This window comes from Vulpes vulpes, chromosome 1 (genome assembly GCF_048418805.1).
Source record: "Vulpes vulpes isolate BD-2025 chromosome 1, VulVul3, whole genome shotgun sequence".
NCBI lineage: Eukaryota > Metazoa > Chordata > Mammalia > Carnivora > Canidae > Vulpes > Vulpes vulpes.
In genome coordinates, this window is record NC_132780.1 from 117,097,950 (window position 1) to 117,242,128 (window position 144,179).

The window sequence follows — 144,179 nt, forward strand, 5'->3', positions numbered from 1 at the left end:
TTCCTGACACCAACCAATTTTCTAATTTTCTGACACCAACTTGGTGTCCAAAAAGTCAACTCAAATATGACATTAACTACCAGCTAGCCCAGGCTCCACAGGTTAAGGGCTCAGTCCCACAAGACTACCACCACATCACACAGCAGTCCTGGACCACTAGCACCTCTGACTGACCACTTACAAAGTAGGAGTCCCCATGACTCCCTCTTTACGTTCAATAATTTTTTTAAATGGCTCACAGACTCAGGAAAACACTTTACACATGTTTACCAGTTTATTACAAAGGACAAAACTCAGAACAGCCAAGAAGAAGAAATGCATAAAGCAAGGTATGGGGAGGAGGGGCACAGAGCTTTCCTGCCTTTCTAGGTACACCACCCCCCCTGCAAGTATATATGTTCAGTAGCCCAGAAGCTCTCTAAACCTTATTGTGCAAGAGTTTTCACAATCCAGTCTCCAGCCTCACCTCCTCTCCCACAATTTGGGGGGATAGGGTGGGAGGGCTGGAAGTTCCCTTCCTCTAATCACAGTTTAGTCTTTCTGGTGACCAGCCCCCATACTGAGGCTGTCTAAGGGCCCCACTTAAAGCCACCTCATTAGCATAAACTCAGAGGTGATCAAAATGAACTTCTTAGGAATAACAACCCTCTATCACTCAGAAAATGCCTAGGGCTTTAGGAGTTTTGTGACAGAAACTGGGGACAAAGACCAACTATTTTTCATATTATCCTACACCTCTCATTCCTTTTTCTTACTCTACTTACCATAACAATGACATACACAAATTCTGTATTTTCCCAAGCAGTTAATGAAATGAGTATGAACTTTATAAAATCTTTACCTCTTACACCTCTCAGAGCAAGCAATAGTAGCCAATTTTTAAACTCCTCAGATAATCCTTGAGTACTAAGTGCATCTGCCCTGACATTTCCACCACACACTCTCCATGAAGTCTAGGTTTTTCCAAGACAAATGGAAATCATTTTGTATGGAAGAATGTGTCAAGGCCCTTAACCTGGGTCAGTCTACTCAGACAGATGGATTCCCTGAAAGATGGATCATGTATTTATAAGAATAAAATTTTCTCCCCCTTCAACTTGTCAAACCTTTCAGAGTCTTTGACATCTCTGAATAGCCCAGTTCAGCACAGGAAAAAAAAAAAAATGGTACCTCTGGTCTGAGATGGAGATTGACAGCTCTTTAGATCATAGAGATGATTGTGTTCATATAGACTAAGGATAAGAGGAAATCCATACATGGAACAAAAGTTTGAGCTGGTAATGCTAATTGAAGTTCTGCTATATAGAAGGGACACCCTTGGAAGTCTGGGACTTTGAGAATAAAAGGCCTTCAGGTGATGTGGGAAACAAAGACAAAAGAAACATTAAATTTCCTTACTACTTACAGCCCATTAACAAGTCCTTGAAACAGGCAGAGTGACATTCCTCTAGGAACTCAACTCCCTCAATACTTGCAAAGGGCAAACCCCAATCTTAGCCAGACACCCAGAATCCTGTGAATCTGTTGCTTGAACATATAAAAAAAAAAATGCTTTGAAACTTTCTTTATATCTAAAGATACATGTTGGCAATCATCCCCCAAGAATATGACCCACCAATATACATCCGAAGGGTCTCATGACTGAGGTTTTACTAAAAAGTAATAAATGACCTTTTCCTAACAATAGCTGGCCCCCTCAAGATCCTGGAAACCTTGTTTCCAAAATACCTTGGAGGCTTGTGCTATCCTTAACCCCCTCCAAACTTGAAAATACATAATGAGTCACTCATGACCCCAATGCAGCTCTTTCTGCTTATGGGTGCTTAAATGTAACCACGTTTTTGCACCAAAGACGTCATCTATGTATCACAGGGACCATGGAATGTGTTATAGCGACTTCAGGGAAGTTGCCCAGGCCATGGTTAGTTTTTGTCTGAAGTGCTTTCTTAGCTTTCCACTTCCAGAGTCTACCCATACGCCTGAGTACCTTGCCTGGAAATTTGTTTCTCTGACTTCAAGTACCCCCAATAGCAGCTGCCTCCCCTGACCCCTATCACACCCTCACCTACCCACCATTCATCCTTATAATCAGTTCCCTGCTCCAATTGGTTAGATCTGACCTCACTTGACCTCAACTACCATCTGTTCCTACAGCAGAGCCTGAGGCACATACATGCTGTATCTGTAATCCAGTTATTGCAGGCAGTCCCCCATCACTACTGTTTAACTATGGTTACTGCCTCCCCCCACCCAAAAAAAAATGCATCCACACATAGGCACTCATGTGCGTACAGCATACACCCCTTAAAACACAAAGAGCTCAACACTCAAACTAATGATGAGATGGTTACAAAGCTAATTCCCAGAAAATAGAGATGATTCTGATCCTTTTCACTTTTTTTTTAAAGCTGTATTTTTTGCTATAAAACTGTAGTCAACAATTTTTTTCAGGAAATAAGGTTTTCCCCAAAACTGCTTTTTGTGCCTACATGTACCAAATCATTTAGGAAATTCTAATAATTTCATTAAAAGTAAAGAAATCAGTAAAGAAGTTAGTCTGCTTTTTCCTCCCAAATGCACACACAAAAAACACCCAACTATTGGATTACCAAATATTTAGCTTCTGTTCGATGAAGTATTGCATAGACCAGCCTAGAAAAGAGAAAGAGTACAAGGCAGTGGTAAAACAGTAGAATCTGACCACTATAGAAAAATAGGAAAATTAAAGTTTAACATTATAGTTAAGCATAATTCCAGAGGGAAAAAGTAGATCTATCTGTTTGCAAGATAGGAATACAGTATATCTGAAATAGATGGTCTGAGTATTTGGGCATGGATTATAGCAAATCCAAAAAAACACATAGGCAGATATATGTGTAAACAAATACAAATCCAGGCAAATGCTTAAAAATATATATATTATATTTGGCTTATATGTAAAATATAATTTATACCACTGTTCTGTTTGACTTAATATTTTCAAAGAGAAGTAGGGCAAATTGGAAAGCTCATATATAAATGTAGCAACAAAAAATGGAATACACACAAGAATAAATTTTCTAATAAAGCATAATAAATAAGTAGGGATAGAAAATGATTGATGACTTTAAAAAATGAAGTACCGATTGCTTTAAAATCTCTCATAAACAAGATGAATTGAAGAAAGTAAAGTAGACAGAAACTAATGGCAAAGAGCAAGCTGGAGATAAACACTTGGGAGAGTTGAGTATTCCTAAATAATCAGAATTAAGGAAATGCATCGGGACCACAAAAGGCATAAAAACTAGGAGCCAGCATTTGCTTGGCAATCTTGTCTGTGTAGCTCTACTAAACTGACCAAAACACTGCCAATTTGTTTTGTTTTGTTTTCTGCCATCATAATGGATAGTTACTGAGCAATTGATTGTATCATTGTGCAGTTGGTTGGCTTTGGTCATTAAGATGGATGAAATGATTGGACCAAGTGTTTCATGGTCTGGTGATCTTGGTCACCTTAATGACCCAGTTGTATTGACTGCAGAATCCTGACCACCATACATTCTCTCCATCTCCAATGGATATATTTTTATAACGCATACACTGCCCTTATAGCTATTTCCTTGCTGTCTCTATTTTTTAAAAGTCTCAGAGAACTAAGGTGCTGCTAAAGAAGTTCTAAAATTAACACAAACCAACGACGTAACTATATTAAGACATACAAATCTGTAAACACCCTGTAGATAATGAATTCATGAACACCACCTACTACTGAGATGCTTTTTAAAAAGCTGGAGATAAACTTTTCCTAAGGAATTATTAAATTGAGGTTTGTAGAGCCTGACACCCTTTCTTCCGTCCCCCACCCCAAAATAATTTTAGGTCAAAGATTAAGTGTAAATTGGATTCTAGCAACTTCAGGGTGTGGGTCCTCTGATCTCCTGACTGTATTCACGACTGCTGCAAAAACACAGGCTTGGTCCTGTCTCCCATCCTGAGCCAGTGCTGACTGAGGCTGGTGAGATTTTGAATTAAATTCTGACCCTAGACCTGAGGCTTGAAAATTCAGCTGTGATTGTTGGGTTTTCTTCATGCCTTACAAGCCTCTTTTACTGCCCTTCAGATCCAAGTGCCGATGTCCTGGGTGCCTGAGTTGCCCCAACATACCTAGTACTACCCCTGATATTGGCTCTGGCCATGGTGTCTTACTTCTGCCTAACTCCCTTTTTCTTAGTTTGCAACCAGTCATCCAGAGACTGTCATCCCCTCCCTGTGACCAGAGCCACACTCCGAACTGCAGTACATCTGGCTAGGGCCTGGACCCCACCTGGCACCTGTCAGCCCTCCACTCCAGGAACTGGAGCCTCGCCCAAACACAGCTTTCTGGCAGGGATTCTGCAACATATGGGTACAACTCCCAGAATCATGACTGCCACCTGCCTAGCTCCCAAGAGCTCACCCACTGCTGTGCCCTGTCTTACCAAATTGGACTTTATGCCCAAGATCACTTAAACCATTCCTCAGCTTGCTCCATGATTTTCAGTTGAGCTTTGTCCTAGCCCTTTCTGGGACTAATGCTATCGCCCACTTCCTCGGCTCCTGTTCCACTGGCCCAATATTTCTGTTATCTCAAATGTTTCTCATGCAAAACCCAATCATATCTCAATCTAGGTGGATAAAACATCAAACTGAAGACCAGGAAACCAGGGTTTCTAGCGTTGTCTCAAACACTAACTACTCATTTTGACTTTCTCAGTCTCAATTATCTGACGTATAAAATGAAAAATGTTGGAAGTTCCTTTTAGTTCTGGTCTTTTTTAACTCCATGAAAATGCTTAAGACTTGGTTTAAAGGTGTGAGGAAATGATAAATTGAGTATATATATATAGTTGATGAGAAATATTTTCATTAGGATGATTCAAAGGTTAATATATAATCTGATTTTTAACATTTTGTTATTTTTTATTTGAGATAGAGTGAGAGAGATCACAGAGAACAGGGAGAAGCAGTCTTGCCACTGAGCAGAGAGCCTGATGTGAGGCCTGATCCCAGTATCCCAAGATCATGACTGAAGCATAAGGCAGACACTTAACCAACTGAGCCACCCAGGTGCCCCTGATTTGGTTTTATTTAGTATTATATTCATGATCTAGAAAAGGAAATAAGCAGAACTCTAGTAAAATTGGAAAATTATGTTAAATATTTATCAGCACTGGTAGAGACAAAATAATATAAATGGACCTAAAGAGGTTAGAAAGATGAGTAGAAAAAAATGAGACTTTTGCCTACAAAAATGCCAACGACCAGGGGCACGTGGGTGGCTCTGTGGGTTAAGCCTCGGGCTCTTGGTTACAGCTCACGTTCTGACTTCCAGGTCGTGAGATGGAGCCCCACGTGGGCTCTACACTTGGGGAATCTACTTGGGATTCTCTCTCTCTCCCTCTGCCCCTCATCCGATTCACACTCTTTCTCTCTCTCTCCAATGAATAAATAAAATCTTTTTAAAAATGCCAATGATCAGGGGAGACGTGAGGGGAGAAAAATTGTTCAAAACAGATGCTATGCAGGTGGGAAAGACAGTGAAAACATAGTCAAGCTATCCAAAGACAAGTTCAGTACAATTTTTGAATTAAGAAAACAATGGAGTAATGTAAGATAAAAGCCAATACACATTGGGAAACAGAACAGCAATCAGTCACACCTGATCTTATCCCCCAAGGCAGATAAGAATTGGTTTTCAACCCCATTCTCCCTTACTTTTCTTTCACTGTGGAGGCTAAAAAAATAATAATAATAAAAGTAAAATAGTTACTTTTCTAATCTTCCTGAAGTGCAGGTATAGTCATTCAACTCAAATCTGTCAATACAACCTAGGACAAAATCTGCCTGAAGGATTCTACAAAAGCTGATACCTTGTTTAAAAAGGGGCAGATATCGGTGCTGTTTCCTCCCTATTCCTCTCTGGAAAGTATCCATCCATAATACCAGAAGTTGCAGCAGCCATTTTACTATCAGAGGCAAGTCTCATGGGATTGAAAACAAACAAACAAATAAAATAGTTCAAGATCTAAGAAGAAGATCAAAGAACCTAATGATTCCATCATGAGATTAATGAATGCAATCACCCACCACCATATTTCATATTGTAAATTTAGAAATGACACTTTAAGTCATCTTTAATTGGGTTTAGTTAATTACTTGCAATTCTAAAATAATTCTTTGTCCTTGGTTTTGTCTCAACACCCAGATATGTGTATATATATATATATATATATATATATACTCCAAAAGCTTTTACCCAACAGTGAACACATTTATGTAAATTGCAGAGTTTTATCTATAGTACCATTTCTGGAGCAGGAGAGTTGAACTTGGAAAAATTTTAGGTCAGTTTTCAAAAATTAAAATAAAGAGAAAAGAAAAGTTATCCCACAAGCTAAAGAATTTAATATTGGTACATTTTATCTAGAGTTGAATATTGAAATTTTGGTTTGAGAAAATAAATGAAAAAGTACTGATCCCAAAGAACCAGCATCCATTCACCAGGCATAAATCATGCTAGTTTCCACATATCTTCCTTTGCCTGAGTCTAAAATTTTAAGTAAGGAAAAGTTATTCATTCAGAGAAAATATACTGAGTTACCTAAGATGTGCTGGGCATGTGCTAAGAACTGGAGATGCAAAGATAAATAGAATTCAATATCTTCCTTTAAGAAATCTGTTGGTTTCTTAAATTCCATGTAACAATGGAGATAGCCAGGTAAGTAGATAGTATCAGTATCAATAGTGTATGGTAAGTGCTTGACAGCAGCCAGTACAAGAACGAATAGTAACATAAGAAATGGTGGCATGAAAAATGTCATCATGATTCATGGAAGAGTGATTATTTTAGCTGTTATCTGGAAGAATGAGAATTTCATCACTAAACATGGGGAAAATTATTCTGCGAATCAATGTCAGTACGTGTAAAGGCACAGTGGTAATTAAGACATAGACGTCTTTGGAAAATGCAGTGAATTCGGTGTTCAGGGGACGTCATTGGAGAGGTAGAGAGGCTGGTGGTGAGGCATTTGGACTTTATCCTGCAGTTAACTGGGAGTTAAAGTGAAATATTACATAAAGGAGGTCCACAATTTGGTATGGTTGTCTTAGAATGATGACACTGGCTGTAGGTAGAGGATAGATTAAAGAAGTGAAAGATTACATGCAGGGAAGTAATTAGAAACCCGTCACAAACAAATCAGGCAAGAAATGAGAACCTGAAGAATTGATACCTAGAGGGTTTCCTGACCTACTGACTGACTGTGGGTGAGGAGGAACAGGGCACACTATTGGCCTGGGCAAGTGAGTGAGAGGCAGTCCTATAAACCAGAATAGAGATTTCAGGAGGAGGTGCATATTTTGGTGAGAGGACGCGGGAGGAAGATAAGATGTTCATTTTGGGAGAGTGAATCATGCATATGGAGATCTGTATTTGAAACAGAATTCCAACAAGGTCTGGGCTGAAAATACAGAATTGGGAGTCACACAGAAAGAGGTGGTGGTGGAGGAAGCTGTGGGCAGTGCTGAGAAGGCCCAGGCAAGTGGTGATTGAGGAAGAGAGATCTGACAAGAAGAAAGAGGAGGCATCCAGAGCTGGAGGAGGAAAATGAGGAGAATGAGTGACAGTGAAACAAAGATAAAAAGAAATTAAAGGAAAAACACACACACACACAAGGAGTGGTTAGTCTTGAAGCTGCAAAGAAGCCTTGTAAGGTAAGAAATGCAAAGGTATGTGTGTGTGTGTGTGTGCATGTGTGTGTTTGTGTGGGGGGAGAGAGAGAGAGAGAAGGAAAAGAGAAAGAGAGAATGATGGTAACTATGGGGGCCTAATTAGAACCAATGGATTGGTGAATACAAAGGCAAATCACCAATGAATGAGAATGGAAGAGGAGGTGAAGCAGTAAAGATGGTGGGGAGAATATGATGCAGTGTTAGAGTTGGAAGAGAATATTTTATTTATAAAGAAATAGAAGAAGCTAGAGTCTTTTATAAGATGATGCTTAGAGAGTCAGTTGAGAGAAAGAGGGTGATGCTATAAGAGAGGGAATGGGAGAGCCAAGATCTTGAGGAATTTTGAGAAGATACTATTCCAGATACACAGGAGAAACTTCCACCTCCACTTTGCCAGGTTCAGATTACGTCTGAAGGGTGGCAAAGCAGCAAATGAGTGAAGTCTCACCTGAATGCCTCCACTTTCCAAGTGGAACAAGGTCATGGTATCGGTCATGCTGAGAATAGAGGGGAGAGATGGAATAAGTAAGCCCAAGAAAAGTGGAAAGAATGGAAATATGCAATATCCCAAATGGGAAACAAAAGCAGAGGAGAGAAACAAAGATTTTTTCCGGCTGTGTTTATATGCTATGTTCACATGCAAGGGGGTGGAAGTGGAAGAAGAGGCAGATTGAAAAGACAGAAGAAAGGAATCCTGGAGAAAGTGCTCGGCTTTGCACAGGGGGTGAGTAGTCTTTTTCTCTGACGTGAGAAGGAAGAAAGTGAGGGTTTCTGGACTTCAGTTTATGCACTTTGTAAATAATCTCTTGAGAGTCTTACAAACAAGGTGGAAAAATTTGGACTGGATGCAAAGGCTATTAAGTAGACAAATATCTCCCTGAATCAATGCTGATTAACGGTTTGATGCCTATGTGGAGGGCGAATTCTACTTGCATGGCCAAGGATTCTGTCCTTGGCCCTGTCCTGTCAAGCATTATTGTTTTTAAATTCAGCGCCTTGGATGAGATACATAAGGCTTGCTCATCAAATATGTAGATGCCATGAAGCCAGAAGGGACAAAGATGACAGAAATATGTGATGATGGGATTAGGATCTAAAGAGTAATTGACAGGGTGAAATAATTGGCTGAATCTAACAAGACAAAAATAAACAAGGATCCATATGCAATATTATACCCAGATGAAAATGATAAAACAAAAATCAACAATGGAAGTAGACAATTTCAGGAAGGTGTAGGAGGTACTTAGTTTATCAGGGTCGCACATAAACAAAGGTTTCAAAATGTCAATTAGAGTAATAAGTGGCATGAGGCCAGACGAGCTTTTGCAAACTAATTTTGAATTTTCAGGAACTTTGCAAGCCAGTAGTTAAACACAGCCATTATTAAAAATGAAACTACACAAATTTAAAACTAAATACACTGAATTAAACACAAAGAACATAAATACTCAAAACATATCACTTCCCTCTTTTGTTTTCGTTTTTTGTTGTGTTTTACTATTCTTTATATGCTTCAGATTATTTATTTCCTTGTATCTATTTGGTGGAAATACTGTATAATGCTGTTTTGCTGTGCATCTCTTCCCAGCTCTACATTCAGTGATGCCACATTTGTAGCTTCAAATAGGACGTGGTGGAGTTTTTACACCATGGAAATGGGCAAATGCTACAAATCATATCCTTCACTCCTAGCCCCTTGAGAGCCAGTTGTTAAACATTTGCCAGCACGCCACTGAATATGTTCACAGTTTAATGCTATGGTGGTAGGACACCCACACAGAGCTCTTACAGTTCTGTGATGTATTCTTTGATATTGAACACCTAAAATTATGGTACTGATTTATTCCTTTCTCCCTTCCTAATAAGTATAATTATTAGGTAAGGATGATACATTTTAAGGAATACCAATAAATTATGTATGTTAAAAGAAGATAGGAGAGTAATCAGAATGAAAGGACTCAAAATCTTGTTTAATGAAAAATAGCTCAGGATGTCTAGGTGGTTCAGCAGTTGAAAGTCTGCCTTCGGCCCAGGGCGTGATCCCGGAGTCCCAAGATCGAGTCCCACATCAGGCTTCCTGCATGGAGCCTGCTTCTCCCTCTGCCTATGTCTCTGCCTCTCTCTCTTTCTGTGTCTCTTATGAATAAATATAAATAATCTTAAAAAAAAAAAAGAAAGAAAAACAGCTCAAGAGATGCTTAGTATTCAAAAGACGGGGAATATAAATGAGCTATATTTAAACACTTGCTGAAATAGTATGTGAAAGAGATATTGTCCTAGGTGGCCCAAGGTTTACAAACTGAACTAACAGGTGGGAGATAAATCTCAATTTCTATAGGAAAGAATAGGGACAACGTATATCCTAAGTATTGTCAAAAGTTCAAAAATGAAAAGCTTTGAAAGTAACATGCTTTCCTTCAAGCACAGGATGTTTTATCATTTGGTAACATCAGATGAGGACCTGGGCCAGATGACCTTATGGGTATCAGCCAACCTTCTGGAACCTTTGAAGTTCAGAAGCATACAATGCAAATGACTGAAGGCATGCAGAGCCCAGTTTCTGTGAAACTTATTATTTGAAGACTTGCTAAGAGGGGCCCCATATTCTCATTATCCTTCAGACCATTAAACACATCCACTCTGATGAAAGCCCCTAGAAGACGACAATATGCTAAATGAGGGGAAAAGACTCCTCTAATATATCAGATATTAGGAATGAACATGACAAAATCTTAATGAGAGACTCTCTCATCTTGAAAAAAGTAAATAAAACTGCAGTCATTAGTTAGTGGCACGGAGAAAGACGAGATGACACTTTTGAGCTTCCATTTCAGTAACTCAAAACTTTCAATGCTGAACAGTCTAAATAAATGGATTAAAATATATATAAACGAATACAAATATAATATCACTTTCTAATAGTGAATGTCTTTACGTGAGTCAAAGAGACTAGGGTGTGGACTAAAGTACAGTACAATTATAGATGGCCTGGGAGAGTTATTACATGTTAATTCTGCCTTAGAAATTCAGAGAAGTGTATTTCAAACAACAAAAAGTCTTAAATCTCAAATGGTGGAATTTTTTGTTGTTATTGAATTTGACAGAAGTTTCGGGCTTTGAGATGAAGGAAAGAATACAAACTTGGGAACAGAAAGCCAAATAATCAGCAGAGGAATTTGGGGGATCTAACAGGTACTAGAAGGGATTTAAAGGAATACCAGATGAAGATCATTGGAAATAAATATCCCAGAGACTTAAAGACAGAGAATGGGAAAGTCTGTTCAAGAAAATTCTGTGGACAGAGTACATTAGCCACTCTAAGTATGTTTTGGATGGCTTCACTATGAAGGATTTTAATGTAAAGGAGAGTAGACTTGGATTTCAGACAGAAAAGGACCAAAGTTGTTTAAGCAAAAAAAAATCTCAGTTCTAGTCTTGACAGAATCATGATGGGACTGGGGAAAGGGAACAAGGAGAAAAATAAACCAAGGGATTATGTTATAGGATGAGCTGCCCTGTTTAAATGAAGGTTGAAACAAATTATGTTTAAGTGATATCTATCAATGCTTCAAGCCAAGATGAGCAAATTAAATAATATAAAGCTGTATATCTGAAATTTCTCTTACTATCCAACTATATACATTGTATACTATACAACACCTCCCAATAGCCTGTAGTCTATCAAAAATAATAAAAGAGTATCACAAGACATGGGAGAGGATAAAAAGTAATGAGTTTAGGGATATTGTCTTTGAAGAACACCTCTCTGATCCCTCACATAGTGGCAGTTAACATTTGATGGAACACAAATGGGGAGCCTCATATTTGGACCCTACCAGGAAGGCAGCATTTTGTCATTTCTCCAAGCCACATACACTCCAGAAGGATGTTTAGAATGGGGCAGATTCAGGATATGCATGGAGCTGGTGAGAAACAGAGCCACGTCGGAGTAGAACAAAATCACAATTACAGATTGAAACAACTGGGGATTCTGAAAGTTAATGTTTGAAATTGAGTTCAAACAGCCTTCTTCTCTTTTTCCCCTTCTCACCTCCTTTTTTTTTTCCATTCTTCTCTCCCTTTCTCCCTCCCACCCTCCTATTCTTTAACAACTATTTATTGAAGACTTAATGTCTCTGTGCCAAAACCAGAAACCAGAAGCAAACTTACTAAGAAGCTAATTCAGCTTAAGGTTTAGGGCTCCTCACTCACATGGGCCAGGAGCTACAGGTTTGTACATTTGCATAAAATTTGAAATAGTAAGATATTTTAATAACAACCCATTAGACTTCTGTCTGTTTCCACTCAAACTTCCCCTATGCAACATTCCCCACAGGTCAGGTTGTACTGAATGGCTGTGGGCAGTTCTGGCAACTGGGTAAGATGTGGTTGTATTGGTGTTACATTTAGATTGGGTTTAATGGGATTTGTTTATGTTTCTTCCCTGGGCTTTTATGTGCAGTTCAGTTATTGCTAGTCATTTATGACTCCAAGGAATACAGTGAGCCAACTCACTGGGCATGGTAACCTGGAGTGCAGAACCAGAGGTTGAATTGAAATATAACCATCACTTGGCTTTGGCCATGTAGCACCTGAGTGATGTGGTAAAGATGAGAAACAAGATGGGAAACGTATGCACCAAAAGTCTGTGGAAAATTTTCCCAATCATCAGTTATATAAAATTTAACATGAGAGATTCAGTTTACACCAAAGTCTAACCAAAACTGAAGTTCTTTTCTATTAGGAATAAATTTGATAAGGCCACATAATTAATAATGCATAATTTACAAATGTATCATGCATATTTTTTCTCTTTCCATAGCAACTATTTGAAATTTCTCAGAATTCCTGTGTTTTTGTATTACTGCTTGTGCCCTTTACCAAAAACACATCTGTATGTGTTAAGTCTCATGTGTTAAGCCCCCCAACTATTAAGAATAAAAACAAATCCAATCAACCGTGTTAGAGGAAAAGACTCAATTATCTTTCCATTCTCCTTCAGAATATTACATTTACAAAGTCATCGTTATACAAAGAGATGATCAAAGAACATGTAGCCAAAAACATAGGTAGGAATTATAGAGATGTGTCAGGCACTTATTTTTAAATATCACATTTATTTTTCTGAATTTTGTGATATTTATGGTAAAAATCAATTTTTATATATAACTTGTAATATCTTATTTCAAATAAATGTCCACTTTCATAATTAACTTGTATTCCTTTTCTTAAGGAAGTCTCCCCTAAGTCTTGAAAGCTTTAGGTCCCACAAAATCTATCTATGCCTCTGCTTGAAGACACCAGAAACAAATAAAAAAAAAAATACTAAGACATGCAGTCAGAGAAAAGCAAATACCATATGATCTCACTCACGTGGAATTTAAGAAACAAAACAGATGAACATAGGGGAAGGGAAAGAAAAAGAAAATAAGATAAAAAAGCAGAGAAAGAGGCAAACCAGAAGAGACTCTTAACTCTAGGGAATAAACTAAGGGTTGCTGGAGGGGAGAGGGGTGGAGGGATGGAGCCCACCCAACTGGGCGATGGGCATTAGGAGGGTACTTGAAGTAATCAGCACTGGGTGTTTTATGCAAACGATGAATCACTAAATTCTACCTCTGAGACTAACAACTGCAAAAAAAGACACGGTGCTTGCCATCCAGAAACATGCATTACAGGGAGGACACAGGCTGACAAATAAGCCATCACCCAACTTCAGGAGGAATAGAGAAGTATGTGAAAAATTCTGTGGTTCTTTTAATGACCAAATCAAATGCAGCTCTAATTTCCGTCCCTGGCCCTGTGTTGGTAGTGGAGGTTTGTGTAACCTGGTGGAATTTTTCACGTCGGCTGCTATTAATACACTCCATAAGCCAATGAGTTAGAGTTGTTCACTCAGGCAATTACAAACTTCCTCAGGAGTTACAAGCTACTGAGTCTTAGCTTATGGGCCACGTCTTTCATCTCATCCTGTGACACCAGCACATGGTTCTCTCCCTGAGATTTCTGTGTTCTGGGATATTGGCCACTCACAGATTTGGATGGCCTCCAGTGCGCTGGAAGGAGAAACTCTGAGGGGATTTGAGGCAAGCTTGGAATGATGAAGAAAGATTTAGAGGGTCCTAAAAATCATCCAGGTCCCTGTCTGTCTGCAGGAAGCAGGATGAATTCTGGCAATGAGGCCATACTGAAATGCTATCAGCCTAATTAATGTGGTGACATCATTTCATAGAGGCTCGCCTCCCCCTGGATCCCGATGTAGCCATGCCTGCCTGGAAACCTTTGGCAGGCTCAGACAACTTCTGAGTCTTTTCTTACAATCTGATCCTGTGACACACTTGAAACTTTCAATGCTTCCTGAAAATGAATGCTTTTAGAACTGACTCATCACCTCCCTCACAGTACCAGCCCTTTTTCTGGACCTCCTCACATCTGGGTTTTGAATTTTCATCTCCACACTGCCCCGGCCCAATCTCCAAGCCACTTTCAATCCTTCCATTCCCTCTCCCTCCAAGGGGTTCTTCGGTGAGGTGAATGAGACAAAATATGGAAAGGACGGTATATGTAACATCTGGGACATGCTAGACACTCAGTGAGTGACAGTTCACTTTTTCTCCACCATTCCTCCCAGAACCAGGCATTAGAACAATTCCATGATTCTCTCACCAGGTCTTAGTGTACCCTTCTCTCTATTCCATGCTATACAACATTACCACAGGTATTTTCTAAACTGTTCCTATAACAAGCCTAATGTATAAAGATTGACTTGTGTTCCTCAAAAAACTATCTAAATCCCAACCCTCACTTCTATGAATGTGACCTTACTTGGATAAGGATCTCTGCAGATATAATGAATTTAGAATCCTGAAATGAAATCATCCTGGATTTAGAATGGATCTTAGATTCAATGACAGATGTCCTAATTAAAAGAGGGAAAGACATAGAGACAGAAGGAGGGAAAGCCCATGTAAAGATGGAGGCAGAGATTGGAGTAATGTATCTTCAGATCAAGGAATGCCAAGGACTGTCCACAGCCACCAGAGGCTCAGAGAAAGGTATGGAATGGATTCTTCCTCAGAGGCTCCAGAAGGAATTAATACTGTCAACATTAAATTATGACTCCCGGAAATGTGAAAGAATAATTTTTTTAAAGATTTTATTTATTTATTTGAGAGAGGGACAGAAAGAGAGAGAGAGAGAGAGAAGAGAGAGAGAGAGAGAAGACAAGTGGGGAGGAGGGGTGGAGGGAGAAGGCAAAGCAGACTCCTGGCTGAGCAGGGAGCTCGATGTGGGGCTCAATCCCAGGACTCTGGGATCATGACCTGAGCTGAAGGCAGACACTTAAATGAAGAGCCACCCAGGCACCCTTGAAAGAATCAATTTATGTTATGTTAAGTCCTCAAGTTTGTGGAAATTTGTATAGTAGCCCTAGGACACTAATATACCCCCTCTGCCTGACCTTTAGGGTTCTCCCTATCTGGTTATGGTCTGCCCTTCTAAGGTTCTCTCTCATGACCCTGCTTTACAACTGCCCCTCTTTTACATATTGACAGTCCCTTGGTCATGCAGTGATCAGTTCTATATTTTACCTTTTCCAACATGACCCCTTTCCCTTCCCTAAAACTCATCGTGTCTTCGGCACTTTTTTCAAATCCGAATCATGAAATGGAAGGTCTACCCTAGTCCATTGTGATTTCTTTCATGTTCTAAATTCTTGTAACACACATTTGACATTGAATCATGTTTTGTCCAAACAGCATTTGTTTCATTTGTCACATATGTGTGTATCTCCTTGAGGGCAGGATGTTTTTATAACACAGAAAATGTTGAATAAGTAAGTGTTGCCCAAAAGTACTGATAGGGAACGCAGGTGTTATGGGCTGAATTGGGTGCTTCAAAAGACATACGTTGAAGCCCTAGCCAGTATCTCAGAATGGGCCTGTATTTGGAGAGAGGGTTTTTTAATAGGCAACTGAGCTTAAATGAGGTCAGAGGAGTGGGCTCTAACGCAATATGACTGATGTCCTTTGAGAAGAAGATATTTGGACACACAGAGACACCGGGGATTTGAGTGCAAAGAAGGATAACCATGTGAAGAGAAGAGGTAACCATGTGAAGGTAAGAGGGTGGCCATCTGCAAAGCCACAGAGAGAAGCCTGGAATAGATACTTTCTATAGAGCCCTCAGAGGAAACCAATCTTACCATTGGACTTCCAACCTTCAGAACTGTGAGGAAATAAATTTCTATTGTTTAAGCTGCACAGTTTGTGATATTTTGTTATGGCAGCTCTAGTCCAAGAATACAGCAAGTAAAAAGCTAAACCTGAAAGTTAAAAAAATAAGCTCCTGAAAGGGGGAGTAAAAAGATGAACATATCTTCTACTTGCACTTCTGACACTCTTCTCTCGAGTGCCATACCTATTCCTAAAATGATCCACTCTCTGACAGAGCCCTTAGTAAAGCCCAGAGATTTCCAGGTGTATTAAGAAAACAGTATCACTTTAGTATGAAGTTCAAAGAGATTTGAGAATGGAACTGGCACGTGCCCTCCACCACTCTTCACCCTCTTCTAGAATGATGTTACTGCCTAACCTACAGTTAGGAAGTTACCTGACAGTCTGTTGAAGCCAACCTGCCAATTAAAATTATATGAGGTTCAACCACGGGGCTTAGGTTTAGACATTTTCTGGGATTGGTTGCAAGAATATCGATAAGGATTAGTGGATCCACTGACTAGTTGCCTGTTGGGGATCAGGACAATACTAGTATTTATTTTATTTTATTTTATTTCATTTCATTTTCCTTTCTTGCCTTGTGTGTGCCTTTCTCCTTCTTATTCTTTTACTATCCTATAACCTCCATTGCTCGGGGAAAAAAGGTACTGGAATTGATTCCAAAATATTTAAACTAAATTTGGAATTCTGAGCTCCCTCCTGGAAAATAATTTTAAGAGGTTCATTGACTGAATGTAGTATATCCAGCAGGAGGCACTCAGAATGGCGAAGACTCTAAATACTGAGGCACCTGAGAGTGGCTGAAGCATGTGATGTTTGATCAGAAGTATATTGCAGGCTTACTGAGGACATCGGTGTGTTCTCCATGGCTCCTGAGGTAAGGGCCAGGTCAGTAGGTGTCCTCGCAGAATGCTGATGTCATTTCAACACAAAAACTTACATTGCATCATCCAATTGCCTAAGGACTAGGGGTAATAGGGTATGGAGGCCCATTGAATGCCACGTAGCTTAGTGGCTAAGAGGGTTTGGAGTTCTAGCTTTACCTCTTATTAGCCATGTGACCTAGTCTAGGTACTTAATTCACTTAGCTTTAGTATCCCTATCAAAATAGGAATAATGATCATACCTCCCTCATTTTGGGTATTTGATGAAACAGTGCATGTCAACCACTGGGGAAACTGGTGCCAAGAGGGTGGTTTAATGTATTTAGCCACAGAGTTCATCCATGCCTATGCCTGCTTTTGAGCTCTAGGCTCTGTCTGACTCCATTATGTCATGTTGTTTCCAAGGTTCCTTCCAAAAAATAAAAGGGAAAACAAGACATAATTAGGAGGGCTGAGGCAAGTGTATTGAAAAGGAAAGGAGTTGGCCCCTTTCTATGACCAACTGCGTTGCCATAGTTGACAAAATGATCTTATCAGTCAAATTATGTTTCTTTCTTTTTTTTTTTAAAGATTATTTATTTCTTTATTCATGAGAGACACAGAGAGAGAGGCAGAGGTGTAAGCAGAGGGAGAGGCAGGCTCCCCTCCGAGAGCCTGATGCAGGACTATCCCAGGACTCCAGGATCAGGACTTGAGCCAAAGACAGACGCTCAACCACTGAGCCACCCAGGTGCCCCAAGTTAGGTTTCTGTTAAAACACCAAAAGAAGCAATTTCTTCTCCTTTGTCCCCAGTCCTCACCTCCTCTGCTCCTTTCTTCTCTACTCTTCAGCTCTGGGCAGGCAGGTAGGCCCATCCTTACCCATAACCAGAATGTCTCTGATGGAGCCATTTCTTACTCATTCTTTGCCCTCTTCTACCACTTACATCTATAGAAGGTTGTTTTTGAAAGCTGGCTCTTACTAGACTCATTATAACATTAAAAAGAAAAAAAATAAACTCAGAGCTTAATTCTGTTTCTTATCATAAAATGTGAAAATTAAGAAGCAAACGGGAGTAAAAGAGCAAGGAAGGAAAGATTTAAAGCAGGTCATGCTCAGAAAGACCTCTGGGGATAATTTATAACCATCACCTCTTGGGTGTCTCTCTGAGATAGTCCATTCTGAGATGGATGTACCTTGAATTTTGTTAAAATGTATTAAGCACCTATTAAGCTCAGTGATCCTGATAATATGTATGATAATAAGCTGTCTGGTTGATACCTATTAACTAGGCTTGTGTCTAGGAGACACTAGAAAGAATATGAGGTATTTAATTGGGGATGCTTGTCATTACTAATAAGATAAGAAATAGTTTGATAAGTTCTTTGAGGTATTCACTTAAAAATGCCACCAAATGTTAGAAAAGTACAGTCTCTGAGGTAAGCTACTACATATTATGAATGGCTCCATTCTAATGTATGCTTTACATACATTATATTATTTGGTCCTCACAACTTGTTAGCATTATAATCCCTATTTGATAGATTCAAAAATTAGGTCAGAGAGGGTCAGTAACATTCTCAAGATCACACAGAACTATATGTCTAAAAATTGTGTCATATACACTTTTTCTTAAAGTAGTATTTTCCTCTACTCAAATTATAAAAGACCATAGAAGGAATCGAAGACATAGACATTGTAATATATGTTTTCTTCTCATAACAATTGTTAACTTTTATTCTTCTTGACCAAAGTGTAAAAAATCATTTGGGGCACCATTAGTATTACAGACTTATTTTTCAAATGTGCTCCGGTTTTTAAGCAAAATTAGAAGACACCCCAATTCTCAAACAGGTGTGAGTCCATTAAGAACCACCCTGTGATCTGAGATATGAATTCTAATTCCTGAACATTAGTTACCATTTCTTAACTTAAATGCTTAGAATGTTTAAAAATGCTACATATTCATGTGGATTTCTCAAGGATATCAGAGCATACATGAGATGTGTTCTTTGTGCATATTTAAGCTTAAATGTATGTATTTTAGATTATATGAATAGTGAGAACAGTATACATAGTGTATGATATTTATATATTGTTTCATTTTTTGGAGAGAACTTAATCCTCACAATTATTAATAATTATATATTATTTCATTTTTTTTGAGAGAACTTAATCCTCACAATTATTTAACTGTACATTAAATCTAAATAGCAACTACAACTGATATTGGTACAGGTCTGACTAAGCTGTTCTTTGCTTTTATGATATGGGAAAAGAGAAGAGTTAGTAAAGAAATGCAAGCGTTCCTCAAGCCCCTCTTGCCTAAAACACATTCCATCCAATCTCCTGAACCGGCTGGAATATCCTTCTCTACCCCCACCCCACCATCCTCTCAATGCAGTGGGAAAGTCGGTGGGTAATTGGGTCCAGATTGGAGATGTTTAAATATTCATGAGGCTGGCAGGGGACTGGGAGGGGGTGACTGTCTAGAATGGGGGTGGGGGCTGGGGAAGTGATTAGTCATTGAAAGCTAGTGAACAATTCTGAGAAAGAGAAAAGGAAGAAAAAGACAAGACGGGGGTGGGGGGTAGGGAAAGGGGGAGAAAAGAGGGGAAGAGAGGGAAAAGGAGAGAGGAGAGAGGCAGGGAGAGGGAGGGGGAGGGAGAGGGAGAGGGAGCGGGAGCATGTGCGCTGAGCAGTAGCCGCGGACCTTACAGTTGCTGCTAACTGCCCTGGTGTGTGTGAGCAAGAGAGAGAGAGAGAGAGAGAGAGAGAGAGAGGGAGAGGGAGGGAGGGAGGGAGGGAGGGAGAGGGAGAGCGCGCTAGCGCGAGAGAGCGAGTGAGCAAGCGAGCAGAAAAGAGGTGGAGAGGGGGGGAATAAGAAAGAGAGAGGAGGAAGGAGAGAAGGCAGGAAGAAGGCAAGGGACGATACAACCATGCTGTGCTGTATGAGAAGAACCAAACAGGTAGAGCTAAAGATTTTTACTTCTTGCTGTTGTGAAATTACCAGACTACAATATTTCCCTGTAAAGGCAGGGAAAAAAAAAAAATTTTTTTTTTAACTGCTTCTGCTCTGGCCATGGTGCTTGCGTTTCCTTAGCATATGGTAACTGATGGTTGCATCCCAGCTTTTATTCCATTCTGTCTGTCTTTCATGCTCTTGGTTTGGGAATGCTGCGGCTAATTAGGATGAGGTTGGGGTGGGGGGGTGGAAATATATGCCGGTCCGGCTAGAAATAAGATTTTTTGGGGGGCGAGGGGCTCTTGGTGAATGCTCAGCGTTTTAGGTCTCTGGTTTTGCGGGTGTGGATATAGAAAGGGGTGTGGGGAGAGGATGTGGACTCTACCTACAAGATGGGGAGGCGATCCTTTAAATCATTTGCAAAAGGCAGGGTTGAAGGAATCCTATTCTGTAATGAGTGTTGCTTGCTCTGTCGTGCAATTTTCTCACATGTGCTGCGGAGGAAGCCTTATTTCGTACATGCATGAGCTTCAAAGGGGCGCAGGTATTAATGGAAAAAACATGTGAAGGGTTTATTTATTTATTTTTCAATGAATGAATGAAACTGTGATTTGGAAGGTGTTTCTTTTTTTTTAAGTGAAATTTGTTTATTTGCTCTTAAAGAGGTTCCAAAGACAACTGGGGTTGGGGGAGAGATTGGAGGTGCAGGGGGAGAAAATCCCCTTCCCAAGATCGGTAGCCGATTGTGCACCAGCTGGTCGGAGGAGAGGGTGGACCACGCCCCTAGGAGCCTTGGGCTCCGATGGGATGGGAAAGACGAGCCGAGTATTACCTGTTGGAAATCAGGTCTTTCCTCTTCTCCCTTCCCCTGCATCTTTCCTGGGATTGTCAGTGACCGGAGCCGGGCTAACATTTTGGATAATAAGCATGGTGACTCATTTTCATCAGAAGAGGGACACATAAGAGCTTTGCGAGAATCCGTGTCCCTCCATCCCTCCCCCACTACCCAGGTTTCTCTTCTATTTCAAATTGCTCACTTATTTCTTGAAAGACATTTTAGAAACTTGATTGGGCTGAGGGTGGGGAGCAATGACGAGTTCAGTGTTCTGCAGCAACCGGCAGTGCTCTGGCATTCTCCAAATGAAGCTTTCAAACATTCATTGGAACATGTTTGAGTGATTTTGGCGAAGGTTAAAGAGAAAAAAATGGGTGTGAGATGTGGGTGAGTGTGTGTGTGCGTGCGTGTGCATACTCGTGGGAGGGGAGGTAGGTCAAAAGAGCCCTTTGCAGATTGATTGCCTTGGGGTGGGGTGCAAGAGATGGGATTTGGGCATTATTCCTGTACAGGTATTGGATATTGGGCAATTTGTAATACACTCGCTGAATCCGAAGGGGGTGGAGGGGAGTGGTGAAGAAACAGTCTGCCAGCTTTGCACATTTAGCCAGCGCCCTGGGAAGGACGGGTGAGGGGTGGGTGGTGTGGAGGATGAAGAAGGAGAGGAAGGGGAAGGGAAACAGGAGCAGAATATCAGATCAGTGGGTGCAGGGGGTGGAGAGGCAAGGGAAAAATAAATAAGTTAAATAAATAAATAAATAAATAAATAAATAAATAAATAAATATTAAAAAGTAGCAGACACTCCAGGGTTTTGTGTGTGTGGTTTGTGTAGCTGTGTTTGAAAAAGAGCATGAGAGTCTTACATGCACCACTTCCCCAAACTGCTCAATGGTTCCAGAGATTGATGCTTCCATTGGCTCATTTTTCAAACCAGGACATTTCCTTTCCTTGTCTTCCTTCATTCTAATACATAAAATGCAATAGATACAGGTGGCTGGGTTAAGCACACTGTCAAGGAAACGTTCTGAGGTTACCCCACTGGTGAGCAGAGGAAATAAAATTTAGGAAGGCGGAGCCCTAAGGAAGCCAATGCTATTCATTAAAAAAGGTTTCCTTTTAGATAGAAAAATATGCCGGTTTACAACTTTTTGCCACCCCATGTACACACACACAAGGAGACACACACACCCCCTTCAACAAAAGAAATCAAGCATAATTTTAGAAAAGGATTTGAAGCTCTAAGTATTCCCTTCCTTTCCCCCCCCAAAAAGGGGACAGCTGCCTTCACTTGGGTTCTATCTCACTCCCAGCCCCAAGCATTCACTGTGATGTGCAAAGTGAGAAAGCTGAAATTGTGTGTTTGGGGAGTTGTAGAAATTCGCATGTAAATGTGTAGAGCATCCGCATACCTCATGTACGACGGTCATGCGTGTACCCTGTACAGCTTCCACACGCCTGCATGGGTTTTAGCATAAATCGTAGTCAAGAGAGAAAAGGAAAGGTGAAGAAATCGTCATATCTGCCCATGCATTTCATGCATGTGTACTTCTGTGTGGCATGGCCATGTGCCCTCTGGAGTACTGCTGTGCACCATTCACGTAAGTCAGTATTTCGGATACCATTAAATCAGACAGAAGGAAATGGTGTATTCAGGGCGTGGGCTGCACACTACCCTGACTGGCATTTACATAGCGTGAGTACTAAGTCTCACACAGGTTTCCTGCTTGGGGGTAAAATGATCCTTTATCATTCAATTGGGCTGAACCCCGTTGTGTTTATCCTCCTGCCGTCTATTAATCAGTCCTAGGCCTTAACAGGGAATAAAACAAGGGCAAAACCCTGCAAAGGTCTACATGCTGCCACACCCATGGAATCCAGCAGAAACGTGGGAGGGGGCTGGAGGGACTGCACTTCCTTCCTCTTCCACTTGAGCCGCATAAAGAAGCAACCTTGGATTTCTGAGTTGTAATACACGGCCAGTGGGTGAGGAGAAAGCGTAAAGGATCTTTATTAGCCATTAATTACCACGATGGATTATTACAGCAGGAAGAAGAGAATGGGAGCGGGGTGGCCATGAGAACATGGTAAAGGAGTGTGCAAAGGAGGAATAGAATAAAAGGATCCCTGAGACCTTATTAGTTTCTGATTTTCAAATATCTTGGGGCTAACTTTAAATAGCGTAATTACCATGCGTACTGCAGATGATGAAAAACTTGCAAGATGGGATCTGTGTCCACAAAGCCAGAAAACTGAGCTGTTTTCCTTTGTTTCAAGATAAGGATTTTAAATTGTAATCCAAGTGTAAAGAAAACCAGGGCAAGCAAGTAGCCCCTCTGTCCCCCACCTCTCAACCCCACCAACATCTGCTTTTTTTTCCTCGTAAAACAAATAAATTTTTATCTGGGGAGAGTGTGATATGTCGTTTGGAATGCCAGCCTCACTGCGCCTTTCCCTTGCAGTGTTGGAAAGGTGTGGAAGGATGCCGCCTTACTGCTTGGTGCAGCCGATTCCTCCTAGTGATAAATTGGATTCCTCCTAAATCTCACTGAGCCACACCCAGTGTCACCCAGGGACTAAGTGAATTAATTAAATGGAGGCATTTTACTTAATATAATTGAAACTGTTTTGGGTTTTTTTTTTCAATGGTGATTTCTATCACACGTTTCCAAATTTAAACAGAAGAAATCATGTAAGGGCTTTTTTTTTTTTTTTTTCCTGCCAAATTATGTAGACTTGCAGAGAACCTTAGAAAATTCATGGTAAATCTAGAAATGAGTTCCTATCTGGTGACTGTAATTCCTTCGAATCCCTGCCAGGGTGCATACACAATGAGCCCTCTCCCTCATGCTGTGGGTCTGTAACTTAGGATCCCCCCCCCTCCTCCACACCCATGCCGAGGCAATTGGGATAAGAAAATGTAGGGTTAATTTTCTCTCTTGCTGAGTTGGCAAAACTACAGAAACCTTTCATGTTTTATGCGAAATGGCAGAGCTTCTGTTCAGTGAGAGGGAGAGTAGCCTGGGTCTCCTTTGCCTCCGTCATGGTGGAATTGTCAATGCAGTGCCTGGGGCTGATGAATCCACATACCTCAGTTTTACCTGACCCCATAAAGAAGCAGGGGGGGGGGGGGGGGGCGGGTTTCAGTCAACAGTAGTGCATATATATTAACCAAATGTTCTCCTTGTTCTCACTGATAAAGTAAGACAAATCTAAAATCTTCCTCTGATATTAAAGGAACATTTCAAAGGATGCACATACGTATGTCATCTCCAGAAAAGATACAGCATTTGATTATTCACTTCCCTGTTGGCTATCATAGAGGCATTCAGGCAACCAAGCGGGTCTTCTACCAGTCAAGAAAGTGATTGTGGGCCCTTCTCCCTTCCGAATCTCTGAAGTGTGATCAAGTTGCCTCTGCACCATTGAAGTCAGTTTAAGATTCTCTGAAGTGTTGGGAAGAGCACTGTGCTGAGAGTCCTCAGTTTATGCCACTTCCTGATTCTGTGATCTTGAATGAATATTGGGCTTCAGTTTCCTCCCATAAGTTGGAGACTAAAAAGCAAAAAACTAAAATCAACCAAACAACAGCCCCACCTTGCTGACTCTAAAGTGTTTTTGTAGGGATTAAACAAAATTCATGTGAAGACAAAATCAGTACAAAGGTAAGGAAATTTTCTCTGCAAGTTGTGCGATGTCAGTCTTGGCTTGGACTTCCTAGTTTGTCAGGGTTGTTGTGAGCCTACTATTAACGAGCAGTTCTTCCCATCAGGGGTGATTCCTTCTATTTATCACTCCTTATTCACTATTTCATTTATTTTTATTCTGTTCTCATATCCTAAAAAAGATACCACTTCCAGTGACTCTTTGGTTTCCATCTTACTTGATATCTCTTTGGTATTTTGTATCGTCCATTCCTCTTCCTGAAATTCCTCACTGGGCTCCCAGCTGCCCTGGCTCTCCTCCCTCTCAGATACGCTTTTCTTAGTCCTCCTTGCTGACTTTTTCACTCTTTTCCCCTCAAATATCAGTTATCTTCTGGCTGATGATCTTGATCCACTTCTCATTTGATACATGAATTCTAGGTGATCTCATCCATGTTGGGAGGTTTCCCAATCTGTAGACTGGATTTCTTTCTTCAGCACCTGACCCATGGATATTAGTAGGTCTAGGCATTTCAGAGACACCCACATTCATTATGTAGAAAACCAGACTCAGTGTCTTCTGTGTTGTTCCACTTAATCTTCCTCCAAATTCCAACCCTTCTGCTATAACACCATCTAACCAGCTTCTGGGCTCTAGGAACCTGGGAGTAATGTGAAGGCAGTCCTTGCTTTCAGTCCTCAATTCCAGGTAATAAATTTCTTGATTCTAGGTAAAAAGCTTTTGAATCTATCCTCTGCTTTTCAACTCTATCACAAATATCCTGGTTCCGACTTCCATTACCTCTCATCAGGACGGAGGCAATAGCTTCTTGCATGGACTTCCTATCTCCATCTTGCTTTCTTCCAACTCTCCTCGCGTAGAACACCACACTTACCTTTACCTAATGCAAATCTGTATTATCTTTCTTGTTAAAATCCACTAGTGGTCCCCTGTTAACTATAAACTATAGTACATGGATAACATGACCTCGGCTTTCCTATCTTTCCATTGCCATCCTCAAGTACCCGTTCGTCCAACCATATGATACCACATCTGCATTTCAAGCCTTGGTGCCTTTGCTCATACTGTATATTCCTTCTGCCTGGAAAATTCCCATTTCCTCTGTCAGAGTTTGCTCTTTGGAGCAAACATTCTTGACCTCCCAAAGTTCCACTTTCTTTGTGACCATGCTATAGTTTGTAGCATCGCTATTAAATCACTTGTTGCACTAAATAGCATTTGTTCTTTTTTTTTTTTTTTTTTTTTTTTTTTCATTAACTGGTGTCTCTACTATGAGCTGCTTGGGTGGAATCTTCATTCTTTCTCTACTTCCAGGCCTATTACAATGTTTGACACATAGAGTAACTGGTTTTACCTGTGGATAACATGTTTCCTAAATAAGTATAAAAGCAGGCTTACTCTAAATTGTGGCATATTTAAATGGATGAAACCACTAGTAGATTTTTTTTTTCCATTAGTAGATTTTTGTTTAATCTATTGGCATCAAATTTTGAGATGCAGCCAATCATTGTTGATTCTTATTATCAAACTATAAATATGACAACCATCAGTTTTTAATGAAAGTAGGTTAAAAATGAGTCCATTTACATTGCAATTCTCCAAACTACCATAACTGGTACTATCTGGAAACCTTCCTTTGGTGTCCTCCTCCCCCACCAATCCAGCAAACTAGTCCACCCCCTTAAGTTAGCAAAGTGCCAGGTCAGACACATGGTTACCAGTCTTGGATCTTCCACTGCCCTTCCTTTAAAACCCTACAGTACTCACACATGTTGCTTTGCTCCACAACTGTTCCAATAGAACTTGACTCAATCTCTCGTTCCTAGCTGATTTACTTCACTGATACACAAATCTCCAAAAATATATGTAGTGTTGCCCTGTGCCCCCGTGTCTGTGCTCACGAATCAATTTTACCTTCACTTGGGTTTCTTTCCTTTCCATTGAAGTACCTATATAATACTATTCCACAAAGGGGAACCTTTCCTGGAGGTTAAAGGTGGTTATATGATAAGTAGCCCCTCAAATATCTGTTACTTGAATGAGAATCAGATCAACTTTATCCTTCTTACATTTGAATAGACTGAAGGGATTTGGATTCTGAAGTAGGCCTATTGTGGTTAATATTGGGCAAATAGCAACCACAGCTCTCCATGAAAATGCTCTTGGCCAGACTCTACGCAGTATATTTTCTGTGAATGAATTGGCATGGCCTTGAGAAGAGTAGTAAGATAAAATGATTTGTAGGTGAACTTTGTCTTCAACTGAGAAAGCTGGGTGATATTTTCTAATCTCCACACCCTTATTCCATATCTTGCTCGTTGCTCTCAATCTCTTTCAATCTCTTTCTTTGAGTTTTTCTTTTGTTCTCCTTCTTCAGGTCCAGGGGGAGTTTTCTGATTAAGTAATACCAGCTCATGCTAGTGTTTGACGTGTGAGGCTATGAAAAAAGAACTTCAAAAAGAGTATTCCTTCCAACTTTCCAAAGAGGTGTTTTAGACAAAATAGATATTTTAAGCTATGTCTAGCACATACTACCTTCTCAATTAAAAAAAAAAAATTCATTGAAGGAATGAAAGTAGGAGAGAGAGGGGGCACCTGGGTGGCTCAGTCAGTTGAGCTTCTGTCTCTTGGTTTCAGCTCAGGTCATGATCTCGGGGTCCTGAGATTGAGCCCCAGGTAGGGCTCCTCATTCATTAGGGAGTCTGCTTCTCTCCTTCTCCCTCTGCCCCCACTCTCTGCTCGCATGTGCTTTCTCTCTAAAATAAACAAATAAATAAAATCTTAAAAAAAAAAAAAAAAGGAGGAAGGGAGAGATCATCATAATGAATAATGGGCCATTAGGGGTGATATTTTGGAACACACCATTCCTGTGAACTTATTCAGAGCTGGCTTTGTGTAAATGCATAGTCAATTCCATTGGTCCTCCTCACAGGGTGGTTGTGGTCAAAGTTACAATTCCCTTTCCTGTCTGCTTAGATCAGAGTGGCATACTTGGCAGTGAGTTCGGGTTATAGTATGGGAATGTGATTCTTCCAGATTTCCTATCCTTAATTATTTACAGATCTTATTCTTTTAGATGTTCTTTGTTTAATGTCCTGTTTCATGTCTTTGTAGTGAAATAAACCCTTCCCCTGAATTCTAGACCTGGGTCTGCCAATTGCTTGTCCTGTGACCTTGGGTAAGTAACTTAATCTTCCTGAGCCTCAGTTTATCCATTGATATAGTAGGCACATAAAAAGGACACACCAAATCCTGACTTGCCTTTTCTAATAAATTAGCATGAGGCTTAAATAAAGTGATAAAAATAAAAGTATTTTGCAAACAATGTGTTTTTCAAGTGTAAGGTATTATTAACTGAGGAATTCCACATACTGAAACCCAAAGTGTTCATGGTTCGAAGCAAAGAAGTACCTGTGCTTTCTGTATAAAATGTGTGTGTCTGTGTATATGTATATATGTGTGTATATATATATATATACTATATATGTGTTTACATATATAATTCCCTCCTCTCCTCCCTTATTCTCTACAGAGTAAATAGTAACCATGATAATAGATAAGACATAATATATCTTTATTATTTCCTTTAAAAATTTTAGGAACAGAATTTTAAAAAGCCAATGTTCAAATTCTCATGCAAGGTCAGGTCAAACACATTTAGAAATATCCACTATTCTTTTTATATCTTTTTCCGTTTTAGTCTTTCCTTCACACTTAGATTTCTTCTCTTCTCCATTTGCTAAACTGGCTGCTTCTCCCCCACCCCCATCCCCACCCCCACCTCACATCTAAACTGGGTTCTCAGCACTAAGATTACCAGGCATGCTGTGCTCACATCTATCACAGGAAGGCCCAGTCAGGCAGAAGAATAGGCATGTGGGGCTGGTTAGGAGCAACTGACAATGGGGATGAAGCCTGATTGGGGGAAAACACAGTGCAAAGATTATCACCTGAGCACCATTTTCATACAACTTCAAGATTCCTCAATGCATCAGGAATTAACCTTGATCAGAAGAAGTGACATGCAATCCTGAACCTTTTGCAACCCAACTCTAATGCCATATATAATCTTCTACGCTCTCAGGATCTCTACAAAGGACATTTCAGATCTCATATGTCCCTGATTGATTGACATAGTCTCCAATTTAATAAAACAAATTTATGAAATTCTCACATAAGCAATGGAATTTTGTAACCCAAAGAATTTGATTTCTTAATATGTGGATAACATTTGAAAATATTTTGAAGTGTAATAATTGGTCAGGTTTGTCCAGAAGATTCTGTTTTTCCTAGAAGTAAAAGTCTAAGATAGAAAAATGAATATCATGCATATTTTGGAAAATCTTTTATATGTTGGGCTTATATAGAGTTTAATAGGAAGGTGTATTAACTAGAAATTTCCAAATAAACTGGTGTTGAAAGGGAAACAATCATTTATTATGTTTATAGTTTATGAAGGGTATCACTCCTTAATCCCTCCCTGTAGCCACCTCTTTCTGTCTCTGTCTCTCAGTCTCTCTGTCTTTTTTTTCTCCACATGCACACCCCCACACACTTTTATTTATGTGCACTTTGATAGGGTACAAGTAGCAGAAACCAACTTTAAGTCTATCAAAGGGAAACTAGATATCACACAAAATTAAGAGGTGGAATAACCAAGTTTATAGAAACCAGAGTAGATCTGGGAACCTCAAAAGCAGGAAATCATAGATAGATAGATAGACTTTATTTCTGAAGCCCTGAATTTAAAAGACTCAATTATTAATAACCCTAGCTTCTCTATCTCACACTTCAAAATTCTAAATGAAAGACATATATATGTGTGTGTGTGTGCGTGTGTGTGTGTTTGTATCATCTGTTCACATTCAGAGAGAGCGGATAGAGAGACAGAATGAGAATGAATGAATCAATTGGTCCTTCTTAGATCAGCTAGTTACCAATAGACCAATTATCTCTGATTGGAAGAAGAGCCAAGTTGCACTCTTTAGACACAGTTTTTGGAAGCCCACACATACATACATGTGGATGTGTGTAACAGGGTAGCTACCCAGATTAAGAGGGACTTACCAAATGTGGTGGATCACTAATTTTTCCTTTTGGTTGCTTTCAGTTTGTCCTAGTTGTATATTCCTATAATTGGTAGGGTTATCATCCCTGACATCCATTCCTTCAAAAAGGAAGCAGTAACCACAACAGGCAACCAATCCCACAAAAAAGAAAGGTTAGGGCAAGTCTCCACACACTTGGAATTGATAAGCACTGGGTTTTCAGGGTCTTCCAGGATCTGCTCTGGTAGGTACTACCTGTTTAAGAGGAATACTAGCTGCCCTATATTCTCGATAATTTCATGTGGGGTTAGTCTTTCTTTTCTAGTTTTGGGGATTCATTTCTGCAAAAGGATTGGGCAATAATGGGTGTAAAATATCTCCCTTGGATTAGTATCAGAGAAATGCTACCCCTTGATATTAGTCATCTCATTTTGAATGTCCTTGAATTAATTCCAGCAATAATCATCATATTTATCTATTTTTAGCAAATTGGCACTTTCTAAAATATTGAGCTGTTGTCTCCATATGCACCAGTTTGCGCTAAATGTAGAATTTTGGTAATTAGCCTTACATCCATTATTTATAATCCCAGTTCCAATAACTATTCAGAAAATGTTATTTTTAAATGAGAATTTGAGCGACCCTAATATCTTCCCATTAATGACTATATAAAAGAACTAGATGAGGAAAATAATAAATAAATAAATGATCTCCAAAGGTTAAGCAAAAATTGGCTGCTTCAGAATCTAAATCTAAGGGGCTTCAGAATTCCTTAGCACAACTAGCCTAAGAATTGGCCTAGAGCAGGAGCTATTAAAAAGCAAGTCCATTTTTCACTCTGTTTTGGTTCAGAAACCAATTTACTTGCTTGAAGTATAAACTGAGAAGTAAAATCTCCTGATCACCAAACTAGATCCTTAACAGCTATTCCAAGGATGCCTTCCACAGTTCCATCTAAACTCCAGTAGAGGCAAATGTTTCCATTATTTGCCTCCCCACCCCACAAATCAAAGCAGCATTTCTTTAAAAAGAAAATTCTCAATTTCTAACAATTAATTTGCAGCTAAATTTCTAGGTACATGTTGCACGTTTTGAGGGCAACTCGATTTGGCTATCTAGAATCTTATGTGTAGGGTTCTAGAGGGGGAAGGGCAATAGGCATTGGGTATGGTTTGGTGGACATTGCGTTTGAAAGTTCTTTCTCTTTAAATCACTTTTAAAATGGCGTTATTTTATTTGAGAGATGTAAAGTAATCATGATTTTATAAGTGATCCATCATCAATTTACCCCATTTCATCTTTACCTAGGCATTTGGAGGATTTTTCTTCCAAAGTTTTATTGTATTAGTATTTCTAAAAATTTCCAAAGGAAGGAGAGCATGATATCATCTCATTTAAAAAATACTGGCTTTTTCTTTAGTCAGATCTGACATGGGGGTTCGATTTATTCATATTTAGTTCTGAAGAGTACCTTTTGCAATTTTCCCTTAACCTTGAGTCTCGAGGACTTGTTTACTCCCATCACCTGGGAAAGCTACTCTGGAGAAATCAGGTTGGTATTTAGTGTTCATTTGAATAAGTCTTTCATGCTAATATAAATTCAATGTTCTTCATGGCTTTGATTGCCTTTGATTGAAAGACACTGGGGTGATAGCTTTTGATAACTCAGCCAGATTTGTACTCCATACTGAGAGCTGTATAGGAAATATGAAGACCTAGCTAGTTTCTTGCATATTCTTTCTTCCATCTTGAACTTCATGCCTTACACCTCTGGGGTGAAACCAGTATAGAGGAGGAAATGAAGATTATTATAATTGAAAAGGGAGGAGGAGCTATAAAACAGAATTACTCGGTTTGGAATTGGGCCATAACCCTCTAGTAAAAACTGTCATGGGAACTTTAATGACCACAGATGGCTCCGACTTCACTTCTGAACGTCAGCTGGAAGATGCAATAAGCCCACAGTAAGCCCAAGAACATGCATATCAGGAAAGAATCCAAGAAGTTTGGGCATTAGTATACTTAAGCATACTCAAGCACATGCAGGACCAAATTTAGGTTTATCCTCACTTAAATGGGAAGAAACTATTAATTCTTGGCTTAAAATAATGCCAATTTTGTCATCACAGGTATTTTCCTATTTTACACAAGATTCTGTTAATTCTTAAGGTTTTTCTGCAGGCCTCTCGATTCTACATTATCATTCTAGTGATGCTGGAAACTGATTGGCTCTTGTACAAACTGAAATTTATTTGTTAGATATGTTTTTACCAATATTGTGCCCGACTGAACCTGAGTATATTGTAAAAACCCACCCATGAAGAACCAAACTATAAGAACCATAGGAAAACCAATAGAAAATTTAATCTTCCCATAATCCAAGATTTCCAGATACTAAATTTTTTTTCCCTTTTATTCTTTGTTGGTACCCCAGAAAGTCTCATGTTAACTAATTATTTTCTCCCTAGATTAGAACTCCTGACTCCTCTACTCTTGATGATATCTTTTAGAGATATTGGCACATTTCAGTTTACAAGCTCATAACATGGGAATAATTTATTATTATTTCTTCCCTCACAAGAGCCATAATACCAGTTACCAGATTCTACTTGCAGTGTCTTTCACATCTGTCCTTTACTTCTTCTGCCAGCCTTTTTTCAACCAGCAATCTAAAAGGAAGCCAAGCCTGAAGGTCCGTGATTGTACATAATGAATTCACCTCTTTCCTGTGCATCTAGACTGGTACTAGTTACACACCATCCTTGTTAGGATGGAGAAAAATCATCACTCAAATCATTATTTGTGTTCTGGAGTTCAAATGAGAAGCTCCAGGTAAGAAAGGCTAGATAGTCACCAAAATTCCTTGCTTTTGGCATTGGCTTTTCACACTGCTTGTTTGTAAATCTTACACTTCACTCCCCCTTTTCTCAAAATGTCAGTAGTATTTCTTTGTTTACAGGGTTAATTCCAATTTATTCATTTATGATTGGTTTTAAGGGCTCCTCAGAATCTGGTACCAATCTCCTATTCTTGCTTTGCCTTTACTGGTTCTGCCATCAACTAGACTTGAGGATTTAAACAAATATAATCTGTCTGGGTTGTCATCTCCTTGAATATAAAACAAGAGCATTAGACTAAGTTGTGTCTAAGGCCTTCCAACTTACAAAATAATATGTCCTTTAGCTAAGTTCCTCCTCCACTTTGGCATCCTGTCCCAGCCAGACTTAACATGAATTTAAGTATTAGTTCCCCTGTACTTTTGTTCATTGTTATTGCCACTACTTGCAAAGTTCCTTTTCTGCTCTGCTCAACCTGAGTCCTGAACCAAGAGTTATCTCACTTGTGAAGACTTTTCTAACTACCACAGTTCTCTGTGACTTCTCCCCTCTTTTTTTTTTTTTTTTAAGATTTTTATTTACTTATTCACTCATTCATTCATGAAAGACACAGAGAGAGAGAGGCAGAGACACAGGCAGAGGGAGAAGCAGGCTCCATGCCGGGAGCCCGATGTGGGACTCGATCCGGGATCTCCAGGATGACGCTCTGGGCCAAAAGCAGGCGCTAAACCGCTGAGCCACCCAGGGATCCCTGACGTCTCCCCTCTTAGATCTTAAGTAGCATATACTCCCTGTCCCATTTCTTCAGCATACATTACACAGAGCCTTACTTAATTGGCCATGTGGATTTATATGTACTTGATTTCTCCCAACTAGTTACCAACTCTTTGAAGATAAGTTATCAAGTTCAGTGTCTGGTTCAAGATATACTGTTGATTGACATCTTGATATCTGCAATAGCTCTGCATTAGACCCTGAGGCAGTATAAAATACAAATAGTAAACTCTGGGAAAGACAAGTTGGAGCTATCTTGCATGACCTTGCTATGACATCTGAAACCACAAAGCATGTCTTCTCTCTTGGATCTCTTTACTTTCTGGGCTTCCATATTGCCTATTTTAGCTGCTTTTTCTCTCTTGCATCTTTGGTTGCATGTTCTTTTTTTTCCCCTTGGCTTCTCTTTCTCTACTAACTGAAAGTTGATGTTACCAAGGCTTTTGTCCTTATTCTTGCATGTTCTTCCTAAGCAAAAGCTCCATGAGTAATCTAATTCATGTCCACAATTCCTACATGGACTGGTGAGTTTCAAATCTTCCAGGCTCTCTAGCCAAACCTACCTCATGGGCTCTAGAACTTTATATTTAACTGTCCCCTGGAAATCTTTTTCTGACAGCCAACAAGATCCCCAATCTCAACATACCTTACATTCCTTAAAGGCCATTCATCTCTTGTTCACAAATCTCTTCTTTCTCGTGCAGTCATTTAAATGGAAACAGAATCTTGATTCATTCCTCCCATCTCTCTTTTTTGATTAGATGCCACTATTTTTTCCAGTTTCTAAAAATAAAAAGCTCCTTTCATTCTTCCTTTCCCTCACTCTCTACCTCAAAAATAAGTCTTGGTTCTGTCCACTTTTCTCCATCTCCTCTGTCATTATAACCCACTAGTCTCTCATGGAGACAGATGCAATAGTTTTCCCTTCTAATCTCTTCTTTTAACCTCAATCCCTTACAATTGTTGTCTCCTCAGTAGCCAGATTGGTCCTTTTAAAAGTGTCTATCAGATCTGTGACTCTTCCATTTAAAAACTTTTGATAGCCTTTGGAGTGTCTGGGTGGCTCAGTCAGTTAAGTTTCTGACTCAGTTTTGGCTCAGGTCATGATCTCAGGGTCTGAAGATCAAGTCCTGCATCAGGCTCCATGTTAGGTATGGAGCCTACTTAAGATTCTCTCTTGTCCTCTCCCTCTGACCCCCACCTCACCCTGTCACATTCTGTCTCTCTAAAAAAACACAAAAAAAACAAAACACCCACTCTTGATAACTTCCCATTTCACTTAGAATCAAAATCAAATTCATTATCACCAATGCTTATAAAAATATACTCTTGGTTGCCAAGTCTATTGGCCTTTTAGTTTTTAAAACTCATCACACATATTCCTTCTTCAAGGCCTTTGCATGTGTTACTTTCTCTACCAGGAATGCTCTTTCTCTGGCTTTTGAGAGGGCTTCTGTGGCAAATACATCCAAGTGATGTCCAGAAAGTCACTTTCTAACACATCACCCCACTTCTTTTATTTTCTTTTAGGATTGCCTTCAGTCTGATTTTATATATATATATATATATATATTTGTTAAATTTCTGGTCCCTCCCTGCCTATCTCTTTGAACTTCAAAATCTGCCCCTCTTCACATCCTACATTCCATTACAATTGTATAATTTCATGGAATAACCCATATTGTTTCATCTTTTCTCTCTTTCTAAACACTGTTCCTTTTGCCTGGAATGTCTTCCATTCTCTTGTTTTTATATAACACACTTCTAATTTATTTCCATAATGTGGTTGAAGTGGTTTTCTTCTTTGTCCTCCAAGCAGATATGATGATCCCCTCCTTTCTGCCATTATTGTGTTAGTATATACTTCTGCTACAACTTTCAGCAGACTTTATTATAAATATTCATTTATTTGAATGTCTTTTTTTAACTATACCAAGAGCTCCTTTAAGGTAGTAATCATGTTTTGTTTATTGCCTATGTATAGCTCTACTAGGCTCCCATTAAATAAAAGTTGAGTAAATGGAGTCTACACAAATGGACAAATATCAGTGTCTAGTGAGTAGTATGTGATGGCAAAATTTGGTTAGATCTAAGGCAAAAGCCGCCTAGTTCCCACTAATCAATCATGGAACCTGCTCACTTTGGCACAGTTTATAATTGGGCACCTAATAGATATCTCACAGAGCTAAGACTTGGATATCCCCACAGACTTGGATTTCACCCAAATAGTGCCAGCTGGTTGCTTCAACAAACAACAGGCACCATTTTGTAGATACTTCAACAGTGACAGAAAGATAGCCATACTTGACACTCTGAACTTCTTACAATCTGGGCTAAGGATGAGATAGCCATTTAAAATATATCACTATAGTCTTTTTAACCCATTAATCTGCCTCCTAAGCCTAGTGCTAAACATCAGCCCTTTCCTAGTACCTGAAACTGGTGTTGTCTGGTACTGCTCCCACAAGAATCTTGGTGAGGTTTCATATCATTCCTCTTTGTTAATGATGTAACCTATATATCTGTATATATACAAGTATGTACATGTACATAGTCTCCTTCTCCTTTTGCTTTTTTAAACTTCAAGTTAGAAAAAAATTGTTTGTTTTTCCTGGTCCCTGTATGTGTGCTATGGAAGCATCCATCTGTCTGATGTTGTTATATTTCTCCTCAAACTGGTAAACAAATGGAAAATACTAATATATTTACCTACAGGGGAATGAAGAAACAAATGGCCAGGTAATCATTGAGTTATCAACATCTAACTTATCTCTTAAATACAAAAATATGGTTCCTTCTGGGGAATTGAAAAGAAAAGGAATAGGCTTTCCCTCGGAATTCTGGAGACAGAGAAATTTTGTTCAATTTAGTTTATCTCTTTTTTAAGAACACTTATGAGAATCAAGAAGGGAGAACGATCCATGGATCCATGGTCACTAGGAAGCCAGGTCCCTTCAAGCCAAAGCTAAATAACATAGAGATTAAATATGCATTTTTGGTTTGGAAAACTTAAACACTCTTTCAAATTTATTTCTTCAGGAAATTACATTCTAGGTTTCAAGCTGCTAACTTGCAAAACAAACTTTGGAAATGCATCTCATTTATAGGTTGGGGTAATGCTCACTCTAAAATCATATTTGGGAAGGACCAAAAGAATATAATTTGCCTGCTTAGGGAGTGGATGAACATAAGGAAGGCAAGATGAAGCAGACTTCAGCTGAAAAAAAAAATGAGTCACTTTTCTCAGTTGTACATTTTTTATTTTGGTGAGTATGTGGGAAGTGGAGAAGATGCTTGAGTAGTTTTGGTTGCTGAGAGAGTAGATGAGAGAAGCAAGTATTCAACATTGAAGAGGTTGGTTTGGTAGGATATGATGGAACTTTGAGAGACCCACCATACATAGGTGGAACCACTTGGAGCCATTTCTAGAAGAGGATTCATATTCCATCCCACTGATCTGGCCATATATATTTCTACCTCCATTTTCCACAGACTTTTCCATAGACTGTTCTCTGAACAGAACCCCTAATAGGGTGGAAAACCATTTTCACTTCAAGGCTCTGGGCTTCTCAATTTACGTATATCCAGAGATGGCTGCAGTGTCAGGCCACTATATATTTTAAGTTGCCAATAATTTTGTCATACTCCAGAAATGTCCAATAAATCTGGGTTGTTCTGATAAAACCAAATTTCAGCCACAGTAGAAATAAGGGCGTTTCCCTGGATTCCAGTGGAAGGTCTGCAGGTTAGGCCTATGTTGGTACAAGATGACCAGAAGATAGAATAACAAAACTTTTGAGGCATTCTGTACCTACAAGCTTATATTACCTCCTAACACTAAGTGATGCTATTTTCTCCACCTGAAATACTTTCTTCTCCTTCATTCTGCCAAACCATGTTCTGCCTCCAAAAATTCTGTTGAAATATCACCTCCTTTATAAAATCATTTGAGACATTTCCTCATTCCCCATCTGGTTCCGTACTGCAATCATTATAGTAACCTCCCTAGTGATTCCTCCTCCCGCATATTGTGTATATGGATATATGTTGCATAAACATACATATACACATATATGTAGTCAGAGAACGAGAGCATATATAAGTATTTTATATGTGTACTTGTGTGTCGTCCTTTCCTATTCCTCTAGACACTGCTTCAGTGTCATTCCAGAGTTTTCGTTTTAGATTTCACAAGGCACTGTACAATATTTGCACATCTTGGGTCTGCAGTTTACCCTACTACCTTTTTGTTCAATTTCCCAGGGAAAAGTTTTCATCCTTTTTCATCATATGCCTGATGATGATAATTATCATTGAGGGATTTTACAGTTCACGTAGCTTGTTTGTTTATTTAATTTCTCTTTAGCTCCAGAAACTTTTTGTCCCAGATATTAGAATCCCAAATATATAAAACAGATAAAGGCGCTGTTGTGGCTAAAGAGAGTTTAGTGGCTCAGAGATCTGTCTGGTTACCATCCGCCTCCTTCTTCTGAAGCTCCTCTGAGGAAGCCTAGGGAGCAGAGTTTTAGAAACACTGATCTACATCCAGTTCTTCAGGGTACAGATGTTGGGAGTTGTACGGTCAAGGTCATTCAGCACGGGAAAGGCTGAGCAGAAATTCCTTCCTGTATCAGTACTACTTCTTTTAAAGGATGAAAAAGGATCATGCTCTCAATTTCTACATGTACAAATTCCTAAATATTCTAGTTTGTGATGTCAGCATTTGTGTGGTTCATCAACAGATAGGATTCTTCTACAAATGAAGAATAAAAGTTATTTTTCTCTTTTCCACCTTTTGACTCATTCATCTTATTTTTCAATTAGTCTTTTTTATCAAGACAAATTTTGAGAGAGAGTATTTTCCTCAAATATTATATGGATGTCATTCATTCATTCAACAGACATTTATGAATCATGTCCTAAGTCAGAAACTATGCGAAATATTGGAAACGCAGAAGTAATTTTTTAAAAAGAAACACTCTTCACCCTCAAGTATAATGTGGTAGACCTATGTGTGTGTCTATTTCAAAGTCTGTATTCTAAAAAGTGCTCCTAGATAATTTTAGTTGTATTTTCTTATTGCTCAGGGAAGCTTCCCATTATAAGAATAAACTAGTATTTTTTTCTCAATAGATATGAGTACCCAACTTGCCTTGGAGGCCTGGAGGTGAGTTTTGTGAATAAGAGAACATTCACAAGTATCAAGGTTTAAATACCAGAACTCTCAAGGATTTTTAAGGACAAATGTGTTAATTCATGTAAAATACTTAGAACTATACTGGCATATAGAAGCACTTAATGTTAGCTATTGTTTGTTACAGTTGATGTTTTTGATGATATTGTATTATATTAAATTAATCCTAAGTATTATCTGGTAGGAATTCTTCAAGGACGAGTTTCTGGACTTTGGGAGGTGTGTGTGTGTGTGTGTGTGTGTAACATGCGTGTGTACGTGTATATATGTCTGAGCTTTAATGGACACATAATTGATTAACTGAAAAATGAGTTATTAATGTGCTGATTTAGGTTTTGTACAGTCTGAACTCTCAATGCTCTTTAGGGCTAATATATATTGATTCTTAGAGTCTAGAACTCAGAAATAAGTCTATCTTACAGATATGACTAATAAAATAGGAATAGAACTTTGAGCCTGCCTCATACTTAAAAGGTAAAGCAGCCCATCATTTCCAGGCAACTAGAATGTGAGCATCTCAAGATCTAGACTCAGAAATTTTGAATCTTCAAGGAACAATGCCAACATGCAGTGACAATTCTGAATTGTCCTCAGTGGTGTGGGCATTCAGAGGCTGGTGGCTGTGGTGCCCATAGACTGATGTCCTAACCAGTCAGTGGTCTTGACTTGTCTGTGTTTCCTGGGTTCAGCTTGCTTCCTGCCTGTTTTTCAAGTCGCATTCTCTAGCTTTCCCATTAATAACATGAGCTCCAATATTGCTAGTTTCTATTGCTTGCACCCCAGAATTGACTGATGTAACCCCACTCCTCAAGAAATCAGGCCCTAGCTACTATTTTTCACCTCAGGACTTTGCACATGCTGTTCCTTCTGCCTGAAATGCTTTGTTCACCCCTATTCTCTTGACTTGCTTCCTGACTTCCTTAGGTCTATGCTAGAATCTCACAAGTGTGGATCTCATCAAGAATGCTTTCTGTCCCCACTCCATGTAAAGCAGAACCTACCCTGACACTCCCCTTCTGGCCCCTTTTATACTTTTCATTTTTTCTCTCTAGGCCTTGTATCCACCCAAGGTATTAATTTATTATCTGCTCATCCCAGTGGCATGTAAACTCCCTGACTCTTAGTCACTGGTATTTTCTGACACCCAATAGAGTGCTTGGCACTTATTAGATGCTCAATAAATACTTCTTGAATGAATGAATGAATGAATTTAAATTCTGCTCAGATGCACTAATTACAATAAGCTAGAAATGTGCTATAGCTAATATATACATTCCACCTTCCTCCATGTCTTTCTTGATTTCTGCCCCTTAATCTTGACCAGTAGCATCCTGTATATGTCTTTCTGCCTATCTGTCAGTCTCAGACATGTGATACAGTAGATTTCCTAAGAATAATGAAAGAGAAATTTGGTCCTGCCTACCACTACAAAATGCTTATTTATTTCTTCTTTTACATTTTAATTGTTTAAATATTTGGGGAGGATTTTCCTGCTGTGGTAAATTTATACTCATTAAATTGTCAAATGTGACGGTATTAGTTATTTATGTATTGAGGGTGCTGTAAGGGGAAATGCTTGCTTTTGCCACTGGCACCATCTGGCTTTGACTGATTATTGTATTTTACCTGATAGTCTTTGGACAGGACTATCAGGGTGATGAATGGGTGAGAGTGGGAGGGGCTCAAACACTGGTTGAGAAAGGATAACAAACCTGTAGCAATAAGTCAGACACTATGAGGCATTCTAAACACTGAATAAGATAGAACATCCATCGCATGTCCTATTTGCATTCCAGGTTAATCTTCAAAGAGCCAACATGGCAAAAACATTCCAAGATAAAGATAGCAAGATCTTCTAGAAAAGATTGAAGTTACAAAGAAAAAAGAAAAAATCCTTTATGGTTACTGAGTGTGCCATGACTCCACATGATTATGGTTGTAGCTGGAATTCCGTGTATATCTTTTAACAGCATCAGTGACTTATAAGTGGAGATTTTTAAAAAATGAACCATTTAAAGACATCCCAAGACATTCCAAGAAAAAATTTGTTTTGTAGAAATTGAAGATTAAAATATATAATGGCAAATGGCACCATGTTAGGCACTGAGTTCTGTGGTTATAAGCTGATCTTGAATCAAAAACTAGTCCCCCACTGGCATTCTCAAAGTCCAATTTTCATCAGAGGCTTTACTCCAGACAGAAATATGGTGATAACTCTGCTAGTGTAGGGTGTCTTCAGCATGCCGGGATTCATCCAAAAGTCTTGTTGAAGCAGGAAGCCTCAAGAAGCTATTATTTAATCTTTTATCTTTCTCCAGAAAAAGATATCTTTAAGGCACATGCATGGCTGGCTTTTATTATTTTGGTTTATCAATAAATCACTTACCTCTTTCATAATATCTCAATGCTGGAAGGGTTTTAGGAAGTCAACTTGTCCATGAATCCTTCACTTATTCATGAAGAAGTATGTATGTATGCATGTATGTATGTATTTATTTATTTTTAATATTTTATTTATTTATTCATGAGAGACACAGAGAGAGAGAGAGAGAGAGAGAGAGAGAGAGAGAGAGAGAGGCAGAGACACGGGCAAAGGGAGAAGCAGGCTCCATGCCGGGAGCCCAATGTGGGACTCGATCCCGGGTCTCCAGGATCACACCCTGGGCGGAAGGCGGTGCTAAACTGCTGAGCCACCTGGGCTGCCCAAGAGGAAATATTTATTGAGTGCCTACTACAAATTAAAAGATGTATACTGAAAATATGAATCAGATATGGTTGTCCCCTCTATGGGATTCATTAATTCCTCTTCATGATATCCATATTAGGTTGTCGTTCAGCCTTTGCTGGAGTACCTGCAATATTTTGTGTGTTGCTATTCACTTATACTACTCTTCAAATGAGAGAAATTAGGTTAACCTCACTTACAAGGATAGAGAGCCCGAACCAAAAATGTGCTTACCCCTTATCATTCAAAAAGACAGATCCAGAGATCAAAGGAGAGTCCTCAAAGCTCTGATCAGTTAATTTAGTGACCTCTTTTACCTTTGTATTCTTGTCGTGGTCCTGTCAAACTTACTGACCATTATGCTCACCCAGAGATGGGAGCAAAATACTAAATTTGGATATCTGTAACCCAAGGAGTATTTTTGTTACCACAAGGAATATCCCCAGCCTCTTAATGTATTCAGAACACTTTCCCTTCTTATGGAATGAAGCCTCACTAACTCAGGTTTATTTGCATAGAAAAATTAAGTTTTAGAATAAATCTACAGTATTAAAATGAAATTCTTACATTTGTAAAATGCTTAGAAACATCTCAAGAAAAACATATTTTGGCAAAAATTAAGGCATTAAGAGTTTCACAAAATGAAAAGTAAAATGGCATACAAACACATACATATACACAAACTCAAAGTATGGAATTTTAAGGATTATCAAGATTTCTACTTTGGATCTAAGGGAATAGTCAATTGTCATTTATCAGAACATTGGTTCAATAATAATTTAGAAAAATTAAACATTGGACTAACTTTTAAAATTTAAAATACAATACTAAAACCAAAGCATATTAGATTATGCCTCTTGATAAGATTAAACCATGATTTCAGATTCTCCTAATATTCCTCACTGTCAGGGTCCAGAAACTCAGGGCCAAGGGTAAGTCAGCCTTAGATAAACAGATTGTCTGGCCTAGGCCACCAATCTGTCCAACATTTGTGACCTATAAAGATTTTTCCTGCAAGCAGCTCTGTTCATGCCAACTGTTTATGTGCACAGTGGAAACTTCCAAAACTGTCATTCCCAGGTTTGCTTTGCTTATGCAACTAATTACTATTGTGCTAGGTCATTCTTTCTTTCTTTATCTTTTTTTTTTTTTGGGCTATGTATTGGAGCCAAGAAGGACTCAGTTAATCCATGTCTTTTGGTCAAAGACAAAAGTCAAAGAAGAAGACCTCAAAATTATAGTGTTCAAGATTTGCATAGTGTGCCTTGGTCATGTCAAAGGACTTAGAGATGGTTGCTGTAGGTGGAGATTCAGAAAGGGTATAATGAGAGAGAATAATAAGAGAGAGGGAAAGAGAGAGAGACTGAGTACATGCTTTAAATCATCCTGAAGAAATGTAAAACTATAGAAATAACCCAAGACAAAGGAGGGAAAGTTCAACAGGTATTTTAGATTAAACATAAACCCTCAGAAATATCTGTAGTGCCCTAAGTAGATTGCCATTTCTTATAGAGAAAATATAATCAGGAAAAACTCTAATCACAAGAGACCTCCCCACTGGGACTCATTTGCAATATGATGCCATATTATATGTTAAAAATCCCCTTCTCATATTTTTTTTATATATTAAGTATCTTTTTCCTGGAAAATAACCAACTTGTATTTTCTGAGCCCCTACTGTGGGCCTAATTCTATGAGGACATATTGTGATGGCAAAGAGAATGTAAACCCCACAATTTGGGAGAGGAAAAAAGACTGATGTTTAAGAAATTAGTTCAAATTGAGGAATGAGGAATGGCACTCATGAATATAATGAAATAAAGCAGCCTATAACTAAAGGATACAAGTGCTATGACAGATTCTCATTGGAAGAAGGAAAGGAACATGAAAGACTTTAAGGATGGATCAAGATGAAAGAAGAGAAATGGTATTCCAGCTACATAGGATGACACAGAGCAAACTGTGGAGCTTTGAGGGGACCATCCTGAGAGAAGTGAAGAGTGTTTGATGGTAAGAATTAGGGAAGGAAATAGGTGTGCAGATGTGACCTACCAAAAAAAAAAAAAAATGAGCTGTTCTGGTAAGAAATTTGTGCCATTTACATCTTTTGGCTAAAGAATTGACATGACGGAAAAGGTATTTAGGGTATGTTTGCATGTAGTATTGCCTGGGTAGATTTTTGAGGCAGGAAGGTGAGTTCAGAGCTTAGTATTTTTTCAAATATGAGTAGGGAAATTAAACCTTGGACTGGGATGTTCACAGGTGGAATTGAAATATAAAGCTGATTGTGGCCCTTTTGAGGAAAATTGACCAATTTCAGAGGTTAGGGGACATGAAGAAAAGTCTTTATCAATACATGTGGTCTGTGACTCTTCCTATTCATCACACAAGGTGACAGGTGGTATAGATAGCATGACAAAGGAAGTCATAAAAACAGCTGGGGATCCCTGGGTGGCTCAGCGGTTCAGTGCCTGCCTTTGGCCCAGGGCGTGATCCTGGAGTCCCGGGATCGAGTCCTGCATCGGGTTCCTGGCATGAAGCCTGCTTCTCTCTTTGCCTCTCTGTTTCTCTCTCTCTTTGTCTATCATGAATAAATAAATAAAATCTTTTTTTTTTTTTAAAGCAGCCCTTGTTTTTGGTAATTATTCTGGGTGCTTCTACAAATCTACTTGCTCCTCATTTTCAATTTCCTAGTCCTTGGATTGCTAGCTCTATTTCCCACTCTTATTTTCTGCTTCTGACCCCTTCATGTGGATTCTATCAGGCATTTCTTCTTGGCCTGATATTGAGGATTCTCCTCTACTGACCTCTCAGTCTTGCTGTCTTCTCTGGCCTTGGAGACAATTTCTAACATTGAATTTCATTACCCATTTCAAATCTACAACCCTACAAGCCATGCCAGTGCTCCTAACTTGCCTTGTGATGGGTAGAGAAATAAAATATGATTGTTAAGATTTCCAGCTTAGATAAGTAGAGTGGAAATGCTATTGGCAAAATCAATAAACCTGAGAGTTAAGAGCTGGTTTGTTAAGGAAGACCATGGTTTTGATTTCCAGCATGGGTTGGATGAATAAGGTATCCAGAAAGAAATGCTTAATTTCTTGTTAAGCAGGGGCAAGTGAGAGGAGAGGAGGAGACAGGGACAAGTGATTCAAAGGATAATTGAAAGCTTATTCATCTCCTTGGGCTTCAGTTAAGGGAGAGTTAGAAAAAGAAGAGCTGAGGGAAAGGCTTACTCTCCCTTCAGTGGCAGAAGATACTTCATTAAAAGAAAAGAAACAGGTGCACTTGGGTGGCTCAGTTGGTTAAGCATCAACCTTCAACTCAAGTCATGATCCTGGGGTTGTGGTATAGAGCCCTGCATCAGGCTCTCTGTTCAGCGGGAAGCCTGCCTTTTCCTCTCTCTCTGCCTCTCCTTCTGCTCATGCACCCGCTTTTTCTCTCTCTTTCTCTTGCAAATAAATAAAATAAAGTAAAAAAGAAAGAAGAAAGGGAAGGAAGGAAGGAAGGAAGGAAGGAAGGAAGGAAGGAAGGAAGGAAGAAACAGATGAGTTAGTAAAAAACTATCATACAAAATCAAAGAAGCCAGTAAGGAGTAAGCTCCAAAATAGAATGGTCAACATGACTAAATCAGAGTGATCAAGAAGGATGAGAATGAAGACTAGACCACTGCATGTGGGAGGACCATTGATAGCCTCCGAGTGGGCAATTTAGTAGAATGGTGAAGATGAAAGCCAGATTGTAGGGGCGTAGGAGGGGACTGAGGTGGAAGAAATACAGGCAATTGGCAGAGACCGCATACAAGAAATTTGGCACTGAATGAAGAGAGATGAGACTGTAGTAAAAGGGTGCTATTTTTTGAGCTAGGGAGAGACCTATGTTAAAGCAGAGAGAGGAAAAGAGAAGGGAAGACCAAAGGGCTAAAGCAGGAAACAAATATGACATCAATGACCAGATGGGTTCAAATTCCTAAATTTCAAGAGAGTTCCTTGTAGAGAAATATCCTTTAGAATAAAAAGGAAAAAGAAGAGGATGAGAGATTTGTTGGATTGGGATGGTGTACATTCAGAGGATCCTGTCAAAATTCCACACCCCTTCCTCTTTTTTCCTTCCCCAAAATGAAGAACTGTGGTCAGTTGCTCAGAGCAAAAAAATGAGAAACAAACACTCTCAGGGGATCTTACTAAGCAACAAGAGTGAATTAAGCAGCATGTTTCCCAGTGGTTTTATGAATTGTCTGAATTTGCATCTCCTAGAAGATTTTTAAAATGCAGTTTTCTGGAGGAGAGATCTCATTTACAAGCTCCTCAGATGACTCTTAGGCATATGAATTCAGGAGCCAGTGCCTTATTAAGAAGTGAAGCCATCTTGAAAACATTGTGAATTTCGGAAGCTAACAAGAAGCTACAATAATCTCTCACCCTGTGGCCATTTTAATCTTCACATCCCTCAGAGTGCTTCCTGCAGTAGGTGTATTTGCATGGGAAAGAGTCAAACTCATCCCAGCAGACACTGGCAAGAGCGCTTGGCTAGGTCCATGATATCTGGGAAAGCTCTAAGGTGTATCTATAACCAACAAGAAAACCCCAATACTAATTACATACACACCTGAAGTTTAGAGGATGATGTAAACCACTTGTTTTTCCACTGAATTTCCTTTCAGTTCATTAGGAGTTTCCTTCAGGTAGACATCTGGGAGTCCCTGTCTCTCTCTGGGCTCTCTTATTTTTCTCTTTTCACTCATCCCCATTTTTAGCCCTTTGTCCCTCCACTTCCCCCAGCCTAGTTCCCCCCCAGACTTGAGGTGGGATATTAGATCTTTATAGTTCTGTGCCTGTTCTGTTCTAGAGGGTCAGCATTAGAAGCTTCAGACATTTGGTCCCTAGAGTTTTCAAAGCTGCACGGTAGATCAACTGACATTTGCTTGGTAACCTTGCCCCCTCTCTGTAGTGTAACTTTGATAAATTATTATATATTTAAGAAGTCAGTGCTTCTTAATCTTGTCTTACTCCTCATAAGGAGTAAGGGGGAAAGAAAAAGTGTGTGGAAGAAAGTAAAATTCAATTCTGTCACATGAGGATACCTTTAATTATTTGGAAACCATACGCCAGGAGGCCCACAACAGGAGGAGCATGGGATTCATTGCTGGAGTTCTGGGAGTTGTAGCATTATTAGTTTCCTGCTGAGCGAAGTCTTAGTCTCTCTCTCTCTGTCTCTCTGTCTCTCTCTTTCTCTCTTTTCTCTCTCTCTCTCTCACACACATACACACACACACACACACACACACACGAGCTATTATTTTATTTTGTTTGAAAAGTTAGGCTTAGTGTTTGAAGATTATCTTATTAATCTTTTCGTTTGGTTGGTTGGCTGATTGTGGTTTTTGTTTGGTAGAAAAAAATTTGCTATCACCTAGGGTGAGAGCATCAACACCAAATTTCCGACCTCTGAACTGGACCCTATTATCAAGAGTAAACATATCCTAAACTCATTTTACGAGTAAATTCTATATTTTTCTTTCCTTACACTGCATTCCATTTTATTTACCAACGCAGAAATGGGAGGTTTTAGTTTCTCTATTTCCTTCAAATGATATACCAATATACTTAAAACAGTATAGTAATTTCCTCCATTTTTATCTGTCCCATGCTTCTCTTAAACACATGTAATTGATCCTTCCCAACCTCCTCCCCTGTTCTAAAATTGCTGTCTGAGGTCCTTAGTGACCTCAGCATTTCCATTTCCAAAGACCTTTTCTCAGTTTTCACTTAACATTTTCACAGCATTAGACTTTTCCAGACACCTTCTTGGGACTCTCTCTTCTCTTGGATCATTGATTCTTCTCAATGCTTATCGAGGCTGGCTTTTACTGGATCAACTTTCTCTTCCTATCTTCTACTTAAGATATCCCCCATAACAAGATCTTAGTTTTTCTGACCAAACTCATTCGTTAGAAATCTCATTCACCTTCCTAGCTTCAGCGATCACTTTTTTATAAAGGACTCTCAACTTTGCTTCCTGTATTAAAATGCTTCTTACTGGCTATCTTTAGTTGAATTCCTCTTCCAAACCTTTATGATTGAAACTGAATCCACCATCTTTCTCCAAAACCTGTCTTCCCTTTTGAATGCCCCCCTTTCTGTTATTTCTTCCAGCCTCAGTGTTGATTTTCTCATCTGAATTTTAAACCACATACTAACTGTAACCACCCATTTAATTCTAAGTGTATGCTGCTTTGTTACTTATTTAATTCTTTCATTTTATTTCTTGTTACCATTTAATCACTTGTTTACCTAAATGCTAAATAGTTTGAGGGCAACAATTGCATTTTCTATATCTCTACGTTCCTGATTCTAATCTAGTGTTCAATAAATTTATTGTTAAGATGTTTCAACTAAGTTGCCAATATTCCTATATACCTCTTTCATTGTTGTCACTTTTGAAAGATTAACAGATTTTGATAAAAAATAGTAGATATGAAGATTTAATTGTGGTTTAGACCACCATCTTGAGACAAAAATGGCAGCTAGTAAGTTTACTTGTAAGAGAATTTCTGTAACATTATTAAAAATGGATTCTTTTTTTTTTTTTAAGACTTTTATGAATTTATTTTTAGAGAGAGAGAGAGCATGTGTGCACGGGGGAAGTGGGGAAGGCCAGAGAGAGAGGGAGAGAAAATCTCAAGCGGACTCTGCTGCTGAGTGTGGAGCCCCATGTGGGACTTGATCTCATGACTCAGAGATCACGATATGAGCTGAAATCAAGTCAGTTGCTTAACCAAGTAAATCACCCAGGCGCCCCAAACAGTGGATTCTGTATAATTTTGTACATGTTCACACTAAAGGTGTCCTGCTAGTCATAACTCTGATAGAGGGAAGCTACAGGTCAAAACATTTATGAGGCAAGCTGAAGAGGCTAGAGTTAGTTTAAGCGGACAGACAAATGAGAGGTCAGGCTGAACTAAAAATTGGAGACTGGACTTCTACACCTCATTTGAAAAACTACAGACGTCAGGGTTTCTGCAATTTTTTTTTTCTCGACCAAATTATAGGATAGTTTTTCCAGTGTCAAAGGCAGCTAAGGAAGGTTTGAGAAATAGTTGACCATCTAATTAAAATTCCTTGTTTATAGATATGCAACCTCTGGGTCTTATCTCTGAAGCCTCAACTTAGTACCAGTCCTAGAGTTTGGGTAATTCAATACAAATGAAAATATTGCTGTTATATTAAAAACATTTTTAATTTTAAATGTTGTTTGTGTTTAATGGATTTTTTTTATGAAAAAGTAGACCACTCCTCACTTTTCAGGTACTTAACATTTGAATTGAAAAAATTACTCCTAAAGAGTGTTTCCAAAAAATATATGTAACGATAGTAGGAAGGAAATATTTCTCCCTCTCTTGTCCACTTCTCGTTCTACCCCAAATCTACTGTATATAAGGATTTATGCATTGCTTCTATGATAATTCTGCTATTGTTAAGGTTGGAACACTCAGCTCAGGTGTCTCTTATTGGTTTTAAGTTTTCTGCTCTGTTGTAAAATAGCCTGTATTTCAAGTTTTCCATTGTTTTCACTTTAATTTTTCAGTTGGCCACTATCTGTATAAAATAGAATTGGAGCTCAGAGAAAAGTACCAAGTGATTAAAATACTGACTGTTATATTAATTTTTAGTATGATTGTAAGCAAATCACATACTTGTCCACTCAGCCACCTACATAGAATAAAATAGCAAATTATACAAGTTTATCTTAAAAGTTCTTCTCTGGAGAAAGAGACTTAGGAAATACAAACTCTCTCTTTATTGAAGAGCTCAGCTCTGCCCAGGATGATCTGAGGAAATGGTGAGCAAACCCAATACTACTTCAGCACACCTCTCTCACAGTCTTTTTTTAAAAGCCCTATTTTATTTGAACACTGTGTTCCTGAGTCAAAAGAGTACTTCAGCAAAATCTGCCTTCCTGGGGGCAAAGCAATCTCACACAGTCACACTCTCAGAAAGGCAGATACTGCTGAACATTGACTGGACAAAGATGTTGTGTGTTTTTCTTCTTTTTTTTCCTCCAGCAAAAATTACTCAAATTGCTTGAGAAAAAGACACAATATGATGTTTATCCCTGTTTACAGATGTTTAACCAGTGCCCCTTCAAAGGGTCATGTGCCTACAAACAGCATCGTAGTAATTATATCCATTGCTGCAAAGAACAGATGTGTAAATTGGTAGTTTCTTGGGGGAAAATAATACCAAGTCCACTTTCCAGAAATGTACACAGTGCAGTGCAGCTGTAACATTCTGTATGGAGGTCTCTTTAGTGTCTAAAATGGAATGTGCCTGCATTTAAAAGTATGAAAGTTCAGTGGGGCATCTAGCAGGGAAGTCCAGGGGCACCCAAAAAATAATTCGGATTGTTTGGTGTGTTTAAAAATTCCTAGTGCTATTGAACAAATTTCCATATCCAGAGTAAGCAATAACAAACCTTTGATTCTAAGGTTTTCAGGCAAGAAATGTGTATTGACTAGAAAGTGGTATTAGGAAACCTCTGTGCATTTAAGATATAAAAACCAGGTTTCAGTGAGACCAGATTGCATCAAGGTAATCATACTTTTGACACGTGAACACCAGAATATTCCTAAACTCATCACTGCAGGGGTTGGCAAGGACTGGGGGTGCTGAGATCCTCCCCTGAAAACTAGAATTCAATAATTCCTTATTTTAAAAGCCTATGTTACCTTGGAACATAGGCTTGGAAATTCAAGAAGAATTTTATGAAATGTTTTCTACTAATGAATTTACTGTATTGAAAACTGGCTTTCCAAAAGAAAGAAAAAAAATAAAACTGGCTTTCCCTGAGGATGGTATATTTATATAAATACATGGAAATCAGTGAGACCCCTAAAGATTAAAACAAAATACTAACCAAACAAGTTAAGCTTATTGTTTTGGAAGAGTTTCTGGAACAGGTCTGTTATCGCAGATATGGATATCACTATAAGCTTTACTATCTCTTTCTATATAAATTCTCCTCCTCTTAAACTGTGTCAAATTCAGTGTGTTGAATGTTATACAGGGATTCAGTGTGTGCCTAAAGGATGTGATTTCTCCTGGACCCAGGCTATCTGTACCTTCACATGTACTTTGCAGAAGATCAATATGTATCTTATAATTTAGTAAATGTGCTAAAACATTTTTAGTTAATTTGCATTTACATTACAAACTATAATACGCAATGATGTTATGCCTGACTTGGGAATTTTGCTTCTGGGGCAGAAGCATGATCTTCTTTTTTCAAGCTATGCTTTTCTGCATTCATGATTCCATACAAACTATCCAGCAGCACCAAACCATGGTTCTATGATTGAAACGTAACAGAGGAACAATCTAGTATGCTAGTCTGGCTCAGGCCCAGAATAGGATTGTAAAGAGACTGGCCATTGCCTTAGGCCAAAGCATGCCTTTTGACACTAATGATCTAATTCAGTTATCTACTTGGTTCCAAATTCAGCCTTCTCATTCTCTGTGGCCTTGGGGACTCAAACAAAACCACAGGAGGTGATAAGGGCTAGCCCCAGTGCTGTTACTGACCTCCACTGACCGACCTGCAGGCCGCGGTTCCCCTGGAGGTGAAATGACATGGTTTGATGACCTCTTCTAGGCTTCATGTCTGTGTTCAGTGTGTCTGCACATACTGGAATTTAGAATAGGAATTCTTGGTCCTATGTGCTGGTTAGTGCCATTTGTCTCTAAAATCAGGAGGCAATGGGGGCAGGAATAGAAAATTCTTACTGTTGTTTAATACAGACATATTCAGTAAAATCAAGGAGGCTATTTCCAAACTGGAGTGTGGGTCAGATTACCGCCCTTATTGTGGTCTATGCCCACACAGGTACTTATTAAAATGCATTTCAGGTGCTCTACAGCTAGCTTTACACCAAACTCCCTCAGTGAGCACCATAGGAGGTGGGGCCATGCATCTGATTTACAAGGAGTCCTGGTGGTAAACATGTATGCTGAGTTTTGGAAACTCCTAATCTTGATGAAAGAGCACTTTTTCTGCTAATCTGAGATTTTTGGGGAGCAAAATCATTTAATTTACCCTAAACCTCAATTTTGTAATAACGGAAATATTATCAGGGTGCCCGGGTTACTGTCAGTTGAGTGTCCGATTCTTGGTTTCCATTCAAGTTTTGATCTGCTGGTGCAGGACAGAGCCTGGTATGCACACCCCACCCTGCCCCACCGCGGGTAATCTGCACTCAGCAGGGAGTAAGCGTCAGATTCTTCTCTCCCTCCCTTCCCCTCTGCCCCTCCGGGCTCACCAGCATGCTCTCTCTCAAATATAATCTTGAAAAAAAAAAAAAAAGGAAACATTATCTGTCTCTCCCAATTTCCCAGAAAGTAACAGTGCTTGTGTCTTAGTGTAACAGCCTTTTAGAAAACAGCTTCTTAGAAAAGCAAGCAATTTCCTAGTTACAAATGGATTATATTTCAAAAACACAATGTTAAACCTGAAACTTTTAAAACACTTTCTCCACAGAAATAACATAAAATAGTCTTAAGACTTCTGGACCTATCTATAAAATTCAGGTTAAGCCAAATGTAGCTCCAATTCTGTACATTTGTAGTGGAAGCACAGGAGAAAACAATGTTACTGGGTTTTGGAAGGTAATAGAACCAGTTCTTGATTGTTGTGCCCAAGATTGTTAATCGAGAAACCACCAAGGAGCCGACACCAATGCAAGCACACGAGGGTTTATTAGCAAGCTCGAGCTTGGGTCCAAGTATACCCCACACAGTGGAGCAGGGACTTGGACCCCGAAGTGGGTTACAGCTGGGTTTTTTATAGGCTGGTCTAGGGGATTTTCAGAAGGGGTGGAGGAATTTCTCAGGTTCTGTTTACATTCTGATATGGGGCTTTCAAGGGCATTGAGATCTGTTCTCATTCTAATATGGGAATTTCTACCACGGGTGTGGGCTCTGTTGTCTTTCTGATATGGGATTCTCTGCCCAGGGCAATTCTGAGCTCTGTTGTCTTTCTGATATGGGATTCTCTGCCAAGGACATTGAGGACATTCTGCAGTTTTTTTTCCCTGGTAAAGTTCAGCTCCTATTCACAGGGGCCTAAGATGGCTGTACTTGTGCTAATGCTAAACTTTAGGTGGGATGGCCTTAATTTTTCTTGGCCTCCACATTGATATCTAATTTCATTTGAAAAAAAAAAAAAGAAAGAAAGAACCATACACCAACTTCCCTTTTTTGGTAAGGTGTTTTACTACCCCCTCCAACAGTAGTGGGAATGAAAACTATAGCAAGATTCTTGTTTATTAGGCAACTTTGGGTCATAATGGCATTCTCTCTCTCTCTCTCTCTTTTTTTTTTTTTTTTTTTAAGAGAGGGAGTGAGGGGTAGAGGTGTGGGGTGGGGGGTGGGGAGAGAATCTTAGGCAGGCTTCAAGCCCAGAACCCAGCCTACACACTGGGCTTGACCTCACAACCCTGAGATACTGACCTGAGCTGTCAGAAGCTTAACCAACTGAGCCACCCAGGCACCCCCATAATGAGATTTTCTTGAGGAATGAAAAAGAAGGGTGCTCGAAAGGAAATTTTCAATGCTGTCTGGGCAAAAGAGGAAATACCACGGGGTGGGGGTGGGGGGGTAAAGTCAGGGTAGAGAGAAAACAGAGAAAAAGAGGATTAAAGAGGAGATGAGTAGTTTATGTGAGCATGTGATGACGTGCAATGTAGGAGACTTGAGTTGCTTAGGTCTAAGGAGAAAAACTTACTGGGCCTCTGTTTCCCCACCCCAGACCCAAGAAAGGAACACAGGGTAAGAGATTTTGTCAATTACCTATATTTACCACCAGATGGCAAAATTGATCCAAGGTCTCTAGGGTCCTCGTCAGTTTGGGGGTGGGGTGGATTATGTGGCATTATTGTGGCAATTCAATTATTTGCTCCACAAATATTGAGTGCCCACTGTGTCCTATCAACTATGCTAGAACTGAGGTTGAGGTTGACATGGCCAGAGTCCTTGCCCCCAGTGAACTTACAGTTGGGGTGGGGAGTTAAGCAAGCACAAGAGTGGCCCCAGAATGTTTTTTTTTTTTAATTTTTATTTATTTATGATAGTCACAGAGAGAGAGAGAGAGAGAGAGAGAGAGAGAGAGAGAGGCAGAGGGAGAAGCAGGCTCCATGCACCGGGAGCCTGATGTGGGATTCGATCCAGGGTCTCCAGGATCGCGCCCTGGGCCAAAAGCAGGCGCCAAACCGCTGCGCCACCCAGGGATCCCTGTTCTCCTTTTTCTTTCCTTTCCTACAAGGACGCAGACCAGGGGGATGAACACACCTCTCACATTCGGGTAACGCTGTGGACATTGGACAGAAAAATAAACTACATTACATACGACTTCAGATTTAGGAGCCCCCCCCCATCCTTAGGGCACCCCCAGACTTTTTAAAAAATCATGCAAAAAAATAAAAATAAAAAATAAAAAAATCATGCAATTTCGGGGATCCCTGGGTGGCTCAGCGGTTAGCGCCGCCTTCAGCCCAGGGCGTGCCCCTGGAGACCCGGGATCGAGTCCCGCGTGGGGCTCCCTGCATGGAGCCTGCTCCTCCCTCCTCCCTCTGCCTGTGTCTCTGCCTCTCTCCCTCTCTCGCTCGTTCTTTCTCTGTCTCATGAATAAATAAAATCTTTAAAAAATATATAAAAATCATGCAATTCAAAGAACTGGCAGGAATCGTGGGAGTTCGTGGAACAGCACGGCCGGGAGGGTGTAAGCAAACTTTCTTGTTTTGCCTCAGAAAAACTGGCTGTGCCTGGGCTCTCCGCGCTCCGTTTCTGCGGGCGCGGACCAGCGCCTGGTGCCCCTTCCCCAGCTCAGCCTGTCCCCCGCGCCCTCCCCCTGCACTTGGACCCGGGTCGCCTCCTCCGCGCCCCAGAGCCCCAGGCGTTACCTCCGCCGGCCTCTCTTCGGGGTGACCTCATCCCTTTGTTTCTCCGCGGCTGCCGGCCCCGCCCCCGGCCCCGCCCCCTGCCTAATTCCGGGCGGGTTTGCGGGCGTGGTGGGCGGGGCCTCGTTCGCGGTGGGCGGGGCCTACAGCGTTTTGCGGGCGTGGTGAGCGGGGCTGCAGGCGCGGTGGGCGGGGCCGCGGGCGAAGTGGGCGGGGCCTAGTTCTTGGTGGACGGGCCGCGGGCGCGGTGGGCGGGGCCTAGTTCGCGGTGGGCGGGGCCGCGGGCGCGGTGGGCGGGGCCGCGGGCGCGGTGGGCGGGGCCGGCCGCGGAGCGCCCCGCCCCCTCCGACGCGCCCCCTCGGGGGAGGCTCCCCGCTGGCCGCTGCACCGCGGCGGCTGTTGCGACCTCCGCGACCTCCTGCTCCGGCGCTCCTCGCTGCTCTCGGTGGCTCGGAGAACAAAAGCCCCGGGCCTGGCCGCGGCGGAGGAGCAGCTCGGGGCGCCGCGCGGGCTCGCCCCCTCGCCCCCGGGTGTTCGGTTGGCCTGCACCCCCTGCTCGCGGGAATCAGCAGCAGCCTCCCGGCGGGGCCTCGTCAAGGTTACTCAAGGTTACCCACTCAGCCGGGGGGAAGGACGGCAGGGAAGCTGGGTCGTTGTAGCCCCGCCCAGCTTTCCTCGCCTGGAGGCTGCAAAATGCACATTAGCATTCCTTGGGCTGCGTGCGCCTGCTTCTCCAGCCCCAGAAGCGGAGGAAGGTGTCTGTTTGTCAGCAGGAAAAGACCTCTGGGAACTAACCAGTAATGCCTTGTCATTGGAGTATAACAGAGGTGGGAAAACCAGCCAGGTCAGGGCCAGGGACAATGATCCCTCATTATTTAAAAAAGAAAGAGAAGGGGGGAGGGGGAGAAAGGAAGGGAAAAGAAAAGAAAGAAAAAGCGATTTCCTAGGCTGCTTCATCTGAGCTTTCCATTTCCCACGATGAAGTGCAGGCTCCTTAGGCAGTTGGGGGAAGGAAGGGAACTGAAACGGGAGGGAGGAGGTGAGAGGACTTCTGCAGGTGTGGTCGCATTTCGACTCCGTGTGAGATTTTTCTCTTAACCTGGAAACGCATGGAACCAGCATGCATTCGTTCATTCATTCCATAATATTGTTAAATATGGTTAAGGAAGTCAGCTTACATGTTACAGACTTTAGCACTGCATGAAACCAGCGGTCTCAGGTCTCAGGGGTCCCATGGAAGTTCAAAGTGGAGTGAAAGGCTTTTTAGGATAAAGAAGGAGGAACAAGAAAATAATAAATGTAGAGCTCAGGGTTGACTTGACATTTGGGGGATGGGTTAACTGGATATACTGTGTTTCTGATCAATTGGAGCATTCATGGGGGCATGAAAACTTAACTTTTCAGTTTGCTGACATGGTGTCAGGGGCAAGGGCACCTCCATCTTGGGCCTAGGAATTTACTTCAAAAATATGTGTTGGGCATTGAGCACTTAACTCTGTGATGGGCTTTGCCTCTGGCTGTAAGTGACCTCAGGTCCACGTGAGAGGATAGCTGCAAGCAAGAGGAGGGGAGAGCTAAGGTGTGGCCCTATAGCTAGGCTAGGGTCTGGATGGGCCTAGTGTACCAGACTGTGAAGGGACCTGGAGAGGAGAAGAGCTGCAGAAGACCAGCGACACTCGGAAATGATGAGGGTAGGAAGCTGATGGGACTTGGAACTTTCTCTCTCTTTCTCTGACCTCTTTTTCTTGCTTCAATAGGTTAAAACCAACTGTGGCAGAGAATGAGTGATTCATCTCCCATTTGTTTATTTTTAGCAGTCTTGGATTTTACCCCCCAACTAAGACAGTAAATTTCATTCAGATTTTCCATGCAGGTGAACAATGAGGCTTCAAAAATTATAAAGTAAGGTGTTCCCTTTAGAAGAGCTTCACTCTTTCATGTAAAGGCTTTTGGGAAGGTGGAGAAGAAATAGCTTTTTGCTGGTTGACGAGTGATAGATACGGTCCTGCATTCTGAAAGGGTTGGAATGAGGTGCCTCAAGGAAGGTGGTGTCCACTTTCCTGATGAGGTGGGTCCTTACTAGATCATCGAAGCCTATAAGCAAAGTCATCCTGAACTGTGCTGACTCAAGAGTCTGTACATGAGAGGCTAGTCAGTGGACAAATTCCATGCTCCCTTGGTTTGGTGAGGAAATTGGCACATTTGAGAATGATCTTAATCTCATGAATGTTCAATGTATAGAACTAACTTTAGAAGGTAAGTGACTGTGTGGGGGAGACCCTGTGCATTCCAAGTAGTAGGACTGGATGACAGTCAACTTCTCTGAGGCTTTCTTTTCTACAGAAATAGGAAAATAGAACATACATATATATACACACATATTTATATATGTTTATATATATATGTATGTATATATTTGCACACAACTAGGACACTGGTACTTAGAATATTTGAGTCCTGAATCTCCTAGTCAACGCCCTTCATGTACAGACACAGAAATGGAGGCGCAGGGAAGTGAAGGGACTTCCATGGAGTTACAAGGTTGGGATGTATCATTTATAGCCCTGGTCTCCTGACTGCTAGGCCATGGTTTCTGCTACTTCCCCTGCAGCTCCTTATTTCTCTGTGCTTTGTAAGAAGAGAAGCACCTCTGAAATTTAAAAAAAAACAAAAAACAAAAAAACATATATTTTTTAATTTGTTTATTTTTTTACCTATTTATTATTCATGAGAGACACAGAGAGAGAGAGAGGCAGAGACACAGGCAGAGGGAGAAGCAGGCCCCATGCAGGGAGCTGGACGCGGGACTTGATCCTGGGCCCCCAGGATCACACCCTGGACCCAAGGCAGGTGCTAAACCGCTGGGCCACCAGGGCTGCCCAAAAAACATCTTTTTAAAAAAGATTTTATTTCTTTATTCGTGGCAGACAGAAAGAGGGAGAGAGGCAGAGACATGGGCAGAGGGAGAAGCAGCAGGGAGCCTGATGTGGGACTCGATCCCGGGTCTCCAGGGATTCTAAACCACCGAGCCATCCAGGGATCCCCTGAAATTATACTTTGGTGTGAAGAAATATTCAAAAGAACTGTGGATTTCCTGGGACGGGTGTGTTTGGTCTGGGTGTTGTAAGCTGGTACTTGTCACATGGTCATGTGCAGAAGATTTGTGAAAACGCAGACCCTGATTAGTAGATCTGGGGCAGGGCGAGAGTGCATCGCCACCCAGCTCTTGGCGGTTCAGATACTGCTGGTCCGAGTGCTGAGCAGCAGAATTGTCAACAGCATTTCCTCCCTGCCTTTTCTTTCTCACTGATGGAACAGCCCTGGGGATTTAAGGAGCCCTTTTTTCCCCTGTTACCAGGTCACTGTGTTCCCTCAACTCATCTAGATGCCTTTCACTTCCTTGTCCTCACTCCGACCTGAGACTGTTAGAAACAGTCCCTGGAGACATGTATCTTGAGCTGGAGGGTGTGATCTTTTGTCTAGTGACTTAGCACCATCTAACTTGATTCCACAAAAGCTTTCGCACATAAGCAACTTACTCAACTCTGATGGTTATAAAAAAAAGTCTTTTTTTCTCTCCCACAAGTGTCCTCCCAGCTGCAGCTCATTTCTCTCCTTCTGGGAGTGCAGCTGTTATGCTGCTAGCTAACAGGCAGGGCCCTTCCCCTGGGGCTCAGCAATTTTCTGTGCATTTTCCCACCACTCCTGCCTTGCATTTCTTCTCTAGCTGTGTGAGATACCCGGATTCAGCCCTGAGTATCTTTGTGCATCGGTTGAGGTGTGCAGGCAGCTAAGGGACAACCCAGAAACCCTTCCAAGGTAGGCAGGCTTAGTGCCTGCCACTCGGTCCTCAGTTCTCTGAAGCCTGCCTGCCCCAGAAGAGCCTCTGCCTTTGCTCTCTTAAGTTGCTCTGTGAGCTCACTTTGAATCCTCCTTGTTATTTCCTCACCTGTAAAAATAATAAGTCTCCTCACTAAAAATAATAGCATCTACCTCATACAGCTGTTATGGTCTTTTTCCACGTAAAACACTGCGCTCAGTGCCTGGCACAAAGTGATCAATAAATGTTAGCCTGGGAAAGGCTCCTGACCCAATTCCAGTGTGGGGGGTGGCACTTCCCTGTACCAATAACAATTCTCCAGACACCAGCTGAGTGCCGTACAATTCAACTCAATTCTGACACTTTTTATTTGGAGATAGTATCAGTTCCACAGTAAAGGGCTCAGTCCCCCCAAAAATTGCCTTTCACTTCAGACACCAGTGGTAAGCCCAGGGTTGATACCTGTACTTCTGACTGGCTGCCTGTAGTCAGAGGTTCCCATCATCCCCTCCTAGGGTTAAATGCATTTGCTAGAGCGACTTCCAGAACTCTGGAAAATGGTTGATTCACCAGATCCCTGTTTTATTATAAAAAGGTATAAGTCAGGAGCAGCCAGGCGGAAGAGATGCACTGGACAAGGTGTGGGGAAAGGGTGCAGGGCTCCATGCCCCTTCCCACTAAGCTTCTCCCCCCAAACCCCCATACATTCAGCAGCTGGGATGCTCTTGAAACTGATCTTTTGTGTCTTCATGGAGGCTTCATTACTTAAGCCAAGTTGATCAAATCATTGGCCATTGGTAATGGATTCAACCTCCAGTTCCCACTTCTCCCCAGAGGTCAGGGGGTTGGAACTGAAAGTTTCAACCCTCCAATCACTTGGTGGTTCTCCAGGCAACCAGCCCCACCTCTAGGTGCTCTCCCAAAGTCACCTCATTAACATAACAAGACACCTTTATTGCAATCTTTACAGGGAATTCGAAGGGTTTTAAGAACTCTGTGCCAGAAATGGGGACAAAGACCAAATACGTATTTCTTAATAAAAGTCACAGTATCACAGTCTCTACTAATAAGACAAGATTCCTGCCCTCAAAGATCTTATAAAATAATGGAGTTGGGAAATAAGTACACCAATAACTGGAATGCAAAAAAATTTAATAAAAATACAGCAAGGATGCTGTGAGAGCTTAATGTAAAGATAACCTCTGGCCCAGAGATTGGCAAATTACAGTCTATGGGCTATGAGTGGGGTTTTTTTTTTCCCCTGCATTTCTAAGTGGTTGACAGAAAGTCAGAAGAGTAATGCTATTTTGTGACACTTAAAAAGTGCGTGCAATACAACTTTCAGTGTTCATAAAGTTTCATTGGAACACAGCCATGCTCATTCATTTACGTACCAGCTATAGTTTTTTTTACACTACAATGACAGAGTTGAGGAGTTGTGACAGACACTACAGAACTCAGTAAATTAAAAAAAAAAAAAAATTACTTTCTGGCCCTTTACAGAAAAAATTTCCTGAGCCCTGAACTGTTCATTTAGGGTGATGCAAGAAAACTCCTGCCAAGGAGGTAAGGATTGGGATGAGTCAGGAAGGGCAGGCGGGGTTTCAGCAGACACAGGACAGAGAAATGTTTGAGGGGTCCACATCCTAGATGAAGTCAGAGAACTTGGGGAGTGAGGTGCGTGTTCAGTGAGCAGCATGTCAATTACTTGGCTGAAGTAAAGGGTGTGCGACACAAAGACGCTGGAAGGGCAGGCTGGGCCCATTCCGTGAATTTCTCAAATGCTACAACAATGCATAACTTTCAAGTGTGAAAAGCAATGGGAATATGTTGTGTTTTGGGAGGGGCAGAGGGAAGTTTGTGGTGGTGGAAGTAGACAAATTATAAAACCATAATTCTGTTTTCATTTAATCTGATAAACTGTGTAGCAGACAATGGAAGGCAGGCCAATCATGAGAGTGTCTATAGTTTTAGCTTTCAGGGAATAATAATAATAATAAGGGAAATAAGGGAATAATGCTCCAAGGTGGAATTTCAGACTTTTGGCAACAGGAGAATCTTTAAGTTTTCCCTGCACACCCCCTCCACTACCACTGCTAGCCACCCCCATTATTACCTTAATTCTCCACAGTGATTTAACTATATGTTCTTTATTCTTGGGTTGCTTGTATGCCATGGCACAGCAGACTGATGTACCTACCCAGAGGCTGCAAAGGTACCAGGTGATTTTACTTTTTTAAGCTCACTGGGCTTCCCACCCCCCACCCACCCCCTTAAGATTGTATTTTTAAATAATCTCTACATCTGACCTGGGGCTGGAATTTACAACCCTGAGATCAAGAGTTTCACGTTCCACTGACTGAGGATCCAGGCCCCAGGCTCCCCAGGGTTTTATACGTGACTTTTTTTTTTTTAGATTCTATTCACTTATTCACGAGACACTGAGAGTTGCAGACACACAGGCAGAGGGAGAAGCAGGCTCCCTTTGGGGATCCTGATGCGGGACTCGATCCCAGGTCCCCGGGATCACGCCCTGAGCCAAAGGCAGATGCTCAACCACTGAGCCACCCAGGTGCCTTATATGTGACTTGTAGCTGTAAGTTCAGCCTGAGTAGAAAGCAGGGAACTATCTTAGCCTGGAGCTTCCAGTTGTCCCAACTTGAATTGCCCAACCCATAGGGGAAAGATGCTTATCGAATTGCCCTGGGATCTTTAATTTCTAGTTTTGGGTCTAGTCCTGAGCAGACACAGCATGTGGGAGATCAGACTCCTGATGAGTAAATTGGAACTGAGGGAAGGGTGCTGGCATCACCTGAACTCTCAAGCTCAGGACAGTTTCCAAGTCTTCTCCATGTTGTGACACACCTGTAAAGCTCTTTTTTTACAGTTTTACAGAGCCGGGCCAACTTGGTGCTCTATGTGGCTCTTCCTTTGGTGCGATATCACTTATGAGAAGGTTATGGCCCATCTCATAGTTGTCTATGCCTCAAAAAGAAAGGAGAGTAATTTTCATTCACCTAAAGACCTCAGAATCAGCCTTAATATTTTCTTATTTTTACCCAATTCAGTCTAATTATTCTGGCTCCAAGATCTGATTATCATAAATCCCTATGTGGCTCATACAGACTAATTCAGAAGTTGTAGAATTTGCCTGCCTCGTTTCAAAAACAGAGAAGAGGGAACTTTCTTTCTTTGGTGGCACCAAACAGTATAGTGTTTCTCCCTACAAAACCACAAAATGGGAGGTACGCTGGTTCTTTGTGCCATGATGAACACTGTCACTAAATTCCTCTACTGAATTATATGACTTTTTTTTTTTTTGAGAATATAATCAGAGCAACTAGTATGACAACTATGGAATGTTCTAGATGAATTTCCCTGTTTGCTTCGCCACAATTGGGAGAAAAAGAACAGGAAAAGTTGATTCGAGAAAAAGGCAATGTCTAATTCAGAAACTCTGGCTGGATTAAATCCTCAGTTCTGGGAATAAGTCACAGAACCTGCTGTTTTCCACCTGTTCAACTCCTTCCTTCTGATAAGAACTCCTACAAGTGACTCGAGTTCATTCATCTGCTTTTCTCCTGTAATTAAATAGCCCTAATTCCTGACCTGGGGTCCTCTCCCTGCCACTTTCCCCAGTATTTTTTTTCTCTGATCTCTGATATTTTCTCTCTTCTACTTTCAGAATTAATAGGGAACCTGGTCTCTGGGATCTCCTCAACATCCCAAGTGTGTGAATCCTCCGTCTATATTTTCACAAGGAAAATGAGTCATGGCATCACCTGGGTGATGAGGTCATGATGCCACAGCCTCTGCTTTGAAAATGTATTCTATTTTCAATTTCTATTTTCTATTTTCTATTGTCAAGAGATTTTGAAAGGGGAAGAAGAAATTGTGGTGATAGCTCTGAAGCTGGGTCCTTTAGACACTCAGAACTAGCCCAGGCCTAGCAGGCACTGGCCATGAGAAAGTCCTGGTCTGAATTCCCCCATCCTCCTCTTTCACTTTGCCTGAGAGCCTGGAGGCAAAACCTGCGGACAGTAGATCAGCCCAGTCTTCTTGGGATGATTTTATCTCACATGCAATCTATACAAGTATTTTGAGTTCAAATCCTGGCTCTGCCATTACCAGTTGTATGGTTTTGAGCAGTGATTTAATCTCCCTTTATCTGTAAAATAATAGTACCCAATGTATAGTCTTGTTAGAATTAAACTAGTCAGTATATATATTTAATGAATATATTTGTGTGTATATATAGAATATGTAATAAAGTACTTGGAAGAGTACTGGGCATAGTACTATATAATTTTTTCAATTCATTATTAGTATTATTTCTTTTAAGGATCTGATGATATTTTATAGTCTTTACCTTTAAAAGGATTTGTTGTTGTTTCTGGAGGGGGGGGGGCATTTATTATTTTTTTGAAATGTGCATAGCCCTGAAAAAGAATTCCCTCATGAGCTATCAAAGAAAGGAAATCATAAAATACTCATCAAGTAGGGCACCCAGTCCCTAGTCTCCAGAAAATAGTCATTTTCACTTCACTCATTATATCTTCTTCCAAACAATTCTTTATTGAGCTCTCAAGTATCAGGCACTTTAGAAAATTTAAAAGAAAATTTTGTACAGTAGGTATTAGTATCCCAATCTAAAGGTGAAGAAACTGTATTCTAAAGAAATTAGGTAGTTTACTTTAGGTCATACATTTAAGTAGTGGCTAAAACAGGATTTGAACTCAAATTATTTGACCCCAAAACAAAGCCAGGGAACATGTACTCAATGAATGTCAGTGACTGATGATCAAGAGAAGTAATGCCAAAAACAAAGGGAAGAGGGACACCTGGATGGCTCAGTGGTTGAGCAACTGCCTTCGGCTCATGATCCTGGAGTCCCGGGATTGAATCCCATATCCCTGCTTCTCCCTCTGCCTGTGTCTCTGCCTCTTTCTCTCTGTGTCTTTCATAAATAAATTAGAAAACTTAAACAAAACAAAACAAAAACAAAGGGAAGAATAAAAGAAGAAGAATGACAAAAACATGAGCAAATTTAGACTCAGTTATGATTTACTGTCTAGTAGCTTGGGAATAGAAACCCAGTTAAGTGGAAGTCTATTTGTCCTCAAACTATTCCCTTCACCTGATATCCCTGACCCACCCCCAACAAAAACACTCCATTGTTTTTTTTTTCCACACATAGAAGAATACCACAACATATCTTCCAGAATCAGAGAGAAAACATACTTGCACTTTTTAAAAGATTTCTCAAGTACTGCTATAAACGGGCAGTCACTTACCTGGTGACTGATAGAGTACATTAAGGCATGTGCAAACTATTGCTAATAGATAGCAGTGGCCCCATAAAATCATCCCACCAGCCACCTCATATAAATAAGCCTAATAAGCAAAGCTATAAAGCTTTCCCTAACGAGTGCAGTTTCAGGTAAGATCACCCACTCCCCTTTCCAAACGTGTTTCTACTGTCTCTGCCCCTAAACCCCTTCTACATAGAGATTCTGGAGCTGTTTCTGTCCAAAGATCTGAAATACAGACCAATTCTGTTAAGTGAAAAGTGTTTCAAGTAGTCTACGTGCTGATGTGAGGGTTGCTACTTATCCTTTGATCCCTTCTGAGCGTTTAGTGTTGAATTCTTAGATTGAGTTCTCTGTTAAATTCCATAAAATGTAGGGGATCGGAGGCCTAGAGTTAAGACCCATTCTACCATTGGGGGGCTTTTCATTCTGTTTCAGTTTCTTCATTTTGCAAAAGGGATAGCTTGCTCAGCCTAGAGGGACGGTTTTATGAAGTTGAAAGTTGAAGAAATATGAAAATTCAAGCTATTGTCTTTTTTTTTCCTTAGTCAAAGGTATCCGAGTTCTTCTCCATCTCTCATCAGCCAGGTTTTATAATAACATGCACTCTGATGACACATTATGTACCCTCACTAGATGTTAGGCACAATGACATTGGAAGGAGTTCTACTAACTAGCCAGTTGGATAGAGTTGGAAATACCAAATCATGAAGCCCCTCTCTCTTCAGGAGCATCTGTTCCTAAGCTAAACCCTTGCAAAATGTTGGGCAGCTGCATCCACAGCTTTTACCAGGTATGCGTATGACCATACATGTGTAAAAAGAGTAGCTCTCAGAACCTACACACTTACATTGTTTCACTGATGTGTAAGGTCTATAGCTTGATCCATGGGTTAGATATATGAAATGGAAGCTGGATGAGATTTTTTTTTTTTTTCCTGTGAGAGTGTGGTTGTCAAGTGAAGGGCATAGATTTTGAAAATAAATAGACTTGCATTTTAAATGAATTTCTGTCACCAGATGCTTGACCATGTGGAGGTTTAGGGATGGATATAGTTAGGGAGGATTGGTGTGTGTTCAGTGGCAGAGGAGAGGGATTATGGTTTATGCTTGACACTCTGAACAGATCCTCCCCTTTCCCCAGGATAGAAAGAAGTAGATTGAGTATTGTGGCACATTTTAGACAGATTTCTCCTTATCTCTTTGAGGATAGATAGCTCTGGAACACTGCAGTGTTAAGGAAATGGACTCTCTCCTCCCTAGGTATGGATGCCAGTTATCATGGAGATGAATACAAGGCCTTACAGCCAAACCTCATCAGTATTGTAGGGATAGGGAGGGGAAAAATTCTTCCTGTACTTTTCAAGGTCTTCCAACCTGCCCAAGAATTAAATTAACGTGAGACAGGAGAAAAAAAACCCAATTTTATTACATGTGCATGGCTGTCCAATAATTAAACTGAGATCCAAAGAAATGACAAGGGTGGGCAGTTTTCATATATTTTAGACAAAGAGACAATATAAGTGTGATTAATTGACAAGGTAAAGAAAATATGTGTTGAGGCAGCCCAGGTGGCTCAGCGGTTTAGCACCGCCTTCAGCCCAGGGCCTGATCCTGGAGTCCCGGGATCGAGTCCCACGTCAGGCTCCCTGTATGGAGCCTGCTTCTCCCTCTGCCTATGTCTCTACCTCTTTTTTTCTCTCTCTCTGTGTCTCTCATGAATAAATAGATAAAATCTAAAAACAAAAATACATGTTTGGGAAGTTAATAAATTCTAAGCAGAATTAGGCTGAGGTAATAGGTTAGGAAAAAAATAACAAAGTTTGTTTCTACAGCTTTCTCAATTTTTAAGTCCCTATATCTGGTGTTAAGGATATTGTTTTACTTCTTAGTACAGGGGGAATATTTCTCATATGGGAGATTTGCTTCCTGCTGTTAGGGGGAAGAGAGGAGGGCTTAGAGTGTCCTTGAACTGGTTGTTTCCCAAATAGTTTCCATTCAAAATAATTAATATGCCAGGGTGGTGTATTTTGGGGTGGGCTGCCCTGGGCCTCTACAGTACTTCCCTTATTGTCTTATCTAGTCTAATGATAATGTAGAAATTACTCTGAGATTGTAGTGATGAGGCCAATGATCAAAGTGAGAAAAAGTAGCAGCTAGCCCTTTTTGAACATGTGCAACATGACAGGGGCTATGCTAAGAACTTTAGCTGTCACACTCACTCATGTAATCCTCACAGCAATCCAGCGTGAGAGACTTGTTCTTCCAACCATCCTGCAGGTAAAGACGACTGAAGCTGACCTGCCAAGCTCAAGAGCTGGTGATCAAGTGGCAGAGTTGAGATCCAACCCATGCTCTTAGACATCAGGGAATCCCGGCTTGCTACATTTTTTTTTAATGCACTGGTTGAGGAGTAGAACTGACGTAGGGTTTCATCATTTATTTCAAAGCTGGATGACACGGGCTCCTTTCTGTTTCCTCAGTTACCTCGATTATAAAACAGGCACAGTGATGTGTTTCTCATGTGTTTATGACGAGAATTGGATTGAAATACTACCTGAATATGCTGTACACTCATTATACATATAAATGGATAGAGAGACCCCAAGCATTAGTGTCCCAGAGTGAAGAAAGGACATCTGGCCAGTTAGCTTGAGTGCTGCTCATTGACATTCCCTCTGGAATCCCCACAGTGTGGCACATAGTCACTTGACAACTACAAATAAATATGTTTGGAGCTTCAACCATGAGCCAACGCTATTTTAGCTACAGAGGTTTTTTAGTTTGTATAAAACTGATGACAAGGTCCTGCTCTCCAAAAATTTATAGTCTAAGGAAATAGTAATGAAAATATGCCACGTAATCATAAGCACAAAGAAGGAAAAGCAAGTAGACCAAGAGGAAGGGTGTGTGTTAAAGTGGTTGAGGGAGGTCTCTGTCATTCATGTATTCATTGAATAAAATACATCAGGTACTACTAACTTAGAAAATAATTTATCAAAGAGGCTTAATTAAGAAATAACAAATCAGGGTATCTGGGTGGCTCAGTGGCTGAGCGTCTGTCTTTGGCTCAGGTCGTGATCCTGGGGTCCCGGGATCGAGTCCCACATCGGCTCTGTGCATGGAGCCTGCTTCTCCCTCTACCTGTGTCTCTGCCTCTCTCTTTGTGTCTCTCATGAATAAATAAATAAAATCACTAAAAACAAAAAAGAAATAACAAATCAATAATCACTATTCAGTATAAGAGAAGAATAATTGATTTAAGTACTTATTGTGTCTTGTATTCCTGCATGTCCAACGGTAGACATTTGGAGTATCCTACCTGGAAGTAGGATAGTTTTCTATCCTGGGGTCTGGGGCTTCTCTTCCTTTTTTTTTTTTTTTTTTTTTTTAATTTATTTTTTATTGGAGTTCAATTTGCCAACATATAGCATAACACCCAGTGCTCATCCTGCCAAGTGCCCCCCTCAATGCCCATCACCCAGTCACCCCAACCCCCTGCCCACCTCCCCTTCCACTACTCCTTGTTCATTTTGGGGCTTCTCTTCCTGATGTTTGGTTCTGAGCACCTTCTCTGGCAGCTTGGGGCGTGGTTTGCTCTTGGGAACACACACCGGGGAGCAATTCACCTGTGATGGTGGTATGAGAGGCCGTCTGTTGGTAGACTGCTTTTCTGTCTCTTCCCAGATGTATTGGCTGCCCACTGTTCTCCCTCTTTGTCCAGATGTTAGCAGAAGAAGCTTCCCAGTCCCCTCTTACAGTCTTCTATGTGATCCCAGCCTTTTCAGCACATGATGGGGAGTGCCTCTCTTTTGTTTCCTGTGCAGTGGCCTCTAGGTATAGAGACTTCTCCAAGAGCAGGATTTAGTGCCTCCGTCACCTTGCCTGGCTTTTCCTCCTCTCAGCATGCCACTTATAGGGCAGTGAACACTTGCAGAGGTAGTGAATACTTACAGAGGTAGTGAGCTACCATGAACGACACTTGTCAGAGGGTCTGGTCTCACTGCTCAAGAATGGAGTGCCTTCCTCCTAGACCTGACTCTTAGCAAGTATTTTTGAGCACCATGTTTGCCATACTCCAAGGTTTTCTGAAAGAGTTTTGTTATATTGTATCCACCACATGCCCTGATAGATGGACCAGCATAAGTATGTCCCTCATCTCAATTTAGGGCTCTCCCCAGCTCCAATTTTTGGAGTGAGACCTTTCATCTTTAATAACTAAGGGACTATAGCTATCCCCAGCTTGCAATCATAGGCCCTAGGGCTCATTATACAGATTAAGTATAAATAGAGGGAAGGGAGAGGGGTCTCCGACAACCTCCAGTACATATTTTCACCTGTTTTACAAATGGAGAATCAGACACATATATTTGAAAAATAATTTTTCAAGATTTTATTTATTCATGAGAGGCACAGAGAGAGAGAGGCAGAGACACAGGCAGAGGGAGAAGCAGGCTCCATGCAGGGAGCCCGACGTGGGACTCCCATCATAGGGAGCCTGACGCGGGACTCGATCCAGGGTCTCCAGGATCAGGCCCTGGGCTGAAGGCAGCGCTAAACCACTGAGCCACCTGGGCTGCCTGAAAAATAATTTGAATGATATGACTCCAGCCAATTTATAGATAAGATAAATATAAATCAATTGTCTTTATCTTAGATTTTTTGCCATTTTCAAGTACCTTTTGAAATTATTATTATCAATGCCATTCTATAGGTTTGAGATCTCTCTTCTTGTCTGATTTCTACTCATTCATTTCATAATTGGTTTTTGTGTTCAACCTCACCCCATGAGATCAGTCACCTAGGTATAGGGGGGTCACATACCTGTTTTAGTCAGATGCTCATGAATTCCATCCCAGTGAAATGAAGGATTTTAATGAAAATTAACAAAATGGAACTCCAGACATCCTTGTCTGTCATCATCTTTCTGAAATGACACTGACATGTTCAAATTTTGGATTCATTCAATAAATATTAATCAAACATCTACCATGTGCCAGAGACCATTCTAGCAACTGGAAATCCAGCTATGAGCAAAATGGACAAGGTCTTTCATATGCTGACCTTTGTCTTTTAGAAGCCACCAATTATCATATGCTTTTACTCTTCTCTCTGTCTTTGTGGGACAAAAAGAGTTACAAATACACAATACAAGATAAAAGATAAAGGGAACTGAGTTCTCTTCCAGTAGTGCCTTACCCTGTGTTGCATATGCCACCTCATATTCCTTTGGAAGCAGGTGGGCTGTACATGTCAAATAAATAATATAAAAATAATATAAACATTTTTAATATTTATAAATATTAAATAATAAAATAATAAAAGTAAGCTAAAGACCCATGTCTTGATCACTGGCTATTATCTGAAAAGTTAATATTACTATTCCAGTTTCCAAAATGAGATATTTAGTTTCCTTATATAGTCAGTCAAACGACGAGCATTTTTCACTCATTTATTTTAACTCTGAAGCTGCAGCAATATGCTGCACCTTTTATTTGAAGGGAAAAAGAGATTTCCTTTACTGCCACTCTGCCAGGATTTGTAAAATCACTCTTGATGTCTTACATTCCCCTAGAGATATTTTTAGTCATTATATATTTGCCTTGCTTCCACCTGACCAGGAACTTTAAAAAAAAAAAAAAAAAAGACTTTGCACTGGACTGAAAATCAGAGGGTTCTTGTCTTTTGGGTTTTTTTTTTGTTTTGTTTTAAGATTTATTTATTTACTACAGAGGGTGGAGGGGCAGAGGAAGAGGGGAAGCAGACTCCTCACTGAGCAAGGAGCCTGATGTGGGGCTTGATCACCCTACTGGGAGATCATGACCTGAGCTGAAACCAAAAGTCAAACACTTAACCCACTGACCCAGACACTTAACCCACTGAGCCACTCGGGCGCCCCTGAAAATTGGAGTTTCAAAATGTGATGACAGTTGTTGGCAAAAAACACAATTTCATTACTCACCTGCATCCTGCTCCCCACAACCCCAGCTGCCTCACACTCTTAGTTAGACCTTCAAACCAGACTGAGTGTTGAAGGAACCCTGCATATCTCAGCTGTGTCGATTCATCTTTTTGAACAAGACTTTCTTCCTAACAATTGTCCAGAAACCTGAAGACATTTTATCCTCACAACTGGAGGACATTGGTCCATCCTCCTTTTTCTCCTCCATAAGGGGTATTTCACTGGATTTCTGATCCTTGATGATAGAAACTTCAGCATGAACTTTAATACTTGGGCATTTTTTCTGAAGTATATGCCATTGATTATATTTGAAATAAACTATGCTTAAAAATAGACTGAAATTTTCTATGTGAATTTTATCTCAATAAATTATTAATAAAACTAGAGTGAGCCATAGTAGATGTCTGCCAAATATAAATATATAATCGATACTTTATTTTGGTTTCCTTATGGATTGCATAAGAACCTGATAGGCATGAAAACTATAGTATGATAATGAAAATGTTGCTTAACATATCTCTGGCTCTTCAGTTTTGCTTCTCAGAAATATTTTTTGCTCAGCCAGATAGAAAATATTTTGATTTACTAAAGATGTTCTTGGAAAGAAGAATCGGTGTACACCAAGGATTTCTTTAAAGGCATTTACAGTTCAATCTTATTTAAGGGAAAATTTGAAGTATTTTAATAGTAGTATTTGTGGCTGGCAGAAGTAGATACAGAGCCAAGTTTTTCTGTGCTTGGAAGGTTGAGGCAGTACTGTGATAATTGGAAAATATGAATGAATTGAGGTACCCCAGTTGAACAGATGATGATATTTTACTTCTGGAAGTCGGGAATTCATAGACTTTTGCCTAAAGTTCTTTTGTATCTTAATAAATGCAAATTTTTGGACATATTATAATGAATCCCAAGTTGTACGCTCTCCCTTCCCCAGAGGGAAAAGAAGCCATTAACCAGAGCAACAATGTTAGATATTAAATTACATCTTACATTTGGCTTTCTTATCTGTGATTCTTTTTTTTTTTTAAGATTTTATTTATTTATTCATGAGACACACACACACACACAGAGGGAGGCAGAGACACAGGCAGAGGGAGAAGCAGGCTCCATGCAGGGAGCTTGACGTGGGACTCGATCCCAGGTCTCCAGGATCACACCCTGGGCCAAAGGCAGTGCTAAATCGCCGAGGCACCTGAGCTACCCTGTGATTCTTAAATACTATTGAAAATTATTGTCCTTTCACCTAATAGATTTAGAAACTTGACAAGGTCCCAACAAGTTATTATAATGGTATACTGTATTATAACAATTATTTGGTATATAATATTTTTATCAAGATATAAGATTTATGCCAAAGCTAAAATCTCGGATGAAAGGTAAAGATTTTACATACTTGAATTCCTTTAAGACTTTATAAATTACAGAGCTCCCAAACAAACTGGTCAATAAAAACAATAAGCTATAGAAGTGAAGATTCCTTAAAAAGTTGTTGCAACTTACGAGATTCTTCCTACGTATAATTCATTGCATTGAAATGTCCTCCTCAGTTACTTCACAGATAGCAATAATCCCATGTAAAAATGAAAGAATTTTGAAGTTCCCTCAGAAAACATCAGAGCTCAGCACAAAGCTTATTTGCCACAGGGCCGAGTTGAAACAGTAAATCTTTAAAAAAAAAAAAAAAGTTTTATGTTTGTTTTTAAGTAATCTCTATACCCAATGTGGGGTTCAAGCTCACAACCCCAAGACTGAGAGTCACATGCTCTGAACTAGCTGAACCAGCCAGGCACCTCAAAAATAAATCTATCTTGATGAGACTTATGAACTGACTCTGTAGCTGCTGAATACCAGGATCCTCTTTTTTCCAGACCTCTTCCATCTATAACTCACTGTGTAGACTATTGGCCTTGCTTTACAAAATGGGCATAAGATCAGGTGTCTAATGTGAATTCCTGGGAAATTACTGATTGTTAAGGCACCATGAGGTTATTCCTCCCAAAAAAAAAGCATACTGAAAAAAGAATGTTATGTGGGTAGAGACAGTACCACCTGTTCACTAGGGTCCCAGAGTGCCTAGCATGGGCACTCACTATTGTGAAATGAATAAATGAATGGTGGTGTTGACATGATGCTTTAGAGATTATCTGTCAGAAGAAAGCCTAAGCTATTACAGGTTGCTAATGCAATAACATCAGACTTGGGTTTGGATGGGAGGGAAGAGGACCTGAGTTCAAATACAAGCTATAATTTAGGCAGGTCACTTAACTTCTCGGGGCCCTTTTTAGAAACTGTAGGAGTTGTGCTGAATTTGCTGAGTGACCTCTGGTTTCTCTGGGCTCAAATGACCTTTGTCTACTTCTATGTGGCCTGACACATTAGGGTTACCCTGCAGCCACTCTTAGGAAACATCCTCTTGCTTCTTGTCACCTCTCTCAAGAAAGTACACTCTTAGTCCAATTACCTCTACTACTGTGAAGGGAATTTTACCAGAAAATAACCTGGAATTTAAGTCATATTAATAGAATCAATTACAGGTACAAAAGAAAGACACACACACTCACCATTTAGTACTGTCTAGCTTAAAACCCAGTTTTTACTTAAAATATTTTCCTCTTTGGATCTTTCTATTCAGTCACTTAAGCCCAACCTTATCTTAGGCTGGTTTCTTCCCTCCCCTCTCTTCCTCTTTTCCCTCTCCTCTCCTTTTCCTTCCTCATTCCTTCCTTCCCCTCCCATCTCTGCCTCTCTTTCTATCTGAAATATTTATGTGAGTTCTCTAAAATCCAGTTTCTCTAAATTTCTAATGATGTTAAGTGGCCCAGCAGTTTCTCCAGAATGAGCGGCAAGCCCGTAGAAACTTTCAGCACCTCTTTGGTTTTCCCTGCCTTTTTGGGTGCCTACCTCTTACAAGATTGCCTTCACCTCTCTCCTGTGATTTTGGTCTTCCATGATTCTCTCCCTTCCTACCTACGCCTTCTTCTTTTGTGTTCCTTATACTCCTGGATTGCTCAGATGAGGCTGGTCCCACAATCCTGGCACCCAGGCCTCGTGTGAGCCCTGTTAAACAGATATTTTAATGTTGATGCTATGTACAAAAGCTTAAGCCCTGATCATTTGGAAAGGTAAAGTGGTAGATAATCTGAAAAATTGAAAGAGAAAGAGAAAGTTTCGGTAGTTTGGCAGAAGAATCAAGAAGAGCTCTTGCTTTATCCATGTAAAGCTTCTTTCGTTCTAGAATCAGTCTTAGCTTCCTTCTTCTTATGTTCCAGCTTTTAAAAAGTTTCATCCCCTTTGCTTTGTGTTCTCAAAGGGGAAAAGGGACTGTAAAAAAAAATTTTTTTTTTGCACACCTGCCCACTCTGAAATGATTTGTTTGTCTACTTTCACAAGGAACAGTATTTGTATTAAAGAGCCACTTGGCATCAATGCCCAAGTGCAGATGTCCTATCCTATCATATAAGACTGTGCCTCATTCAGAAAACTCAAGATAGAGTAAAATAAATTAACAACATCTTGGCTCTGTGCTCCATTCACAACTGTTAATTTAACAGGGTTATGCTTCCATCTCTGAGCAGAGAGTTCCTGGCAGGGACAGCTGCTCCCATGCCCCAGATTGTGCTGTGTGCATCCCAGTAGGAGTTATCAAGAACAGCAGGACGGAGGGAAAGTGGTAGTGCATCAGAGAGCTGAACAGAGTCACAGCACGGCACTGGGAGGAGGGAGAGGAATGGGCCTCTCTGTAATGCTTTTCATCCGCTCCTTCGTTCTTTGTATGGATACATGCACAGTTAACTGAGGAAGAAGATAAACTGCTTTTAAAATTTATTGGAAAGGGGATCCCTGGGTGGCTCAGTGGCTTGGCACCTGTCTTCAGCCCAGGGCATGATCCTGGAGTCCTGGGATTGAGTCCCACATCAGGCTTCCTGCATGGAGCCTGCTTCTCCTCTGTCTGTGTTTCTGCCTCTCTCTCTCTCTCTCTCTCTTATGAATAAATAAATAAAATCTTAAAAATAAATAAATAAAATTTACTGGAAAATTGTCAGTCTTGCTTTTACTGTTGTATGTAGCTAATTTTCAAAATGTGTGTATCCACTAGCATGTTGATGAACCTACACAGCAACAGGCCCATATGCCTGTCCAGAGACTCAGACAGACCCACATCATGATTAGCAGGATCTGGGTCACTGGGGTAGGGCTGGTAGGACAGATAAAAAAATACTCCCTATATTGATCTGCTGTGGCTTACCTCTTAAACTGGAGTGAAGGCCAAGATCAGGCCAAAGTCAAGATTGAGGCCAAACACAGGACTTGGTACATGAAAAGCCCTCTTCTATTATTAGTCCTTTGAAGAAAATGTGCTGCATTGTTCACCACTGTCTTTCCCCATTGTCTAGAACAGTGCTCATAGAAGTAAACAAAAGTTAAATGTTCCACAGTTAAAGGAAGAAGTGAATGGAGACTATAAGTAACCGCATTAGGGCACCATGGTCAACCATAGAGCTACATAAAATTTTTGTGTACGGACGTCCTTACACATTTCCTTCCGTGACTATACCTTTTCTGCCTATCTTCTGATTTAATTTCCTAATGGGAAAAAAGTGATTTTCAGCATATGTTACTCTATAAATGTTACAACCAAATGATAAAAAAAAAAAAAAAAAATTGTGTTCTAGTCTCTTGTGTTCAGTAATAGGATGACTCCATTAATGATAATATAAAATTAATTTTAGGTTTAAATTGCTTTGGGAATAGAAATTGTGATTTTAGTGAATATATGCTACTGTTTCAAAAGTGGAAATGGTTGTTTTCCATACTTTTGTTTTTTTTAACTCAGAAATCATGACCATTTCCTATATTCAAATTTTGAAGGTCTCTGTGTTGATTACTGAGGTTAGACTACATAAAGGTGAAAGTAGGCATCATTTTGGAACCAGCATTCTGAGTTGTCACATTCTGAACAATTCCCTCAAAGCCCTGAAACTCGTTTGCATTTTGCACTAAACCATGATGGATTTGTGCTCTAAACCTTTATTTATCATACTGTTTGCCTCAGTCTACTGGTTTTCTGACCAGTTTTGAAATCATGGGGAAACAAATAGACTTTTCCATAATAATTTCTAAGCCGTCATGTTTTTCATAGCATCCTCTTTCAGGAATTGTGAAAAACAGTACCTTTCAAAGCTCTTTGATTAAAACCTAGGATGAACGTAATTTGAATTATCAAGGTATATCTTTAAAAAGGCTGGTTTAAGTTTGGTAATGGAGAGAGACATTGAGCTGGGGGAAAGAAATACGTATAAAATAATGCCAGTGATTCTGGAAGGCCAAAAGGACATTAGTTTTCCCATAAGACAACATGCGGTCTACCCAATTCTCCATCAAAGAGAGAGGAAAGGCTTGATTTGAATCCAGAGTCTTGTTGACTTCTTAACTTCAAACATGGAGCCTCCTACAAAATACATGGTTTAATGAATATTGTTGAATGTTGTGATCTGTAGGAAAAGAACATTCATTCCACTTCTTGTGTTTTTGTTTTTTCAAACCCCCCTTTTCTCCACAAAGGTTGAAAAAAATGATGAGGACCAAAAGATTGAACAAGATGGCATCAAACCAGAAGATAAAGCTCATAAGGCCGCGACCAAAATTCAGGCTAGCTTCCGTGGACACATAACAAGGAAAAAGCTCAAAGGAGAGAAGAAGGGTGATGCCCAAGCTGCTGAGGCAGAAGCGAAGGAGAAGGATGAAGCTCCTGTTGCTGATGGCCTGGAGAAGAAGGAGGGAGAAGGTGCCACTCCCTCTGAGGCAGCCCCTGCCTCAGGCCCCAAGCCTGAGGAACCTGGCAAGGCAGGCGAAACTCCCTCTGAGGAGAAGAAGGGGGAGGGCGCCCCTGATGCTGCCACAGAGCAGGGGGCCCCCCAGGCTCCTGCCCCCTCAGAGGAGAAGGCCGGCTCTGCTGAAACAGAAAGTGCCACTAAAGCTTCCACTGACAACTCGCCGTCCTCCAAGGCCGAAGACGCCCCAGCCAAGGAGGAGCCTAAACAAGCCGATGTGCCTGCTGCTGTCACTGCTGCTGCTGCTGCCACCACCCCTGCTGCAGAGGATGCGGCTGCCAAGGCAACAGCCCAGCCTCCAACGGATGCTGCAGAGAGCAGCCAAGCCGAAGAAAAGATAGGTGAGCCACCTCCAGGGCCCTGCCTTGGGTGGGTGGGCCCCCGGGGCCATCAAGGGACAGGGAAAACATCTAGAAGGGTTTTTTTTTCCAGGAAATTAAGCGCAGCTGTGCTTCATTCCCCAAAGCTGCAGGGCTAAGAGCTAACTCTGGCCACTTACACTCCCCAGTATCTCCAAGGCCCAGAAGGAAATCCGACGGGTCTGTGTAGCAGCCAGAAATGGAGAGATCTGGCAAGTATCTTATTAATTGAATTGGCGTGAATCGCAAAACTAGGTAATCCTGGTTTTAAAAAAAAAAAAGTATTCTGCAGGCTGGATACACTTAGTTTAATAAGTAATTATGGAGGCTACATATATTATATAGATGGGAATTAGCTAATGTGATTATTTGGCTCTGGGAAGTGCCTGGTTATAAGTACAGCCAACTCCCTATTGATCCAGATGATCTATTTGTGAATTGCTGGCAGCAAAAACATAATCTCAGACCACCTTTGCCTATACCACAGTATGTTTCTGGGCATTCTCCCCACCATCAATTGGTGAGTAGTGTGCGTGTGTGTGTGTACGCTCAGAGAATGTTAATTGTAACATTGAATCAGGGTCAAACTAATTAGGAAAATAAGTCTGTTGATATTGCCAGAAACAAAAGAAAAACCCCAAATATAGAACATGCTGTGAAGTCAAACATAAATTATCATTTTGCTATTGAAGATACTACTTTCTACCATATACATAAATAATTGAGGGTTGAATGATGATTACAAAAAGGAACTGGATTCTCTTTGATTTGGAGCTTTAACTTGAAAGCTGGAGTGTTTTCACTATTATGGCCTAAAGAGCCTGTGCAGAATTGGAATAGAGCATTCCCAGAGCAAGATCAATTTAACCGAACGTCCCCTTTGGAGACTAGACCCATCCCTCACTTTAACCATCCATATTGGTGAAGGAGGCCAATAATCTCCAAGATTTTTCTCTAGCACAATATGTCCCATGAATAACTTTCAGCCTCAAAGAATTTGAATATAAAATTGCTTCTATGCCAGTTTAAAAGTTTGGGTTTACTCCTTTCGAACTTGGTGAATTTAACCCATGATGTGTCCAAGAACCCATATTGTGGCCCTGAGAAAGGACCTACTACATGGGGTTGTCTGGGAAATGCTTGGCATCTGACCATTATATTGAGAAAGTAGTCATTGGATAGTTCCCTTGATATTCATTTTAGATAATAAATTAGATATTGTAGTTAACAGATGATTATTTTAGATATCTTCAAGTCTACTTCTTTCATCTTACCCCCAAAATTCTGTAAGAAGCCAGACTATATTGATTATTATTCTTATTAGCATTATCTGCCTCCAGACAAACCATATGTCTCTTTCTACAAGTGACTCATTTTAGATCTTTATTCTAACTACATACCAGACCTTGTGGTTAAGAAGATGGGAATATTTCCCTAGAAAAGGTAAGGCATGTGATAAAGAATGGGGTGTTGGTTTTAATTTACTCAGCAAAACCAACCTCGTTGACTACTTTTTTTTTGCTATTGTTTTGGGGTTTTTTAAGTTTTTATTTTAATTCCAGTTAGTTAACCTACAGTGTTATATTAGTTTCAGGTATACAACATAGTGATTCAACAATTCCATACATAACCTGGTGTTCATCACAAGTGTGGTCCTTTATCCCATCACCTATTTCACCCATCCTGCCACCCACCTCCCCTCTGGTAACGATCAGTTTGTTCTCTATAGTTAAGAGAGTTAACTACTTTTCTTTAGATCTAAGGTTATAGTCTCAGATATGATGGCTGGAAATCACTTTGCATATGAAAGACTACCTATTATATCATTTTTATAAATTTAGAAATTAATCATGGTTTTAAAAACAAAATACTTGAATGAATGAAGTCACATTTTTTTATTGGAATTTCTAAAGTTATGAGAATAAACAAACTCATGATGTGATTTTAGGTATGTTTTCATGATTTGGATTAACAGAAAGACAGCTTGAATCAATGAGGAGTCTAAAGTATATTTTTAAGGAAATTCAGTTTTATTATTTTGCAAATTATGGTAATTCCAAATGAATTAGCAAAGTTTTTTATATAGAACGTGCTCAATAAATGTCAAGTGATGAATGAGTGAAATTGACTAGATTTAATTTATAGATAATAATTTGTTCACTCATTTTTATTCCACCTGCAACCTTGCTTACTCCATTCACTTATTTGATTAAAAATGTGTTTGGTTTTTGAAAGCAAGTAGAGATTGTGCTCTGTCCTAAGTTTTACAAATTCCAACTGAAAAATCTGAAAATATCTCAATTAATCTGATTGGAAGTGTAGGTGAAGTTCAACTTGAAGGTAATTACAAAGGACAATTTATTTTACATTGTTTCTGAGTTTGGGATAGGTATTGTCTTCTTGGTCAGATTCTGAAATGCTGCCTGTAGCTTCTTTCTGGACTGATGTGTCTATTAGCCTTGCCTGCTATATGTGACAAGCACATATTACCCAGAAGTGGTGAGTTTCAGGAATCACAGAAACTAGAGGGGGCAGGGCGATCTATCACAGCATAGCAGGCCCAAATTCCCAGGAGCCCAGTACCACATTTTCTTCCATTTCCCATTGGATTTTATTCTAATCCAAGTCAAAATAACAGTATTTTCAATTGAGCCCCACCATCTGGACATGGATGGCCACCCTGAGTTGCTATAGGATTCTATGGCTGCCTGGATGAGCATAGAGAGACAAGAAGAGAATATGGAGTGGGGTTTGGGCCAGAACAAGTGATTAGAGAGACTTCAGGACAATAATTTCTGTCTGCAAGAGGGTAAAGAAATTTAGACCAAATCCGATCCCTGCTTTAATACAAATGGCAATGCTCTGTAAATTCTAAATATGTTATTTTAGTTCCTTTACTGTTTATGGGTTTATGATAGATAGATGCCATTTATATTAACCTTTGGAGTTGGCTAGTTTTTTTCTTTCCTTGCTTTTTGAAAGCCTCCAACTATAGTTCTCTATTACTCTGCTTTGCCACTCTACCTATCTCTTGATATGCCTATGACCAAAAGATTTCAGTGCATTTCTGATGATGATTCCTTTATAAGAGGAGTGTTTAGGCATATCTAGAATACTGGTCCTCTTTAGACATGAAGAGAGAACTTCCAAGCCAACTTTAGTGATAGTGTCCTTGGTGTCTCTTGCTGAACAGTGTTGTTCTGCTCATTGGGCTCTCAGTGAAGGAATTCTGCTGTTCTCTTCTCCATGATATTATATTGACTTTCCCCAGTAGAGGAATCCAACATCTCTGCTGTGGCCATATTCAGTGATGTAGTATTACCAAAGTAATACATCCAGGTGGCTAGAAATCAGGGAGGTTGACTAGGTGGTTGCCTCAGTGTACTTGACTGATACTAGTGGCAGGTGTTACTCTGCATTACCCTAGGTTTTCTGTATGTTAAACTTGGCTGCATTTTATTTTCATGATCTCATTACTTCTTTCTAACTGGAGTCATCAATAATGATCTTTGAAATAAGGGAGGTTTTTTTATTTCCTTCACATTTTAATTTAAATTCTAGTTAATTAACATACAATGTAGAATTGGTTTCAGGAGTAGAATTTATTGATTCATTACTTACATATAACACCCAGTGCTCATCATAACAAGTGCCCCCTTAATACCCATCACCCATTTAGCCCATGTCCCACCCACCTCCCTCCATCAACCCTTAGTTTGTTCTCTATGGTTAAGAGTCTCTTATGGTTTGTTCACACACACCTCTCTTTTTTTTCCTTCCCATATGGTCATCTGTTTTGTTTCTTAAACTCCACATATGAGTGAAATCATATGTGTCTTTCTCTAACTGACTTATTTCACTTAGCATAATACACTCTAGGTCCATCCATGTCATTGCGAATGGCAATATTTCATTCTTTTTTGGATGGGTGAGTCATATTCCACTGTATATACATACCACCTCTTCTTTATCCATTTTTCAGTTGATGGACATTTGGGTTCTTCCGTAGTTTGGCTATTGTTGATAATGCTGCTTTAAACCTCAGGGTGCATGTACCCCTTCAAATCTGTATTTTCGTATCCTTTGGGTAAATACCTAGTTGTACAATTGCTGGATCATAGGATAGTTCTATCTTTAACTTTTTGAGGAACGTCCATACTGTTTTCCAAAGTGGCAGTATCAGTTTGTATTCCCACTAACACAGTAAGAGGGTTCCCCTTACTCTGCATCCTCACTAACATCTGTTGTTTTCTGTGTCAATTTTGGCCATTCTGACAGGTGTGAGGTGGTATCTCATCATAGTTTTGATTTGTATTTCCCTGATGATGAGTGATTTTGAGCATCTTTTCCTGTGCCAAAACAGGGGAGATGTGTCATTGTCCTGCCTCTTTTCCCTTTCTCTTTTCTGCTCCCTTCCTCTTTCCCTCTCTCCCTTCCTTCCTTCTTTTTTTTCTTCCATTTATATTATCTTTCTACTATGCTAGGTATGAGGATCACAAAGATGAGTAAGATATGGCCACTGATCTTACGGAGTTCTGATTCAGTAGTGGGTGCAGGGTGTAATTCAGGAAGTGGTGTTGAAAATAATCAGAGTAATAATCTCAACTCAATTAAATTCTGCAAGAAAGTATGGAGTACTTCTGTATGCCAACGCACTGTGGGACAAAATATGAATGAGATAGTGCTTCATGCAACATGAAGCATTCTGAAAAAAAATGCTTTTATATAATGTGTGTCTCTATTGCCAAATTGTTATAAAAAAGAATGGATGCAAAATTCATAGTTTCTGGAATCATACTGACATGTAAGAAAATGAAATAGCCAGCCCATGTTTCCGGATTTCGGGTAATTCTTTATGTTCCTCTAAACAAAATTTTCCCAGGGCCCAAGGTAGCTATCCATAACATTTTTAGCTCTCCAAAGGACAGATCCTCTTCTACCAAGCTCTACATTAGATGTGAGATTTCCCAAGGATATTTACACTTATTTGGCAGGGTGCCTCATAAGCAGTTTTGATTTGAAATGTGGTTTCAACCACTTCCCAAATTTATACACAACTAATAAAGAGTGAAAATTTGGGTTGTGCAACTCCATAAATGTTGTCTATAAAACATGGGCACCCTGTCTGATACTCAGTGGCATGCTGCTTAAAAACTGTTGATTATTAACTTTTTATGGAGCATTTTTATATCGCTAAAGTAATCATTTTTATTGGCTTTCCTTGACAACAATCCAGTGGCATTTGAAAATATTTTCTTTTCTGCTTTTACATTCTGAGAATAGGGGCAAAGTAAATGCATAATCTGTCCACAGACACTCAGTGATGAACCAGGAGTCAAACTGAAAGGACTCTAAAACCTCACCTTAACTTTAGCCCTTCAGTTCTTTACGTCTCTTTTAAGGTACTGTTTTTATCTCAATCCTTGCATTTTTCTCTTTATCTTACCAGCTGTGACACTTTCTGATTATTGTCAGACAATACCAACCAGGACTTTCCTGGGCTGTTCTGTGTCCTGTGTGTCCAGTAAGACAATGCAGAAGAAAGAATACTGGATTACCATAAGGAGACCAGGGTTCTACCTCAATATTTCTACTAACCAGCTGTGAGATTTTAAGCAAGTTGTTGCTTCTCTCTAGATTTCAGTTTTAAGAGGAGGGGCTACGAGAGTTGGCTTTTAAGGTTTTTTCGAGGTTTATAATACATGGTTTTTATAATGGATAGCATGTAACGAGCATTTATCAAGTGTCAGACCCTGTGATGACTGCTATATGGGGATTACCCCATTTAGTCATGAAAAGCACTCTTTTCATGGTGTAAGTACTTTGACAGATGAGGTGTCTGAGGTTCAGGGAGATTGCAGCACTTGATCATTGTGAACAGCTAGCGAGTAGTTGAACCAGGTGCTGCGCCTTACATTGAACCCTGACACCCCTACAAGTACTATTCCAAAAGAAACAAAGACAAGGGGAAGATCTAAGAACCCCAATTTTGTGTCCTAATCTAAGAACATCCCTTTCATTTGTATAATTGGATCCTATAGGCTCTTGTCCAGGAATCATGAGCAATCACTTTTACAGATGAGTAACCAGTAATTATCCATACTTCCTGGTCATAATTCCCTCACCCCAAAATTATTGGGAATATTAAACTAGTTCTGAGTCTTAGGTTCCTAGTTTAAAAATCCTTCAAGTACTGTTTTATCAAGCCTAAGAGAGCTATAAAGGTCAGTTGAAATTGGTTGGTCTTAACAGAGGTACTACTGATTCCATTGAATATGCTGGGAGAGCTGAACATTAGAAAGTGAAATTTTTAGATCTCAATCAGATGAAAGTAACTTCATGTGTTCTAGGTGATCTCCACCCTGAATTTGGCTTATCAAAATTAGTATCTTTTAAAATTTGTGTTTTATATCTTTTTTGTCCCTTTTGGCAAGTATATTTCTAAAGGACTCTGATACCTTTTTATTTGTAACTAAATAATATATAGAACTTAATAGAGAGGGCAGATTGGAATACAATGACTCTTTAATTTAAAAAATGTAAGCTGACAAAAGATAAGAGATGTTTTAGAGTCAAGAAACTCGTATTGTGAGGCTTTTTATCTATTTTTTCATAGCTCATATTAAGTAACTACTATTGCCTCATAAAAGAAGCTAATAATCAGAAAGGCATGTAAGTAACTCTGCTAATTTTAAAGTGATAAAACTATATTTGGAAATGAAAATGAAAGAGTATTTCTTAAAATACAGAATACTTTCAGATGCTAATGTATATTCATCAGATATATTTTCTTGTTTTCTCTACTCACATACACATGCACACAGCATCCCAGAAGGATTAAATGGTGGAGACAGAACTAAGAGCGGCAAGGGTTACATAGTCCATTTGGCTAAACATGGAGAGAGAACAGAGCACTCAATTTAATGGACTAGAAAGCACTGAGTGGTCATTACTCTTGTTTTCTTCTCACAATCATAGCTTCATTAAGTAAAGAATGGAAAGCTTTCCCTAACCAGACATAAAAGGAGCGTAAAAAGGCGACCAATGGTGCTGCTTTAGAGCTATAGAACCTGAGCCCTTGAAGATCTCCCAAGATGATATGGTTCACAGCATGCATAAAGAGGAGAGAGAGGTTTGAAAGGATGTGTAAGTTTTGCCAGCCCTCTTAGTCATGTGTGAATTTTGTGTCATGAGAAAATGACTGAAACGGGTGCTGAACCTCAGACCAATTCCTATAATCAAGAAAATTTGAATCTCTGCATCCGTCTTTCACCAGCTATTGATCTCACAGCAATAAAGCTTGGCTCTCTAAGCCAATAATTTATTTCTGGGCTTATTTAAAAGAATTTCCTATAAATTGTTTTCACAAGGATGATGAATAGAATCCATGTTTTCAATAGATCCAATATCTTATAGGAAATACTTGGTGCAAATGCTCTGTATCTTCAGCATGATAGACTAAACACCACCTACAGTCAAGAGATTTGGGTTCTTGTTCAGGGCTTGCTGTGATGCCAGACCAGTCCTCTATCCTCTGGGCTTAGTTCCAACACCTGCAAAGTAAGTGTGTTCAATGGGATCTTCTCTGCCTTCTAGCTTGAAAAGGCAAGTATGCAATGATAGACTGAAGAGGGATCCTTCAAGGGTGTGTGTGTGGCCTCTTATTCAACCATCCTTGCTTTCCTGCAGCCCCTTATTTTCTCAACTATTAGGAAGTAGTTTTAGCAGACAGAGTAGATAATAAACAAGTCTAAATAGAGGGGCAAAGAATCCAGGAAGACTCAGCTCCAAGAAAGTTTGGTTACACTGAAGGCCCAGGAGATGGAGAAAAAAATAAAAAGAAAAGAAATTTTCTAACTCACTTTATACTTGAGATTGAAAATGAAGAATTGACAGGGATGTTTTCTGATATGATTAGACTCTTCCTTACATCTCTCCTGACCCTGTCTCTGAGATGGAAATCGACAGCTATAGTGGCCATAATTTGCTGTCTATAGTTTCACTTCCATCTTAGATTTAATTCATTTTTTTATACGCACCTTATTTATTAAAATAATTAAAGTAGCTTCAAGAGCACATGGAGTCTTGAATCACTGTGAAGAAAAATGGCTGCATCTGACAGACAATTGTGGTTGATAAGCATTTTAAAAATGTTGTCAGTAGAATGTCACTAAAACATAAGAATTATATGGATAAGCTTAATACAACATTCCTCCAATTTTTATTTTTTTTATTTTTGGGGGGACATTCCTCCAATTCTTTTATTCATTCTACAGTTATAGTAATTGGATCTTAGGCCATTAGTGAAATTAGCTAACAGGCCTAAGTGGTTTGAATTGGGCTACCAAATATTCCAAGAAGAGATTTGTGTAGGTGATGCACAGGTTATTTGTAATTAGTTAGCAATTCTCAGCCATATTTTCAATCTTCACATCGCAAATTAGGGGAATGTAGAAGACAAAATATTTCAGTTGGGTCATCTTATACTATTCTGTTTGGAATAGAATACTACTTTTAAGGTATCTTCAAGGGGAAAAAAGTACCCTAGGAAGGCTAGTTGCTTTTATTTATAAATCATGTTCAATATTAATGTTCTTCCCTGGAAGCATACATATACTCAAGTAAGTCCTGAAGCTAGTTTTTTGTTTTTATTTTTTTTTTCCAATATTAGTAAAACCTTTTGGATTTTGTAAAAGAAACCAGAAACCATTCCCCTAAAATAGTCCCTTCTTGCTGGTGCATGGAAAATGTGTGTATTTCTAGAGTAGAGACGAACATTTTTATAGCCTTGCAAGAATCTTCTCTTTGGGGTATGAAAAGGTGAAAAGTATAATTTAGAAATGCTTAAGCACTGTATCTATGCCTGTAGCATACTCTCCTGCCAACTTACTAGCACATGTACACACACACACACACACACACACACACACATACACACAGATCTGAACTGTATGGAAAGGCCTGCTCTTGAGTTCAGGCTGTCCGAGAACATCTGAAAGAACACTGAACTATATATTTTTCCACTCTTGAGGCCATCAAGAAGCCAGGAGTGGGGGGAGGGAGCAGAAGCCTCCAGGAACACCTGCGTGTCTCTCAGAGGATCTGTGTGGAAAGCACCACTTCTTCCTCTGCTGGGTGCATCATTGGGATGTGTCTGTGAATGCACAGTGAGATGGGGGGAGCTAGGAGGACTGAGGCTGTCTGTGATGAGATTTACAGTGTGTGAAAGTTAGACTTCTGTGGAGGCTAACTAGGGGCAAAGAGTCTTCTCTTCTTGGAATAGAAGACTTCTTGGTATAGAGGTTAGCTCTGCTGAGTTTTGAAGGAAAAGACGTATCTACTAAAAAAAAAGAGATATCTTTTGTTAAAAAAAAGAAAACAAAGAACCTAGAAACTATCTTTCATATGAACTAACGCAAAAATACAGATACTTTAATTCAAGTCATAATTCAGCAGCAGCTATTGAAGATTAATCCATAGTGGAAAAAGTAGCTCCACGATATGTTTTGCTCATTGTTGAGTCCCCGGCACCTGTCACAATGATTGGGGAATAGAAGGCGGCCAGTAAGTATTTGATGAATGAACTAAGGATGATTGAACAATGTTACTACAGTAGAGAAAGTCCTAAACTGACAGTAGGAGACTGGATTCTAACCTGAACACCTTGGGCGGGCAAATTCCTTGCGTTTTCTGGGAGTGAGTTTATCCTTTGATGGAACAAAAATGTTGGACGGAGGATCTCAGGATCACCGTTTCCAAAATAGCTCGGCAATGCCCATGTTACGACACATGCCGACCTCTATGTGGATCCTAAGTGACAAAAGGAGGCAGACACTTGCTTAAACAGAAAGCTGTGCTGCTGTCAACCTTTCTGCTATTTTGGAGGCTGCATAGAGCTTGCTGGAAATTTTGCTGCTACTCAAAGGCATACGTCATCCCTGAAGTAGCTAGATTTCAAGCCATCCGGAGACCAAAGTGAGCATTTTGCATCACGTTCAGAAACATATTGAAAACTGGAGGAAACCAAAGCTGCTCTCTTCTGAAAGCAGGTGATTAATTTCATTCCGGCCCCGTGAGTGACCCGTGTGAGGCTCGTGCCAGTGTGTGACAGGTACACCCGGAGAAGCAATAGTCTGCCAGGATCCTTGGCTCCTTTTCCTTCTCTGACATGTTTAAGTAATCTTCACAGGGTGTTAAGAGTCTCCTGACCCTGCTGTGCCCCACTATAGGATCAATTGTTGATACGTTCCCAAACCAACAGTGTTGGGACAGAGACCAGAAAACAGGCTTTCCCACTCCTGTTGCTTATTGTCCTTTCCCACAGCGGTATAAACACAATTTGTGTACAGCTTGTAAGCTGTTCAAACTACAGACCATAAGGAACTGAAGGAGGCTGAATAGATTTTTTTCCCCACATATAAAATCTAACTTGAAGCAACTCTCATGTAGTTGGTGAAAAGAAAGATAGGGCCCCCGCTCTGTGAAACTGTCCCTTGTCCAGTCGAAAAGGCTGAGAAAGCCCAGAGTTGAGCCATGCGTTTGCAGGATTTTCCAACTGGTGTAATCAAATCATTTTGGAAAGAAAAGCAGACATGGAAGATGTTGGTTTCCCTCCTTCCTTCTCCTTTAACATGCGGGTTTTAACTATACCAGGTAGAGAGGACCTGGCTTCTCTTGGAAAATACAGGTCAGCTTCCTCTTTCTTGCCAGTTTTTACAAAAGGAAAAACAGGGATCCCTGGGTGGCGCAGCGGTTTAGCGCCTGCCTTTGGCCCAGGGCGCGATCCTGGAGACCCGGGATCGAATCCCACGTCAGGCTCCCGGTGCATGGAGCCTGCTTCTCCCTCTGCCTGTGTCTCTGCCTCTCTCTCTCTGTGACTATCATAAATAAATAAAAAATTAAAAAAAAATAAAATAAAAAAAAATAAAATAAAAAAGGAAAAACAGGGTAGATGTGAAGCAAAACCTTGCCACTTCCTGATGAGCTATTTATGCATGTTTCTCACCCCCAGCAAAACAGTAGACTTTTAAGATGTAACACCGTTTTTGTACTACATTGAGTGTGGTCTGGATACAAGGTTGGCGCAGTTGTCAAATTACATATTGCTCTTGGACTTTTTTTTTTTTCCATTTAAAGTCAATTAGCTAACATATAGTACATCATTAGTTTCAGGTGTAGTTTTCAGTAATTCATCAGTTACATGTAATGTCCAGTTCTCTTGAACTTCTATAAGCAGAAACCCTTCTCCGCTTTCCTGACATCCTGATAAAGCAGGCTCTTGCAAGAGTATCACACAATAAGTGAATAAATAGTTTTTCATGTTCAAATTAATCTGGGAACTCTGGCTGGATCACATCAGAAGTCTACACCATAGGATTAGTTTGAAAGATGAATTAGAATGAGCATTTATCACATTTTCAGGCCTTATAGAATAATGTCTCTCTTTCCCACTCTCCCCCTATCTTCATTTTAGTCATTGTCTGGCCATTTGTCCCGAGTTTCCTGATGATTGCACATGGATATATGTTACAGTGTAACAAAAAAACAAACCCAAAACATAAATCGTTCACGACTGATGGCCTTATCAGATATCTGCAGTGATTGATGTACTAGTAAACTGGCTCTCCAAAACAAAACCAAACCAAACAAAACAAAACAAAAAAACCATTTTGAAAAAGCCCTGATTTATAGTATTTGCCAATTTCTGTGGTATAAATACTCCCATCATAGCTGATTTCAGGCTACCAATCAATGTGCTGTCACTGAACACACAGATGGGAAATGTTGCTAACAACTTACTTTCAGTAGCCAATGTGAGCCAGCTCCATCATATCCCAAATGAATATATCCTAATAATTTAATAGACTTTACTTTTGGTGGATCCCAAATGAATATATCCTAATAATTTAATAAACTTTACTTTTGGTGGAGTCTAAAAATACTGGAGCAGTAGTCAGCTCCCAAACAGCGTGTTCGTATAGAAGCACATAAATATCGATCTACAACACTCACAAACTTATATGCGTACACATATCATATGCCTTGAGAACTAGCTTTAAACATTTGCAGTGATTTCTGTTACACATTGTACACTTATCAGTGGTTAAGGAAAAGGGGGAGGTTTAGAAACAAACGTACCTGCTATACAACCAGGAAAACAGTTGCTACGGAAGGAATTGATATATATATATTTAATATTGCCCTCAGAAGTGTGATCTCAGCTGCATCTTTTTAGTTAATTGAAAGACTTTTTATCTTTTCAGAAGTGAATTCTGGGTTCATACTGAACCATGACCATGCTGCCTTCTCTAACCTTTAATGTAGAGAAATGGTTGCCTCTCTCCTTTCCTCATACTAATTTTTGGTGAGCATGATGCTTTTAATTCTAGGAGGAGCATTGTGAAGCAATGAGGTCACAGGAGGTAGGATCAGATTAGTGAATAATTATTGAGGACAGAAGTTTTGAAACTTTTTAGCCAGGGCACCATTTGTCCAAACGAGTTTCAAATATATCTATACAAAACCCCCAGAGTTGATCTGGTTGGGAATGGCAGAGGGAAATGAGGCCCAGGGCTCCTTCTGCTCTGCTTCTATCCTTCCCCTCTAAATGGACCTTCGCTGGGCTCTGAAGTGTAAGTTTGAAAAATATATTAAGAAATCTCTCTCTTACTGGTTTTCTACACATGGCCAGGATGTGGTCAATGTCCGATCCAAACCTGTTGATCTCACTCACTCAGACGGTCTTTACCCACGAGTATGGATAACTGGAGCCATATTGATTTAGTAGTAGATTATGTGTATTATTTAGAGGGTCAACATACAATCCCCTCATTACAGTCCAACTGTTTAGACACAGAATTGGTCAGAGTAACTTCTCAGCATGGTGTTGGGTATATTAAACAATGTTCTATTTTATTTTGATTCTAAACAGTATTGAAGTCATGCAAAATTTATAAAGAACAAACCCGAGAAAAAGGTTTCTAAAACCTTGTTTGAAAACCTTAAACCAGTGGATTTTGAACTGTGTTCTTTGGAGCCCTGAAATTCCATGCAGTAGCACCTCAGAAGTGGTTTCTGGAAATTGGGTTGTCTTGCAGAGCCAGGTTGGCAAAGATCCAGCTCCTCCACTATCCCATAATCCCCTTTCCCCCACTAACCCTTTCTAGATCTTGGTAAAATTTTTGACATTCTAACTAATAATTACTGAAAATTACTGTTCTAAACTTAAGGCCAATTTCAAAAGTCCTTGAATTATGGGATGATTCAGACTTGACTGAGCATAATTCAGAGCTCATCTTTTCATTCAGGCATCCACGCTATACATAGCCTGAATTGTTTATTTTACCAACAGATGATCTTCCCAAATATATCATAGGAATTGTTCAAATTCTAGTTGTTCACATTCAAATAGGAGTTGTCCAAATTGTTGAAATCTGTAAGAATTTGCTCATATTGCAAATTGTAAACAAATGGAAGTTAGGCAACTTACCCAGGGTTACTAATCAAAACTAAGTAAAATTACTGCATCTGAAGCTTCTGTGTTTTTAAGGATAATAATGCAATAATATTTTTTAGTTCTACTCCAATTTTATAATTATAATTATAAAATTTATAATTATATAAACAAAACATCCTCTGTGATGTGTTACCAGTTAAGGAATTCCATCTATTTAGTTTTGAAATATCTATTTAAAAATATCTTTAGAAAGCTAAGACCATCATCTGTCTCAAAAAATCCAAAAAAAATTGGACGCTTCTTTCTTCCACTCTTTAGCTGTAGTGGATAATAAATTTGTGCCTCTGTCTAAAAGGATACCTAAAAGGAAAACACCCATGGGCAATGGGGCCAGTTCTTATTTTATTCTAGAGATTAACTTCCTAAATGTGACTTGAATGATTAAAATCACAATGTGAAGCAACCTGGGTGGATAAAAGGAGTAGATCCAATCATGTCATGATAATCTTAGGCTTAGAGTTTGAGGGGCTTTGATTTCTTCTTGTAATTTCTATAGATTATCCTTTTTTTTTTTTTAATTTACTTATTTATTTTAGAGAGAGGGAGCAGGAGGGGCAGAGGGAGAGAATCTTACTCCACACTGAGTTCAGAACAGACATGGGGCTCAATCCCATACCTGTAAGATCATCACCTGAGCTGAAACCAAGAGACAGACACTCAACCCACTGAGCCACCCAGGTGTCCTGGTCTAATAGATTATTCTGAAGACCACTCATACAAAGCTACAAATGTACACCTATCTATACAAATGCCCTAGATAAAGCCTTCCAGTACTTACCTTTAGAATGAAACGTAATGGATTACGATGGCCTACAAGGCCCCATATGATCTGATTTCTGCTTTCCTCTCTGATCTGATGTCTTTCTACTCTGTCCTTTTTCACTCTACTTTGGCCACATGACATTTTTAGTTTCTCTAGAACGCACTCCACTTGTTCCTATGTCAGGGACTTTGCACTTGCTTTCTCCTTTAGTCTTCCCTAGCTGGCTCTTAGCGCTTGGGTCTCCATTTGGAGTCACTTGCTCAGAGAAGACTCCCTCGACCATTTGACCAGAACAGTACCACCCTCCCTGGCCAGCCCCATCCATTCTACCACCTTACCCATTTTGTTTTCTCCATGTCATTTTCAGTGCCTAAAATGACTATATTTATCTAAAAATGACTTATTTCTCTTCCTCTCCCTAGACTTCCCATTCCTTGAAGGCAGGGACTCAGCACTTGAAAAGCCTGTAGCTCCAGTCCTCAGGATGGAGCCTGGCACATAAATAACCTTCGATGGACATCACTGATGGACCAATAACATGAATTGCACCTATGGATAGATTTCTTTTCGTAAGCAGCTTGAGAAAGGGGGCAGAATCATTTCAGTTTTCAAAGTTGAAGACCCACAATAAAAATTAAGAATTTTTAAGGCAAATCCAGTTTTATTACTTATAGCCCAACTTGTTTAGACTTTATAAATCAGGAACCTCCTTTCGATGACCTTCTGAATATCATCCAGGCACCCAGACACTTTGCATCTGGATGTTTAGCTCAGAAGGGAAATTGGTTGAAGTATGAAAAGAAGCTTGGGCTCCTAGGAAAACCCGGTAGGTTGTGGGTAGGGACCCTTCACTGAACAAAGAGCAAAGAGGAAGTGGAAGGGAAGAAGAATAAGAGAGTCTGGAAGATAGGAGAGGGAAAAAGGAGTGGAAAAGTAGATGAGGACCAGAAATGAAAGTATCAGGGGACCAGAAAGAACGAGAAAGGAAGTAGACAAAGAAGAGAAGGTAGAAAAGAGGAAGAGAGGGAAGCATGAAGCATGGGAGAAGCAGGACTGGGAGGGGCAGGGAAGAGCAGAGGAAAGGCACAGATCTAGGCCCCAGGAGATGAAGGACTCAGTAGCTCTAGATTGAACATGCTCTCTGGAGTGGGCAGGACACATTTCCCTTCCTCTCTGATAAGAGGATATGGTTTTGAAACTGTCTCCCATCTCTAGGGCTCTCTGTTCTTGACTTCACAAATAGCAGGCCTGAAGAGCTCCCTGGCAAATGGATTTTCTGTCTGTGACCAGATCTAAGTGGCAGATGGGGCCGCTCCCCAAGGAGATGCCCCTCCCCAGCCCCCAGCCCCCAGCCCAGCTCACTGTTGTTAGTCCTTCTACAGCCTCAGTCCCCAGCCAGCGCAACCTCTGCCACCAAAAACGCTGCCTCTGCTTGCTTCCAGGCAGCAGAAGGAAAAAGGAATTGAGCTTCATTACCCTACAAGTTTAAATGGATGGCTCTTTACAAACGACCTCATTATGGATTCCAAGGCATGTTTCAGAAATATTTTTTATATAAAATGCCCCGTAGGCAGAGAGCACTGAGACCTGGGTTCATCCCCAGGGTTTCTCTCACTGTGTGGCTTTTATGATTTCCTTTAACCCCCAATCTCTTCATTCCTAAGATGGAGGTAGTAACGCGACCCTCAGTTGTTGTGAGGATTTAGTAATGTGACATTTTTCGAGAACCTGGTCCAGTGTAGGTCCTCATTGAACATCATTTTGTCTTCCCTCTCTTCTGATAATCTGAAATAAATAGTTCTCAATGCTCCCCTCTCCCCATATGGCGATCCCCTGTGCAGATCTTCAAATTGGAGGTGGGAGAAGCAAGGATTATCTATCTGTCATCTGTCCATAGGTAAAATAGTGGAAGAGATTTATCCAGCAAATAAAGACAATCTTTTTTTTTTTTTTTTTTTTTTTTGCAATCCAAAGTAAAGCATCTCAAAGAGTGTATAAATACCACAAAAGAAAAATATATTGCTTAATGGATACTGTAACAGTAGACAGAGAATTGCAACAGCTGTGGATTTAGCCAACTCTCCCTTAGAGACTTGCGGTGCAAGGGGAAGATCACAGGTGTTAGAATTGGGCCTATCAGCGTCTGAATGAAAGGCCTGGTCTCTAACCAGCTTTATGCCACTAGCTCAACATCAGTTTTATCTTCTCTGAAATAATATAATATCCTCATTGCTGAACTTAGTGGTTGTTAGCATTATATAGATCACATGTAAAGCACCCACTATGGTATTTTACTGAACACATAGTAGGTGCCCAATGGAAAGTCACCATTGCTTCTGATTCCTTTCAGCTAAAGCTGTCAGGAGACTTTTTTTTTTTTTTTTTTTCCTTCTCAGGGCATTATACCTCTGATTTTTATAAAGGAAATTAATGGGCAAATAGGACATGTTTTATGGCCAGCAAGAGAGACACATAATGATTTGTAATCTCTTTTGGGAGTCAGAGACTATTCTATTTGGCCTACCTGTAGCTCAGCAAGATTACGGAGTCCTTACATTATCCGTAATGATTGAGCCTGGAAATCAGCCAAGGCCACAGGTAGTGATGTTAGGATTAATTTAGGCTCCATGTAATTGGTCCCTCAGAAACTGCCATCTAGGGATTCATCAGACACTGTTGGGGTCCCTTAAGGGAAATCATTAATACACTCTTTCTAGGTAGATACCAGCTATAAACTGTAACTTCTTGGACTTTAGTCTTACATTCTTAGACCTAAAAAGAAACTTAAAAATCACCTAGACCTGCAAAATGGGTGGGCTCCAAAAGGGTCCTTCTGAATCTTCTGAAATCATTTGCAACATGTTATATTATACATAAATATGGATGACATTTTTGTATCCTCGCCTTTCATCAGATACTCAGCTGGGACCATGACACAAAAAGATTAAGATCCATTGTACTCAAGCAGTCTTCAGGAGAGTTTGTGTAGATGTGGGTTTTAATGAAAGATGAAACATGCTCAGGGAGGGGTTCAGGTTGCATGGTCTGCCCGTGGTCACACAATGAGTATCAGAAGAGAGGCAGTAAACCCAGATGTCCCCAAAACTGAATTTCCCTATTATTCAATTAATTTTTATTTTTAATATGTATAATTTCCATGCTGCACTAGGCACGATGGGTGATATAGATGGATACAAGTGAATATCTGCTGTCAAGAAAGTTACAATCTGGTTGAGGAAAAAAAAAAAAGTAAGGGCCTTTAAAAAAAAAAAACCTCAGGATTAGTAAAGAACCATATGTCTGCTTGCAAGCTGCAGTTTATAATTGCAAAGAAGGAATTTAGAGGTCAGGATGGTGGGTAGTGTCCTCAGGAAAGAAATCAACGTCACTATGGAGTAAGCATTGGTAAGGATAAGGGCCCTAGTAGTTTGTGTGCATGTGGGGACGGTGGATACGCAGGACCTTATTTAAAAACCTTAAGGTAAAAAAAATTTTTTTTAAATAATAATAAAACAATAAAAAAAAAAAACCCTTAAGGTGATTAAAGTGAATAGAGGGTGGCTAGAGGATGGTTGGTGGTTTCGCCTTATTATATTATATCACTTTTCTCCAAGAAGGGCTCTGGGGTTTCTGCAAGATGGATACAGAGCACAATCTACCCTTACTAAGTCACTTCAAAGACTAGAACTTTTAGTTTATTCCTTAAAGCAGTTTAAATGAACAGTATTTAGGCTGTTTAATCGTTTCTGAAGGACTAAAATATAAAAACTGATTTCAGGACAGTCTAAAAGTAGGACCGTGGCACAATTAGGTCGTGCCAACCCTGCTGATGGCATCCGCCCTGTCACCTGCCTTTCTTCCTGGAGAGGGATCCCGGATTTAGGGTCCGCCCAGGAGCCGTGCCTGGGAACCGAATTACGCTGGTGCCCTCTGCTGGGCAGAGGAGGGAAGCTCAGCAGGAAACAATGGTGCCCCGGGCCTTGCAGCTTGGGGGGGGGGGGGGGGGGCTGGGTCCCTCATTCTGAGCCCACAGCAGCCTCCAGGCTGGATCCCTCTAGTGCTCTTTACAGCCATCCAGGCAGGTGGGCTCTGGCATCATGCCTGAATTCATTAACCAAAAGCAGTAATCGGATTTTTATTGCAAGGAGGTTGTCAGCTGATTTTTAAAAGTCCTCCAAGAAAACTGTCTCCTTTTGCTGGACAGTTTGGGAGCTGGACTGTCCTTTCCATGGAACACAATACCATGACTCATTGTGGGTGCTGGCCATCTTGCTGCAGAGCAATACCTCCTGGGAGGCCAGTGACAGACCTTTTTTAAAAAAAAAAAAATCCTGTTCATTTTATTTATTTGTTTATTTATTTATTTTTAATTAATTAATTATTTTTAGCAGTGGGTAAAGCGCATCGATACCCATCACTGATTCCTTGGCTCAAACAATCAGAATGAAGGCCATGGTGTTAGAGTGAATTCAGAATATCTGCACTGGGGTTGCTGTAGTACCCTGCTCAGCTGATTTTTTTGCTAGATGTGAAAACACATTCAGTTGTAATTAAGAAAGGGGGGTGAGGGGGGAGTGGTGAGAAGGAAGCCAAAGAAGAGTTGTGAATTCTCCTGTGCGCAGACTGGAGGCAAACTTCTGAACTAAAACGATGGGGGAAGTGGATGAAATGGTCACTTCCAGCACTCCACTTTTATTTTATTTTATTTTTTTAGGATCAATAGCAGGGACGTGGAGGTCCGCCTCTGGTTTCCATAACAACCTGGCTTATTGAAAGCCTGCAGGCTCCACAGATCGCCAATTATCAGCCTTGCAGGGCTTATTAATGGAGCTGAGGATCCCAGGGAGGCAGGCAGCTCATTGCTGGCACGTGCCTGGTGGGCTGGCGGGAGGATGGAGGAGATGGGAAGGGGAGACGTGTGGTGAGACAGCAGCCATTTGTCCCCCTGTCACTTGGGGGGTGCAGTCATTCAGGAGGCTGTGTGAGCATCCCTGACGCCTTGAGTGGCTGTGGCTGTGGCTGCTGGTGCAGGCAGCCCAGAAATCAAAGTGGAGACAGTTTTTTTCCAGCCCCACCCTATAAGCCTCCATCTGGAGTAGATCCATATGAATGTATCACACGCCCCGTATGTTTATTGAGCTCCTATAATTAATTGAAGCTTCCTCACAAAGACAATGGTGACTCTATATTTCTAATATTAACTCAAGCCTTAATTAACATGTGAAGCCAATGCATATTTGCATCTAACGCATATCTGATAGCTCTGAATTGCTCAGTCTTTGGTCTGGTGCTTGCTTATTAGGTCCTCACCGTTGAACAAGTGCAGCAGCAACAATAAAAGTGCTCTTGGTAACAATACAGAGAACATTTACTTGTCTCATACCAGCCAAGGTACAAGGGTCTCTGCTATGACCCTTGATTAGCAGCATCATTGTCCCTTATGTGGAAGTAAGAGAAGTTAACAACTTAATCTTAGGCCACGCGGCTAGAGCGTCAGTACATCAGGGCCTCATTTCCGCGCCCACTGTATGATTACTTCTATTCTTCCCTTACTATTTAACTCGAGTGTCCTCAAGATAGAAAAGGAACAGCACATTTACAGTAAATTCTATGTTCTCCAGTGTGATTGGGGAATGGAACATTCTGATTAATCAAATGTTTTGATTAATAATTGCCATCTGAATCCAATTGTAATTGGATTTCCATTTGGGAGAGGTTTGGGACATAAAAAAAATATACACAACATTAGAAATATAGTCATCATAGTCATAAAATGCTTCAGGATCATTACACAAATGTCAATTTTTATTGTAATGCAGAAGAGTTAACTGATAAAGATGTCTGTTTGACATCTGAATGCCAGATGAACTGTTTTTGTGGCCTAGACGTATCAATGCCGTGACACTGTCGAGTTTTATATATTTTGAAGTACTTTAGATGCACCATCCCTGAAACTTAATGGGATCAGAAAAAAAAATCTTCGGGGATCTTTCAGAGTTAGAGAAGATTAATGCTTGGAAAAACTCAAGCTCACTAAATATTCTGGATCGCTGTGTAGTTTATTAAACTGTCTTTGCTAAACCAGAACGTTCCACTATGTGGAAAATGAAATATGAGATTCCCTTTGGGCAGTTCGATCCAAATCTGTCACAAAGCACTGAGAGTAGATCAAGGTTAGCAGAACTTTCGTCATAGTTGCTCAAATAATTTTTATGATTTTCGTCTCCAGAACTGGTAATAGAACTCGTTTACAAGGACCCTATCTTTTTGGGGATTGAGAAAAGCGATGCTAAAGCCTGCTTTTTGTTAATACTTAGCATGTCATCTATGCATTTTATATGTCCCATACAACAACCCTATGAGGTTGGTTGGTACTTTATCACCATTGTTTAAATAGAGAAATCAAGGTACAGAAAAGTTATATAAGTTGTTGGGGGTGCACCTGGGTGACTCAGTCGGTTAAGTGTCCAGCTCTTGATTGTGGCTGAGGTCATGATCTCAGGGTCATGAGATCAGAACCCTGTGTTGGGCTCCGAGCTGCTGAGCATGGACGCTGCTTGGGATTCTCTCTCCCTCTGCCTCTGCCCCTCCCTGCTCTCAGAACAAAACAAAACAAAATAAACAAAAAACTTGTTGGGAAGTGGTAGTTTCTAGATTTAAACTCAGGCTGTCTAGGCTTTGAGTCTGTGTTTCCTAACCAGAATTGTCTACACTCACTCTCTACAATTTTCTTCTTGATCTCTCTTGAATGCACAACAATAACCCCTACCCTCCCACCCTGCACTGAAACAACTTTTGCCAAGTCCCAAATGACCTCTAATTTGCTAAAATCCGGGGGTCAATTCTAAGACCTCATCTTCTTTGGCCTACCAACAGCATTTGGTAGGTGATCGCCTTCTCCTCTTTGAAATGCTTTCATTACTCCTCCTCCAGCACATTATCTCTTCCTGATTTTTCTTCTCACGTCTTGGCTATTCCCTTCCAGTTTCCTTTGCCCTTCCTTCTTCGTCCCCTAGCTTCTAAATGTTGGCGTACCCCACAGCCAGTCTTGGACCTCCTCTTCTCCATTCATGTTTAGCCCTTTGGTGATCTCTCCTGGATCACGTCTGTAATTATTGTCTACAATCTGGTAAATCCCAATGTTCCATCTGCAGCCCAGACCTCTGTCCCCACTCCAGACAACTGCTTACTCTACATCTCAACTAATATATCTAATAAACACCCAAAACTAAATATTTAAAAAAACCAAACTCCTGCCTTTTCTCCCTGAACCTGCTCTTTCTTGAGTCTTTCCCTTCTCAAGAAATAGCAGGCCCATCTTTTCTTGAGGCTCAGACCATGTATCCTGGAATTATCCCTGAATTTCTTCTTTTTTTTTTTTAATGATATTAAGTCTGTCAGCAAATCTTGTTGGCTCCACCTTCAAAATACATCCTAGAACATGAGCCCATCTCAATTTGTCTAACACCCATCTGGTTTCAACAAAAGCCACAGTCTTAAAATGGCCTTGAAGCCCTCCGCAATTAACGTCCCTCTAGGTCCCTGCTTGGATTTCATCTTCTTTTACTCTCACTTTCTTGCTCTATTCTAGCAATACTAACGCGCCCTTGCTACGTCTCCAGCAACCACGTGTGCTCACAGCTAAGCTGTATGCACTTCCTGTTCCTCTGCCTGGAAATCTCCCTCCTCTTGAGGCTCATATCATCTAGTCCCCAACTCTCCTGTTTGACATTATCACCCCACCTTCATCCCAGCATTCTCTATTCTCCTTCCCCCCATTATTATCTCTCTGTTGTGTCACCGGACATGCTATATGCTAACTTCCATGAGGAGAGGGGATCGTTTGTTTCATTATTGTTGTGTTCACTGCCGTATCCCCAGCAACTAGAACAGACAGTGAGTGCTCAATAGATGTGCATGATTCAACAGGTGAGGAAGATGATACATACTTGGGCGAACAGGGTAGCTGAGTAATCCTGATGGTCAATGCAAAGGTGGCAAAGGTGACCCCAAATCGCTGTCATATTCAATTGGTTCACTCCTTATTGCCACTAAAGAAACTTCTCCTCTGCCACATGGGCAGATGTTCCTCCATCTTCCTTTGCCCCTACAAGTTCCTTGGTGCCTCATAAGAGTTCTCACATGTGATACCATCTCTCCTATTGACCAGAGATGTTGGTAACTGGACAGTGACTATAACTAAGCTGTGTCAGTGGCACCAGGGGACCAGCTCCATATCCTAGTGTCACTGCTTCACAGTCATTTCCTACATGGAGCACAGGGCAGAGGGCAAAAATCTGTTTCATCTCCCCATGCAAAGACATGTCTCTAAAAGCTGAGAATCATTTTAGCAATTCAGAATCACTAGGAACTCTGCCCTGATTGGAAATTGCTGACAAAAACACACCTTTGCTTAGGAATGAGCTGCCTTTCTCTCATGTGAAATCATCCAATCAAAGTCATGGAAGCTTTTATGTCTAATAAAGAGTCCTTAGTGGATTGAAATGTTCTATTTATCATAAATTATAGTTAAGTCAGCATTTATCTCTTAGTAGCCCTTTTTCAAGTATGTTGAATTTGCCTAATGTTGATTATAGCTCAATATGACAATGATTGGGGCATTTTTTTTCTCACTTAGGGGCATTTCTTCAGAGGAACCACTGTATACAGATCTTCAGACTATATGTGTATAAGTATATATTCAGGCATCTCTGTTGGTTTTGATTGGTCAGAGTGGCAAGGATTAACCTCCACACCATCTATAAGCTTTGGACAATTGGAAAGCAGTTTTGTGACCCCGATACTACCTCTAATAAAACCTGTACGTCTTCTATTAGAGTCTAACTGTGAGACAGAGTTGCCTGAATAAAGACAAAACACTCAGAGGCAATAAAATCAAGTCTGTATAGCTGTGATGAACTTTGGTGAGAAAGGACTGTTCTGTAGGAGCAAAGAGCCTGAAGGTCCCTGGGGGCATGTTTGTCTGTGGTAGCACTCAGTCAAGGGAGTGGAATGGAGACAAGTGGGTAGGGTGTGAGGCTGGGGATAAAATTAGGTGATGAGAGGGTGGGGGTAGTGCTGCCTAAAAATTCCTATCCAGAAGGAATGGGTGGTGGAAGGGACTAGGATTTGAGCATGCAACTGAAAAGCTTTAAAATCTTTGGATTGGAAACCTTGGATGATAGGAACCGGTTAATGAATGAAGAACAAAATATATTTGTATGATTGATGATTTTGCTCTGGATTGGTAACTCTCCATTTCTTACTCATTCCCACCACCATCCTTTATTTGAACAGCGGCCCAGCCCTTGCATCTAACAAGGGAATGTGGGAGCAGTAGGCAGGGAGGACACTTCAGGTATACTGTGATTAATCTTCATTGCTGAGGGCTTGTAAAAGTGGCAGCTAGTCTTGAGGATTGGAATCTCCTACTCCCGAGACTCCACAGACAATTGTTGATTGTGTCTGTTTACTGTGGAAAGCTTTCATTTACTGAGGAAGTACTTTGGCACTGGCAGGAGGTTGATGGGAATATAATCGTTCCAGCTCGGCTATTCATCTTTAGCAACCTGTGTCCTGACACCTGCTGGGTATGGAAGATTTATACCTTGTCACCATGTGTGTAATGTGCATGAGAAAACCGGTAACAAGGCTAATGCCACCCTTTCACAAAGAGAGTTTTGTTTGCTCTTGCTTTCTCTGGTACTACTCTAACACTCTCGGCCATTACTCCCACCTTCCTTCTTCCACCCCCACCACCATGTTCCCACCGGATCTCCTGAGAGCCATTACTCCTCAGCCCATCAGCCAAAGTTAGTGGGTTTCCATGGTTACCAGGCAGCTGGTGTCTAGACACCGAGAGATGCCTTGCAATTGAGCTGCAAATCTAGCTTCTATCATACACACCCCTCTCTTCCCTCCTCCTCTTTCCTCTCATTTCCTCTTTATTTACAGCAGGCATTAATGCCAACACAGAATGGAAGTTCCTTTTGACAGGCCATTAAAGGGAGGAGGGGAAGAGAGAGAGGGTAGAAAAGCCAAACTTGGTGTCTTGTCACATCAGTGAAGTGCGAAAACACCTGAGTGACAGACCTCGATCTGGATTCTTTCTTCCTCACCAAGGATTTTATTTAATTAAAATATTTTAAATTAGAAAACAGTGCCACTAGTCTATTGGGAGCCATAAGCATCTTTAAGAGCCAGTGAAAGCATTTCAGGATAGGCTTTAGCTGATGGCACTGGATTGAGTTAGAATCTTCCATCGTCTCTGGGCAATCAGTGTAATTTCTCTTTCTCCAATGCTCAGGGGAATCAAACATCCCTAAGTATTACCAGATGGAAAACTTGGGGGTGGGATACAGGGACACACGAGGAAGGGCTTTAACAGCAACACATCAGATCTTAGGAAAGTCAAGTTTGATCTCCTTTCTTCTGAGAAAGTGAAAAGCAGCTCCTGACAACCAGGAACTGGACTGGCCCTCACAGATAGACCTTGGTAGTCTCCTATTGACATAACCAATTCCATAGATGCCAGTATCAGACTTTGTGTGATGGCCCAAGACAAGTCTGAACACAGACTAATTATGGGGATTGTCTAAACCATAAAATGACCAAATATTTCTCTATGTGAGTGCTGATACTCACCTAATTCCTTCTGGATAATGTCTGTTCAGATACCCAATCATAAAATGACTCCTGTTTCATGATAGCATCCAACTCAGACCAAAGCTCTGCTTCCTTAAATCCAACTCCAAATCCCCTAGCACAAGTCCAGATAACTCCTTTCTAACCCTGTCTTACTTGATGCTTCATGGTTTCCCTGTCTGTTTTCTAGGAGCAAACATGTCCAACTTTGTTCAACTACAGGTGTTCTAGGTAGTTCTTGGCTGGAAGGTGCTGAAAATCCATAGAATTTCTTTCTATATTATAATTTATAGTCAAATTATTTCAATCAAAAATATTTTTTTCATTTTCTCCTGTATCTTCTAAATATTTTCAATGCTATCTTTATCCCCAAACTTATTACTACGTCTTCCTGAGTTCCAGTTCTCCTTCTAAGAGCTCATCAAAATCTCACCTAGAAAACAAAATTAACTCCCAATTGATCTTTCTTATCCCTAGTATTTTCTTGCTTTTAGTCTCAACATGAGACAAGATGACCCAGGCCCCCGGATGAGTTTAAAAGCCTCTACTCACATGAAAACATGTTCAACATCACTTGGCATCAGGGAAACACAAATCAAAACCATAATGAGATACTACCTCACACCTGTCAGGTTTAGAAACCCAGGAAACAACAGATGTTGGTGAGGATGTGGAGAAAGCGGAATCTTCTTAAAATGTTGGTAAGAATGCAAACTGGTGTGGCCACTCTAGAAAACAGTTTGGAGGTTCCTCAAAAAAGTTAAAAATAGAACTACCCTATGACCCAGCAATTGTACTACTAGGTATTTATCCCAAAGATACAAAAATAGTGATTTTAAGGGGTACCTGCACCCCAGTGTTTATACCAGCAATGTCCACAATAGCCAAAATATGGAAAAAGCCCAGATGTCCATCAATAGATGAATGGATAAAAAGATACGGTGGGTGTATATCAATGTATATATATAAATTTATTATGTATACAAAATGGGATATTACTCAGCCATCAAAAAGAATGAAATCTTGCCATTTGCAATGTCATGGATGGAACTAAAGGGTATTATGCTAAGTGAAATGTCAGAGAAAGACAAATACTATATGATTTCACTCAAATGTGGAATTTAAGAAAGAGAACAGATGAACATATGGGAAGGAAAAGAAAAATAAGGTAAGATTTAAAAAAGGTAAGATAAAAACAGAGGGAGGCAAACCGTAAGAGACTCTTTAACTATAGGAAACAGGTTGCTGGAGGGGAGGAGGGTGGGAGATGGGGTAATTGGGTGATGGACATAAAGGAGGGCACTTGATGTTAAATAAAGAATGACCATTGGGTGTTATATGGAACTGATGAATCCCTAAATTCTACCCCTGAAACTAATAATACACTATATGTTAACTAAATTGAATTTAAATAAAATTTTTAGAAAAAGCCTCTCTATTACTCTTTGGAAATTTTGTAACCTGAATCAGCAGTGACGGCAAAAACATGTGGGTCAGATAGAGTGCAAGAGTTAAACATGCCTAAGCAAAATGGTAGTGAGACATTGACCAAAAAAATTTTTTAAATTTACCTAGTCTAGGAATGAGAATGACATCAATTCCAGGAGCAGGCATAGAACTCAATCTGAAATCTGAAAGAGAGATAATGTAAGGGACATCTCATTGCTAGACTAGGTAAATTTAAAAAGCACCCAGTTAGCTCAGCATCAAGTCAAGTTTGCCCAAACACCAGTAATTGGTCTCCTATTTAGGAACAGTTCCATTAACTAGACATATGCTGGGTTTGCTTTACCTAAGTCCCTGTCTCATTCATCTCATTTGTGTTCTGGTTTCTCTGGGACTACAGCTCTGCCTTATTCTCATCTATCCTCTTAGAGATGGAAATCTTGCTCTAGAATCCATGATCAGAGGGCCCCATTACTGGCTAATTGACTTCTCCACATGTCCATGGTCTCTGTATCCTGGCCACCAACACTTGTTGACCACTCCTCTTGAAGACCTCCTTTTTGACCATCGCCTTTAACTATATACTTCAGATACTAAATTATTCTTACCTACCGATACTCCCTCCCATTTATATCGACAGATATAAATAGGTGCATATATAGAGAGAGGATTTTAAGGAATGATAAGGCCACCCTGGTTATATTTGTAGTAATAGTGATTGTGTGCTGTCCAGTATAGATTGAGATGTAGGATTGGAACCAGGAGTAGAGCCAAGGACATAGAGAAATATTTGGCAGTAGAAATTGGAACTTAATGTCTATGACCCCAGGAGACATTAAAGTTTTGTCATAAAGAAAGTATTATGCTTTCAATGAGGTATAAAGATTAATAATATGATGGTGGTGCTATAAATTGGGTAGCTACCTGGTTATGAGGTCAGGCTTGAAGTCATTAGAAAGAATGGGTTTTCTGTTGCAGAGTCTACAAAAATATGGAAAATTCATTCTTGAATTATAGTCATGTTAAGGGACAGGGAATAAAAACTAGACCCATAATGGCAAAAGAAAATGTAGGAAACAGCTGAAATAAATGCAGAACACAGTCTTCATTAAAGTTTAAAAAAAAAAGTAGGGGACCCTGGGTGGCTGAGTGGTTTGGCACCTGCCTTTGGCCCCGGGGTGTGATCCTGGGGTCCTGGGATCAAGGTCCCCATTGGGGTCCCTGCATGGACCCTGCTTCACCCTCTGCCTGTGTCTCTGCCTCTCTCTCTGTGTCTCTCATGAATAAATAAATGAAATCTTAAAAAAAAAAAAAGTTAAAGTAATGTTTTAAGAAACAAAAAAATGCACCAACAATTAAATATTATTTTATTTAAGTTACTGCAATAGAGACTCCAGCTCCCAAGATCATAGTGACTTGGTAGGGGGTGGTTTTCCCTTAGACTTATAGGGAGAAGTAGTCTAGTCAAGTTACAGGTGGGGTGATTTATAATTGGGGTTGTTGTGTAGTCAGCAGAAGTACAGTCAGCTGAACAGGATTTGTTTATCTCTGTGTCTAGCGTGTTTCAAAGGGACAAACAGTTCTAATCTCGGCTACCCACTCATGAGACAAAGAAAAGGGGCAGTTGCAGGGTCTGTGTCTGGCTTTGTCAGCAGATGCAGGCAAAGGGGGGGAAGAGCCATGTTTGGCTTCGTTACAAGTAAACAAAGGAGTCATCCATAAGTCTTCTGGGAATCATGAGGAAGAATGTACAGCAATATGTGGAGAAGGGTGTTTTACAGTAAGCCATTTTCTGGAGCGAAAAAGGGTGGAGAGACTTCAGAAAACAAAAGGTTAGGGAATCTTACCATCCTTAACCATCACTCTATTCTGGAGTATAGAGCTCAATTAAAGGTTAACACTGTTAAAAAAAAAAAAAAAAAGTAGTTGTCAAAAAAAGATCAAGAACAACAGTTAGGGGACACCTGGGTGGCTCAGCGTTGAGCATCTGCCTTTGGCTCAGGGCGTGATCCTGGAGTCCCGGGGTCGAATCCCACATTGGGCTCCCTGCATGGAACCTGCTTCTCCCTCTGCTTATGTCTTTGCCTCTCTCTTTCTGTGTCTTTCATGAATAAGTAAATAAAATATTTTTCTAAAAAAAAAAAAAAAAAAAAGAACAATGGTTAATGACAAAAGGCCTTATGACTTACAAAATAATTTTCTTGGTGAATTTGAGGAGAGTGCTATCAGAAAAATGGTAAAGTCCGCTTATAGAGACATAAAAGATTGATGTGAAGAAATTATAACCTAACTACAACTTAGCTTTTCATGCAAAGAGGGAAAGAACAATTTTATAAACTTGAACAAAGAAGCTATTATCGTTGCATTTTTGGACTGTCTGGTACAAAAAAATCTATATATTTATGATATATTTTGCTCCGTGTTATTCTAGAAGAAAGAGCTCTATGAAAGCTTAAGGTAGGTAGATTTTAGCTGAATATCAGGAATAAGTCACTGTTAAAGTTGGAATGGCCCATTGAATCAGAGTCTGTCCATCTGCTAGGAGTGTTCTAGGGGATTCTTGTATCTAAGGTGGGGCACTACTGGGGGGTTTCCAAAGCCCCCTTCTACTCTACGATTTCTATATGCATGTAGTCTGGGTACTTTCACATAAACAGCATTTTGAAAGAAGGTAGATAGTAGAAGGCAGATTTTAGACATGAGGTGTGCCTTGGAAAATGGCTTTCTTCGAGAAAAACACCAAGTGGAGAAAAGAGAGAAAGCCTTCAGGGAGACAATCTTTCAAATGGGAGTATTATATGGCAGGCGGAACATATATGATTGTGTATCTATCCCAGGCAAGCCAAGACTCACTGTGAATCTTTTTATTCTTTAACTGCTTGTTGTCCCAATATCCTCGAATAGCCAAAGCTATTACATTCTTTGCCACAAAGTAAAGAACTTTCTCCTCTTTGACTAAAGAGAGAAAAATCGGTACAAATACAAATATTACTTTTTCAATATAGTTCTGGTTGTGTTCCAGTGAGTGCTATCGATTTTTAAAGCAATTTTTCACTCAGGGCAGTGCCATAATTTGACAGGCCCCAGGAAGCCAAAACACACAATGAGTGCAAAATGAATTGTCCCAGTAAGAGATGGGGATTGCATTTATTTACCCACGTGCATGCATATAACACAAACAACTTTTATAGGCCTTTCTTATTACAATAATATTTTTAAAATTAATTTCACAATTGAGTTAAACCTTCTCAGTTGGTTTTTTAACACTCTGCTTCCATCAGGAAGTGAAGGGGGTGGTAGGTGAGGGGATGAGATGCATCTTCATTTCCTCTTCTTCAGGACACAGTAATGGTCTTTCACAGATTCCTAGATATGACAGCTTTTGTAATAATTTTAGCAGTTCTGGACTTTCATTATCTGGTAGCTCTTTAGTCATTTAGTTTATGAAACCTACCATAGTTGATGGTAACGTTTCAGCCCAAGTTACTAATTTTAGACGTCCCCATATTTTTCTTCTCTGCATAGAGGGACCCCTATGTGCAACCCCTCACAGTCTGTACACAACATATTGAAATTTGATACAGCAATAATCCTTAGTCCTGGTTCTGAAAACATCTAGAGTATCTAATTGTACTTCTGGAACCACTTAAAGCAGACTTATACTGAGTTTACCTCTCATTTCACAAAGAGAAGGAATGGAAGGAGACAGTAGAGAAGGGGGGTGGGAGAGAAAGAGGGAAGTGGGTAAGGAATGAGGTTGAGGAGAGGGGCAGGAAAATAGATTTATGCAGTGTGTTTAGAACCACGGGAGAGAGACGCAAGTCCAAATCGAGCAATGGAATCCACTCATCCCCAAGGCTGTGAGAGGTATTATGGTATTATGGGGAGATCTGAATTCTAACTAACTATGTGACTTTGGGCAAGTCGCAGAGACCCTCCATCCTCAGTTTCTGTCAGAGGGAATGAGGGACTGAGATCAGATCATCTCTAAGACCTCCTTCAGCTTCCACTATTCTGTAATTTTACATACAGTTACAAGCCAGCTCAATGAAAATATATATAGATTTTGTATTTTTGTCCTGAATTATGTGGTTTCTCCACTTGCATTGATAAAATTAGCAACTATCACATCTTTAGTTTTCTTTTGTACTATATAGATACAGCCATAAGGGAAAAAGTAGGCAACAAAGTTAAATAACGGTCTGGCTAATCTCAAGTACCACCCAAACACATCATAGAATCACAGCAAGGCACAAGCTGAATGTGACTCATAAATGTAATGCTTTCGTTTAAAAATCTAAATGTTACCTAAGCAATAGATGTTCACAAGTAGGAAAAATTTTTATGCAGCTATAGTCTTTATTGGAGTGACTCTGACAGAGTTACAATCATGTCTAGTTTGGGCTTCTATATTTTAACCCTGGAGTCAGATAACCAAATCATTTAATCAAAAATCAGATCATGAGACTTGACAACCTAGGATCCGTTTTTGCTTTTAAAGACAAATGTTGGGGATCCCTGGGTGGCGCAGCGGATTGGCGCCTGCCTTTGGCCCAGGGCGCGATCCTGGAGACCTGGGATCGAATCCCACGTCAGGCTCCCGGAGCATGGAGCCTGCTTCTCCCTCTGCCTGTGTCTCTGCCTCTCTCTCTCTCTCTGTGTGTGACTATCATAAATAAATACAAATTAAAAATATGTATATTTAAAAAAATAAAAAATAAAAAAAATAAAGACAAATGTTGAAAATACAGTCTTTGTAATAGGCATATTAACTCGCTCTTTGTTAAAACATTACAAATGATTAGTTGAATTTTTATTTTTATTTTTCAATTTTATTTGTTTATGTAGTCTCTACACCCAATGTGGGGCACAAATTCACAGCCCTGAGATCAAGAGTTGCATGTTCTTCTGACTGAGACAGCCAAGCACCTCTGATTAGTTGAATTTTTTTTTTTTTTGATTAGTTGAATTTTTAAATGAAAACCAGTATAACTCGGAAGATTGTTCATTAAATTTCTTAAGGTCTGGCAGATACAAATTACTATACTTGCATAACTGATCACTAGATGAGATTTATAGTGACTATAATAGAAATACCTAAGGAAAAACAAACTTGAAAAAGCTGGTACAGTGCCTAAGCAGCCTGTTTCAAGGAAAGTGAAAAACTGTGGGAAAGAAAAGCTGAGACATAGACTCAATGAAAAATGAGTCTGATTTATGATAAATGATAATCCTATTCAATTTTTCCCATCTCCTAAGTAGGGACCTAAATAATTAATATCAAAACTTGAGGGTCTGATTTTTAAAAAATACTAACTTCCTCCAAAGTGCTGCAGGAGAAATTATAGATAAGCCTTGGTGGGGGGAATGCTAACTTAACCATATTTTAACAAGATTCCAAAAAGTATCATGTTTTCTTACCTAGAATTTTTAAAAGAAAACAGTCCTTCCTACTCCTTCTTTACTCTGTCCTTCAAAGTCTGCTGTAATTCCTTGCTTTAGAAGGTCCAGACATTAGAGTGTTATGCATAGGTAGGAAGAAAAACCCATCAGAGCAGTCTCTACACAGCCCCAAGGACTTCTCCCCCAACATATGCCCTGTCCCCAGAGGACAACAAAGCTTCCTGGAAATAAAAAGCTTCCTGGAAATTAAAAAAAAAAAAAAATCTTTCTCATAATGAAGTTAAAAAATCTCACTGTATCCAATCGTTTTCCTTAAGGTTAAAGACAAGAAGTCTTAGGTCTCTTTCAAGTCTCAGACTCAGTGATTATTATGAAATAAGGAAATTTTTTCTTAAACTTGGATGTGATGTCTTGTGCCTGGAGAATTGCCATGCCCTCTGTAAGTTGCCTACTGGATGCAGGATTTACAAAATATCTGGGGATGGGCATGACCTAGTTCTTGTTCATTCAATGTGGTCAATTTTTGCTACAAAATTTGTGCAATCAAATGGAGCTAAAGCCAAAGATACGGTTATTTCCTTTTGAAATCAGCTGCTATTCTTTGGGTATGAAATAAAGGAGACTGTTCTGTTCTTAAGCAGAGGCAATAAGCAGAGAAGTTCTGCCTTTGAAACATCACTGTTTAGCAGCCTTGATTCTTGCCTCATACATCATAGAATCATTCCCTTCCAGTTTGGTCAGTTGTCATCTTCACTGTTTTAATCATTTCTGGACTCTGGCCCTTGACTTCAAAGCCTTTTTTCAAAGAATGATTTTTTCCACTCTACAAGCAAAAAGCTTCGTTAAGTCACAGATTTTTATCTCCCTTTCTTGAACTATTTGAAAAAAAAATTGGAACTGTGCACTAAGATTGATATTAGCTTGAATTAGTGGAGAGAGGGAGATGTTAACACACATTTCTTAGGCACATAGGTAAACAAGATAGTGACAGTCTCATTTGCTTATCACAAATCTATGAGATAGATATTAATATTATTTCCACTGATGAGGAAATAGAAAAGCCAAGGAAGATGCATATTAAATACCCATATGTGAAACCCCTCAATACACTGCTTGACACCTAGTAAACATTAAGCCAATGTTAGTTCCTGTTCAGTCACTGGTAATAATAGGTGACACTTATTGAGCACTTACTGAAATATGTCTTAAATACCTTGAATAATTAACACACTTAAATCTTAGAACAACACCATAAGGTGGGTAACAATACTACCATCAGTTACAGGTAAGGAAAATGAGACAATAAGAGGTTAAGTTGCTCACTCAAAGTCATGGTAAGTGTCAGAGATAGACTTTAAATGCAGATAGTCTGTTTCTAGAACCAACTTTCTTATTCACTACTCTGTCATCTAAAAATAGTTATGCTTTTAGTACATATCTATTTTTTACATTTGGGTTTTTTTTTATCTCAGTAGTTTGTTATAAAATTAGAAGATAGACATAAAATTAAAGTTAATTTTAAAAAAGAAAACAAAAGAAAAGAGAAGGAGGATGGGATAATGCCATGAGCCAGGATAATGTGGAGGTTCCTTTCTGTAATGCAACCTTTTGAAATTCAGACAAACCCCTGCTATTTAAACTTTACAGGTCCACACTTTTTCTGCTTGAGGCAATTCAGGTTTTATCTACATGTCACAAAGCATTCTTGGGATTTTTCTCTTTTTTCCATATATTCTTTCCTCTATAAATATTAAATGCTTATCTTGTGATAAGCATGATACTTAGAGTTGGGGTTAATATACATGAATTGATTCACTAGAAAACGTGTGTGTGTGCGTGTGTGTGTGTGTGTGTGTGTGTGTGTGTGTGTTTTCCCAGATCCTTTTCTAGGCATTTGGGATTTATTAGTGAACAAAGTAAATTTAAAAAAAAAAAAAAATCTCTGCCTGAGGATCATAACAGAAGACTTGGTCTAAAGGATCATGGATGTCTTTCTTGAGAAATTAGCCTGGATGTGAAACCTAAAAACAGTGGCATAACAAGACTGGTGGGAGTGGTCTTTCCTAATGGGGGGAAGTGCTTTATTACTTACTTTGTTTATAACTGTCAGAGCATGGTTTTAATTAAAAGGTAGACCAACGGGGGGAAAAAAATCTCTGCCTTTGTGAAGTTTAAATTCTAGCAAATGTATCCTTTTCCTTTGGAAAGTTATTCACAGTCAAGACTCAAAAGTATACCACAAACTGATGTATAATGCAAAGGATATAATTTCCATATAAATAAAGAGTAGGAACTGACTAATTATGCCTAGGATAGCCTTGGAGGTGTGGAAACAACATTTGAGCTGTGTCATGAAGGAAAATTAAGCAGCAAACCAGAATGATTCAAACCTTGAAGACTTGCTATGCACATTGACTGAGGTAATTGGCCTGTCTCCCAACTCCAGCACTTAATTTTTGGCTAAAGGAATAAATCTGGTCCCATTCTCTAAAACTTGAGCTTGAGATGGGACTCTTGTGTGGATGCTTTATTGGTGGAAATCTGTAAGGGAGTGAGAAAGAAGATGGACTAGGAGAAGAAGACAAGGATGTGGGTGCAGGAAAAGTGAAGTCTCAGCCTGATGCCACAGAGAACTCTGAAGTACCAACTGTACCACAGACAGACTGTTTTGCCCAAAAAAACAAGAACACTAAAGTCATTAGGGGCAAACGGGTCATCACCTTTGGTTGGGGTGATTCACAGTTCATACCTCCACTCAAGGTGCAAGAGTGGGCCATTGGCAGCCAACACCTCTAGCAGCTGGAAGATGGTAGAGAGGATCTGAGAGGGCACCAACAGTATCTGTGACAAGGAGCACAGGACATCTGGGCCTAAGTAGGGATGTAGAAATGTAGTAAAAACTTGAATGGCAAGCAAAGGGAGAGATAATATTGTGACTTAATTTTTTTGCCACCTCTTTCTGCTTTGGTAGGCCATTGATAAAATCTGAAATAGGCATTCCTTATTTTTTTTTTTACTTCATTCACTAAAAAAGTCTTGAAGTATGAATACAGATGGTCCCCGACTTACGATGATTTGGCTTACGATTTTTTTGACTTTATAATGGTGTGAAAGTGATACACATTCAGTAGAAGCTTGTACTTTGAAGTTTGATCTTTCCTCAGACTAGCCCTATGTGGTACGGATCCTCTCGGGAAGCTGGGCAGTGGCTGAAGCTCCCAGTCAGCCAAGGGATCACAAGGGTTAACAACTGATAGACTTACCACCACTCTGCACCCATACAGCCATTCTATTTTTCACTTTCACTACAGCATTCAATAAATTACATGAGATATCCGACACCTTATTAAAAAGTAGGCTTTGTGTTAGGTGATTTTGCCCAGCTGTAGGCTGATGTAAGTGTTCTGAGCATGTTTTAGACAGGCAAGGCTAAATTATGGTATTTGGTAAGTTAGGTGTATTAAATGCATTTTTAATTTTTGATACTTTCTTTTTTTAAGATTTATTTATAAAAGAGAGAGAGCGAGAGCACAAGCCTGTGCGAGCCAGGGAAGGCGCAGAAGGAGAGGGAGAGAATTCTCAAGCAAACCCCCTGCTGAGCACAGAGCCCCGCACAGGGCTTGATCCCAGGACCCGGAGATCATGACCTGTACCAAAATCAAGAGCTGACCGCTTAACCAACTGAGCCACCCAAGAGCCCCTGACTTTTGATTCTTTCAAATTACAGTATGGGGACGCCTGGGTGGCTCAGTGGTTGAGCGTCTGCCTTTGGCTCAGGGTGTAATACCGGGGTTCAGGATCGAGTCCCGCATCCAGCTCCTTGCAGGGAGTCTGCTTCTCCCTCTGCCTATGTCTCTGTCTCTCTCATGAATAAATAAATGCAATCTTAAAAAAATAAAATTACAATGTGGTTTTGGGGACATAGCCCATTGTAAGTCGAAGATCTCTGATTTAAAATTAGCAGAATAGAAGAGGCATTATTATTCAGGACTCCTGATTTGAAGCTGGTTCTTGAAGACAAATATGACTGTTATTTTGATGAAAGGGAACCTCTTTCATTTTGAAATCAGGGTCCGCAAATGTATCTTCTTGGTACAATTAAAAAGTCTTACTCCAGATACCAGCCTGCCTTCTTTTATTTTTCCAGTGAGAGTGTTTTTTTAAAAAAAAATTTAATCTAGTTTCTGTATTTCTCATATTGAGTGTATTCCTTTTTTTTTTTTTTTAAGGATTTTATTTATTTATTCATGAGAGACACAGAGAGGCAGAGACGCAGGCAGAGGGAGAAGCAGGCTCCATGCAGGGAGCCCAATGTGGGACTCGATCCTGGATCCAGGATCACGCCCTGGGCTGAAGGCAGGCACTAAACCACTGAGCCACCCGGGCTGCCCTGTTTTTAAATTTTTGAATGCCTTTTGACCCTACCACTGATTTTACCTGTGGCCAGATTTTTCAGATTAATGTTATCTGCCTGCCTGGCCTCTAAGACGATGGAGTTTGTAAAGGCTGGAGACTTGCAACGAAGCCTTTCTCCCAGCTAGGATTCTCCTCACTTGGGATACTGGGAAGTGAAAAGGGGCGATGGAGAGCTGAACTCCTATCAGATGGAATTTTGGACTATTAAACAATAGTCCTATTTAAACAATAGGTAATTCCACAGAAAAGAGGGAAACCAACTCAAGTTCTAGGCTAAACTGTTTCTTACCATCACTATTAGCAAAACTCAGTATCACAGCATCACTTTTGTATCCCTAACACGGCCCTTCTCAGTGTCATGGGAGCCATCAGGGCTTGTCACTCCCCATCCCCCGCTAACTAACAGGAAACAGTGTCTCACTGGATCTCCAGTTCAACTGCCAGCTTGGCGGAGGGTAAGATGAAGGGGTGGAGCCCCTTGATCAATATGCTAGAGTGAAAATCCTCCCAATTTTTGTTTTGATTTTTAACCTCTAAAAGTTGAACTTAGGCATTGTGAGAACAGTAAGAAATAATGAGAATACTGTTTAATTTTATGTATTTATTCCATCTTGTCCCAAAAATGATTTAGGCCAACAACGAGAGCCACATAAATTGTCATTTCTAAAACATCTTCCTGCATGTTTCTAGTGGAGGAAGGTAGAACACTAGTTTTTGATGGTTTGGCAGACATTCTGTATAGAGAATGTTTAAGAAGTTTTCAAGGCCAGTCAACTTGTACATTCTTTGACTTTTGTCTTAATTTTTCCAGAACAAAAATCTTCAGGAAAGAAGGAAGGAAGGAAGGAAGGAAGGAAGGAAGGAAGGAAGGAAGGAAGGGAAGGAAGGAGGGGGAAGGAGACCAAAAAAACACCAACTTTTGTTCTCACTGTTAGAGATCTTAGATTCTTTCCCAACCTCTATAACTGAATAGTTATTTAATTAATAAATCGCTTGTATCCTTATTTTCTGATCAGAGACTACAGGCGCATTCTAGGGGAGAAGTCCTCTTGATCATTTATATGAGAAAGAAGTTTTTTATCCCTTTGGGAAATTGTTTTGTTTTGTTTTGTTTCTCCTGGGATGACAATGTGAAACTTGATTGGTGTTTTTTTTACACAAATCTCATTTACAGGTCGGATTAAAGTCTCAATAATTCTACATTTTAAATTTTATAAAGTCCTTTCAAATGCCTTCTTTCAGCTTCCAAACAACGTGCAATAGGGTGGGGCGATCATTATTCATATTTTTTTTGTAAATTAGGAAATTGAGGCAAACAAAGGAAAGTAACTTCTCCGAGATCATATGACTAATTGGTGGCAAAGTCAAAGTTGGAATACAAATCAGCTTGGTCCTAGGCCTAAACTTTTAAGAGAAGTAAACATATGTGTGTGTTTCAGATATCACTGGGACACCCCCACCATACTGCCTTTGAGTTTTCTCCTCAGTTAAATTTTTGTTTGTTAGTCTTCTAAATTCTCAAGTAAATAGTGTTATAAGCAATAGGATTATCCTCTCTTTCAAAGGCTCAGAAAGCAAGAGGTGGAGGCATAGGCGATATCTGCACCATTCTGCTGACATCAGAATGGTATATACTGACTCGGTGCTCTGAGAGGAATTTAAAATGTAAAACATAGTTTTAAAAAGGGTGTTCGAAATGTGGATCCCAGGGACATCAAAAGCCATGATCCAGGGCAGCCTGGGTGGCTCAGCGGTTTAGCGCCTCCTTCAGCCCAGGGCCTGATCCTGGAGACCCGGGATCGAGTCCCACATCGGGCTCCCTGCGTGGAGCCTGCTTCTCCCTCTGCCTATGTCCCTGCCTCTCTCTCTGTGTGTCTCTCATGAATAAATAAATAAATAAATAAATAAATAAATAAATAATCTTTAAAAAAGACAAAAACAAAAACGTGATCCAGACTCCAGATTGAAACCTGGTCTACAGCTCAAGAGGAAGACGACGTATATGACAAAGGAATGTATAGGAGTTAGCTACAGAATGGGTTTTTTTATTATTCTTTTCGTTTGAGCCTTTGAGATGATCATGTTTAATATTCAAGAAAAGTGAAAAATAAAAAGAGAAAGCAAACACCCCAGCCCAGTGTGATTGGTAGAGTAATTGTGGGCATGGCCCCAGGATGATAGCAGCTTCTATTTAATCAATGTTGACAAGGCTGGGGAGAGCTGGGCAGGTCCCAAGAGATAATGTTTTACTCGGAAATCCACTCAACCTAATTTCAGTAATGTAGGGCTGTGGAGGGCCCTGGAGCAGAGCCAGTAAACAGGGCCATTAGAGCCCAGGGTAGGCGATGGCAGCTGGGAACACCGCCATCCCTCCAGCAGCACTGCAGCCCGGCTGCCCTACTGAGCACTGGAGCAGCCGCCGCTGCATATGCTGCTGGTATTTGCTCACCGACCGAACACGCAGACGTGCTATTTTCACCCTTTCAAGGAAGTGAATGAGATGCATAAAACCAAGAGCTGCTTCCAGACTCCGTTTCAATAAAGATCAGAAAGCCAGTTTGGCATACATCTTTTAAGGACCAGTGATCACCCACCTGGGTCCCCTTACTCTTTTAAGGCTACCACCACACTGTTCCAAGTGCATACAGAAAGGACTTCTAGCTTTCCTGCTGTTTTTTAAAAAGATTATTTATTTATTTACTTGAGAGAGAAAAAGCACAAAAGGAGAGGGAGAAGCAGGCTCCCCACTGAGCAGGGACCCTGGACCCAAGGTTCAATTCCGGGAGGACCCTGAGATCATGACCTGAGCTGAAGGCAGATGCTAAACTGACTGAGCCACCCAGGCACCCCTTTCTTGCTGTTCTAATGTGGCCTCGATCTTTCTTAGGAATGGTGATTATGTATCGAGAATGTGAAAACTACTAGGGTTTTCCATATTTTGAAACTTCTGTGGCTTTATTAAAGATACTCAACTTTTCAAATCCAGGAGAAATTATGCCCTTTGGGGCTGAGTTCTTGTCTAGCTTCGACCACTTGGAGTGGTCCTTCTCCAACAAACAATACACATGACAGCAATGCTGCTGTATAAATGTGCTAGTGATTACTAGCACACCAGTTCCAGGAAGGTAAAGATTCTTACTTGGTCTTTTCATTGCTCTAGCCCTGCTGCTGTATTTGCAATATGTTGAGTGGAGTGTGGTACATATTGAGGCTCAGGACCTTTTACTGAATAAATAAATGAATGAGGGAACACATTCTTTCTTCCCTTTTTTAGTGTTTTCAACTCTAGTGCCTTCGAGAATACATGACTTACTGTCTGTGATGTTAACTTTCTTCTTAAGTTAACACAGAAATGGTAAAATTCATGGAGACCCCCAAGAACATGGTCGTTTCTTTTCTTTTTTTTTTTTTTTAAGATTTATGTGTTTATTTATTCATGATAGACAGAGAGAGAGAGAGAGAGAGGCAGAGACACAGGAGGAGGGAGAAGCAGGCTCCATGCTGGGAGCCCAATGTGGGACTCGATCCCAGGACTCCAGGATCGCACCCTGGGCCAAAGGCAGGGGCTAAACCGTTGAGCCACCCAGGGATCCCAACATGGTCATTTCTAAGAGGTCTTTGAATCTGAAAGAAGTAATGTTTTTGTCAAGGCTAAAATACCAATGCCAGAGAAGGTTATAGTTCTTTACCAGATGGTAACATCGTCTGTTTAAATTGACTACCTATTGGTTTTGAGAATTTAAATATTTCGTATATTTAATATCAATAAGTATAAAAAAAACTACTCAATATCTTTTTTTTTTTTTTAAGAACTTTTTTCTCCCTTTAGACCAGACTGTTAAAATGCATCATTAGTTTTTGGTTTGGGGGTACATTTTTGTTTGTTTTAGAGGACACATTCTGCTTCATAATAAACCTGGATTTAGGGGTCGATTTCCCTTGGTGAAGACTGGTTTTGGGGGAGAAGCCATTGCTAGATAGCGAATAGTAATGTCTGTCAATGAGAAGAGCTTCACTGGTCACCTGAAATATATATATCCTGGGATTCCTTCAATCTTTCTTTTCCTATGACGTCTTAACCATAATGTTAGGTTTCCATGTTTAACATGAGCAGAAATGCTCTTCAGATATAACCTGCAAGAGAAATAGCATTTTCTACCCTTTCACTTGCTGGGTTTCAGCAATCACATGAGCAACTCCAAGCTCTCCTTGTTTGCTAGCTCCAGGCCCATTTACTTCCACTTGTTCTGTGTCACTGAGTACTAAAAATTCCATTCAATCTTTAGCTTCCACAGCCTCTTCTTAAGCAATAACTGTCTCAGAGGGAGGTTGATCCTCTAGATGGGGAATGTGATTATTTACCCTAATTGGATCATGATAATTGGAGTGACCAGCTGGCCTCAGCCATTCATCTATCTCTGACACTCACCATGGTGATCAAAGTTTTTGCACAAAATACTAAAGATTACATATTAACTCATCTCTAGCATTTACAATTATGTAATTAGTGGCAGAGAGTGCCAAGACCAGATTTCATATTGTTCAAGACTGATCAAGATTCTTCCCTCCATTCCGAGCCGCTTTTATTAAGTCCAGCTTTTGGACTTTGTAGGCTGCAGGTGTAGGTACCTGTGGACACCCCACCCCTCCCCGCCCTGCTCTAGTTCCCACGATGAGCCCACTCATTCTTCTTGGGCAAAGATAAGGGCAGGGGGAGCAATCTAAAATAAAAGCTGCCTTGATGTCTCCATCCTAGGTTGAAATTTACTGCTGCCATTGACAAACGGTATAGTCTTAGGTAAGTTACTACATCTCACTGTGCCTCAGCTTTCCTAGCTGTAAAATGGGATGATTAAAGAGCTGCAATGGTTCAAAAATATGACACAAGTACATGTAGAACTGCTATGAGTGAACATAAAGTAAGGGCTCAACTATGTTAGCTACAGCTAAACTCTTTATACAACGGGTCAGGAAAGTCATAATTTGTGGTTCTTTCGAGGCAACGAGGTTGCTGAATAGAACAGGTAAGAAACTGTACATATACAAGTATATGGTCAATATATTTATTAACTACAATGACTTTTCTAGAGTTGGCATTGAAGGGTGAAGGAGTAAGTTCACAATATGCAGTTCTCTCTGGCATTCAGGCTCAATGGATTTATACATAACTCGGATTCTGTTTCCAATAACTTCTCCTTTGAGGTTAAAACCTTTCACAAACTCATATACAGTCTCCATCAAAGTGAATCTAGCCAGAGCAGGTATGTGCTCCACATCCGATTACTGTTTCCTTCATTTGCATTTAGGCTTTTTCTGGTTTTAGAAGACTCTTAACTTTCGATTATTTCCTTCCTCCGTATTTTTTCTCCCTATAATTTCCTGGTGGCCTATAAAAATTTCACTGAATCCACTGACTTGACATTTTATTTCTACTGACTAGTTGTCCTTCTTCTAACACAAAGATGACTCCTTTTTTCGTTATTCAGTATCATCAGGTAAATAAAATTTTTAAAAACTCCTTCCATCTCATATAAAATATAATGTATATATAATTGATATATTCAGTTAAGAGTTTCAACTAACTGACTGACATATTTCCTTTTGTAGTCAACTAATTGAGTTTCATCAGTTTTAATTTCATGGTTTTTATTTTAAATTTTGGAGCCAATGATTTGTTTTTAATCTCAGAGGTTTTATAGGTCATTAAAAGCCTCTGGACCCTAGCTACTTATTTATAATGCTTAATTGAAAAAAAAGTAATTTGATCTTGACTTTCTCTTGTCAAATTTGGCCAAGATTAATAGAACTTCTAGGTTTTAGTCCTGGCGAGGTCATCAGAAAACCATATGATTTAGAGAAATACCTGGACTTCTGTTTCCTCATGTATAAAGTGAGGATGTCCATTCATTCTTTTATTCGGCAAATGTTTATTGAAGGCCCTTTCTGCATGAGGTTCCATGCTAGACACAGGGGAGTTCAAAGTTGGGCAAAATGGTATTGTTTTTACCCTTGAAGAGTTATATCTAGTGACTAGATGTTCTTTGAAACCCCTCTTCCTGCTAGCATGCTATGATTATGGGTCTCATTGTCTGTTAAACGTATATTGTTGAAAGGCTTAAGTGAGAGCAAGAATATTTGCTGTTTTTTTCACCTTTTCTCAATATCTAGAAGAATGTCTGACACATTGCAGATGTTCCAAAACAACCTACTGGGCAAGTAAATGAACAAATAATTATATTTCAAATACTTTAAAGCTTTTAAAAGAAAGAATAGATATGTAGATATTGAAGCTGTTAAAAACAGGGAGTAAACAGCAGCACTTTCTGTCACAATAAACAAATGTGTGCAAGTTTCACCCCTTGTCCCAGGCCCAGGCAAAGGGTGACAAGAGAAAGTACAGAAACTTGGGAGGATTTAACCTGATTTCACTCCAACAGAAGATAGAAAATGTTTCTGCTTTTTAGAATTCCTTGAATCTTTATTCTTTTGTTTTCCCTTTTGGAATGTCGTTCCCTTATTCCATAACCAGACAGTTCTCTTCATCTTCCCTATCCTGCTTCTTCCTTTTCTCTCAAGTTCCCTAATCTCCCTCAAAACTACCTCATAGATAGGTTTTTATTTCAGAAAGAAAGGCTTAAAGTCTTGTCTTGTTCCTAGAACTGAACTTTTCTATACTTCTGGCCACTTTAAATCAATGTACTATTTCTTTTGCAATTTGAAGAGGACACTAAATACATTGTTCCCAAGGTGATAAGGATAGTAAAGCCCCTTGGGCATACCTGTGGTATCCAGAGGTTGGGGCAGGGCTAGAGAACTAAATAAATTCTCTAAGATAATTCCAAATTGTTATAAATGAACCTCACCGAAATAAACCTGAAAGCTTTCTTTCAGCAGAAAATCAGCTGATTCATTAGTGCACTGAAGTTCTATTATCCGTGAGGAATAGTGCTGGTACATAGAGTATTACAATGATCAGAAATGAGTTAATCTTCTGATACAAAAAATTTTCCTGGAAAATATGATTGGTATACCCAATTCTTCAAGAGTTAATAATGGTCACCTTAGAAGGTTATAGCCTTAAAATACCTTTATGAGTAATGGTAGGCAGCCTTAGTGCAACAATTATATTTTGGAAGTAATTTATGGTCAATGACAAATCCCCAAAATAAATCAGACTTTAAAACTTTGGTCAAAAATGAGTCATTGTAGGGGTGTCTGGGTGACTCAGTCGGTTAAGCATCCGACTCTTGATTTCGGCTCAGGTCATGATCTCGAGGTCCTGGGACTGAGCCCCATGACAGGCTCCCCATTCAGTGGGAGTCTGCTTGTCACCCTCTGCCCCTCCCCCAACTTGCACTCTGTTTCTCTCTCTCTCAAATAAATAAATAAATTTTTTTTAAAAAAAGGAGTCATTGTAACATTAAAATTATCCATCATAGCTGCTACCTTATTAACCAAACCAGCCTCATCAAATCTATCTTCAAGGATATAAGTATTTTCTTCTACTGAAAGATTCAGAAGAATATTATTAGATGGTTGTTCCAAAGAAAGAATTCCAAAAATATATTTCCAATAGTGGTCTTTTTGGATGTGGATGTTGAGCTTAATCTGAATATAAACATATAGCTGAATGATTTGAAAGAGACATACATTTATATGATCTCTTCTTATGGTTTCCTAAAGGGCTCTGATTTCTCTAGTCTCAACATCTCTCAATTCTTAGAAAGGCTGCTTGTGAAGTTGATCCTTGGATGGCATCTAGCAACTTGGATTTTGAGAGGGTTCTCACCATTCCCTAAGAGTCTTTACTGTGCCTAAACTCCTTTTGCAAATAATGTGGTTTATGGTAGACCTATGCTTTCCTTCTGGGAGTCTGGATTCAGTATATGCGAGGTAGAGGGTGTCCACATGACCATCCTCTGATAAGAACTATGTATTTGTAAGACCAGGTGAGCTTCCCTAGTGGACGACATCTCATATATATCACAATTCACTGCTGCGAACTGTGGATGTGCTGGAATTAAGCACATCCTTCCTGTATGACTCCATGGGGAAAGGACTCTTGGAAGTTGTGTGTGGTTTCCTCCGAACTTCAGCCCATGCAACTTTTCCCTTTGCTAATTTTGTTTTGTATCCTTTCACTGTAGTGAATTATAGCCATGAATAGGACCATATACTGAGTCTTGTGAGTCCTTCTAGCAAATTATTGAGCGTGAGGGTAGTCTGAGGGACACTCCACACGGGGAGTTAAGGTCATCAACACAGGTGATTGCAGGGCAAAGGAATTCTCTTTCTACAAGCTGGCATATTAGTAAACTGTCTGTAACATGAAATCGATTGCATGAGTCTATCAGCAAATCAGGAGGAAGAGTTAGAAAATTTGCCGACTTCCTGAGGAAAAATTATCCTTTAAAAAGATGCAGTCTTCCTTGTTAAGCGAAGTACGTTGCCTAATGGATTAACATATTCAGTTGGAATCTTCTTGACTGAAAGAAACTAAAAACTACTACTATGGTTTAGTTTAGAGGTTAGCTATTTGTCTCATAATTTCAAAAAAAGTCTGAGGAAAAGATGCGCAGGAGTGACAGGTCACTCAACGACAGTTTTTTCCCGCATCTTTCTGCCCCACCATCCTTAGTGTATAGGTTTTGTCTTTATGGTCACAAGATAGCTGCTCCACTACCAGATACTGTTCGATGTCTCAGGCATCAGGAATAGCATAAAGGGCAAACACCTCCTCTGGGATCCTCTCCAAGGAATTCTCTATCTAATTGGCCATCACTGTGCTACATGGACAACCCTAGCTTCAAGGGGATCTGGAAATTCAAGTATTTTACTTTCCAGCCTTTATAACACCACAAATAAGAAATGAGACAGTTGGAATGGGTGTTCTATGATCCACCAAAACTATCTGTCACAATTAGCTTGACATTGTTGGAAAAGAGATCCAAGACTGTTGTCGATTCCTTATTTGAAGAGCCCACGTATGGATACCCTAATTGCAAGGCTGAGTGATTGAAGACCATGGTAATTTCTGTTTAGCGATTCTTTCCCCTGATATCATAGCTTTGTTCCTGAGCTCATGCATATGTGTCACTGAACAGCCTTCTGGAGGTAACATCTTCTGAACTGGGAAATTGTATCACTGGGGTAGCAAAATCTCTTTATATATTAAATCTCTTATGAAACGGTATGAAAAGGAGAAATGCATTGCATTATCATATGAACAGATGAGACAAAATACTAACCCCTCTCCCCTCTCCCCACCTTGTTTTCTTCCTCAGAAGCTGTAGATGAAACCAAACCTAAGGAAAGTGCCCGGCAGGATGAGGGTAAAGGAGAAGAACGTGAGGCGGACCAAGAACATGCCTGAACTTTAAGAAATGGCTTTCCACGTCCCCACCCTCCCCTCTCCTGAACCCTGTCTCTCCCCACCCTCTTCTCAACTCCACTCTGAAGGTTCCCTTCCTGTCCTGCTCACATCCGTGAGTCTGTCCTCTCCTACCCACTAGCCCTCTTTCTCTCTGTGTGGCAAACATTTAAAAAAAAAAAAAAAAAAGCAGGAAAGATCCCAAGTCAAACAGTGTGGCTTAAACATTTTTTGTTTCTTGGTGTTGTTATGGCGAGTTTTTGGTAATGATGATCCAATCATTTTGGGAAATTCTTGCACTGTATCCAAGTTTTTTGATCTGGTGCGTGTGGCCCTGTGGGAGTCCACTTTCCTCTCTATCTCTCTCTGTTCCAAGTGTGTGTGCAATGTTCCGTTCATCTGAGGAGTCCAAAATATCGAGTGAATTCAAAACCATTTTTCTTTTCCTCCTTTTAATGTGATGGAATGAACAAAAAGGAAAAAAATCAAAAACCCAGTTTGTTTTGAAAATAAATAAATAAACAAATAAATAAATAAAGCAAATGTGCCAATTAGCGTAACTTGCGGCTCTAAGGCTCCTTTTTCAATCTGAATATTAATAAATCATGAGAGTAAGCAAACTCCAGGACTCTTGTGTTTCTGTTCCACCTTCTCATTAGTTGGTTTGACATATTGACGTCTGACATTTCATCTTCTTTCTGGCCTCCCAGTCTGACATCAATGACCCTGATGAAGAAAAGGAGGAAGTCTAAGATTCTGGTCAGGACCAATCTCTTTGGTCTTTGATTGGATTGCTGGGGACTATACTTATTTACTGGGGCACTATAACAAAGAAGCACAGTCTGGGTAGCTTACCAAACATAAACTTCTCACAGTTTTGGAGACCAGAAGTCCAAAATCAAGGTGTTGGCAGGATGGGTTCCTCTTGAGGCTGAGGAGGAAAGGATCTTTTTCAGTCCTCTCTCCTCAATGTATGAATGGCCATCTTCTCCCTGTGTCTCTTCACATCACTGTGGGCATCTCTATGTCCAAATTTCCCCTTTTTGTAAGGACCTCATTCTTACTGAATTAGGCCTCACCCTAATGACCTCATCTTGACTGTATTACCTCTGTCAAGACCCTATTTCCACATAAGGTCACATATGCATTTGGGGAGGTGGGGGCATAATTCAACCCATAACAGGCACTAAGACTTGCTCAAATGACCTTAGAGTATTTTCATGATCCTGGAGAAGTATCTAATGGAAGATTATTCTAGGTTTTACTAAGCTGAATATTACAGAGACATACATAACTCTTAGAAACCTCCTGGCTTTTGTTTAAATGATTTATTTTAATCCAAGTATTGACAGAGTACATTGTATCTTTTTCAGCTTTAATAAGTTAATACTTTTATTGGATTTATCCTCCTGTGAGGCAAGTGTCAGATTCTTGATTTATATAATCATTGCTCCTGCAATGATGATACTATATAAGGGAAAATTGTACATTTAGCACATCCATCCTTTTCAAATTTCCTTCTAGTTCCCATTTCCTAAGTACTCTATATCAGAAGGTAAGCAGTTCCCATGAGAAACAGCAATGTTCCTAAATCTTGAAGTGTCTGATGCTGTTCTTTTTCCCTCTAAATTTCCTAAATCAATCCTGGAGCAATTCCTAACAAGTAATACTCTGCCCTGACCCCAAATCTTCTCATAGACAGGTATGACCAATGGACTCCCGTCAGCTTCCTGTCCTCATCTACACATAGAATTTCCTAGCAAGGAAAAGAAAATTGTGTTGAAGCTTTTACAATAACGAATATCATGGAAATAAGTGATCTTGGGAGAAACAACCTACACTTGGTAACTCTTCTCAGCTCTGCATGGAGCTAGTACCTATTTAATAATCTGAAGAAAGCTGATGTTACTTAAAGGTTGAGTCCTCACTGGATCAAGGGGTCTTTCCTCATCGCTGATACTGAGTGAAATTTTCATTGGGAGAAGCAGCCACACAGAAAAAGGTCAGAAAAAGTTAGGTACATATCCAAACAATTTAAATGTTTTTTACTTCATTCTGAGTTGGTGAGATTTCCACAAAAGACTTTGGAGCAAGTACCTGGGACTCAATTATAACATGATCAGGGTCTCAATAGGTGTGCCATAAAGTATTGGAAAAGGTCATCCATGGGTTGGAGCCATATTGGTAGTATATTTTACCTTAAGGATTTTTTGGTAGGATAAATACTTTCATTTCTCTCCCAAATCTATACTTAAAAGTAACATCCTTGTGACTTAGCACAGTTCAACTTCTTTTTCAAAGTATAACTCTAAACTTCTTCCACTAGCTCCATGGTCACACTGAAAGCAGCAGCATTTTAATTTATATTAATATACACTGTTTAAGGGTCTTACTGGTTGTGTCAAAGTTGGGATCTTGTTTTTTACATGCTTTAATACATTTTATTTGCTTTATAAGTTCTTGATTCCTTAATGGAATGTTTAAGGTGGGGGAAGACACATCAGAGAAGCTGATAATAATCCTAAAAGATATACCAAGGATAATTGCAGCCCTCACACTGATAGAAAACAATGTGGCTTGAACTTACACCTAACACATGCGAAGTGAGGATTGACACTGGCTGGTATAGACCATTCAAGATAAAGAAATAGATTCTAAATTCTGATCAGAAAGCAACACAATCTGTCAACTCTAAAACATGTACATCTGGAGCACGTTAATAAAAATTAAAACTAGATTCACTTTTCTCTTTCCCCCATCTTGGAACCTGTGGAGGCCTGCTGGGTACAGGACTCCTAAAATGACAAATATGTCCAGAAGTCTGTGGCTCAAGACCATTTTTGCTGGCTATAAGTGGGGTCTCTGGAACCAGAGGGAGCATGCAGCAGCTCTTGTTAAAATTGAAGGTGTTTATGCTTGAGATGAAACTGAATTCTATCTAAGCAAGAGATGTGCTTATGTGTACAAAGAACAGCACGGTGACTCCTGGTGGCAAAATGAACAAAACCAGAGTAATGTGGGGGAAGGTAACTTTGCTCATGGAAATAGTAGCCTGATTCATGCCAAATTCTGAAGCACTTTTCCTGCTTGGCCACAGAATCCTTGTGATTGTATACCCCTCAAGGATTTAAACTTACTGAAAAGTAAATAAATTAGGGTATAGATTTATTTTCTTATATTTTTGTAAAAAAAAAAAAAATTAGAGCACTTGGGTGGCTCAGTCAGTTAAGCATCTGGCTCTTGATTTCAGCTCAGGCCATAATCTCAGCGTTTTGAGATCGAGTCCCATGTTGGGCTCCAGGCTCCCTGGAGGTCTACTGGAGATTCTCTTCCTCTCCCTCTCACCTTCCCCCAGCTTGTGTTCTCTCTCTCTCTCTCTCTCTCTCTCTCAAATATTTTAAAAAATTTAAAACTCGGTTGAGGACAAATAAAAAAGGGTTCAACATCAATTGTATATCTTTCAAAATAGTAATAAAACCATATTCTGGACACTATTCCCAATATTCCACTGATAGCAAAACTATGGCCATGTCTATATGAAGTAGTCTAGTCATTAAGCTGTATTATTTGGGTCTAAAACATTCGGTCGTGATATAATACAATCTCTATCATTCTAGTCGCACTTTGCCCATCCTTTAATCTTTTCCACTATCATCCATCCAGTGATTTAGTTCAGAAACTTGGAAGCAGGTTGATATCTCTTTTCCTCATATAATAGTTAATTATAAGCAAATTATGATATAAACTTGTGCCTGCTACAGTCTTTTAGATGTTCTAGGGGTCTTTTATAGTGATCCCTACCCATATTCTGCTCTAGAGAGATCAGGGAGGGATTATCAAACTCTCTGTCTCAACTCCTAAAGAAAAGAGCACTTTGGGGCTCTCAAAAATGCATTATTTCCAACATCAGCCAGCTCCAGAAAATCCAGTTCTGCAGTTGGCATGGAAGCCTGAGAAATAGGAAAATCAGATTAATGATTTCCATAGAGCATTATTGAGATCACCACAAATCCCATTAACTTTTTTTTAACCTTTCCATACATTGTCTGTTGTCATGGAAACACAGCTTCTGCTAAGCTGCCTATAAAAATAATTTAATGATTGGTGACCCTTCTAGCTAAATGTTAGCTAATAAGCATTAGAAATGTGGGCTTTCTTTATTTCAGAAAAGCAAAGCAAAATAAAACCTCCAAAAAAAAAAAAAAAGATCCCTCATCTAACTTTTTTCCTAGCCGATTAAAACTCAGGGCCGCCCATCATGCGGTCAAGGCCTGCATCCGCACCCACCATCTCTTTCAGTCACATATTTACTTCTATATAATTGTAATTTTGTCCTGTTTTCCTGGAAAGAAATTCATAGTCATCAGGAATGAGGGCAAGATTAAAGCTATGAGACTGATGAGTTACTAAACGCTCTTGAAGAATTCTGTTAAAGTGGCAAACACATTTTGAGTGTTTATTTTCCAGCTGATTGATTACTTGATTTGTTTTTTTACAGGTATGTGTCATTGTTGGTAATTATAGCATATTTAGTGTTGCAGACGGTACCTTAATAAGTATCTTTTTTTTGAAGTGAGATGCTTCCATAGGAAGAAAAACATTTCTGGCTACCATTGTATCACATGTGATCAGACTATGAAAGCACATGGGGTTGTCAAAAGAATCTTAAGATAATTTTATTGTTTAATTACCCAAATAATTCTGTTTCTTTGTAGGGATGTAAAAAGTAAAGTAAGAAGAGGAAGACAAAAATACTCCACAGTTTGCCACCCACAATTGAGCATTTTAACATTCAAGAGACAGCTTTATGTCTGTCTGCCTGCTTACCTGCCTTCTTTCCTTTCTGTAGACCATCCACGTCTCTATTTATCCATGTCTCTCTGTACATAGAGATATGTATTTAAAATGGGCTCATTTTTTGTAAACTGATCCACACAAGACAGATATTTTCATACAGATTGCTAATTTATAGACAGAGGACTTTAAAATTCAAGGTTCCCAATGCCTTATTGACACCTGAGGTATAGGGGAAAATGTGCAATTCTATACGTATACACCTATTAGAACATTATCCTATATTTTGAACCGAGTGAGAAGGTTAATAAATCTCCAGAATCAAAGAGATGACTCTATACAAAACCTCATGTCGGTTGCCCAACCTGTCAGCACACCGTTGTCACCCCTCCTAAAGCCACCTGCTGATGGCCACGGGAATGAGGGCTGGTTGAAAAGGATTAGTGTCATCGTACAATAACGCAGGGCTGCAGACATACAAGCAGAAACCTGTCTTTTTTTTTTTTAATAAATTTATTTTTTATTGGTGTTCAATTTACCAACATACAGAATAACACCCAGTGCTCATCCCGTCAAGTGCCCCCCTCAGTGCCCATCACCCATTCACCCCCACCCCCCACCCACCTCCCCTTCCACCACCCCTAGTTCGTTTCCCAGAGTTAGGAGTCTTTATGTTCTGTCTCCCTTTCTGATATTTCCTACCCATTTCTTCTCCCTCCCCTTATATTCCCTTTCACTATTATTTATATTCCCCAAATGAATGAGAACATACAATGAGAAACCTGTCTTTATTTGATATTTTGTTCAATCACAGAGATTTTTGTATTAATTTTGATTTTTCAAATATTGCATTAAAATTTTTTATCTCAGTTACTGATTTTTTTTTTATATATATGACCTTAAAGTTCACACTTGATGCAAGCTCCTCACCCGCCCCACCCTCATCCTGGCCTTTAGGCTCCCAAAGGGAATGCTGGAATTGTTTTTTTTTTTTTAATTTTAAGATTTTATTTATTTATTCATCAGAGCCACAGAGCGAGAGGCAGAGACATAGGCAGAGGGAGAAGCAGGCTCCCTGTGGGGAGCCCGATGTGGGACTCAATCCTGGGACTCCAGGATCATGACCTGAGCCAAAGGCAGATGCTCAACCACTGAGCCACCCAAGCGCCCCTGGAATTGTTGTTTTCTAAACAGATGTTTTCTGTGGGCTGGTGGCTGTGACTATGTGGGCTCTTAGTGATACCCAGGGACCGTAAGGCTTGAGAATGACTGGGCCCACGAGGACTTCGGAATTAAATGTCTAATATTCCTAGGAAGTTAATAGATTTACTTTAAGATGTTTCCTTGCTTTCAAGAGAAGACAGAGACGGTGAAACACGTGGAGGTAGGCAATGGGGGGTGGTCCGAAGCTGGTCGGGGGCTGTGGCATAAATGAAGAGTTCATGCCCTTCCTGAACACTCTGGAAATAAACTGAAAAGTAAAGAAGAATATCACTGGCCAGACCAAACCAGCAGTTTGCGATGCCCAGTGGGCTTTCGGCGCCCCCACGGCTGCGTGGGCCTGGGAAGCCTGCGGCCGTGAACCTGGACTTGGTCACTTCAAAACTGGTGTTGGCGAAGAAGCTGGTCAGCTGGGCCTCTTAGAACCTGGAGCTAGTGGTTCCCAAGCGTTGTGAGGACTAAGTGCTCATTTATTAACTCACCATGAGTGCAAATTTATGTTTAAACTATAGATAAGAAGATGAATATTTCACTTTATACTTAGTGATAAAAAAGAAGGCGTCCCTTTCATTTGGATTTTTTTAAGCACAGCAAGTAGAATTAAGCTTTTTAAAACTTTCTTTTCCATCATGTTGGTGCTTTACCACCTTCCATCGCCCTCTCTCCCGCTCTGCCTTTAGTCAGCAGAGGCAGGAAGAGCCTGGAGACGCTGGGGAGGGCGGGAGGGGGGGGGTTCTGGAAGCAAGGGACAATGCAGAATGGCAGCCAGGAGGGGGCAGGGCCTGTGGGCACCGTGGACAGCGACAAGTCACCTCCAGCCCGAGGTGTAGGCAGCCTCGCTCTCCCACCCCTGGGTCACCAACAGTGCTATGTATGCCTGCCGTGCTGCCCTTGCTGCCCTGCTGACCTCCTACCAGCCTGGGCCTATGCCTTCCTCCCCCCACCGCCTGCCAACGTAGCCCACCCTGTCTGTGTAGACTCCTGCCAGACCGTAGACCACTTAGGTGTGGGATTTTTGTCCTGCTCAGTTTTATACCCTGGTTACCTGAGTGTCTGAAAATGGCAAGTGCATATCAAGTAAATGCTCCAAGAACGCACAAATGGAAGAGTGAACAAATGAATGGATGGGATTTGATTCTTGCCATTTCAGTGTCTACCTCCTTTTCCCTTCCTCTGGTTTTGCAAACTTCCCACAGGACCTCCACGTTGCAACTCAGGTTCCTGTCTAAGAAGAGGGAGAACACCTCCCTGAGAACTCAGCCCTCTCACATATCATACCCAGTGATGAACTTGGAGCAGCCATGGCCCTGTCAATCTTACAAGTTGCATTTCTGTCGCTAACTGGTGGATGGCTGAGAGGATCCAGCAACAGCCTCCCCATTTCCGTGCTTGCACCACATTTCACTTTGCATCTTGCCTCCGTTACTTCATCATTGCCTCTGCACTTGCTGTCCCTTCTGCTTGGAATGCTCTTCCTCTAGATACCTACATGGCTCTCTCAAGTCTTTTCTCAAACAGCATCTTCTCACCAAAACCTCGCATGACCAGATCACTCAGTATTTTCTATCACCCTTTCCTGTTACATACAGGTGGAGAAATATCTAGTCTCCATTTAAGATACTATGTCCTTGGGGTGCCTGGATGACTCAGTCGGTTAAGCGTGGGACTCTTGATTTTGGCTCAGGTCATGATCTCTGGGTTGTGAGATCACCCGCAATGGGCATGGAGCCTACTTAAGATTATCTCGCTGACTTCTACCTCTGCTCCTCCCTGCCCCCATCTCCCCTCATGCTCGTGCTTTCTCGCTCTAAAATAAATAAATTAATAAATAATAATAATAATAATAATAAATACTGTATCCTTTACTCAATTGTTTTATTCACCTGTGTTCCATCATTAGAATATAAGCTCTCCCTGTTTTGTTTCTGTCTTCAGCTCTTAAGACACTGCTGGCATTGAGTAGGATCTCAATAAACAGCAAATGAATTTCCCTCAAAATTGCAACCACAAACTTTACTTGTCTTGTATTTGTTTCTTGAATTTAGCACATACTTTTTAACCTTCTCACTTTTAAAACCGGTTTCTCCTAAATATAACGTTCATCCCTGGATCACTTTCTCACAACATTACATAGCAGTAGACATCTGTTCACCGCATCTTTTCACACTCTTCTGGTAATAGACTACCTCTTTCTTATGTTGAATCTATGCCATTTAATTTGAATGCAGCCAACTTTGAATCTTTTCCTTCTCCTCAACACAGAATAGATATTAGAACCAGGCCTGGCCATTCAGGCCATCACATCTCCTGTCTTCAGTGATTAGCTTAGGCACTAGCATGTTACTTAACCAAGTACTGGTTGGTTGGAATATACTATATTGGCTGGAATATACTATATTGGCTCTATAATGGCTCACCAAGTGGAGAGACCTTGCCCAAGAAATAGCAAGAGACAGAGTCCTGGTAACATTGTCTGGTCACCTAATTCTAACAATGCCTGAAGCAAGTACTATTTGTGGACTTTACAGTTATCTGTGTTAATACCCTTTTTTGCTTAAGTGAGTTTGAATTGTATTTCTGCCATATACAACTTAAAAGATTCTGATCTATCAGCCCCTCCATACTTGCCCCAGTCCCAGTAACCTCCTGCATATAAGTACCCCCCTCAGTGATGCTCCCACCTGGCTGGTCCTGGTTTCTCTTGGCCGCTGGACATTTTCACATCATCTGTGGCATAAGCATGGTGATTTGTTATCCAAGTATATAACATATCCCTCTTCCCCCCGTCATGTTGATCATATATTTTCACAATTTAATGCATACATTGAAAATCCTGAAAGAACACCATTATGTCTACAGAGAAAGAAAACGTGATAATATAGAGCTAAGGTTGGAAGTGAGGTTCAGTGATGCCAATTATATTTTTCCCATCCCCAAACTCGGAATGAAAGCCATAAAACATGTTATGTGCTTAGAAGAACAGGATATCAAGTGTGATCTATTTTTGAAATCATAGGTGTCTCTCTCAAATATCAAATCTTAATTTATATCAGAACAGCATATGGTATGAGAGTAATTATACATCTTAATGAACATGAATCCTTTGCTATTAGCAAGCTATGTTGAACAAATATTTTAAAATATTTACTGTTATGCTAAAATAGAGTGGGCGTTGAATGAAATAAAAATTAGTATAGTTCTCTTGCCTATAGTATAAAATACTGCATATATGTGAGTATGTATGTATGCATACATACACATATGAAATGTATGTGTGTATATATATATATACATGAATATGATAATTTGATAAGACACAGAAAGTGAGATAAGAAATAAAAAATTGAAAACAAAAATAAAACAAAAACACGGCAGGCTCACTTTAACAGCTATAATACAGAATCAGTTATTACTGGCATCTATCCTAGGTCTCTTACAAAGGGATTAGAACATAAGAAGAGCTCATTTTGCTCTTAAAATAGGAATCATTAGCAAGCACCCAAAGCCTGGGAGGGGGCTTCCTTGTGTTTTTAAAAAGACAAAGTCAGGTTTCTTTCCCCTTTTTTGCTTGCCTTTCTCCAAATACTCTTTGTGAGGCCTAAGTTGGAGCTACTGTATCATGTTGTGTATTATTAAGCAAGTCTTCATCTGCTACTTTAAAGATATTGCCAGGACAACTGATATGGAATCACTCCTTCTACTCGGCCATGCTCAGTCCAGAAGCTACTCATGGTCACGTGATTCCACAGAAATGTGTTAAATGTTTGTACTGCCTTAAACAAAAGAGGTAACACAAGACATAAAATGCGGTCCATAAAATTAAAGGATGCCGACATAAAACAAGGGCAGTGCAAGGTTGTGATGACTACTGTAGAGGAATATTGCTGTGAGAACCAGACAAAGGTGTACCCAAACTGTGCGGAGAATAGGAAGGCTTTCTGGAGGAGGGGGAGAAATTAGGCACACTTAGAAATGTGGAAGTTTGTTAGCGAAGAAGTAGGAGAAAGAAATCCCACCTAGAGAGACCACCTCTACAGACCTCAACGTAATAGAAAGAGGTCTGTAGGACTATAAATTAGAGTACAAGGGATGCACAGTTTTGTACACATAAGAGACTATAAAAAAAAGTATTGGAGATATTTGTAAAGAGTTTAAAAAACTAACTTTTCTAAGGAGTTTGGACTCTACTGTATAAACAATAGGGACTCAACTACTAGATTCCAACTGGGATAGAATTCAGTGGCTTTGTAAACTCAGATGAAAAATAAATCTTTATTATGAGACACATAATATGTCCTTCTGTCTCAGTCTGGTTGGCCTGCTATAACAAAATACCATAAACTGTGTAGCTTAAATAACCAACAATTATTTCTCTTAGATCTGGAGGTTGGGAAGTCCAAGATCAAAGTGACAACAAATTATTTGATTATTAGTGAGGACTCTCTTCCTTGCTTATAGATGGCCACCATCTTGCTCTACCCTCATATGGCAGTGAGAAAGGGAGCTCTGCTATCTCTTCCTCTTCTTATAAGGGCACTGATCCCATTATGGGGACTCCAACTTCATGACCTCATCTAAATCTATTTGCTTCTCAAAGGCTCCCTGCTCCTAATACCATAATGTTGAGGGTTAGGGCCTCAGCATAAGAATTTTGGGAGAAAAACATTCGATCATAACACCTTTAATTATGAACGTAGCTAACAGAACACAGTGACACTAACAGTACCTATGACTTCGTCACCAAGAGAAATCAGTTATTTTCTTTTCATATTACAGTTGTTGCAGATACCTTGAAATGATGTTTATGTTAATCATCTCTTCAAAATTTTGGTAATGAGATCTACTGCTACATCCGTTATTACCAAAGAAGCACATTAATAACCATATCTTACATTTTTTGAAAAAAAGGTAGTTATTTCACAATAAATTTGTGCTATAATTGTATGCATATTATATCATTATTTTCAGACAATATTCTGAGAAGGAGGAGAGTGGGTGCATATGCTTAGTCAGTTGCCAAAGGACCTAAGGAACAAAAAAGGTATGAACTTTATATCATAGAGATTTTAGAGACTGGATCTATAGTTTAAAAAGAAAACTGGCAATACTGCAGAGTACAAAGAACTTGTGAAGATAAAGACTAGTCAGGAGGTTAAAGTTATTGCTTAGATAAAAGATGATGGGCATAAGCAGAAACACTGAAATACAGGTTGAAAAGAAGGAAGGTGTGGGAAGAAGGGAGGAGAATATAAAGATGAGGCAGCAGCAGCAGCTCAAGTCCTGAAGTAGACAAGAACTGACTGTGTTCCAGCAAACAAATGCGGAGCAGTGTGGCTGGGAGGTGGTAAGTAAGGACAAGTGGGACAGCTTGAGACTGTAAGGTAGAAGGACCACATCATTAGGTCTCTGTCACCTTTTTAGGCCCTTAAGAACTTCAAGCAAGGGAGACAATGTCATTTCATGTATCCCATAAAAAAGGGACTGATTTTCTGAAAAGTGAGGCTTGAGGACAAAAAAAAAAGAGAGAGAGAATGGAAATGGAGACCAGTGAGAGATGATGGTGGCAGGGGGAAAATAGTGGTGAAGGTGGGAAGAAGTTAAACATGGTATGGTGGATTCATTTAATGTGTCAGCTTGGCTGGGCCATGGTGTCCAAAGAATAGATCGAGCATTATTTTAGTGTTTATTTAAAGGTGTTTTTGGATTAGATTAATACATTAGAAGACTTTGAGTAAAGCAGATCGCTCTGAATATTGTGGTAGGGCCTCATTCAATCAATTGAAAGCCTGAACAGATAAAAAACTTGACCTTTCCCCAAGTAAGAGCGAATTCTCCAGCAGATGGACTGGAATCAAACTGGAAAATTAGCTATTCCTAGTTTTCCAGCTTGATGGTTTTCAGACTCAAACTAGAATATTGGCTCTTCATAGTCTCCAGCTTGCCAGTCGACCTTGCAGATGTTGGACTAGTCAGCCTCCACAATCATGAGAGCCAATTCTTTATAATCAATCTCTTTCTCTATATACATGCCCCATTGTCTCTATTACTCCAGAGAACAGTGCTTTGGTAAGGGTTGATCAACAAAACTCTCTGACAGACTATCTGAAGAGCAAGGAAAAGGGAGGAATAAATGGTATTTCTCAAACTCTTGTCATGAGCAAATGGGCATACAATGGTGCCATTTTCTGGGAAAGTAGAGTGAGGGAGAAACAAGTTCAAAAGGTTAAATGAGTTTAGTTTGCATATGTTAATTTTGAGATGCCTATGATACATTCAATTGGAGACGTCAAATAGGAAGATGGATCTGAGTATCGAACATAGAAGAAAGAACTAAGCCAGAACTATAAAAGTTAAATGTTATAGAGAGTATTTCAATTGACCTGGAGGGAACAGAAAAAGACTCAGGACCACACCTGAGGGCATTCATAGGTAGGAACCAATAAAGGAAGCCAAGAGGCAAAAATCAGAAAGGCAGGCGAAAGACCATGAAAGTGTAAAATTCCTGAGAAAGAAGAGTGTTCCAAGAAGGAAATAGGAGTCAACAGTATAAACTATAAAATCTATTTTATTGATGTAATAATACACATATAATTAAATGCACATATTTTACCTGTATTGTTCAATAGGCTTTGAAAAATGAATATACCCGTGTAATCCTTACCACAAGGTAGAGAACATTTCCATTATTCCCCCAAAGGTTCCTGTTTTGCATTTTTCCAATCCATTTCCAAATCTTACCCCAACTCCCAAGCACCAGTGGGTCCTTCTTCTATCACCATATACTTGAATTATCTTTTCCAGATTTTCATATGAACTGAATCGCATGGTGTCTAGCTTCTGTCAAGCAGCATCTTTTCGAAATTCATCCATGTTGTTTAATGTACCAGATGTACCATCGTTCAGGTTTTTCTGTTGCTGAATATTATCCTACTGTATGGATACAGTATAATTTGTTTATCCACTCACCTATTGTTGGGTATTTGGGTTGTTTCTGGTTTGAGGCTATTATGAATTAAGTTGCTATTTACATTTATATTTGTGTTAACATGTCTTTTCATTTCTCTTGAGTAAATAACTAAGAGTGAAATTGCTGATCACACAGTAAGTGAACATTTCATTTCTTAAGAAGCTGATAACCTTTTTTCCAAGGTGGGTATACCATTTTTCATTCTAATCAGCAATGCAACAGAATTCCATTTGTTCCAAATCCTCCCTCACCAACACTGGACGTTGTCAGTCTTTATAATTTAGCCACTGTATTGGATATGTAGAAGTATTTCACTGTACTTTTAATTTGCCTTACATGGATGATTAATAATCAAAATCCCAGCTCTTTTTTTCTTTCTTTCTTTCTTTCTTTCTTTCTTTCTTTCTTTCTTTTTTTGGAAAAATTGGCAAGCTGATTTTAAAATTTGTTTTAGGACCTAAAATAGGAAATGTAATTTTGAAAAAGGACTAATTTGTACTACCTGATTTTAAAATTCACTGTAAAGCTACAGTAATTAAGATAGTACGGTGTTGCCGTATCTCAAAGGAAAATAATACAGAGTTCAGAAATGGACCCACATTTATTTTATTGATTTTATTGATTTATTTTATTGATAAAAAATTCTTATAACTCAACAGTAAGAGTATATATATTTACATATACAATATCATATAATATATAGACAATATGTAATATATACTTAATGTATATATATAATCCAATTAAACACTGGTCAAAAGATTTGAACAGACATTTCACACAAATGGCCAACAAAATAGTTCTAAATAACTGCTTCTTTTTTGGGTTTTTTTTTTTATTATTATTATTTTTTTAAATAACTGCTTCTTTAAGAAAAAAAAACACACAATAAAAACAGAAACTTTATCACCTTAGGTATATTCATCCTTGAAGATGAATCTTATTTTAGAAATATTAACATATGAAAAATCCATGTTTTGGGAGTCAGGAAACATATACTACATCCCTGCCCTATTGTCTACCTCCAGACTATCACTGTCCTATTACTCAAGGAGCCCTGATTCTCAGTTTCTCCACAAACCTTTTAAAAATATATTAGAGAGGGACTTTTTTCCCCCTCGTTAGCTATGTAGATTCAGAACTAATACTATTCCTCCCTTACTTAAGACTCCTCCAAATCTCACATTGGAGAATCTTTCCAAACATCTCCAAACCAGTTTAGAGGACATCTTTCAGGTTTATTATAACTACTTTATATTCAATTAAAATGAGATTGCTTTGAAAATTTGAGGAAATGTAATGCTATCTGCAGAATGGCACTTCTCTTCCTGTCTTTGGCCTCCTGCTGGCTTAATCTTCCTTAATGCGGTAAACCCTTACCAAAGAGATTCTCAAGTCATACAAAGTACTAGCAAGCTAAATCATGCATCATTGACAAAATTTTCAGATCATTTCTAACTGCTTGGTCTTTATTTCATAGTTCATCATAAGTAAAAGAAAGAATAGCTGTGTTTTCTGCTGATGATAAAATTTATAATGCTGACCACTGAGAAAAAGGAAAAGAGCATGTTCTGATTGGTATAAGTAGGTGTGTAGTTAGGAGACTGAATAGAATATAAATCCAAAGTCTTCAAAATATATATTAATATTCTGTACTTATTCTTTCTCCATCTCTTCTATATTAAGTTGGCTCATTTAGCAAAAGAAAATGGAATTTTTTTTAAAGAGAAAAATCTTCCCTTGCATTTTTGTAAGGAGCTAAAAGAGGGAAACATGTGCAGGGAAATGCTGGAGCATCATTATTATGAGTAGGGTTCCCTTTATTATTATTCCAGCTTTAGCTTACACCTTCAGAAACAATCACAGTTCATTCTTCCTTCTCCCTTTGCCAGCACCAGGCAGAGCTAAACTGGCTGTTACTGAAGCTCGGTGAGAAAATTGGCTTTGCCCTGCTCCCACGACATTGGCTTCAGCTCTGCTGATGATGGGGAAACATGTCTATTTCAGCAATGTAAGCAGAGAGCAGGCCTACGATCACACCAGGCAATGCTCCTGTCCTCCAGACAACCACCCTCTTTGAGATTTGGTTATTTAGTGCACTCTTGAGAAATAATACAAGGAAGAACTTATCAGAAGTTGATGATAGATTGCCAATGGGATGGAAAGGGTGAAAAAGAGAGAGAAATGGAGGATGGCTGTAGGGTTATGAATCTGATAATTTAGAAGGATGCTGGTGGCAAGGAAGACAGATGGAAATGTGTGATCGTGGGGACATTTGACATTAGATAAACAACTTGGCTGTTTGCCTCTTTAAGCCCCATTTATTACTACTTAGACTGAATTGATTTCTGCATGGCAAATATTGACTCATCTTTCAAATACCCCAGCTAAAATGTCACCTCCACGGAGAGACCTTTCAGATACTCCCCAGGCATTTAGTTGCCTCTCCAGGGCCCACAGAGTACACACTGCATACACTGTTCATGCTGTTATATTTCTCATGCTGCAACTTACTGCTTACACATTTTTTCTTTCTGACCAATTGAGTCTACATGCCATGGTAAAAGAGCACTGCTTTTGGAATAGATGGATCTGGTTCCGATTCCAGCTCTGTCACCATAACATAGGGACCTTGAAGATGACTGGATTTCACATCATGTGGGGAAGTTCGCCATTTTGTAGGATTATGGTGAGGATTAAGTGATTAAACTGTGATTGTTTCTGAAGGTGTAAATATACCCTCCAAGCTTGGCACAAAAGTGGCACTTAATTCATGCTCTTCTTGTCCCTTTCTTTGTCTTGTCAAGACCGTGTGATTCCTGAAGGTAGGAGTTGGGTTCTTGGGATCCCTGATTCCAATGAATGAATTGGTCCACTATCTGTGCCCCCTTAGCTCTGGGAAGTCATCTCTTCTCTTATAGTCACTGTGCAGTCTTTATTTGTCCATCTTCTTCACTACACTGTGAGCCACTCAAAGGCAATGGACCACTAATACCCAGTACCACTAGAACATTCCTGCCATTCACCATCCTCATGGCTCTCTGCCTTCTGGCTACATGTTAGCCTTCTTGTGGCTGTTTGTGGACCATATGACTAGCTCTAGCCTTTGAGTAGTAAATAATAGTGACTTCCTGGCAGAAGCAAATGTGTGCCCTTGTGAGAGTCTCAAATTCTGTTTTTCTGTCTCTGCAACTGGTAGTACTCAAGAAGGTATTTAGCCAATCTTTTGTGTCCCTGAGAAACTAAGAGCAGAGCTCCGATCTTCTACACATGAAGAGAGAGATAAGTTAAATAACTGAGGATATACCTTGGTTGGTTTCAGTCACTAAGATTTTGAGGATGTTCATTACCACAGCCTAATTTCACCTATCCTGACTGATGCGGACAGCAATGCACAGAAAGTCTAGCGTTATATTAAATAAAATGCAATTATCAGGAGGCATGTTCAATAAACCAATTTTATAGTATTTTACTATTCAAGAAGCATTTTAGAAGTAGTCTGTCATTAACATTACACAGTCCTGGGATCCCTGGGTGGCGCAGCGGTTTAGCGCCTGCCTTTGGCCCAGGGTACGATCCTGGAGACCCAGGATCGAATCCCATGTCGGGCTCCTGGTGCATGGAGCCTGCTTCTCCCTCTGCGTATGTCTCTGCCTCTCTCTCTCTCTCTCTGTGACTATCATAAATAAATAAAAAATACCTTTAAAAAAAGCAAACATTACACAATCCTATGTGGTGGCTCTTTGAAAGAGGGAGTTACCCCCATTTTATAGATGGGGCAACTGAAATTGTTATTCATAAGAATTTCAGCAAATCATGCAAACAATTTCAGAACCAGAGTAGAATCCATGGTTTTTGTCTTCTAGATAGGTGACCTTGGACAAAACCTCACAGAAAATATTAGAAATGTAAAATTCACGTTGCTAAAACCTCTACTCTTAAGAAGACTACAATTTCGCTGGGACTGAGAGGAACTGAAATAGTTGTGAAACAGTTTAAGTTCTAAATTATAGATATATGTGAATCAGCTCTACAAGATCAAAAACAGGTGAGATTAATTTTCGACAGAAGAGCTGGGGGAAGTCTTCATAAAAAGATGAGATATGAGATCAAGTATGTAGCATTTTTATTTGAAAGAATTTTCTCTGATGACGCTAGAAACTCATGCCTTGTATCAACAATTGGATAATAACTCACATTTCAGGACTCAATTCAGCTGCTGCTACTTCTGAGAAGTCTTCCCCAACTCCCTCATCTGCTTTTAGGGGACCTCCCACACGTGTCTTGCCATGGCATTTACTTCTGTGCTAGCTCTCCACTGTGTTACAGTCACCTGTTTAGTTGTCTGTCCAGTTAGTTGCCCATTCGATGCTAAATTCAGTTGTCTATAAGACTCCAAGACACTAAGGACAGAGACAACTAAAATGTTCTTTGCATTGCCAGCTTCTAGTTGACTATTAAGTAGTCACGTAATAATGTTTGTGTTGTGGATTAAACGTTTGTGCTCCTCTCCCTCCCTAAAAAAATACTTGTGTTGAAAATCTTAGGTTATGGAATGAGGAGGAGGGGCCTTTGGGAGTTGCTTAGATCATGAGGGTGGAACACTTAGGAATGGGATCAGTGCTCTTATACAAGAGGCTCTGGGGAGCCCCCTTCTGACACGTGAGGACACCGTGAGAAGTCAACTGTCTGCGACCCATAAGAGCATCTTCTTAGAACCTGACCACGCAGGCCCCTTGAACTTGGATTTCCGGCCTCCTGACCTGTGAGAAATAAATTTCTGTTGCTCATAAGCCACCCAGTCTATGATATTCTAGTGTAGTGAACTGAATGAAGACAGATTGTGAAGAGGAACTACAGTATTTTTCAATGGCTCAGAGAAAATTCTGTAATCTGGAGGATGCTTTACTGATTAACTGCTTCCAAAGCACCTTGGTGGGTGTCTGTGCCATCCCTGCCCTCAGGGAGTTTACACGGAGCTCATCACCGGGAAAAATCATTCCTCTTTCTCCTACTCAAGCAATGCCAGGATTCAAAAGAGATACTCACTTGGACTCTGAGTTGATAATGACAAATACGAATAGCTGGACACCTCAGAAGTGATTTTTATATTGTGTGGAGGTAGCTAAAGAAAGGGAAAGAAAAGAGGCATACTTTCCCTGCCAGACCAGAAAGCAGAGGTATGGCCTGTTCCACACCTGCTGACCTAACCGGTCCTGACAGCGCAGGGGCCATTAATGAAGGCTTTCTAGCCTGTTGCATGCATGTGTGGGCTTAAAAGCCCTGTTCCCCAAGGGCCATTAGACAGAGGACTGGGTCTGCTGCAACAGATGCATCTGTCAGCAGACAGGCTGCTTGCTCCTGGAAATGCCAGGGCTGGCCGCTGACCCAACTGATGGGCAGAGGCCTCGCACAGCTGTAGTTCGATAAGAAGTTGGGAGAAGAAGACAATGCCTACGCACATAGGAAAAAAAGGTGGGGGAGGAATGCACAATACAAAGAAAAAACATTTCCTAGGCAATTAATCTGAGCTGTGAGATTTATGTGCCTTGCCATACTTGATTCTCATTACACTATTCTAACGTGGGTGTCGAGATCACTATCCCCCGGATCCTGAATTTTTTCATCTTGGCATGCAAGTAGGGTACCTTCCGAGGTAATGCAAGCCCGTCAATAGGAGAAACCAGATTCCAACCAGGACTCTTGGACTGGAAAGGTTTGCCCTTAACCATTGTGTTATTTGACCCCCTCTGCCATTTTGTGGTGATAGGCACAAGAATGTTGGAAGTCTGAAAAGAACTGGCTGAGAGAGAAGGCTGGAGAGGAAATGGAGGTTTTGTCACAGTGAGAAGCATTTTATTTTATATCTTCCTGTTTTGCTCTGAAATCGCCTTAGCAGCTCTGAGCATTTCATTATTCAGTCTCTTTCTCCATTTACAGAGGAGTGTGAGAGGTTTAATGGAGTCCCTCGGCTTTTCCCTTTGAAATATTCATGGGCCTTTAGCAGTTTTTTCCATGGTCACCTTTTCCCCCTTCAGGGAAGAGGCCTTGAGGAGGCAAGGAGAGGAAGCAGGTGCAGAAGGCATGTGCAAGTGTGGCGGGTGCTGCAGCGCTTACCCCTAGCTCCAGGAGGGGAGGGGTAGTGCACGTCTCCCCAGGAACCAGGCCTACTCTCCCCACATCTGAAAGAAAGGAAGTGTAGAAACGCTCCATCCTGGGACAAGGGAGTTGACTGTCAGTTCCCTGCCAGTGTCTGCCCACTGCACCAGATAACAGTTTTCCAAGGTTAGAAGAATATTGAGAAATCCCCTCCATGCAAAGGCTTGGTGAAGGGTCAGCAAACAAGAATAACGCATGAATTGATGAATTGACCTCACACTTCTCAAAATAGCACCTTCACAGTGTAGCCTCTGGCCTCCTGCTCTACCTTCACACCCACTCAGCCAGCCCCCTTCCTCACTACCATCCATGTGCCCCTTTCAGTCACAGGAGGAGTGACATAGTAATCACATAGAAGCATAGCAGCCCCCCTCCCCCAGTGGTTTTAATCCTGGTTTACTGAGGTGGAAACAGAAGATCAATCAATCAATCAATCAGACAATCAATAGGTTGATTGGTTTATATATAGAGCTCTCACTTAACAGCCACTGCCTATCTACCAAACGTGAATCCTTTTCTAGAGTAGAGGCTAACCGTTTTAACAGCCGTCCTTTACAGAGTGCCTATTATGTGCCAGGTACCATAACCATCTTGAGGTGGTCAAGTAAATACAATCCTCTTTGAGAGAGAAGGAAATGGAGGCTCAGAGCCTCTCTTGGAAAAGCTCAGATTTGAACCCCGCTGATTCCAAAGCCCAAGCTCTTCTCTTTTTCTGCCTCTCTTGCTAAAAGCAGTTTGAGAGGTTCCAAAAATTGTCCTCCCTTCTCCTAGGAATTCTTCCTTTGATACAACCTATAGTCAGATTATATGACAATATAATAACACTTCTTTCTATTTACTGAATATATATTTATTAAGCAACGATAACTAGCATTTATTGAGTACTTATGTTCTAGGCACTTAGAGTGCCTAGATATTTAAGTATCTTATATATCTTGCCAAATTTCATCCTCTTTTTTATTTATTTTTTATTTATTTTTTTTTAATTTTTTTTTATTATTTATTTATGATAGTCATAAATACTCTCTCTCTGAGAGAGAGGCAGAGACATAGGCAGAGGGAGAAGCAGGATCCATACACCGGGAGCCCGACGTGGGATTCGATCCCGGGTCTCCAGAATCGCGCCCTGGGCCAAAGGCAGGCGCCAAACCGCTGCGCCACCCAGGGATCCCTCATCCTCTTTTTTAAAAATTTAAATTCGATTTGCCAACATATAACACCCAATGCTCATCTTATCAAGTGCCCTCCTCAGTGTCCTTCCTCCAGTCACTCCATCCCCACACTCTCCCCACCTTCTGCAACCTTTTGCTTGTTTCCTAGAGTTAGGAGTCTCTCATGGTTTATCTTCCTGTCTAATTTTTCCCCACTCAGTTTCCCTCCTTTCCCTTATAATTCCTTTTACTATTTCTTATATTCCTCATATGAGTGAAACCATATCATAATTGTCTTTCTCTGATTGATTTATTTCACTCAGCGTAATATCCTCCAGTTCCACCCATGTGGATGTAAATGGTAGGCATTCATCCTTTCTGATGGCTGAGTAATAGTCCATTATATCTATCCTCTATCTATCATCTATCTATCTATCTATCTATCTATCATCTATATCACATCTTTATCCATTCATCCATCAAATGACATCATGACTCTTTCCACTGTTTGGCTATTGTGGTCATTGCTGCTATAAACATTGGGATGCAGGTGTCCCGTCATTTCACGACATCTGTATCTTTGGAGTAAATACCCAGTAGTACAATTGTTGGATTGTAGGATAGCTCTATTTTTTTTAACTTCTTGAAGAAACTCCACACTGTTTTCCAGAGTGGCTGCACCAGTTTGCCTCCCCTCCAACAGTGCCAGAGGGTTTCCCTTTCTCCGCATCCTCTCCAACATTTGTTGTTTTCTGTCTTGTTAATTTTTTCCATTCCCACTGATGTGATGTGGTATCTCATTGTGGTTCTGATTTGTGATTCCCTGATGGCCAGTGATGCGGAGCGTTTTTTCAAGTGTTTGTTGGCCATGTGTATGTCTTCTTTGGAGAAATGTCTGTTCATGTCTTCTACCCATTTCCTGACTGGATTGTTTGTTCCTTGGATGTTGAGTTTGATAAGTTCTTTACAGCCCTTGGATATTAACCCTTTATCTGATATGTCATTTGCAAATATCTTCTCGCATTCTTTAGGTTGTCTTTAGTTTTGTTGATTGTCTCCTTTTCTGTGCAGAAGCTTTTTATCTTGATGAAGTCCTAATAGTTCATTTTTTGTTCCCCTTGCCTTCACAGATGTGTCTTGCAAGAATATGCTGTGGCCAAGTTCAAAAAGATTGTTGCGTGTAAACTTAATCCTCTTAATAACATAAAGTAGACATTACCTTTATTGCCATTTAGAGATGAACACACAAAGGCACAGAGAGATTATGTAACTTGCCCGAAGTCCTCAGCATGTGGCAGACACAGAAATCAAACTCAGAAGTCCATTGCCAGATAGCAAGCTCTGATCCGGTGTCGTACACTCCTCGCCTAAGAGTCAGGCACTGAACTAGGCCACAAGATGATGAAGGGACAAGCGGCACTCTTTTAAAGATCTCACAGTCTAATAAGAAATAAAGCCTGGGACCAGGTCTCTCACCTATGACCTCTGACCCAACCCCCCTAAATATCCAGTGCTCTGTTGATATCTCAGTGATAACAGACCCAGAGGCCAGAAAACAAATAACTTCATTTCCCAGTAAGAGGCTAACATGGAGTTGCCACCAAATTAATTGTGTAAGAAAAGTCCAATAAGTACAAATGAGCATTAAATTATTTTACACCATTCTCCTATAACACACCTCCTAAGGTAGAAAAGTAAAAATTGACATTAGGTCTAAAAATGAGCTGTGATTTTATCTGAAAAACCATTTGGCTCACTTGCCCTGATATGCTGAAAAGGCAATTCTGTTTGGCCATATAAAAATAGAGCTTTCCCCCCTTAGTTCTGTAAGGAGGGGTTAGGCTCCTGGTTTAACTACTGAGATAAGAGAGGCAGAGATGGGAAATGGCACAGCAGGTTAAATGGGGCCGGTGCCAGGCCAGAGGCATAGTTCTTGTCCCTCATTGCTATGTATTTTTTTCCCTTTATAAAAGTTAACTTTTCTTACAGAGGCTTTAAAACACAAAATGATATTATATAATCATCCCAGCTGGGATACAGGCTTGATAGTCTTCCTTGCAACCTCAATTAACTAGATCACCAGGCAATTTCTCCCCAAAGGTCAAATGAATATAATCCTTCAGTTTCCCATTGCTGAGGCCTGAGACGGAGCTGAATACATGTGCCAGCCATGGCTGCATCAACAGCATATGCCCCCCTGGGGCAGAATCTGATAAAATAAATCAGGATCAGGGCTCAAAAGAGGGCTGTGAGATCTAAATGAAACAGAATCTGGAATGCTACCACCTTTTTCATAAATTACCTCCATCTCACAAAATCAGCACATTTATACTTTAATCCAGTCTCCCTGCCAAACTGGTAATGACCTCATCTTCTGCTGCCTACTGAAGTTAAAATATTTATCTGCAAATTGGACCTGAAACCTGTCCCTACACATCATTAGCAATGGTTTTACCATTCTCTGGGAGACCTGCAGTCCCTTGTTTTCAGTAAAACAAGGCTAATACTACCTACTTCATGAGATTATTGTGACAATTTCATGAAGTAACATGGAATAAGGATAAAGAAATAGATGCCTGTATTTAGTCCGTCTATTGCAAAAATGGCTGCAGTTCTTGACCTCTCCTTGTGTCCGTGTTCTTTGTAGTATGACTTTAGAGCTGCTGCTCTTAAGAAGTAGACTCCATTTTTCAATCTGGGCATGTGGACTGGCCTTGTACTTGCTTTGACAGCAAGCGTACAATATGGCAGAAGAGATGCTATGTCTTGCAGCCTTCTGCTTTTTCTGTTGCTCTGCCTTCTTTGTCGTGAAAAAGCCAGGCCTGCCTCTCAGAGGGAAATAGGGGAAACATGGAGGAGAACCAAGGCTATCCCATACTGAACAGCAGATACCCAATAGACAGCCAGCCCCCAGCATATGAGAGATTCCAGCCAACTTCGGCAAAGCCAATACCCAAATTACTTCAGATGCATGGGTGAAGCCAGTTTTGAACAGAGGAAGTGCCCATATACTTCTAGGCAATAATAAATGGCTGCTATTTCAAGTTATTACATGTTGAGGTGATTTATTCTGAAGCAAGAGCTTACTGATGCATTAAGCTTTACCTTAATTCTCTGGATCAGAAAATGCAAAAGCCCAGGGTTCTGAAACTTTTTAATATCCCACCTCCACCTCCAAGCCTGTGATGTTGGTTAAAAAAATGCACATTTC

The 144,179-nt window shown here is 40.1% G+C and overlaps 1 protein-coding gene across 1 annotated transcript; it reads left to right on the plus strand.

Annotated features, from left to right (window-relative positions):
• The first annotated feature begins 19,529 nt into the window (after window positions 1-19,529).
• GAP43 (growth associated protein 43) lies at window positions 19,530-121,296 on the plus strand. Its single transcript, XM_025990097.2, has 3 exons — window positions 19,530-19,816; window positions 74,491-75,100; window positions 120,591-121,296. The coding sequence occupies exons 1-3, from the start codon at window positions 19,787-19,789 to the stop codon at window positions 120,677-120,679; spliced, it is 729 nt and encodes a 242-aa protein (XP_025845882.1). The 5' UTR covers window positions 19,530-19,786; the 3' UTR covers window positions 120,680-121,296.
• Window positions 121,297-144,179: the final 22,883 nt, after the last annotated feature.

What these genes read in the sequence shown, in the direction of transcription:
- GAP43 (XM_025990097.2), top strand. Translation starts at nt 19,787, where the DNA reads ATGCTGTGCTGTATGAGAAGAACCAAACAG. An exon ending in GTATGAGAAGAACCAAACAG is followed by an intron (nt 19,817 to 74,490) that starts GTAGAGCTAAAG and finishes TTCTCCACAAAG; the next exon opens with GTTGAAAAAAATGATGAGGA. An exon ending in CCAAGCCGAAGAAAAGATAG is followed by an intron (nt 75,101 to 120,590) that starts GTGAGCCACCTC and finishes TTTCTTCCTCAG; the next exon opens with AAGCTGTAGATGAAACCAAA.